General features: G+C 48.8%; 3 protein-coding genes and 1 pseudogene across 4 annotated transcripts; 3 read left to right on the forward strand and 1 right to left on the reverse strand.

The window, feature by feature from the left end:
• Positions 1-237: 237 nt before the first annotated feature.
• BPIFB6 (BPI fold containing family B member 6) lies at positions 238-12,629 on the forward strand. Its single transcript, XM_016937280.2, has 15 exons — positions 238-334; positions 1,574-1,673; positions 2,776-2,880; positions 3,353-3,502; positions 3,671-3,734; positions 4,198-4,258; positions 5,031-5,122; positions 6,148-6,324; positions 7,495-7,548; positions 7,933-8,103; positions 8,834-8,901; positions 10,553-10,598; positions 11,396-11,459; positions 11,872-11,948; positions 12,597-12,629. The coding sequence occupies exons 1-15, from the start codon at positions 238-240 to the stop codon at positions 12,627-12,629; spliced, it is 1,359 nt and encodes a 452-aa protein (XP_016792769.2).
• Positions 12,630-16,080: 3,451 nt separating this feature from the next.
• LOC469917 (pseudouridine-5'-phosphatase-like) lies at positions 16,081-16,758 on the reverse strand (annotated as a pseudogene).
• A 7,196-nt stretch (positions 16,759-23,954) lies between these two features.
• Positions 23,955-42,516, forward strand: BPIFB3 (BPI fold containing family B member 3). Its single transcript, XM_001154813.6, has 15 exons — positions 23,955-24,078; positions 25,074-25,230; positions 27,965-28,069; positions 28,478-28,618; positions 30,398-30,461; positions 32,235-32,295; positions 33,077-33,168; positions 33,286-33,465; positions 35,481-35,534; positions 37,460-37,630; positions 38,557-38,624; positions 39,924-39,966; positions 40,773-40,836; positions 41,386-41,462; positions 42,246-42,516. The coding sequence occupies exons 1-15, from the start codon at positions 23,955-23,957 to the stop codon at positions 42,273-42,275; spliced, it is 1,431 nt and encodes a 476-aa protein (XP_001154813.1). The 3' UTR covers positions 42,276-42,516.
• A 5,658-nt stretch (positions 42,517-48,174) lies between these two features.
• On the forward strand, positions 48,175-80,243 carry BPIFB4 (BPI fold containing family B member 4). 2 transcript variants are annotated; one of them, XM_016937706.2, is made up of 17 exons: positions 48,175-48,272; positions 50,099-50,219; positions 51,523-51,585; positions 51,976-52,483; positions 53,501-53,605; positions 54,630-54,773; positions 57,567-57,630; positions 58,099-58,159; positions 59,307-59,398; positions 61,058-61,258; positions 63,558-63,611; positions 66,074-66,244; positions 68,877-68,944; positions 71,418-71,460; positions 73,254-73,317; positions 76,212-76,288; positions 79,906-80,243. In XM_016937706.2, exons 2-17 carry the CDS (start codon positions 50,114-50,116, stop codon positions 79,927-79,929), a joined length of 1,845 nt encoding a protein of 614 aa, XP_016793195.1. In that variant the 5' UTR covers positions 48,175-48,272; positions 50,099-50,113; the 3' UTR covers positions 79,930-80,243. The 2 variants fall into 2 exon arrangements, with proteins under 2 accessions (XP_016793195.1, XP_016793196.1); XM_016937707.2 differs by lacking the exon at positions 73,254-73,317 and having other exon boundaries at positions 79,906-80,235.
• The last annotated feature ends 43,037 nt before the right edge of the window (positions 80,244-123,280 follow it).

Here is a 123,280-nt window from a genome sequence, read left to right on the forward strand (position 1 = left end):
GCTTACAGAGGGAAATGAGCTACCTGGGGGTGGCTGGAGGCCCTGTGTTTAATCTGGGGGTTCCTCAATCCCTTGGAAGAGGGCAGTGCTCATGTTTGCTGAACTGGCTGGAGTCTAAAGGCTCTTGGACCCCAGAAACATCCAGGGGGCTCAATCTGCTCTGAGACAGAAGGTCCCCAAGGGGACCAGGGTCTGGTGGGCTGCACCCAATTCAGGCCCCTTGGCACAGGTGGTGCCATGCTGCGGATCCTGTGCCTGGCACTCTGCAGCCTGCTGACTGGCATGCGAGCTGACCCTGGGGCACTGCTGCGGTTGGGCATGGACATCATGAACCGCGGTGAGCTTGTGGGCCCGGGCGTGCGGCTGGGAGGCGGTGCTTGGGGTAGGTGGTAGGTAGTCACTGCTCTTGGTTGCACATCCTGGAGCATCCCGTGAGCTCCAAGTAAACTTATAAGCAAGTGTTATTATTATTCTCCCACTTTACAGAGGGGAGAAACCAAGGACCAGAGAAAATGGGATGATTTTCCCATGCTCCCCCTGCAAGTTAGAGGCAGAGCTGAAAATCCTGCTCCTTTGGAGTCTCTCCTTGGCCCTGATGGCAGGGGTTTTAGCCACAAGTGGGCTGTGGGAGTGACAGACAAGGGTCAAATCCCAGCAACAACTTGCTGTGTGACCTCAGGCAAGTTACTTGGCCTCCCTGTGTTGCTGTTTGCTCATCTGTAAGGGTGAAATGTAAAGAAATGTAAAATAGGGTGACCAGTCTGTCCCTAGCAGGATAGAATAATCTCTTGGAGGAGACCTTAGTAAAATGTGTTTTCCACCTCCATCCCCCACTCCACTAGCACAAGGGAAACCGAGTCACATCCAGGTACAAAAGGCTAATGACTGTTCTACCAACTCAGTGTTTGTGCCCTCTCTGGAATTAGCTTGTGACCATAATGGAGGTGTTTCTGGCGGGGTGTTACTTGGGGTTGGGTCCTCTAGGTTTGGGGAATCAGAATTTCTCTGCTTCAGGCCCAAAGTCTGCATTCAAGTCCCCAGAGGAGTCCCCTAATCACCTAGGCTTGGGAGTGGCTGGTCCACAGGATAAAGTCAGTACCCTAGGGTTCAAGAGCTTCACTACATGCCCCCTGCAAACTGCTCCAGTTTCTCTGTCGTGTCTGTCCTCACCCTCCAGCCATGCTGAATCTATCCTCTTCCCCCAACTGTGCCACCTTCTCTCCCACCCACCTTTGCACTTGCTGTGCCCTCTGCCCAGACTGATATCTTTTATCCCTTTGCTTCCTGCTGAAAATTACTATTCCCCTTTCAAGTACCAACTGATCTGTCACCTCCTCCTGGAAGCCTTCCCCAGCTCTTCTCTTCCTGCCTAAACCCTCGTGCGGCTCCTACAGCTTGTTACTGTCATTGCTGGTGACTCCATCTTCCCCCATTAGGCTGGGGCGCTGTGGGACTCATCTCTGGGTCTCTGCCATTGTCCAGCCCAGGGTGGGGCACAGTGACTGTGAGTGGCCTGGGATACCTGAGTGATTGGCCCAGGGAAAATCTCTCCAACTAAGTGTCTCCACTCCAGAGGTCCAGAGTGCCATGGATGAGAGTCATATCCTGGAGAAGATGGCAGCTGAGGCAGGCAAGAAACAGCCAGGGATGAAACCTATCAAGGGCATCACCAAGTGAGTAGGGGAGGGGAGCTGGAGGGTGGTGGTTAGGGCAGAGGGTGGTGGGGAATGCTGTGCCCAAGATCTTAGCAGGCCAGGTAATGGAGCTGGTGAGGGATGTGGGGTCTCTTCCCTGCCTTGTGCTGTCTTGCTGTGTGGCCTTGGGTGGGTCGCTGCTCCTGCCTGTGCCTGGACCTCCTCGGCCATTCACTGGGGACAATTTCTGCTTTGTAGTGAGCAGGGTCATTTTGAGGAGGAAATGAGGTTGGAAAGTCAAATTTCAACTCTGCATGCAACATGAGCTCATTGAATGTATGTGAAATTAAATGAAAACATCCTCAAATGGTAGAGCTGGAAAGGCATCAACAATCATCTAATGACAAGAGGAAACTGGTTCCTCTGCCAGTGCCACGTGAGATTGATCAGTAGGGGCTGCCTGAAACAATGCACTTGGGAGGGCTCTGAGGCACTGTCTGCACTCGGCAGGAACTAGGACTGTGATCAGCTAGCAATGTCTGCCAAGAGCTCAGGATGGGCAAGTGGGGGTATGTGTGCCACATCTTTTTGTTACCCTGGATCTCAACTGGTGACTCTCAAACAGGGGTGATTTTGCTTCCAAGAAGACATTTGGCAATGTCCAGAGACATTTTTCATTGTCACAAGTTGCGGGGACTGGGGGAATGCTACTGGCATCTAGTGGGCTGAGGTCAGAGATGCTATTAGACATCCAATAATGCACAAATCAGCCTCATGACAAAGAATTATCCTGCCCAAAATGTGGATAGTGCCACTTTTGAGAAACCCTGATCTAAGCAAGCCTCCCATTTTGTTGATGGGGAAATTGAGGCCCACATAAGGAAATGACACAGCCCAAGGTCACACAGAGTCAGCCATGTGTCCCACCTCCCATATAATGAGTGCTTTCTATATACAAATTGATTCATGTCCAGCCTTTTGTTTGCATTTCATAATGGCCCCATGAATCATGCTTACCCCCATGACATGGGATAGGGGGCTGGGGTTATCGAAAGTCTTCCCAGTAAAGTGGTGAAGTGGGTGGAGGTCCTGGGTCTTGCCTGCTCAGATCTTATCGGTGTGGCTGCCTGTCCCTTCCCAGTTTGAAGGTGAAGGATGTCCAGCTGCCCGTCATCACACTGAACTTTGTACCTGGAGTGGGCATCTTCCAATGTGTGTCCACAGGCATGACCATCACTGGCAAGAGGTGAGTGTGGCAGGGGAGGGGCAGCGGGGAGGAGAACAGCCTTCCTGTCTCATCCTTACATGCACATATATTGAGTGCCTACTGTGTACCATCTGAGTGTTGTAATCTGGGATGATGTAGACTTGGTCCCTACCTTTGTCAGGAACCAGACCTAAGCACAATCACAGACTGAGTGACTGGTCTAGGACAGAGGAAGCATTGAACAGTGGTGGGGGATGGTCAGAAAAGGTTATGGGGAGGCAATGACAGCAAAGCAGACTTTAAAGGGTGTGTAGGGGTTCACCAAAACAAGGAGGGAGGGAGAAAATCTGGTTGTGTCACCTGGGGCAGGTCCCATCCCCTTTTCTGTCTTGTAGGGGTGGTCTCCTACCCTTTCCCCCTCTCAGCTGCTCAGATTGTGAGCAAAGAGAAGGCAGGGAGAGCGGACACCATGGCAGAGATGCCCATGGTGCCCTCCTGCTCTGTCCTCCAGCTTCATGGGAGGGAACATGGAGATCATCGTGGCCCTGAACATCACAGCCACCAACTGGCTTCTGCGGGATGAGGAGACAGGCCTCCCCGTGTTCAAGAGTGAGGGCTGTGAGGTCATCCTGGTCAATGTGAAGACTAACCTGCCTAGCAAGTGAGGGGCTCTGTGGCTGGGGAGGAAGGCCGGTCCATATTGCTATACCTCCCAGCATATCACTTCCTGAGCCATGGAACCTCCTTAACCATGCCCCTTCATGACCTGTGCCTAAATTCCTGCACTGGTGCACCTGCCCACCTATCCTCGGTGCCTGTGTCCATCTAGCATGCTCCCCAAGATGGTCAACAAGTTCCTGGACAGCACCCTGCACAAAGTCCTCCCTGGGCTGGTGAGTGACCCAGAGAAAGCCTCCACCCCTCGTTGCTGGGACTGCTTCAGGGCTGGCAAATGCATTTCATGTTGGGTGCTGACCCTGATTGGCTGATAGTGGCTGGGAAGGGTTCTGAGACTGTGGCTGGCTCAGTGGAAGAAAGTGCCACAATCATCTAGTGATGTCTGCCATGAACAGAGGAGGAGAAAATGACAGCCTGCATGCACAGCTTGCCAACCGTGCTTTGATGTCCAGTCCCAGGGAAAGAGTCCCGGCTAATTTTTGCAGACTTTGATTTGGTCAACAGATCTGGACTCTAGTCCGAGCTCTGCCATTTACTTTCTGTGGGACTTGGGACCTCAGTTTTCTCCCCAGTCCCTGTCCCACCAGGGCTCTTGGGATGGCCCGTAGTGTACCATTCAGCTGTGTGGAGGCTCTCCATGCAGGGACCCTCTCAGCCCAGTGCCTTCTCTGCTTCCAGATGTGTCCTGCCATTGATGCAGTCCTGGTGTATGTGAACAGGAAGTGGACCAACCTCAGTGGTGAGTGTAGCCGTACCCACACCTTGCCCCTACCTAGGGATATCAGGATACATGGACTTTGATGTCCCATTCCCCTTCCTAGTGCCTGCTTCCAGCCCAGCCTTGGGACTAGAGGAGGCTTGAAGTCATGATGTTCATCCCCCCACTGTCCCGATGGGAGGCCTGAAGTCCCCAGGGAATCTGGGTTCCTTTTCTCTCATCTCCCTATTCAATATTGCATCCCGAACCCCACAAGACTCCAAAGACAGCAGCCCTTCTTTGCTCGTCCACAAGCCTCGTGCCTATGTAGTAATCCCGATGGTAGTAATGCCTGAATCGCCTTTGCTGAGGGGATATACTGCCTCCATCATTTTGGGGTCCCATTTTGGGTCCCAAAGCAGGAGAGAGGAAACCTCAGTGACTGGAACTGAAGAAAACTCATTCATGTCCCCAGCAGTGTGGAATGGGAAAAGTCACTTCACTCTTCTCAGCCTCGGTTTGCTTAGCTGTGAAATAGAGCTGATAATCCTGACCATGCCAGTCTGTTGCAAGGTCCAAGCAGTGATGGCCTTTGGTGAACTCTCAAGCTCTGTGCTGGCTGAGTGATGTGATTTTCCAGGCCAGGAACCATGGCCTCTATTCTACAGATGAAGTTACAGAGGCCCAGAAGTGCTAAGGAATTTGCCTTGAGTCACATGGAAGGCCAGGTGCAGGTAGCAGCTGGCTGGTGCCAGCTTCTCTGGGCTGTTCCTGGGGTTGGTGCCTCTTTGAGTGGAACCTCCTTTTCACACAGACCCCATGCCTGTGGGCCAGATGGGCACCGTCAAATATGTTCTGATGTCCACACCAGCCACCACAGCCAGCTACATCCAACTGGACTTCAGTGTAAGCGCCTAGGGCCACCTGGGAGCTGGGGTCTCAGGCTCACTGGTCTGGGTAGTGGGTGATGCTTCTGCCAGGACAGGTGGCTGGACTAGGGCTGTGGAGGGAGGGAGGCCCCTCAAGCCGTGGAGGCCAATGCCATGTGGGTGTTTGTGGACCCTGGGCCTCTCCCTCTTTCTGCTCTAAACGCGAACCTTCAGTGCCCCAGCTGGCTTCTGGGGCTGCTGACTTCACACTCATGATCCCCGCTAGGCTGTTTGCTTCTCCTAGTGAGTGAAGCAAATATTGTGCCCAGTGAATGGCTGAGGAGGTCCAGGCACAGGCAGGAGCAGTGACCTACCCAAGGCCACACAGCAAGACAGCACAAGGCAGGGAAGAGACCCCACATCCCTCACCAGCTCCATTACCTGGCCTCCTGAGATCTTTGGCACAGCATTCCCCACCACTCTCACCTCACCCTCACCCAGTTGTATCCTGCCATTTTACGGATGGGAACATTGAGACCTTGGGGGAGGGTAGGGCTGGGCTAGGGTCCTGCAGTGAGTTGGTGTCAGAGTTGGGCCCTCACCCAGATCTCCAGAGCTCCAGGCGAAGAGGTGAGATGCATCTTCCAGGAACATGAAGTAAAATGCCAAGATGTCACCTCCCTGTGAAGTCTTCCTCCAGCAGGATTCTTACATGCCCCGTGTCGATTTCCGCCTGTCTCTTTCTCTTGAGAACAAGGCAGAAATCATGTTCTGAATAAATCAAGCCTCCAACCACTCAGAGCAACTGAGGCTACTAAAGCAGTGCTAGGAGAAAGTGCCCGTGGTTTAGTGACTGACTCCCTTATCCTCCCAGGCCTCAGTCTACCCACCTGTACACTGGGAGGTTTGGCCCACTGTAGCCCATTGTGGTTCTCTTAATAAGATTTAATGATTTGCTGACTTTGGGTTTGGCTGGAGCCCCATTTGCTTGGAGGACTGAGACACTCCTGGCCAACATCCCTCTCGGCCAAGGCTGAGTGTCTCCCTCCTGCTGCCCCATAGCCTGTGGTGCAGCAGCAAAAGGGCAAAACCATCAAGCTTGCTGATGCCGGGGAGGCCCTCGCGTTCCCTGAGGGTTATGCCAAAGGCTCGTCGCAGCTGCTGCTCCCAGCCACCTTCCTCTCTGCAGAGCTTGCCCTTCTGCAGAAGTCCTTTCATGTGAATATCCAGGATACAATGGTGAGCTGTCCAGTTCCCCATTTCCATCTGCCTCTGTCCATTACAATGCAGTCCCTGCCTAGTTTTTCTGTCATGAGAATTATCCTGGCCTTGTGGGCAACACTAGGACTGGAAGATGCAGGACCGATTTGAGTTTCTCTCAGCAGTTCATCTCACTATCCACCATCCCTCTGTCCATGTAACTACCATCTACTCATCTGTACATCCATCAGTCCGTACAACCAACAATTTATCAACCTACATCTCTAATGTCTTGGCCATCCATCCACCTTCCTTTTATCCAAGCAACACCCACCCACTCATCTTTCTAGCTGTCATGTATTCATCATACCCTAGGTTCTATCCTTCCAACTAGCATCCATCCATGCCTTCATATCATCCACATAACACCTACTACAAAGTCTGATACTGTTGAATGAATGAATGTATGCACCTGCCATGTACCACCCAAACACCACTACATCCACCCAACTTTCCTTTATCCACCCTCCTACTCATCCACTCATTCAGCCATCCATCCATCCAACCATCCATCCACATGTCCATTCATTCCCCACTGATCTATCCATTCATCTTCCCAACCATCTGTTTACCATTCATCCATGTACCTTTCCATCCATCCTCCCATCCATCAGTCCATTCATCTATTTTCCCATCCATTTATCATTCTACTCCACCATATTCCCATCCACTCATCCTCCTATCCATCATTCCTTTCATTCATCCACCCACCCATCTTTCCGTCCACACATCATCCATCCATGTATTCTTCCTAGATTTCCACCTACCCATCCATCCATTCATCATCCTCCCACCCATTTACCCACTCCTCTGTTTATCCATTTCCCCATCCATCTGTCTATTCATCTCCAAATATGTCTACCCATCCCCTTTACCCATCACATCTACCCATTCTCCCATCTATCTTCCTGCTTTTTCATCCAACAACATTTTCTTAGCATTTGACCTTGTGCTAAGAGTTATGAGCATTGAAATGTGTAAGTCATCACCTGGGCTGCCCAGAAGGCACAATATTTAGTTAAACTCAGAGCGTTAAGTATTGTGATGAAGGGAGCCTCAAAGGGTACACCTTATTAAGTCAGTGGAGATGTTTGTTAGGATGGGCCAGGGAGGACTCCAGCAACCCTAACCTTGACTTTTATTCTGTAGATTGGTGAGCTGCCCCCACAAACCACCGAGACACTGGCTCGCTTCATTCCTGAAGTGAGTGCCTCACCTCCCCATCACCACTGCACCCCGTCCTGCCCTATTGTCCTCCAGTCTGTCCTGCAGTGGGACTTGGGAGACAGCTTTTCATGCCACATATTCCTTGTCCAATGCTGAAACACCTTTTCTTCTTTATAAAGTACTTTTTGGGTCCAACATAGAAAACAGCTCTACTTTTGTGCATTGTACTTTCTGTCCAATAGAGAATAGCCAAATTGTGTATTTTGTTTCTTTTATTTCCTGATAGACACATCCTGGCCTTTGCATGTTGTACTTCCTGTGTCCAATGTAGAAATCACCTATGTCTTGAGGGACCCCTTATTTCAACTGAAGCCACCAGTCTAAGGACTGGCCCTGAGTGAAGTGTTCTGGTTTCTGTAGGTGGCTGTAGCTTATCCCAAGTCAAAGCCCTTGACAACCCAGATCAAGATAAAGAAGCCTCCCAAGGTCACTATGAAGACAGGCAAGAGCCTGCTGCACCTCCACGGCACCCTGGAGATGTTCGCAGCTCGGCGGCGGGGCCAGGCTCCAATGTCCCTCCTTCTAGAAGTGGTGAGGGAAATCGTTCCCTTCCCCATTTATTCCCAATCTCTTGGATATTCAAGGCTGGGGGATGGGATTTTTCGTTGACAGCCAAGTCATGGATCAGAGGGATCAGTTAATCTTGATTATGTCTGATCCTTGGCTCTGCCACTGAACCTTTGAATGGCTGGAAAGCCCAGAAAATGGAGGGTCAGTGGCTTAGTCCTTCCTTCCTCTTTCCTCCCTCCAACATTCTTCAGCAACTACAAAGGCAGTGAAGGGTGCACTGAAGGGACTATGGGTGCCTAGGGAGATTCCCAAATCCAATTTGGGGAAATCACAAAGGGCTTCCAAGAGGAGGTGATAGCTGAGCTATGTTTTGAAGGTTGAGTAGGAGCTTGCCAGAGAAGGGTTGGGGACAGAGAGTCTTACCAGGGAGACTGGGGACAGAGGACACCCCAGGCAGAGGTTCCAGCATGTGCAAAGGCCTGGATCAATAGTATGATGTGTGCAGGGACCTACTGACAGTGCCAGGTATTTTGGGGGATGCTGCCCTGACTCAGGACAAGGAGGGATGAAAAGCCTGGGCTGGCGCTACAGGGAGATGGCTGGGTTCAGTTCCTGAGGACGGGCAGAGAGAAGATCCCCTGCTTTGTCTTGGCAATGGTGATAGTGCTGGGAGGGTGGCGGTCTCTGGCTTTGCCAGCCCTGATGGTGGGGAACCCACTGCCTTCTCCCTGCTTCCTCCCCACCATGCCAGCACTTCAATCTGAAAGTCCAGTACTCAGTGCATGAGAACCAGCTGCAGATGGCCACTTCTTTGGACAGGTACGACCCTGCTGCCCTATGCTGGCATCCCTGTTACCTTCACATTTGGCCTTCTGCTCTAGCACACCCCACACTACCGAGCTGATCCACCCAGCACACCCCCAACTACCAGGCTGCTCTAGCTACTTTTCCTGCTCTAGAACCCTCAATGGCTCCTCATTGTCTGCATAATCTTTTCTCAAATCTTAGCCTGGTACTCAAGGCCCTTCTCAAGTTCTTCCACCTCTACCCTCACTCTTCCCCTAGGCTCTTTTACAGTGAATCTGGTCATGGGCCCATGCCCCCTTTTCCATTAATAAGCCTTTACCCATGCCATTCACCTGAGAGTCAGGGTCCAGCTCAAATGCCACCTCCTCCACGAAGCCTTTCCTTATACTAATAGCCGCTAACATTTATTTATGGAGCTCTCTCTATATGTGAGGCACTGGCTGCATACATTATATTCATCATCCTATTTCATTCTTACACTTTGGGAGGAGGGTACTACAAACAACTTAGCTTAACATTCGGTCCCTATTAATCCTTGTACTTGCCTTAATAATGAATCACATCAGGATTAATTATGTCAGGATTCTTTCCGTTGCAAGAGAGAAAATTCCAACTTTAACTGGCTTAAGCCCCAAAGGGAATCCTTGGCTCATATAATTGAAAATTTTAGGGGTAGTTCTCTTTTTTTTTTTTTTTTTTTTTGAGACAGAGTCTCGCTCTGTTGCCCAGGCTGGAGTGCAGTGGCGCAATCTTGGCTCACTGCAAGCTCCGCCTCCCAGGTTCATGCCATTCTCCTGCCTCAACCTCCAGAGTAGCTGAGACTACAGGTGCCCACCACCACGCCTGGCTAATTTTTTGTATTTTTAGTAGAGATGGGATTTCACCCTGTTAGCCAGGATGGTCTGGATTTTCTGACCTCATGATCCACCCGCCTCGGCCTCCCAAAGTGCTGGGATTACAGGCATGAGCCACCACACCCAGCCTAACTTTAGGGGTAGCTCTGCCTTCAGGTGTGGTTGGATCCAGGCACACAAACGAACTCCTTGAGAATCTATCTCCTTCTTCCTCTTGACTTTGCTACCCACTTTGTTGACTAAATTCTCAGGCAGCTTCTGGGTCATAGACTCACCCGAGGGACTTTGGGTTTAGCCCATCTGAATGACTTGGAATCAGAGTGGAAAATGGAGGATGTGTTACTGGAATAGAGAATAGATGAGCAGAGCCACCAGATGGCCATCACATGGCCTGTTCTGGTGGCAACATATGTTAGTGCCTCCTGGAGGCTGTACAGGGAGGGGGCTGGGGGAAGGCCTCCTGTTCTGTGTCCTGCAAGGATCTGAGACGGCCCAGTTGGGCTGTAAACCTCTGCATAGCTGGCCTTGGGCAGGAGCAATAGACACAAATGGGGGTCCCAGAGGGAACAGTCAGGACCAGTCTAGTGGTTTGAGCTTTGAGAAATCATGTGCTGTAAGGAAAGGTAGTGAGTGTCCCATCACAGGTAGCAGGCAAGCAGACTCAGGAGCACCTGGTCTGAAGGCTGTAGAGGGGACTCCTGCATCAGGGAGGCGTTGGGGTGCTTGGGACCCCCTTCTCCAGGGCCAGGGCCCTGGCTCTGACCGTTCTTTCCCCTCCCCGCCTGGCTTGCTTCCCCACTCCCCCACAGATTACTGAGCTTGTCCCGGAAGTCCTCATCGATTGGCAACTTCAATGTAAGTGTCCCAAGTGCTCTTGCCTGTCCGGCGTGAGGACAAGACTGGGCCTATTCTCCCTCGGAACCACAGGGCCGAGGCCCTGAAATGGAGGCAGATGAACAGAGCAAGGCCACTGTGAGGCGTGGCGCACCTGACTTGCCGTGTGAGCTTAGGAAAGTCCCTTAGCCTCTCTGAATCCCTGTTTCCTTTTCTGGATAGAATCTGGACATCTCCCTGGATTGGTTTTAAAAACATTGTCATGAACATAGGCAGCCTGGGTTGGCCTTGGTTGGCCAAGCTGTTATTTTTATTAGTCTCTGTAGCCTCAGGGCCCAACACAGAACCTGACCCCAGGAGGTGCCAACACCACCACCACTTACTCTGCGATCATGTGCTTTATCCAAACTCTTAATCCTCATGGAAACCCTGGGAGCAGGTGCGATTATAGTTCACTTTCAAAGATGGGGAAACTCAGCTATAGAGCGGTGGTAAGTGACTGACTCATCAAAGCTACTGAGTTTCTGTAGGACCAGGAGTGGGGTCCACAGAGCCACTTCTTGTCTCATGAGTTTTCCTGTTCCTGCACCATGGCCCAAAGCCCCACATTTCATAGGTACTAAGCAGAGGTGAAGGACACGGGTCTACAGTCCAAACAGAGCCAAGGCCAGGCCCAGTTTTGATGCCAGCTGGACAAACCATTTGATGTCTAATATTCACTTCTGTGGTCCCCAGGCCTAGCCAGAGAGGGCTGAAAAGATCTGTTGAATGGTATTGGACTGAATGGAATGTGGATGCTTTCTCTTTCTTCTTTCCAGGAGAGGGAATTAACTGGCTTCATCACCAGCTATCTCGAAGAAGCCTACATCCCAGTTGTCAATGGTGAGGGTTCCAAAAGGCTTTGGACCATGGTGCCAAGAAGCACTTTCAGCAATAAGGGATGCCACCTGGGTGGTCTCAAAGCCCTATCACTGGGCCCAGATGGGGGAAGCTAAAAGGGAATGGAAGATAATTGCTGAATCTTTGAAGTGAATATAGTCTTAATGTCACCTGTCTGAAGACAAATGCCTCTCCCACAATTTGGGCTCTGACTTTTGACCCCATATCATAACCCCACATCTTGACCTGGGATGTAAATACATTGCAAATCAGGCTTATTAGCTCTTTGCTTGTACAGCTGGCAGGCATCATGAATCAATCACTGCACTATTTCCCACTATCCCTACCCCAGGCTGCCACTCCTTAATCAACTGCACAGCAGTCAGGCTGATATGACTCTTACTGTATTTCTCAGATGTGCTTCAAGTGGGGCTCCCACTCCCGGACTTTCCGGCCATGAATTACAACCTGGCTGAGCTGGACATAGTAGAGGTGAGAGGAGGGGCTGGGGGAGGTCATGTCAATCAACACTGTCAGCCAGTGAGTGATGAGCAAGAGCCTACCTCTCTCAAACTGGAACGGGTAGAGCCTGGGAGGGCAGGTGGCCATCAGTATAATCCTGCCCCTCAGAACCTAGAACGCTCCTTGACCAGGGATTCCATAGAAGGATACTTGGACTCTGCTACTCTCTTATTCTGCCATCTTGGGCCAATTACTTCACCTCTGTCTGTGTCTCCATTTTCCGGTGCATAAAATGGAGATGATAATACATATATTGTCCTCACAGAGCTGTTATTATGCTTCACTAAGATCATTTACCTAAAGGCACATAGTAAGTGCTGAATAAATATTACCTTTGTATTGCATGCCAGCCTTTGAGCTTGGAGTGGTAAATGTACATTTTTCTTATCTGATCTCTCTGCTCTGGGAGGTGGGGGTGCTTGTCCTCACTTAACAGTTGAGAAAATTGAGGGTAAGAGAGGTGAAGTGACCTCTCCAGGGTCACAAGGCAAGTCTACTTCAACCTTTGCTTAACCACCACACTGGTTTCCATTTCCTGACAAGGGGCCCAGTTCCATTCCATCCCTGGGCCTAGGTGGTCCCTGGTCATTGCTCTCCTACCCCTTTGCCTTTTGCCAGAATGCCCTGATGCTGGACTTAAAGCTGGGCTGACCATGGCAGGACTCCCCCGCCAGCTGCCTGCTTACCACCAACCACCTGCACCCCATGGAGGAGACCCCCTGATTGGAGCCAGGTGGGCCTGGCCCCCTACCACTGGTGGCTGCCTCCTTTGACAAGGAGTGAATGGGTCAGGCCTGGGCTGGAGCCTTGCCAATAAACAGGAGAAAGGCTCTTACAAATATCTGATACTTCGGTCTCTTTATTTTTTTAAGTGACAAATCTGTGTGTGGTGATTCTTTCCTTTTGGTGGGTTTTGGGGTCTAAGACCAGCTTGGGATCTGGAGGGAAGCTGGTCACAGCTTGGGGGAGTTCTTGGGCACATATTGAGTACCTGCTCAATGCCATGCCCAGGGCTTTACTTGTACCATCTCGTTTAATCTACACAATAACTCTATGGGTGGAGGGCAAGTGTCATCCCCACCTTACAGATGAGGAAATTGAGGCACAGGGAGGCCAACTCCCTTGTCCAAGGTCACATAGTTTAGCAAGTGGCAAAGCTCTTCCCACCTTAGCTATGTGCAAAATCTTGGCAACTTGAAGATGGCTGTATTCCCTTGGAACCTGTTACCCCAGGAGCCTTCCCTGTGTCACCTTCTTTAATCCTCACAGCAGTTGAGGGGGGTGAGAAAGGTCCTCATTTCACTGATGAGACTGAGGCTCAGAGAGGTGGCACGACTGGCTTAAGCCACCTGGCAAGTCAGGAGGCAGAGCTAGGATTGGAATTTGGGCTGTGAAGCCAGCTTGCCTGGGTTCAAATCCTTCCTCTACCTCCTCTTTGCTGTGTGTCCTGGGCAAGTCACATCACCAATCTGAGCCTTAGTTTCCTCACCTGTAAAATGAGAATGATGGCAGTACCAACCTCTGTTGCGGGAAGTCAGGGAACCCAAACGGAGGGACCAGCTGAAGCCATGGCAGAATATAAATTGTGAAGATTTCATGGACATTTGTCAGTTCCCCAAATTAATACTTTTATAATTTCTTATGCCTGTCTTTACTGCAATCTCTGAACATAAGTTGTGAAGATTTCATGGACATTTATCACTTCCTCAATCAATACTTTTATAATTTCCTATGCCTGTCTTTACTTTAATCTCTTAATCCTATCATCTTCGTAAGCTGAGGATGTATGTCGCCTCAGGACCCTGTGATGATTGTGTTATCTGCACAAATTGTTTGTAAAGCATGTGTATTTGAACAATATGAAATCTGGGAACCTTGAAAAGAACAGGATAACAGTGATTTTCAGGGAACAAGGGAGATAACCATAAAGTCTGACTGCCTGCTAGGCCGGGCAGAACAGAGTCATATTTCTTTTCTTTCAGAAAGCGAATAGGAGAAATATCGCTGAATTCTTTTCTCAGCAAGGAATAACCCTGGGAAAACGAATGCATTCTCAGGGGGAGGTCTCTAAAATGGCCGCTCTGGGAGTGTCTGTCTTATGCAGTTGTACATAAGGGACGAAATACGCCCTGGTCTCCTGCAGCGCCCCCAGGCTTGTTAGGATTGGGAAATTCCAGCCTGGAGAAATTCTAGTCAGACCGATTGTCTGCTCTCGAACCCTGTTTCCTGTTAAGATGTTTATCAATGACAATGTGTGCCCAGTGGAACATGGAACCTCATTAGCAATTCTAATTTTACCCTGGCCTTGTGATCTTGCTCTGCCCCCATTTGTCTTGTGATATTTTATTGCCTTTGAAGCACGTGATCTCTGTGACCCACACCCTATTCATACACTCCCTCTCCTTTGAAAATCACTAATAAAAACTTGTTGGTTTTGCAGCTTGGGGGCATCATGGAACCTGCCGACATATGATGTCACCTCCGGAGACCCAGCTGTAAAATTTCTTTCTTTTGTACTCTTTCTCTTTTACTTAGGGAAAATAGAAAAGAACCTACATTGAAATATTGGGGGCTGGTTCCCTCGATAAACCTCAGTACCAACCTCAGCAGAGTCATTGTGAGGATCACATGAGTGAAATCTTAAAAGGTACTTAGTACAGTGCCTGGCACAGAGTAAGTGCTCAACAAATGTTAGCCACAGGTGGGTTTTTGAGTCAGAGAGATGTGCACAAGTGTTTTTGTGTTGGTGTGTGGGCAAGTAACTATGTGGCCCTGAACCAGCGCACATATCAGTGTATAAATAGCCTGTGGATGAGTGACCTGGTGGGAGGGTTTGTGCAGAGGCAGGGCCAAGAGTGGAGGTTTGTGTGTGAAAGGCCCCTGGTGTCCATCCGTGTCTGTGTGTGTCTGTGTTCCCATGTTCACTTGCACATAGTCTGTGCCAAGGGTGTTTCTATGTCTTTCATTCATGTGAGGATCAGCTCCCTGACATTTGCCGTATCTGTCCCCAGTGCCTCTCCTGGGATTCACACTGATGCTATTCTTTAAACTGACTCCTTTTTTACATAAATTATGTTTACATGTAATCAAGTTAAAATACATCTTAAATATATTCTTTAAAAAAAATCTGTCAAACGATTAAACTAAATCAATTTGTGAAGGAAACAGTAAGATGTTGCATCTAGCTTGAAGGAGAATTCAAAGTGCAGACACATACACAAGCCATCAGGGATGTGGAAACGAATTTGCCAGAGGCTTGTTCTGTCCTTCACATGCATTCCTATGGTTCATCTACAGCTTCCAGAGTTGAAGAGTAGCTGAAAAATACACTATTGATGATACAGCTCAGAGGCAGGCAATGAGTAAAGATCCAGAGATATTTTGAGGTAACAAAAATAATTTTAACGCTAGTTAATGAGGAAAATTATTTCTTAGTGCTCATCAAAAACATGACTTTCCCATTCAGGTTTATTTGTAAATCAGATAGAACTACCATCTCACTTTATCAGTTCTATCCAATGTTAACATTAACACCAAGAAGAGGAAGCAGTATATGACAGAAATATATGTGTATGTGTGTATATATGTATATATATACACACATACACACATAAATTGTATACATATATGGATAGTTTACATTTCCCAGGCAGTGTTCAGAAAAACTAAAATAAGAAAGAAACAAACACAAATATAATTTTATTTTGTCTTAGGACAAATATAATTATTTTGTCTTAGGAAAATCATATATTTTACATATATATATATACACATACATATATATAATGCCTACATGCATATTAATATATATGTATGTATGTACATTCACTTTATCATATGCTACATCCGATTGATTTTTTAGATGGTAATTCAAGTTTGATCTTTGTTCTGGGCTACTGTGTTTTCTCTCAACTGTCAAGTTACATCTTATCAATACTTTAGAGAGTGGGTCAAGGCAACACGGGATGAAAAGGCAGACTTCAGGAGGCTAAAATCACTAGTGATGTAGGGGGCAATGTGGGAGTTATCAACTTCCTCTGTCTTTCCCCCAGTAGTGTTGACCATGAGAGTGGCCTAAGAGGACCACCATGTAGACTCCCTCTCACTCATAGTGGGGCAAACCAAACAGCTGGGGCTGGAAGTCCTGCAGGGAACTCAGCAACAGGGAGGCCTTTCTGGTCAGGTCTTGGCTCAAGTTTCCATCTGGAACCATGACCACCTGCATCCTGGCGGCCAGGGCTGCCTACACCTTTTTGGGCACATCTTCAAAGACAGGGCACTCCTCCACAGGAGGAGGAAGAGAGAACCTCCTGGCACAAGTCAGGAATATGGCAGGGTCGGGCTTGCTGCTCTTCACTTCGGGTCGTCTCCCAGCATGATGTGATGGAAGACTGAAGAGTTCTTGTGCCTGCTTGTCTTCACCTCGAAGGATGCAGACTTTGAGCTGGTGGCCATGGCAAAGGGGATGTTGTGTTTCCGAAGGTGGAGGATGAGTTTCTCAGCCCCCTGGCATGAGCGCTGCAGTGGGGAACACATCCCTTGGCCCGGCTTGGCTTTCTTCCAACACCTCTTCCACCAGAAGCTGCAGGACATCCACGACCACCTGCGCCACCTCCAACGCCTTCTTACCCATGACCAGGGACTTCACATCCCCGGTGTATTCCTTTTCATAGCGATCACATATGTCTTGAAACACCACTGAACAGAGCCTTTCAGTGTCCAGAAGCAGGCCATCCACGTCGAAGAGGAGGTGGGTGGTGGGCCCCAGGGGTACAGCCATAATGCCTCTGCCTTGGGCTGCATTGGGGCAACCAGGAGGTGTGCACATACCCACCAGCCCCGCACACGCACTGCAGGTTCCGGAAAAGGACTTCTAAGTGGAGCCTGCAAATCAGTGTCACTTGCTTAATGTCTTTTTTAAAAATCTAGACTGGGTGCAATGGCTCACGCCTGTAATCCCAGCACTTTGGGAGGCCGAGGCAGGCGGATCACGAGGAGATGGAGACCATCCTGACTAACATGGTGAAACCCCGTCTCTATTAAAAATACAAAAATTGGTTGGGTGTGGTGGTGCGCGCCTGTCGTCCCAGCTACTCTGGAGGCTGAGGCAGGAGAATCACTTGAACCTGGGAGGTGGAGGCTGCAGTGAACTGAGATCGCACCACCACTCCAGCCTGGGTGACAGAGCGAGACTCCATCAAAAAAAAAAAAACAAAACCTTTAACTATGGGGAAAAAAAATGTATCGGGGCCTCCTATGATCAGCTGGTGCCCCAGCCCTGGAAATTATGGGGGTGGCGGCTATGTGTGTCCATATGTCTGTTGGTGTGTGTGTGTGTGTGTGTGTGTGTGTGTGTCAGAATGTCTGTCTCCCTGGGGTGAGGCTCTGGATGTGGGAGATTGGGGGCGTCTTTGTGAGTGGGTCTGTGTCTGGGCACATTCATGTGTGTGTGGGTGGTGTCATGTAGCCAGAGGCCTGATTAGGTCACTGCTCCCCTAGCCATGGGGCCCTGGCAGGTAAGCCCTCTCCCAGCCTAGCCCAGGCCCATGCCACAGAGGAAGGAGGGCCCATCTTGCCTCATCCCAGATGCCAGGGCCGTTCCCTTGTCCCTCACCATGAGCTCTAATCCCGTCACTAATCGTCTCCCCAGCTCTGGGACAATGGCAGCCTTGAGGGAGGCCTGGCAGGTTCAGATGCCAGGGTAATCCATGGGCTGCTGATGCCTGGCCCTGGGCGTGCCAGAGACACCCCTCTGCCCCCAACCCACCCTTGGATGTTCCCACAGCACACTTATGGCTACCTAAAGCCTTGCTGCCACCCTCTCCAGGCTCAGTGTGCTGATGGGGAAACCAAGGCACAAGCTGTTAGGGTTTGAAGGCCTGGCTTCTTGCCAGGCCTTGGGTACTGTGTGGCCTTGAACAAGCCACAACTCCTCTCTCAACCTCAGTTTACTCATCTTTACAGTAAGGAAGGGGTTGGATGCTCTGACCTCTAATCTGATGTCAACAGTCTTTGAGTGGTCAGTTCCTCCAGATTCACCCTGAGCAGAAAATGTGGGCTGAACTGGCAAGGGATCCCTACTCCATGACCCCACTCCCTGGGGAGGCAGTGATAGGAGGTCTGCTGGGCACTGCTCACCTCCCAAAATCCTCCAATCCCAGATAAGGAAGTAGAGGCCCAGAAAGATGAAGTGGCCCGCCCAAGGGCACGTGGCACATGTGGAGCTGGACTTGAACCCTATCTTCCTGAGTTCAAGTCTCTTCCTCACTCCTTCACACCACACTTAGCAGTGGAATGCAGTGTTCTCCTTTCAAGAAAGTGAGGCTCAAGGCTACAGAGTCAGAAAAGAGCAGAGGGAGGTCTTCGATTCTGGGCCCACAGCTATTGACCCTCCGGGACCTGCCAGACAGCCTCACCCTGGGAAAATGAAGCCACACAATGTTCCCCACACCTGTGTTCATACCAGTACCCACCTACCTTGCCTTCTCCCTTCTCAGCCCACTCTCAGCTCGAGTAGCATGGGGAGGCCTCCCAGGGATCTCACCACCATCTGCACCCTTGGCCCCCCTCCCTTGATGCCTTAAAGTTCATTTCTAGGATACCTGTCCTCACAGCCATACCAATTAGGTGAGGAGGGCCACCTTTAATATGAGCCCATTTTGCAGATGGGAGAACTGTGGCTCTGTGAGTTAAGTCACTCAATTGTGAGTGACAGAGCCAGAATTTGGACCCAGAAATTTTGGCTCCAGAGCCTTTACTCTAGGAACTAATGCCCAGGGGTATTTCTCCTCATCAAGTCCCTCCCCTGCTCTAATCCCTTCCTTGGCTTCCCATCACCCTCACCAGGGATATCAAAAGGGCTGCACATCATATTGCCTTGGGGGCTTGTTAAACGTCCCCCTAGGTGCTTGTCAGTGGAATCAGTGTTGCCAAAGGTGAGGCCAAGAGATATGTATTTTAATGAATCCCTTCCTGTGGGCAGGCCCAATCCCTGACCTGGCTTTGGTTCATGAGGGGATATGGGGACGCCTGGGGAGCTTATGGGTGTGTCAGAGTCCCCTGTTGGGTGGGGATCGGGAAGGAGGAGGAGAGACGAAGCAGGCCAGAAACAACTAGGTAGCATTTTCCTCTCTTCCAAGAGGCTAGGCTGGGCAGTGGTTAAGACAATGAGTGTTAGACGGTCTGGCTGGACTCCTGTGTGACATCCGGCAAGCTGCTTACCCTTGCTGAGCCTTGGCTTCTTGAGTGTAAGAAGAGGAAATAATAACAGCACTGATCTCACTGGGTCTTTGTGGTGACTAGATGTGCTCACATACAGCAGGTGCCTTGTACACGGTATGTGCTGAATAAATACTAGTGTTAGTTTTCTTTCCTCTTCCTTCAAACAAATGCCTTAAAAACACTGGGGATACCCAGCACAGATGAGGCTGTGGAGTAGCAGCATTGACCACGTGCAATGGCATAATGCTCAGGGGAACCATAGCCATAGAGAGTATGGCTAAACATGCGCATGCATGCTATGCTCCAGCAATTCAGCTCCTTGTTATTTACCCAAAAGAAATGAAGAATAAAAACATAGGCCCAAGCTGGGTGGTGGCTCATGCCTGTATTCCCAGCACTTTGGCAGGCTGAGGTGGGAGGATCACTTGAGGTCACGAGTTCGAGACCAGCCTGGCCAACATAGTGAAACTCGGTCTCTATGAAAAATACAAAAATTAGCCAGGTGTGGTGGCAGGTGCCTGTAATCCCAGCTACTCAGGAGGCTCAGTCAGGACAATTGCTTGAGCCCAGGAGGCAGAGGTTGCAGTGAGCTGAGATCACACCACTGCACTCCAGCCTGGGTGACAGAGCAAGACTCTGTCTCAAAGAAAAAAAAAATGTCCACAAACAAGAGTGTTCATAGTAGCTTCGTTCATAATAGCCAACACCTGGAAAGCCCAGGCACCACTGGACAGGAAAATGGATAAGCAAACTGTAGGGATTCGCATAATTGAGTAGTACACAGCAAAGAAGACCCAGTCACTGCCTCACACAATGGGAGCAAGGAAGCCACGCACATAAAGCACACAGCAGTTGCACTTAGTGACCCCCAGAAGCATGCTGGACTCAGCACTGAGTTAGCGGTCAGGACAGTGGTCACCACCAGGAGGGCAGTGACTTGGAGGGGACACAAAGAGGGCTTTGAGAGGGCTCCATTTGTAAAAATTCATCATACTGTATACTTGTGATCTGTGCCCCTTTTTGTGTACATGGTTTAGATTTTAGTAAAAAGTTTATCTTTTAAAAAAGTGTGGTGTGGTTGAGTAACCTGGTCCAGGGCCTAAAGTCATCAGAATGAACATTGTAGGGTGAGGGCTTTAGAGATGATTGAGGTAAACAAGGCAAATGCCATCCTTCTTCCCCATCTTAGCAGGCAGAGGTTCAGGGCCCCACGCAGGAGACAGACCCACAGACTCACAGAACCACAGACACAGTGACAGCTTGGCATGTCACAGATTCTGAGAGAGGAAATCCCAGGGGACTGTGGGAGCTCAGAGGTGATACCTCATGCAGCTTGGGGCTCATGAAGGCTTCCTGGAGGAAGGGATGCCTGAGCTGGTGCCTTCAGAGGAATTGCCAATGAAAGCCAAAGTCTGTAAATCCATACAGTAGCTTCCAGGGCTTCATCACACATTGTTTACCACCTATCTCTCACTCCCCTCCAATCACATGGCCCCCCTGCTGTTCCTGGAACACCACCCTAGGCCTTTGTGTGGGGGTCCCTCTGGTCAGCAGGCTCTTCCCAGACAGCCATCTGACTCCTTCCCTCTTCTCCTTCTGGTCAAAAGTCACCCCTGCTTCAATATGAGGCCTTCCCTGACCACGCTATTGAAAATGGCACCCACTCCCCACACTCCTGAGCCCCTTCCCTGCTTTATTTTTGTCGTTAGCTTCCGACTTACTGTATTTTTTTTGAGATGGAGTCTCACTCTGTCGCCCAGGCTGGAGTGCAGTGAGGCAATTTTGGCTCATTGCAAACTTCATCTCCCAGGTTCAAGTGATTTTCCTGCCTCAGCTTCCCAAGTAGCTGGGATTACAAGCATGCGCCACCAAGCCTGGCTAATTTGTGTATATTTATTTATTTATTTATTTATTTTTTATTATTTTTTTATTTTTTTTGAGGCAGAGTCCCTCACTGTCACCCAGGCTGGAGTGTGATCTCAGCTCACTGCAAGCTCCGCCTCCTGGGTTCACGCCATTCTCCTCTCTCAGCCTCCCAAATAGCTGGGACTACAGGCTCCTGCCACCACGCCCAGCTAATTTTTGTATTTTTAGTAGAGACGGAGTTTCACCATGTTGGTCAGGTTGGTCTTGAACTCCTGACCTTGTGATCTGCCTGCCTCGGCCTCCCAAAGTGCTGGGATTACAGGCGTGAGCCACCGCGCCCAGCCCCAACTTACTGTATTATGTGCTTATTTGTCCCTTTCAGAGCTGTGCTTTCCAATATGACAGCCAATAGCCATACAAGGCGATTGCCTGAAGTGCGACAAGTCCAAATCTTGGTGTGCTGTAAGCAGATTTTGAAAACTTAGTATGAGAAAAAGAAAGTAAAGTACCCCATTCATAATTTTCTGTTGGTTATATGTTAAATGAGAATATTTTGGATTTGGTGGGGGTAAATAAACTAGACTATTATAATTAATTTCACCTGTTTCTTTTTACCTTTCAAAAAATGTGGCTACTAGAAACTTTTAAATTGCATTGCATTTCCACTAGTCGGCTCCTTCAGGGCAGGGGAGTTTGTCTCTTTTATTTACAGCGATTTCCCCAGCATCTAGCAGACAGTGGGTGCCTCACAAATGCCTGCAGTGGAGTGAATGAATGGACGCATTTCTCGTCGCTGTCATCTGCACCAGCCTCGGAAAGGGGACAAAGCTCTGGAACTCTGGGGATACTGAGCCTTGGGAGGTGGGGGTGGAGTTGATGCCCCTCCCCCAAGTGTGCCCAGAGTCCCTGTCTCCAGGCCCATTCCCCTCTCCATGTGAGGCCTGGTGCGGGGGGAGAGTGGCGGAAGGTAGAAGACCCAGCAGCTTTAAGTCCCTTCTTTCCCTCCGTAGGCCTTCGCTGGGGAAGGGGTGGGGTAGGCAGGGTAGATTCTGTGCCATTGGAATGGCTCTTGGGGAGCCTTGGAGGGAGCCCAATAGGTGGCTGAATGGGTAGGTGGCAGGGCCCCACACCTCACCCCTGGCTCTGAGGGAGGTGGCTGCCTGTGCAGCCCCCACGCCTTCACTCCCACTCCTGGGCACCGACCCCAGTCCCCTTACTCGCCTCCAAGGAGGAAGGCTTAGCCCAGGCCGTCGGGGAAAACCGCAATTTGCTTCTGACATGACATATTGACGGGATTCTGGCGGCCGTGGCCCCTTTGTGTCCTCAGAGCCGCGTGGGCATATAAGGGCCACCCCTCAACTCGGGTGGGTGGAGGAACCGACAGGAGGCCGGGAGCCCCCACCTACCCCTTGTGGAGCTGCAGGAGCAAGGGTAAGACAGCCTGAGGCAGCCCTGCTCTTGTCCTGACGCCCAGCCGTTGACCCCACTGCCTTCTGCCCTCCCATATGAATGATGGGCACGGAAAGAACTCACCCTAGGAGGAGACTGGGGGTACCAAGAGGGTGGATGAAGAGAAAAACCATGTTACAGATCTGGGGCCCAGAGAGAGGCAAAGACTTGTATATATTCACAGCCGGAGGGGTGGGCAGGGGATCCCTGTCCATAGGATGATCCTATGGAGAGAGTTCCAGGAGTGCCCATTTTTCTCCTGGCCAGTGACATGCTGCTGAATTTCTATCCCCTGCCCCCTCAGCAGGGACCCCTTCTGACACACAACCACGCACAGAGGCCTTAGACATGGTCCCTGCCTTCATGGAGTTTACAGGGAAGAGAAATAAGGACACAAACAGATGCATAATTGCAAATGGAGATCAGCACCTTAAAGTAAATATTCTGGGTGATGTTTAGTGACAGACGGATTTCTTTAGACAAAGTGAAGGACGGAGGCCTCTCCAGGGAGGCAATGTTTATCCAGAATCTCAATGATAAGGAGTCAGCCATGCAAAGAAGCAGGGAGGAGCCTTCCTAACAAGGAACCGCATGTGCAAAGGCCCTGGGGTGGGAAGGGGCCTGGCATGTTTAAGCTCAAGGAGGTCAAAAAGGCAGGCAGGGATTTTGTGGGTAATGGCAAGAAGCCTGGGTTTCGACCCAGGGCAGCGGGGAGCCACTGAAGGGTTTAAGCAGGAGTGATGGGTGGGCATAGATGGATATGTGATTGGGTGGGCAAATATGGAATTGCTTAAAGAAAAATCCCACTCTGTGAACTTAGCAGATTAGCCATGCCCCCACCTGCCACCCCATTCCCTTTTTCAACAAGATTTGGGGTGGAGGCGGGGGAAGGAGAAAGATAAGACATGTTAAGTCTAAGTGTTGGGTGTCCCCAGTCAGCTAGACCTTCTGAAACAGCCTCATGAGCCAGTGGGAAGCAGCTGCTGGAAACAAAGCTCTCATCCTGCTGTCCTGGAGGGGGAAGCCCCTCTGTCTGCAGCTGTCACTCCAGACACCCGGCCAGGCTCACTGGGCCTCTGAGGATGAAGATTTTTATGTCAGATGGACTCAGGCTTGAATTCTGACTGTCTCTGATTAGTTCTGTGGCCTTGGTCTAGTCCCCTACCCCTTTCGGTCTCAGTTTTCCCAGCTGAGAAATGGAACCCAATGAGGGAGAGGCTTGGAAAGTGCCTTGGAGACTTGAGTGCATTGGCAGCTGCACCGTGCCACCTGCATGTTAGCTCTGCTTACATTTGGGAGGAGAAGGCTTTCCTGGGAGTGAAGCTCAATTTGGGCTGTGCCAGGTGGGCAGGAAGGGGGAAGGCTGATAATGGGAACAGAGAGGGGAAAGGCTTGAGCAGGAGAAGGGTCTCAGAGTTCCTCCTTCTGCCCCTTATAGGCATGCAGACAGCCATGCTGGCCCTGTGGTCCCTGCTTCTGCTCTGGGGCCTGGCGACTCCATGCCAGGGGCTGCTAGAGACGGTGAGCACGCTCGCTCGGATTGACAAGGATGAACTCGGCAAAGGTGAGCCCCAGGTGGGCAGTCTGTGAGGGGGCTGCTGCAATGTCAACGACTCAATCTATATGCTTAGAGCATCTGCTTTAAGAGCAGATAAGAGCAGGTTGTGATTCTCAGCTGCTTAGAGAGCACATTCTCCTGGGAGTAGCTGTGCAGGAGTGAAAGTTTCCCTTGCAGGCTTGAATGGGCGATGAATTCCCTCTTACGGGAGGTGGACTGGGTGATATGGGCTGAGGCTGTTTGGGGACTGTGTGTGGCTCAGGGACAGGTACAGAGTGAGGTTGAAGAGGTCGAGAGGAAGGTGCTAGCTGGGCCAGTGTCTCTGCCTCACATCACTAGGGTAGGGGAACTGTACTTGGCATTTGGTACTACAGAGCCCGGTGGCCTGTGGTGACAGTCTCAGGGATAGAGTAGATTGGTCGTGAGCAGGAAATGCTTCAGAGAGGCCCCCTGGCCTGCCTCTACTTCTACAGGGCCATTCCTCCATCCTGCCCTTCCCACAGTCTGCACAGAGTCAGGCCTGGAGTGCCCAGGAGAGAAGCAGAGACCATCTCCTCCAACTTGATTGAGCCCTGGTGGCTACAAGCTCCCCCTTCTTTGCCCTCCCTTTCAGTGCTGTAGGGCAGTCCGGGATCAGGAGCCAAGTTACACTACTGACCCCAACCCAATTTGCTGTGTGACTTTGGACACGTCTCTGCCCCTCTCTGAGCCTCAGTTTTCCCACTGGTAAAATGAAGGGATTGTTATGAGATTTGCTCATTCATTCTCCAAACACTTACTGGGTACCTCCCACATGCCAGGCAGGGAGGGTGGCCACAGGCCCTGCGGTGGGAGTAAGAGGCTGTTATGGCTTAGTGGGTTCCACCATTTGAGTGTAACCTCTGGGTTAATTCCGTTTTTAAAAAGAAGCCTACTCAATCTCAGAGGAAGGAGGCAGCTGCCATGGTCCTGGGGGTGAGGTTGGAGTTTCTAGTACCTTCCTACTTCCACTCTCTCTGCAGCCATCCAGAACTCACTGGTTGGGGAGCCCATTCTGCAGAATGTGCTGGGATCGGTCACAGCTGTGAACCGGGGCCTCTTGGGCTCAGGAGGGCTGCTTGGAGGAGGCGGCTTGCTGGGCCACGGAGGGGTTTTTGGCATTGTCGAGGAGCTCTCTGGGTGAGTCCCACCTGCCGCATGCCCTACAGGAAGACTTGGCTTTGCTTCCAGGAATTGAGGAGAGATTGGCTCTTTTTAATTTGTCCAATAGGCAGTGAAGGTTGTGTGGGAGGGTTGTGATCCGGGTCTAAAAATGATGACTCTACTGCATGCCTGGCAGGACAAGAACAGCAGAATGCCACTGTGGTTGAGGGTTCCAGCTCTGGGGTCAACACTAGTTACTCACTGTTTGACCTTGGGGAAGTTGCTTAGTCTCTCTGGGCTAATCTAGCTATCAGCATGGTTCCCTTTTTCACCTCCTCCTGGTGTCCGCTCAAAAGAGGTGTGCACTGATTAGCCCTTTCTTATCCCCACCATACATTTTACAGGTTTATTTTATGTCTCCTTTGCTAGATTATAAACCCCAGGAGGGGTAGGATTTTTGTCTGGCTTGTTCACTGTTGTGTCCCCGGGATCATAAATAGGGACACAGTGTATGCTCAAAAAGCTTTTTTTCCCCTTTTTTTTTGAGACACAGTCTTGCTTTGTTGCCCAGGCTGGAGTACAGTGGCATGATCTTGGCTCACTGCAACCTCCGCTTCCCGGGTTCAAGCGATTCTCCTGCCTCAGCCTCCCGAGTAGCTGGGATTACAGGTGCCCACCACCACAATGGGCTAATTTTTGTAGTTTTAGTAGAGAAGAAGTTACACCATATTGGTCAGGGTGGTCTTGAACTCCTGATCTCAGGAGATCTGCCTGCCTCGGCCTCCCGAAGTGCTGGGATTACAGGCGTGAGCTGGGGTCTGAATGTTTGTCCCTCACATAGGATTCCAGAACACTGCTAAGATAGTCTGAATGTTTGTCCCTCACATAGGATTCCAGAAGACTGCTACAATTGTCTGAATGTTGGCCCCTCACACAGGATTCCAGAACACTGTTACCAGGTTCTGAATGTTTGTCCCTCAAATAGGATTCCAGAACACTCCTGCTGTGGTCTGAATGTTTGTCCCTCACATAGGATTCCAGAACACTGCTACTAGGGTATGAATGTTTGTCCCTCACACAGGACCAAAGAACACTGCAGTTAGGGTCTGAAAGTTTGTTGCTCATATAGGATTCCAGAACACTCCTGCTGTGGTCTCAATGTTTTCCTAAACATAGGATTCCAGAACACAGCTTTTTTTTTTTTTTTCATTTAAAAAAGTATTTTTGAATGAATGAATGAAGAGCATCACATTATAGCTAATATGCACTAACTCAATGAGCACCTATTCAGGGTTTTCTGTGTGTCTAGCACTGTGCATTGTAAATGAATTATCTCACTGAGCCCAGAGGTAGGACTATTATGAACTGCATTTAACAGGTGAGGAGATAGAGGCTCCTGGCAGTGAAGTGACCTGCCCAAGCTCACCCAGCTAGGGCAGGAGCGGGGAATGTGTCTGTGTGTTTCATCACAGCCCATACTGCCTGGTCAAGTCCAGTGGAAACCAGTCTATGGCTGGTGGGTGAATTAGGGGAAGGTCAAACAACAGGGCCCAGGCAAGGCTGAAGCCCAGTGTATGGAGAAGAGTCACTGGACAGGAGGCAATGGGGTACTGGGAGCGGAAAGAAGGGCTGATGGGTGTTCACTTCCCTAAATGGAACATAATGTCCGGAAAGCAGGCTGGTAAATATTGATGTTGCTCGAGGTTCGCTGTGTGTCATTCTGTGGTAGGTGTTGTCAATGTCCCTATTTTACAGATGGGGAAACTGAGGCACAGCAGCACTGTGACTAGCCCAAGCCCATCCAGTCAGTTAGTGGCAGAGCTGGAGTTTGAACCATCTGCCTTTTACTGGCTGCAGTATTAGCAGCTACTCATGGGGTTGTTGCCAGGACAGTGAGTTAATCTGTGCCAAGCAGCTGAAATAGAGCCGGGCAGAGAGTAAGTGTTGGATAGATATTATTGTTATTATTAATGCAATATTTACTCTCCCTCCCCTGTGAAATCCGCTTTCTCGGTGAGGCTGGAGTCTCAGACATGAGCTTGGCATTGTTCGTGCCTTGAAGAGCTCCTCATAGGTGGTGGAGTCTGACAGCGAAGATCCCATGGGCTCAGGGCAGTGATGGAGGCAGCCCAGGCAGGGCTCAGAGGGCATCTGCCCGAGGCAGAAAACCAGGATGGAAGGCTTCCTGGAGGAGTGCACATGAACTGGGAGGAGTCAGCAAGCTGAAGAGGGATGCAGAATGGAAGAAGGGTCAAGGGAAGGGTGTTCCAGACAGAGGAAATGGCCTGGGCAAAGACCCAGAGGACAGAGAGTAATGACTTGTGAGGAGTCGTGTTTGAGAACCCACTCGGGTTGCATTTGTGTGAGTGTGCAGGGGTATAGCAGGGCGCAATGTCAAGGCCAGAAACCAAACCAGGGCTGAGACTGTGGAGATGGAGTGAGGAAAAACTTTAATTCCTTGAGCCTCTAGCGGTGATGATGATAGGACATTTGTTGAGCACACACTGTACCAGGTTCTGCACTCGAATTATCTCACTTGTCTTTGCAACACTCCTGTGAGGTAGGAACTAGTATCGCCCCACTTTACAGATAAGGAAACTAGGCCCAGAGAGATGAAGTGATGGGCCAAGGGCTCGCAGCTGGCTCTGTGGGTTTGAGGTGAGATAGGGGACACCACCAAGAGCCACTCTGGGCGCCGCCTGGGCTGGGATGGTGGAGGCACTGGGGGGTGTCTGGGAGTGAGCAACTCTCTCCCTGACTCCCATCCTAGTCTGAAGATTGAGGAGCTCACGCTGCCAAAGGTGTCGCTGAAGCTGCTGCCGGGATTTGGGGTGCAGCTGAGCCTGCACACCAAAGTGGGCATGCATTGCTCTGGGTGAGTGTGTCCTGGGGACCTCTACCCTCCTGCTTCCTATCCCACCCCCTGACCTGTTGGAGACTCCTACTCTGCTGTCCCCCCACTCCCACCCCTCTGTATCCCCCATTTCCTTTCACCCTATTTCCTCCCCAAGGGACTCCCAATCCTACTGTTTCCCCCCTGGATCCTATGCCATTGCCCTTCCCCAGGGACTTCCATTTCGCTCTTCCTCCAGACCCGGACCCCACCGCTCAGGCTCACCTGAGAGGGTCAGGGAAGAGGGTGCAGGGAAGTGCAAAATGGGGCAGGGAGGCAGAGGCTGAGAAGGGGGCACAGAGCCTAGGCCACTCGCAGGGCCACCCTGGTGGGCGGGGCCAAGGGTGGGAGCTGGCTGCCTGGCCACGCCCCCAGTGTCCTTTCTTGCAGCCCCCTTGGGGGCCTTCTGCAGCTGGCTGCGGAGGTGAACGTGACATCGCGGGTGGCGCTGGCCGTGAGCTCAAGGGGCACACCCATCCTTATCCTCAAGCGCTGCAGCACGCTCCTGGGCCACATCAGCCTGTTCTCAGGGTGAGTCTGCAGGTTCCAGCCTGCAACCCTGACCCGCTCAGGATCATCTCGCACCCATCTGGGCATCTCCCAGCTCTCCCTGGAGCTGCCAGCTGCGTGGGCCTGAACTCATCCTACCCCTGCTTGTCCCGCCGGTTTCAACCCACTGCACAGACCGACAGATTGAGTCCCACCACTGACAGGGACTCCGGCTTAATCCATAGCTTGTGCCACCCACTCCTGGGCAATTCCCCTAGTTTGGTTCACGGGATCCTGCCGTCCCCTCTCCCCCAGAGCGGGCCCAGGGTCAGCTGGGATCCCTCCATTTGCGGGATTTCAGCCCCTGCTCTCAGCACATGAGACCCAACTCTGCCTCTGACTTGCTGTGTAACCTCAGGGAGACCCACTCCCTATCTCCCCATTCTGGGCCCCCGTGTCCCCATCTGTATATGTGGAGCTGGATTTGATGATTCGGAAGGGGCTGTGACTTCAGTCTCTTCCCAGGGTCTGTCCAGGTGGCTCTCCCTACACCTTGTTGAATCATCACTTTTTTCTTTTTCTTTTTCTTTTTTTTTTCTGAGGCAGAGTCTCACTCTTTCACCCGGGCTGGAGTGCAGTGGTGCCATCTCGGCCTACTGCAACCTCTGCCTCCCGGGTTCATGCAATTCTTCTGCCTCAGCCTCCCAAGTAGCTGGGATTACGGGCGCCCACCACCATGCTAATTTTTGTATTTTTAATAGAGACGGGGTTTCACCATGTTGGCCAGGCTGGTCTCGAACTCCTGACCTCAAGTGATCTGCCCTCCTTGGCCTCACAAAGTGCTGGGATTACAGGTGTGAGCTACCGTGCCTGACCTCTCAATCATCACTTTCATGGGACCATGGAGGCCCAGAGGTCTCCTTGCCTAGGATCACACGCACAGATCCGGCAGGGATGGAGAGGGGCTGCGCTCTGGCTGGGTCCAAGGCCTCTGCCAGCACTCTGAGCCAGCCCACAGCTGCCTCCCACTTGTGTCTCCCCGTTCTGTGTCCACCTTCCAGGCCCAATCCCAATCCCGGCCCCTGCTCCATCTTTGTTGGGTAACTCTGAGCAGTGGGGGATCATCAGGCAGTTCTGTGTTAGCTCCCAGGAACAGGGTAACTGGGTTGCTCCTGTCTCCACGAGGGCCCTAAGAAAGGGATTCCAGGCAAGGGCTTTGGGCTCCTTAAATTCCAGTGGTTCCATCCTGCTCCTCTGGGATGGAGGGGCCCTGGGGAGGAGTGGAGCCCAGGATGGTGTTGGTGTCCTGTGTTTGGGGCTCTGTGGTTGCCATCCTGCACCCCCATGGTCTCCAAACAGACCTGAGCCTGTCTACATGCACTTATCCTCAGGCCATCATTCATTCATTCATTCATTCATTCATTCATCTAACAAATACTTGTTGAACCCCCACTCTGGGGGCTCAATAACAACCATTGTCCTAGGCCTAAATGTCTCTTGTCTACAACTGTTAGAGGGACAAAGGAGACAGACATTTGTCAAGCACAGATTTTACACCAGCCACATACACACTCCCATGTAACCCGGGCAGCAGCAGCTCTCTAAGGTAGGCATTGTACAGTTGGGGAAAATGAAACCATCCCCTGGGTCCCCTCGGGAGGAGGAGCCAGGATTTAACTCAGGTCTCCAAAGCCGCAGTCAACACCACCCCCAAGAGAAGGGACAGGAGAAATCCAGAGCCCCTAGTGTCCGCCCGACCCTGTCATCTGGGTTGAACCGTCCACCTGGCAGCCGCACCCACATGTGTCTCCCTCTGCTCAGGCTGCTGCCCACACCACTCTTTGGGGTCGTGGAACAGATGCTCTTCAAGGTGCTTCCGGGACTGGTGAGTGTGCGGGCCGTGTGCCAGCATGCCCTCTCCCAGGACTGGGCCTCTTTCCCCCTCTGGTTTTGGGTGAAGTTTGGCGCCAGGCAGGATTAGGCTGTACTTCCCTTCCACACCCACCTGGTAATCCCATCCGGGCCTGCTGACCGGCCTTCCTGGCGCGCCTGCTAGTCTGGGGGTGGATGACACGATCCTTTCGGCCTGGGTCCCCTGCTCCCAAATCGTAGGCTCCTTCTTACCCCTGCTCTGTTTCTGCCATTTGTATTAGTACCGACTTTATGTTTTTCTTTAAATTAGCGTGAAATGAAAATTGGATCACTTGGTGATTTTAAACTGAGCCCTGTGCTTGGCAATCATGTCTAGAAAAACACATGTACCTTTATTCATACATCACAATTAAACATATTAAGATTAAAGGATGCCTGTCCATGGCCTGCCCCAGAACATCCTGGCTTCCGCACTCGAGAGAGCTGGTCTGGCCCAAACCCCATATCACCGAGGAAGAGGGGAGGGCCACATAGGCAGCAAAGGGCAGTCAGGCCTCCTGACCGCACGGCCTAGCTGGCTCTCCCTGTGCATTCTTGCGAACGCTGCTGGGGGCAGCAGAAGAATGGGAGCCTAGGGTTGGCAAAACTGCCCTGGGCTTGAGGAAGCCAGTTTGGAAAAGAAGCTTAGCAGGAGGAGGGGCCCCTAAGCAAGACCATGTCAGGCAGGTTTCCACCAGGGCATGAAGGTGCATTTCAACGGGAGCCCCTAACTTAGTCTCTGGGGCAATTGGCCAGCAGCTAGGTTTTGTGTGATACAAAGAGGTTTTGAAAATGAGCATTCATTGCCAACATTCAGCATTGAAGATTTCTCGTAACAGTCCAGATTTCTGGCTTCTGTTGTGCAATCAGCCATCCTGGCTGCCTGATACCTCCCTCCTGTAAGTGGGAAGTACCTCTGGTACCTCCCATCTGGTGCTCAGAGGGTTTGCTTTCTCCATCCCCAGCAGAGCCCCTCTGGTCTCCTCTCATTTCTGTGACTTGCCTGACCCCAGAAATCCTGGAGTTTGGGGCCCCCACTTGACGTGTGACAGCCCTCTTTTGTCTCTCTGAATACAGCTGTGACCTTGGACAGGCCACCTTCTTCTCTGGCCTCAGCTGGAGGATGAAGGGGCTGGACTGCATCCTCTCTGAGGCTCCCACTCCAGTGGGCTATGGAACTCAGGTTCTGTGATTCCCAGACTTGGATTCTGAAAGTTGAACCACTTGCTCCCTATTCTCCTAGCACAGGGGTTAGGAATGAACACGTGGTGATATGCAGAATGGACACTCCAGATCCAGGCCTGACTCTCTGGGTGGAGGAGAGGAGGTGCCCCTCTGTGGGGTCTTGATCCTAGGCTTCCCAGTGCCCACGTAGAATGGCAGGGGATGGCCTGTGACTTTATGGGGAACCAAAGCCGCTTTTGCCTCCTCAGGTAAAGGCCTTGTCCGCATGCCCAAACCAGCCCCTGAAATGTGTCTCCCATGGTCCCCCAGCCACCTTTAGGGGTTTTCTAATGGGGCTCTTGTAACCAAGGGAAGACAGCTTGGGGGCCACCCAACCCTCTGACACCTCAAGCCCCAGCCCCTTCCCTGCCTCCCACCTGTGTGTCTTCTGTCTGTCTCTGCCTTCCGCCTTGCCTTGGTCCCCAGCACCACATAGCAGCAGATAGCAAAGCATCTAAAGAACATGCAGCTGTCCTCGCAGTGAGCTCTTCTTTGCCCTGTAACATGTGTCTCCCTGACACAGCTGTGCCCCGTGGTGGACAGTGTGCTGGGTGTGGTGAATGAGCTCCTGGGGGCTGTGCTGGGTAAGTCAGGGCTCAATGCCCTCCTCTTTGCCCCTTCTACCCGTCTCTGTATGACCCCAATGGGGTAGGGTACGAAGGGGAGCCAGAAGCGGCAGGATCTCGGGGTCCTTTAGTTCCTCCTCACACTGACAGGCTGCCCCTTTGAGGAGCCTCATGGAGGAGGCCTGGGCTGAGGCCGCCTAGCAGGGCATGCAGACCCAGAACCATCAGTTCTCTCTATGTTGGGTGCTGCAGACCAACACTTACTGAGCACCTCGTGTGCGCTTGGCACTGTCAGAAACAGGGGGAAGATATAATGATTACCTGGTCAGACTAGATGACCGAGGCCCAGAGAGCTCAAGTAAGGAACCCAAGGCCCCGCAGCCACAGCAGACCCCAGTCTCTCTGTGCCTTATGGAGACACAAGTGCCTTCTGTGTTCACAAAATGGGTTTGGGAAAATATTAAAAGGCACAACCAGGAAAAGAATAGAAAACTTGGGGCCGGTATGTCTCTATGGGTGGTGTTATGTAAGAAAGGCAGGGTAGCAGTGTGTTAGTGGCATCAACTCTGGAAAACAGGAATCCTGGTTTTGAACACCGTGACTGTGTGGCCTTGGCCTGGTGACTTCCCCTGTCTAAGCCTCAATTTCCACATCTGTAAAATGGGGATGACAGTAGCAGCCAAGTGAATGCTTAGTAGAGTGCTAGGCATTCAGCAGACACTCAATAAATGGAAATAGGGGCTATTATGATTGGGAACTGGGCTTATAGGGTCGTTCTCGCCCCCACTTTCCCACGCAGGCCTGGTGTCCCTTGGGGCTCTTGGGTCCGTGGAATTCTCTCTGGCCACATTGCCTCTCATCTCCAACCAGTACATAGAACTGGACATCAACGTGAGTAACCAGAGGGGCCTCTCCTCCTGCTGGGGGTGGCTAGATAGGGGATGCCGGATCAAGGCAGGTGGGTGAGCACCTTAAGACCCTCCTCGGCCCTGTTTCCTGCCCCTGCAGCCTATCGTGAAGAGTGTAGCTGGTGACATCATTGACTTCCCCAAGTCCCGTGCCCCAGCCAAGGTGCCCCCCAAGAAGGACCACACATCCCAGGTGATGGTGCCACTGTACCTCTTCAACACCATGTTTGGACTCCTGCAGACCAACGGCGCCCTCGACATGGACATCACCCCTGAGCTGGTGAGTGTGGTGCCCGGGGGATGGGGATGGGGGCTCCTTGCCCTGCTGTGCCTTGGCATTACTAGTGTTGACCTAGGCCCTGATCAGCCTTGCTGAGCCCTCCTCTCTATAATAAAAGGGAGTTGAACAAGTTTAGAGTGTGTACACTGCTGTTCTCCACTCCTGTACTTAGGGGAGACATTGCTAATCGATCGTGGTCCTCTACCTGGTTAAACCTGACTGGGACTTCTGAATCCTTCTCAACTTGGCACTCCAGGAGGTCACTTTCAATTGGTCAGGACTGGCATGTGGAATGAAGCCCACTTTCCATCCCTGTATCAGATGAGCCTTTCTAGAGTCTAAGCACTAAAGTGTGAACCACTAAAATTTCCACTGCTTTCTCAAGAGCAGATTTGAGTGGAAGAAAAGAAAACTAGGCAGGGTGGCTCATGCCTGTAATCCCAGTACTTTGGGAGGCTGATGTGGGAGGATCTCTTGAGCCCAGGAGACACCCCATCTCTACAAAAAATACAAATATTAGCCAGGCATGGTGGTGCATGCCTGTGGTCCCAGTTACTTGGGAGGCTGAGGTGGAAGGATCATGTGAGCCTGGGAGGTCAAGGCTGAAGTGAGCTGTGATTATGCCACTGCACTCCAGTGTGGGCCACAGAATGAGACCTTGTCTCAGAAAAAGAGAAAGAAGGAAGGAAGGAAGGAAGGAAGGAAGGAAGGAAGGAAGGAAGGAAGGAAGGAAGGAAGGAGAGAAAGAAAAGAAAAAGAAAGAAAGAGAGAGAAAAGAAGGAAGGAAGGAAGGAAAGAAGGAAGGAAGGAAGGAAGAAAACTAGGGTTGGATTGTACCAAGAGTTACCCAAACATTTGTTCTGCAGCTTCTAGTACCTCCCAACTTCCATTCTGTCCATTCTGGCCCCTCTGACATCCTGGAAAGCCCAGACCCCAGAAGCCCCACCCAGAGGCATTTATTTTGGTCTCAGCCTGGGCTCCCCACCTGTAGCTCAGGCCCAAGGAAACAGGGGTTGGTCACTCACTTCTTGCAAGTGGGGTCCAGACAGCACTCTGAAGGCCTCTGGGAGGCTGGAACAGGACCCTGAGCTGGGGAGAGGGTGTCTTCCAGCTGGGGGATGGGGGCAGTCATAGCCAGGCAGAGACTCTGCGTGTAAGAACGTGCATGTCTGAGTGGCCTGCGGATGTGGGTGTGTGTATAGGAGCATTGAGTGTTTGCATATGAGCATCGTGGCAAGAGAGAGGAATGTCAGAGGCCTCGTCCTGGTGCTGCATGTATGCTTATCCTGTGTGAACAGGGCTGTTCTGAGAAGTGGGCATATGTAGTTCGGTTGTGGGGGGGGTGTCTCAAACATCAGGGCCCCCGGAGGCTGGGCCATCAATTAGCAGCCTGATGGGACTATAGTGAACTGGAGACCCTGTGCCCCATTTCTCAGGCAGTTGCCACTCAGCTGCCACAAGGGGAGGGGGTGCAGGCTCAGTGTGACCAGATTTTCCAACTCTTTAGCCAGAAACTGAAAAATTTACATATGACTTCCTGATTTATAAATACTAGAAATAAATTCATAGTTTTTGAAAATACTATTTGGGTAAAAGGCAAAAAGATCTGGGGTCAGATCCCTGGGCCTTTAGATCGTGAGCCTTGGCAGAGTAAAAGGTTTTGAAGTTAGCCTGCCCAGGTTCAAATCCTGGTGTCACCACTTACCAATTGTGTGACCCTTGGCAACAGCCTCAGTGTCTCCATCTGTTAAATGAGGGCAATGGTAGCACCCACCTCTTTGAGCTGTTGTAAAGGTGAAATGAGCAAAGGCGTGCAGAGCCCCTAGCATCTGCCTGGCATGCAGTAAGTGCTCAGTAATCGCTAGCTGATAGAACAAACTTGAGTGTTTGTAGTGATATATGTATGAAATTGGCAGGGTAGGGGGAAGAGTGGTGAACGAAACTGCTCTGAGTGTGCTGAGGGATTCCTGTTCTGTCTCTGTGCTCACCAACCCTCTCTCCCATTGGGGGTCCAGGTTCCCAGCGATGTCCCACTGACAACTACAGACCTGGCAGCTTTGCTCCCTGAGGTGAGTGACGCTCTCATGGGTTTTGATCATTGTAGCTCTTTCCTGATGACCATGAATGGAGTCCAGAATCTTTCTCAATACAGCTCTCCAGGCAACTGCAATTCAACAGTTGAGTCCAAATTCACACTAAAGTGTGAATGACTAACACAGCATCCTTTCCTGATAGCAGATTTTGCTTAGAGAGTAAAGGATTAGGGCTTGACTGCCCCAGAAATCAACTGGGCATTTATCCTATGGAAATTGTTTCTGTAGCACACAAGGACAAAAGTCTTTTCAGGTTACTGAGCTCCCTTCTACCAACTGGCTTACTTCATCCTGACCTTAGTCTTCAATGTCCCCAGAGAAAAGACTAGGGCACTTGTCTTGGAGAGGAAAGAAAAGGGAGAGTGTCAGGTAGGTCTCACTAGTGGACATAAGTACATGACTTCCAGGCCAGGCCTCAGCTTTCCCATCCTTCAACTGGGGCTGGACCAGCTGCTTTCCAGCTGTGAGAACTGGAATTCGTACTGAAGTTAAAATATCTACTACAAGGTCCTTATGTAACAGCAGGTTCTGAAAGAGGTTGGAAAGAGGCCTAGGGGGCCTGGGCTCTCACCAGAGAGGATGGAAATGAAAGCTGGGTTTGGGGGCACAGAGGACAAACTCTGTGAGTTCTTGAAGTTGGTGATTCAAAGCAGTCTGGATGAATGAGGTCGGGGCCTCAGCTTTCCAGAGTCCCTTGGCTAAAGGGCATAGGAGCCTCATGGAAGGGATGCGATTGGAGTCAGACATTCAGAAGAACCTCCAGAGAGTAGGAGTGGAGAGGGACATGGGGCAAGTGGAGTTGGCTGGGGCAGGGGTATCCAGAAGCAGCAAGCTGGGCCTGCCCCTCCAGCATGGGGAAGCTGGGCTTGTCTCTGGAGGCTGAATCCTTTGGTCTCCATTTGCTGGCCTCGCAGCTTTAGAGCCCCATGTGGCTTCAGATTCTGTGGCATGTGAGGGTGGAATCAGGTGATTCCTGGTCCTGATGATCCTGCCCCTTAGGGATTCTGGGCTTGAGGAAACCTAGACTCAAATTCCAGCAGGCAAGGGACATGCTTATGTGTTCCAAGCTTCTGTGGTTCTGTAATTTCCTTAGTCTCATGACGTTGCAATTATGAGACTCAGAATTTCCTGATTGTGTGCCTCATTTAGGCAGTCAGCGTATATCCACTGAGCACCTACTGTGTAACAGGCCCTGCAATGGAACAAGGGCATACCTGCAGCTGGGGCTGCACAAAGGGCAAAAGATGAAAGGAGGAAAAAGCTTGTGCGCTCAAGGGGTTGCCATTCTGCTGGAGGTGACAGACATTGCACAAATAAACAGAAACAGAGACAGTGTTAGAAGGTGGAAGAGCATGGAGTGGGAAGGTGGCTTAGGAGTGCTGGCTGGTGCTTTTAGACATGGTGCTTTGCAAGGCCTCAGTGAGGAGGTAACATTTGAGTGAAGGAGGTGAGTGAGGGAACTTTGCAGTTCTCTGGGAAGATATTTCCAGGCAGAGGGAGCAGCAAGTACAAAGGCCCTGGCGCCTGCTGGGAGCATCCCTGGCAGCTGGAGGAGCAGCCACGTGGCCGGTGAGTCTGGAGGGAGAACGCAGGGCAGCAGCGGGAGGAGAGCAGGTGAAGTGGAGAGGCGGGCAGGGGATGGAGGACACAGAGCCTATGGCCTCGGGGAGGATTCTGACTCTGCTTGAGACAGGAAGTCTGATTTGGCAGTCCTGCAGGTCGGTGTCTCCACACCTGAGTGTCAGCCTCATGGGGGCTGAGCCCAGGCCTGTGTCTTTCAGGCTGTAACCTCGTTGCCCAGCACATTGCCCGGTGCCTGGTAGGTGCTTAGTGAGTGTTTGCTGACTGACTGACTGATTGTAGTCCTGGGGCATCTAAGTTATGCCCCTGCATTTCTCCAGGCCCTGGGGAAGCTGCCCCTGCACCAGCAACTCCTACTGTTCCTGCGGGTGAGGGAAGCTCCCACGGTCACACTCCACAACAAGAAGGCCTTGGTCTCCCTCCCAGCCAACATCCATGTGCTGTTCTATGTCCCTAAGGGGACCCCTGAATCCCTCTTCGAGCTGAACTCGGTGAGTGGTCAAGGGGTGGCTGGGGGCCCGGCTTTGGGGTTCCAAATGGGGGTGACTATCTCCAGGACTGTGGAGGTACCGTCCCCCTGATTTCAGGGTGGGAGCCCCACATAGTCCAGCACAGGAAGCCCCCCGCCCCACAACCACTGTCATCATCTGGGCTGAGACCCAAGCCTCTGCCTCAGTTCCTGCCTGCTCCCTCCTGTCATGTCTGCCTGGGCCTGTTCGGGCTGCCCACACTGCTTCTTGGGGATCTCAGACGTTGCTCCCCATCTCCCCAGCCTCTCTGCCCAGCTACCTCCCTAGCTATCTCCCTGACGACCCTCCAGCTTCCTCTGACCCTCCCGCTCCAGTCAGCTTCCTCCACCCCACCTCTGCACACATCTGGACCGAGGCAGGCCCCTCCCCCGATCCTCCACCTTGGCTCCCCATGGCCAAACACCTGAGCCTGACATTCATTGTCCTCCTGCCCCATCCTTGCCTTGCCTGTCCTTGTCCCCTAAGCCTCAGCTACTCAGGTCTACCAGGTCCTCCCTCCCTGGCTTGTCTGTGCTAGGTCCACCACCTGGAGTACCATTTTCCCCTTCCTTCCACTAACTCCTCATCTTTCAAGATTCAACTGTTACCTCACTGGAAAGGCCTTCCCTCACCGCACAGCAGGCATGCTTGAGGGGCTCTCCAAGCTCCTGCAGCCCCAGAGCTTCCTCTCCTACATTACCAATTGCCCTCAATTTTAATACTGTGGTTCTCTGCTGTTCAAGAAAACAGCAAAACCTTCAAATTACCTTCTCAGGGCTCAGCACAGACCCTGACACACAGTAGGGCCTCAGTAAGGGTTAGTGGACGGAACAGATGGATGGAGGCAGACCCGTCCTCAAGCTCCTTCTGCCGATTGGGGGTGACCTCTGCCTGCTTTGCCCATGCAGGTCATGACTGTGCGTGCCCAGCTGGCTCCCTCGGCTACCAAGCTGCACATCTCCCTGTCCCTGGAACGGTAACTTGGGATCCTGGGGACAGGATCTTGTTCTTGTCTTTAGGAACAAGAATTAGGGGCTGACAGGATCCGCCTCCCGTTTCTTGAGCATCAACGCAATTCCAGGTGTTTTTCCAGCATCCTCCTTGCCTTCAGGACCCGCCAGGGAGGAGACAGTGTTAGTCCATGTTATAGACAAGGAATCGGGGGCTCAGAGCAGCAGGCTCAAGAGTGGGCTTCTTCCACGGCACCCTTTTGCTGCTGAAAACCTGCCTCTGAGAGATAAACCTGCTGCCAGGATGTGGAGTCCAAACTCCTGAGTTATCAGCCCCAGAGGCTAACCAAGAGACAACCGGCCTTGAGTGTCAGGAAATGTGTTGTTATTTATGGGGACTTGTTAACTTGTTACTTCTCTATTCTCCTCACCCCTGTGGTAACTAGGCATCCATCAAGATAATCATAATGACCAGAATGATGGTGTTGGTGACAGTCCTTCATCTACATGCACAGTACTTTACAGTTTGCAAAGCACCATCTACATGCACAGTACTTTACAGTTTGCAAAGCATCGTGCTGGCCCAGGCTCACACGGCAGGCCGTCCCTAGAGCAGGTGTGCAGTCTGGGCCTCAGTGCTGTCACCATGGCGGGGCCCCGGCCTGTCTGTCCCTCCCCTGGCAGTAGGGACTTTCCTGGAGATTGCTGGGACCTGACGTCCTACGCCACAGGCACCCAGTGCTCCTCTGACTCCGTCTTAGCACCCCCACAGGCTCCTCAGGCCACTGCTGGCACCTGCCTTCCATTGTTGCCCCATTGCCGACTTTGATGGAGGGCCTCGCCTGCTGCCTGGGTGCACCTCCACTTCCTGATGGCAGTTCACGCCTCAGTCTTTTAGGAGGTAGAGATGCGTGCCCAGGCTCTGGCCCTGAATCTGCACTTGGGCCAGATATGATCCATCAGTGAGTTGCTGCCTTGAGTGAGCACCTGCTGTATGCAAGGCACTCTGTGTCCAGTGCTCAGTCTGGGGGAGGGTCACTCCTCTGAATGGTTCAGCCACCTGCCCAGGGTCAAATAGCTGGGAGTCAGACAAAGGCGCCAAGGCCAAAGGTGGTGGTCATGATGCCTCAGAAGGGAGGTTAGGTCCCTTTGGGTCCATTTTACAGGTAGGAAAACTGAGTCTCTGAGTCAAGGCTGGATAGAGGCAGAGTGTTGGGCCAGTAACCCTGTTTCCTGATGCTGAGAGCTATGGTGGGGCAGGCTGGGGGTGGGACAGGGGTGGTTGGGGGTAGCAGGGGCCCCAGCATCTCTCTTCTCTCCACCAGGCTCAGTGTCAAGGTGGCCTCCTCCTTTACCCATGCCTTTGACGTAAGTTCCTGGGAGGGTGAGGGGCTTGGCGGTGATGACAGTCTTCAGGTGTGGCATGGAAAGGGGGTGGCCATGAGTCATGGGCCATATGGCTGAGCTGACCTCAGGACTGGGCTCCGCCCCAATTAAGCCAGAGTGGGCAAATATCAGGGTGGGTGTGTGTGAGAGAGAGCAGGGGGTGTGGGCAGTAGGGAGAGAGAGAGAAACAGTGATCATCTTAGGAAAGTGAATCTCATGATCTTCCACGGTCTTGGAACCTCACAAAGTTGTGGACATCTAGAACCTCACAAGGGTCCATCATTCTGGAACTTCTCCCAAGTAATAAATTTCCCGAACTCAGCAAGTTCCATTTCAGAGCTCACAGAGCCCCGAGGTTCCTGCTTCTTACAGAGTTCTGAGGTTCTGGAATCTCACCATGGGCTCAGGTTCTAGAACATTCTCAGAGTCCCTAAACTGACAGGAATCTAAGGTCAGACCCCATAGACTGGAGCTGGGCACATTTCCTTCCCTCTTTCTTAGGCACTGCCCACCTCCAGCCCCAACAGAGTCTTACAGGAAGGCACTTCTTCCAAGCTCATGGGGCCTGGGGTAAAGCCAGCCTAAATCACAGAATCTCTTTCGGGGTCACTGGTGGACAGCCCAGGCCACCCCCAAGTGCCCTGTGCCTGCCAGGAGCTGTGTCCTCAGGCTTGGGGGAGGCTGAGGCAGCTGGGCCCCTGGGTTTCTCTCCCTGGGAAGGGGATGCTGCTGCCTGTAAAGCCACACCCCAGAGCACCACCCCCACCACCCTGTGTGTTCTGTTGCAGGGATCGCGTTTAGAAGAATGGCTCAGCCATGTGGTCCGGGCAGTGTATGCACCAAAGCTTAACGGTATGGCAGGTTTTGCTCTCTTGGACACATGGAGTGTCTGAATTTGGGATTGTCTAGTCTGTTGCCTCTCTTTATGGTTCTGATGGGGACACTGAGGCCAGAGAGAGAGGTTGATCCTCATTCGCAAGATGCAGAAACTGAGGCACCAATTTTTCCATTTAAATGACATTGATTAGCACCTACATCTTGCCAGCCTATGGACTTCAAGCGCTGATCTGACCTCAGTCCTGGCTTAAGCTCCCACAGTCTAGTAGGAAATAATCGTATAAACAAATGATTAGAATATAGATGACCCAGAGTGTGTAAGGGATTGATGAAGCCTTTAGGAGGCTTGACACGGGGGCACCACTGACACAATACAGAATAGGGACATTTTTGTTTGGGTGTAGGAGGATGAGTAGGAGTTTGCCAATAAGAAGCTGATTCTGTGAGAAGAGAACTGGCTGGCTAGTGAAAGTGATGGAATAGGGTCAGCAGGGTCCGAGGGTCCCTAGGGTCCAAGAGCTCCTCACCAATGTACCTTCGTTTTCAACGATTCTCTTTTCACAGTGGCCCTGGATGTTGGAATTCCCCTGCCTAAGGTTCTTAATATCAATTTTTCCAATTCAGTTCTGGAGATCATAGAGGTGAGCCTTCTCTGCAGATATGGCCCAGATGGGCCTTAAGCTTGTCTCTGGAAAGCTCTGCTTGAAGCTAATGAGGGGAATGCTTTGCTTCATCCTCTTGTCTGTCCCTGACCCATTTTCTAAATTTCTCAGTGAGTTACAAATTACCTAACTTAGGAATGGCAAATATATGACATGTGTGCTACCACTCCTCCATTTCTTGCCCATGGCAGACATCATCAATCAATCATGGAGTTCTTTCCCATTGGATGCAGAGACATGTCTGGCCTCTAGAATGGAACCTAAGATTCACTCACAGAATCACAGTTCCCCTGGTCCAACAGCAACAAATACATATGCCATCTCTCCCTTATCTTGTGTCTGCAGCAGATATGACCAATGGATCATGACCCTTTTTCTTGTGGAATATTGATATGGCCTCACAATCCTTTTCAAACCAGCCCAACTTTGGGTGGTGGAATAGCTCTAGGAGGTGGGCAGAGCAGAGAGTTCTGTACCCATTTCTCAGATGAAGACTAAGGCTGAAGTAGGTCAGATTTCTGGCCCAAGTTCACACAGTAAATTAATAGCAGAAATGGCAGTTGAACTTGAGTCTATTAAGTCCTCAAGTCAGAGCCTGTCCCACACTGGATGTCATTTTTTCATCATTCATTTATTCATTTAATGAGTGCCTGCTGTATTCCAGGTACAGGGCCAATCCCAGGGCAGGGGAGTAAAGATGGCTGCAGGGATGGGGCATTGCAGAGACTCAGGGGTGTAACCACGAGTGGTTGTTCCTTACAGAATGCTGTTGTGCTGACCGTGGCATCCTGAGGCTGAGACATGGCCACCAGCCTTCCCTGTTGACTACTAGAGACCACCTGTCTACTCTGCCTCAATTTCCCTCCCAGTCTCTAGCTGATGTTGGTGACAGTAAAAATGCCCTCTGGCCCTGAAGCTCTACTCCAAGTTTGGGGTAGGAACTGCCTGGCTAATCATAGAACTGCCTCAGAGAGAGCTCTGGGGTCTCAGTAGCAAACCCTGAGCTTTCAATAAATGACTCCTGTATCTGGGTATCTCCTGGCTGGTTTATTCCCCAGTCACATAGGACTTGACTTGGCCTTTGCCTCCAGTGCCCTCCTTAGCTCCAGGTAGGAGCTTCTGGGAGGTGAGGGGACTCAGGGCCTTGTCATTGTAGCTTTGAGTCCCAAACTGACCTTGTTGGCCTGGGCAGCCTCTGTGTCCTGTTCTGCCTTCCTCTCTGTCCCTGCCCCCCTTGCCTCCAGCTCTTTCTCTCTTTCTCTAAATACTTCTACTTTTCCCTCTCTCTCTCTGAGTCTGCATTTTTCTCTGTTTCTGACTTTGGGATGCTTATCAGAAGTGACATCTGAGCTGAATTTTGAAGGGAGAATAGGAGCTTTCCAGGAAACAAAGGCACTAGCACCCCAGGAAGCAAGGATGAGTGAGACTTGTTCTTGCCCTGTGGTGTGGGGGGTTCCTATTGGCTGCACATCCGACATGGACACAGCTCAGAACAGAGCTGTGTCAAACGCTCTTGGTGCAGATGGGGAGACTGAAGCCAGAGCAGGGCTTGGCTCGCCCTGGTCCACACAGCGGCAGAGTTGGGATGAGAGACTAGGGGTCCTGCCTCTAGGTCCTGGGCTTCTCCCCACTGCTTACGATGGGCACCTTTGGTGAAAAATGTCCCCAAGTTGGCACTTACAGATGGCCTGAGTGAAGAAGTGCCAACCAAGTTTTGATAACTGGCTCAGAGGATTTGAGGCTAGGCACTAGGCAGGGGAGACTTGGAGCTCATCTGAAGATTTGTCCACAACTCATTCATTCAGCCGACCAGCCAGCCAGCCAGCCTCCCATCCAACCATCCATCCATGCATCCATCCATCCATCCATCCATCCATCCATCCCCCCTCCCATCCAGCCTCCCATCCATCCATCCACTCACCCTCCCATTTAGCCTCCTATTCAGCCATTCATCCACCCTCCCATCCAACTTTCTACCCATCCATTATTCTATCCACCCACCCACCCATTCTCCCATCCATCCATCCATCCATCCATCCATGCATCCATCCATCTTCCCCCCTTCTTCCTTGCTTCCCTTCCTCCTTCCCTTCCTCTGTCCCACCCTCCCTTCACTTTTCTCGACCTTTCTTTTCATTCATCCACCCTACGTTTATTGGTGCCTGCTACATGCCAGTGCCGGGTGACATGCTCGGGTTTATCTTCCTGTGTCTGATTTCCAGACACTTCCAGTGCTACTGATTCCCATCATGGTTAAATGAGTGGCTTGAGTTAGCTGCCCATGTTCAAATCCCTTCCTGGCTTCTGGTTAGCCATGCGGCCTCAGGCAAGTCATTTCCTCTCCCTGAGCCTCAGTTTCTTCATCAGTAACTTGAGGATGTCCTATTATGGCTTCGAGGATTAAACCAGCACTCAGGATGGTGACCCATCCGTAAGAAGCCCCCAGTTCCAGTTAGCTCTTGTTACGGTTGCATTATTCTATCTCCTCTCCATGCACAGCCCCAGCTGTCCCTCCTCATCTCTCACAAGGAACACCCTTCCCTGACTCCCACCCTTCTCTCTTTCATCCCATCCCCCTCCTGCCCATCCTTGACCTCCTCTGACCGTCTCTCACTGTCACAGACAGCCCTGCAGTGGCTGGATTCCTGGCGCCAACAGGAAAGCCTCCAAGCTCCGAGGTTTGGCATTTAAGGCTGCCTGTGACCTGGCCTCAGCTGATTCCTCCTGGAGCATGCAGAGGGAGCAGAGCTGTCTCTGTGCCTTGGGCTCCTCGTCTGCGAAGTGGGAATATTATAGTATTTACTCACGGGTCATCTAGGGATGAAACCAGACAATTCTTGTAAAGTTCTGAGAAGAGTGCCTGGCACCTGGAAAACGAGTAACAATGTGCAGCCAGGCCTTTGCATGGCTCTTCCCTCTTCCTGGAACATTCCCTCTCCTCTCCTCCAAGTGTGCCTGGCAAACCTGTGCCATCCTTCATACACAGGACAGCGCCTCCCCATGTGGCAGCAGGGCCCAGGATTGTATGGGCCACACTGGTCACTGCCTCAGTCTCACTCTCCCACTTGCCCAAGAGCTCCTCAAGGTCAGGGACAGTGTCTGCTTCATCATGGTGAGTCCTGCAGCTGCAGAGAGTAGAGGTGAGAGCGGTTAACCTCTGATGAGCGCTTACTGTGTGCTGGATGCTACGTCAGATGCTTAGCATCCCTTAGTGCACTTAACTTCACAGCCCCCAGGATGGGTGGATATTATCATCCTGTTCTACATATAAGGAAACTGAAGCTCAGAGAAATGGAATCAGCCAGCTTCTAAGTGGCAGAAGCAGGATTTGAACCAGATCCCTCTGACTCGAATTCCAAAGTCTGGGCTTTCACTGCTATGCCAGAAAGTTCTTGCTGCATTTATTGCACGCTTACTAAGTACCAGACACTGTTCTAAGTGCTTTAGGTATGTCATGTCATCAGCTTCTTGAATCAGGCCTGCTTTCTAGGAACTGTCTTCACCTTCATTATACAGTTGAGGAAACCAAGGCATAGAGAAGTTAAGTGGTATGCTCAAGGCCACACAGCTAGGTTGTGACAAGGTTGAGATTTGAACCTAGTACCCACCCCTGCCTCTGGACCCCAGTCTCCGAACTCCGCCCTTAGGGTGAGGAATCAAGCAAGACTGAAGAGAGCCCCTTGCAGCTCTGGAGGGCTGACAGTTCATGGCAGGGGGGCAAGGGCTGAGTGGAGTTTTGGTGGTGGGTCTGATCTGTTTTCTAATCTCAGCAGCCCCAGTGTGACCGCCTGGCCCCTGTGTGGCTGAGTCACCTTGGAGGTGAGTCACCTCCCAGGGAATCTGGATGTCCTTCCAGCCGTCCCCCACTAGGTCCTTCCAGCTCCAGACAAAGGTACCTTTTGGAAGCTAAGCCCAGGTGATCTCCCTGGCGCCAGGGCTGCCCTAATCCTCTCAGGGTGGCCAGGAAGGACCCAGGGGACAGGCTGGCCTGAGGACTGAGAATGGGCATAGAACCTTGGGTGACTGGCACCACCTTCATGTGTGCACTGCCCTCTACAGTTTATAGTGTGCATTGGTTCCTGCCCTCTTAGGAGTGGGGAAAGGCACAGTTGCCCTCTTTGCATTGTATTCCATTTAAAACTGTCATATATTTGTATCACAAACATTTTTATCACACTTACTAAGTGCCAGGCAATGGGGAACCACAACGACTTTAAACAGGGAAGACCCAGGAGCTGAGTTACTCAGATGAGTAGCATCATTTTGAAATGTCCTTTCTAGTTTCCCCATTTTACAGGGGTGCAGACTGAGGCACTGAGAAAGAGTCGTTGTCACAAGTTTATGCTGCTAGCAGGCCGGGCAGAACTTGCCCCTACTCAGTGTCTGCTTTCATCAAGGGAAACTAAAGGGGGCTGCTGTTTACGGAGCTCCGAGGCTCCAGGGACATTCCACACATTTCCTATGTAACTCTCAAAACCCTCCTGGGAAAGTGTGATTATGCCCATTTTGCAGGTGGCCAGACGGAGGCCAGGGAGAAGTGATTGTTGAGGCTAAAAGGGCAGATGAATGTGGGAACGCAGGAGTGTATGACTCTTGGAGTCCCTATTTCACATTCCAGGAACCCCTCCAGCCCGCACGGGAGGCAATGAGGTGGTCTGGGCTGAAGCTACTTCTTCATGCTCCTCATCGCCCTCCAGACTTGCTGCCGCGTGGGACCCAGGATGATAAGGATGTAAATGCCACTCGCTGAGCCCAGCTGTGTGCAAGGCCCTGTTCCCAGAGCTTTGCAGGTCAGGACGGTTCCAATCACAATCTTACAACCAAGGAAACAGCGAGAACTGGCAGCAGAAGTCAAGCCCAGCAGCCAGCTCTAGAGCCTGTGCTCTTAACGGTTCCATCAATGCACCCACTGCAGATGGGGAAACTGAGTTCCAAGGTGGGACTGGCCCAGTGGCACAGAAGTGAGGGGTGACATCGGTTGAGCTTGGCAGGACTTATATCAATGACGCCTGCCTTAGAGTCCCCACTGCCTCCAGGGAGGAAGGAGGAGGCATCTCCTTGGGGAGTCGGGGGCAAAACACGTTTATTCCCAGTTTGACTTGAAAGCAGGCCTTGGTGGAGACAGAAATGTCTCCTGCCTCTCAGAATTCACAGACGGGCAGGGTTGGAGCAGGGAGGAGGTGGCATTGATTAAACATGGAGGTAGGACCTGGGTTGGGGCTATGGGGTGGGAAGATAGGGAGCACTCTGTCCAGTGGAGAGCGAAAGATGAGTTAATTAATTCATTCACTTGTTCACTTGTTACACTGGCATCTATGCCTGTGCTGGCCTAGGAGTGGGGCACATAGCTGGTTCGCCTGGAGAAACAACACTTCACTATGGGCCCCAGGGATCTCTGGATGGGCCAGAAGAAGTGTAGGGGCTGGGGGAAGCTTCCTGCAGCTCCTTACCTTTCACCCTTTGAATCTGGAGAGGGCTTTGTAGACAGCAGGGACTGCACATGCAAAGGCCCAGAGGCAGGGAGCACAGGGGGTGATGAGGAGGGGATGGAAGGAATGAGTAGCTCTGTGTGAAGAGAGGACTGGGATGTGTGTATGGAAGGCCTTGGATGCCAAGTGAAGTGGTCTGGGCTGTGTCCCAGCAGGTTTTGGAGGGTGCAACTGGGAAAAGGCAGACGGAACATTCTGGGGTGGTGGAAATGTTCTATATTGTGATAGGAGTGTGGGCTGCATGACCGTAAAATATGGTCAAAACTCAGCAAATGAACATTTAAGATTTGTGCATGTCACTGTATTTAAAGATATAAAGAAAAGAATCTGAATGGCATGCAAGGTGAAGTGTTTAGTGGTAGTATACTGATGTCTGCAACTTTCAAATGCATAAAAAATAAAAGATGGACTAACAGATGGATGCAAATATGACAAGAATGTAAATGGTGGGTATAGTTGGTGGGAACAACGTGACAACCATGTGTGTCCGCTGTACATTTCCTTCAACTTTGCTATAGGTATGAAAATTTCATGAGGAAATAGTTGGGAAAAACCTTGTTGTATCTCATACATAGTAAACACTCAATAAACAGCAGCTATTGTTATTACTTTGGGACTATTATTTCAGACCCCTAAGAAATGAGTGAGGAATATTTTTCAGATTAAAAAAATGCACATTCGTGCACCAGTCCCAAGTTTGAGGAGCTGGATTCATATTCGTCTCCTTTAGTCCTAAAATCAGCCCTGTGAGGCAGGTATTATACTCATTTGCCAGATGGAAAGAATGTGAGGCTCAGAGGAGGGAAGTGGCTGGCCCAAGGTCATACGGTGAGTTGGGGGTTGAGCAGGGTTTGAACCTGGGTCATCCTGATGCTGAGTCCAGCCTGGGCACCTCCTGTCTACCCAGATCATCTGGAATGGCTAGTGCCTGCCTTAGAGTTAGAAACTAGATGCATCTGGGGGTGATTCCAGTTCCCCAAGCTTGAGGCCTAGCTGGGGTCTCTGGGAATGTGCCCAGCCCAAGGGCTGATAAAACCCAGCTCATGTGACACCATTTGGGGCTGAGTGCCAGTCTTGGAATTAGCCACAAACCGCAAACCTTTATGGTTTTGGGGCTCAATGCCCAATTTGCAGAGCAAATCTGAATTCCGGTCTCTTGTAATTACACAGTATTTCCCTCCTGGGGTCTGGGCTCAGCCTCAGGCTGCTATATAAGACTGATCTGTGACCAGACTCAGCCAAAAGCAGAGGGGCTGGGGAACAGGACTTCTCAAGACTCAGCGGCAGGGACCTCCTAGGGGTAAGGAGGTGCACCTTGTCTACTCAGTGTCCGGCAGGGGAGGCACAGGCCTGGGAAGGTAATAAGGAGAGGGAGTCCCAGCCTGGAGATCCATCAGGATGGCCCCTCTCCAAGTTCAGCGGTCTTGTCTGTAGCATGGGCCTAGTCAGGAGAGCCTCTTGGGAATCAACAAAAAGGCCTGGGTCATGCCAATTACATGCATGCGCAGAGCTGCACTCATCTTTCCCAGGGACGTTGGGTACCGAGGGCCTTTGCTACCTCCTGGAGACGCCTCAGCTGTTTGCTGATGCCAGAAATCTTCCATCGGTGCCCATCTTTTTAACTGAAAGGGGTGATTCCTTTTTGAACACAGCTCTCTGGAAAGTGAGGTTAGGATGAGGTGAGGAAGCCAGAAAAAAAATTTATTGCATATAGTAGTCCTTTATATTCTAGTGTAAATGAATGCCTCTAATATTCTTCTGGGAGCAGATAGGAGTAGGGAAAGAATTTGGGGGCTCTGTGAAGTCCAAGAGAAATGGGGACAGAAAAAAGAGGAGAGTGTGCCTAAACAAAGGTGGCTGAAACCAACAATTTCTTGGCTCAGATGAGAGGCCATGCCCTGTGCTGACTCTCTGAGGTTGGTGGATGTGTAGCCGGGGCTGATGGAGTGAGAGAAGTGGATGAGGGCACAAAAGGAGCAAAAGAAAGTTTCCCAGAGGCTATGCAGCTCATTCCAAAATGCATGTTTCACCTCCCCAATCTCATAACATTCCTCACCCACTTCTTAGGGGTCTGAAATAACAGTCCCAAAGTAATAACAATAGCTGCTCTTTATTGAGTGTCTACTATGTATGAGATACAACTTGTTTGTGATTTGGGAGCAGAAGTTCAAAAAGGTAAAGTCCCTTTCCTAAGCATTAAGACCCAGATATCTCTGACCTAGAGCCATTAATATTAACCACGTGGTGTAGAACTGACTCCTCCAAAGAGATGGGAAGAGTGTTTGCTGGTGAGCTGGATGTGTGGAAGGGTGGCTAGATGAATGCATTGATGAGTAGATAAACTGATGGAAAGATGAATGGATGGATGGATGGATGGATGGATGGATGGATGGATGGATGGGTGGATGGATGGTTGGTTGGATAGATGGATGGGTAGGAGGATATATGGCTTGCCAGCTGTTTGGATGACAGATGGATGATAGATATATGGGAAGATGGATGGATGGTGAGATGGGTGGACAGATGACTAAATGGAGGAGAATGAGTTGATGAGTGGATGGATGGTTGGTTGGATGGATGGTTGGTTGGATGGATAGATATATGGCTTGCTGGGTGTTTCCATGACAGATGGGTAATAGATAGATGGAAAGATAGTAGGTTGAATGTATGGGTGAACAGGAGAATAAATACGAAGGGGAGAATGAGTAGATGAGTAGATGGGTGAGTGATGTAGAGGAATGAGTAGATGAGTAGATGGGTAGATGCTGGAGAGAGTTCCTTAGAACCTGCGAGCTCCCAGTTTGGTGTTTTTGTTGGAATCCCTATTACCCATCTCCCTGATGCTCAATTTGTCAATTCCATCATGGGAGATAATTAGACATCCATTCTCTGAAACAGTGTGTTTAATGGGTCTGCTTTGTGTCACCAGATTCATTTCAATTTGAAAAACTGAAAAGGTAGTATCTGGAATTCTGGACCCTGCCTTCATATGTGACCTTGGCTGGTTTCCCCTCTCTCTCGGTCCCAGGGTCCTGAGATGACTCTTGGCTGGGGCTGCCTAGTGCTACCTGCTGGCCAGGGTGGTGGCGCCCAGCCACATCTGCATCTGCACTTTCTCCTCCACAGGGAAGCAGTGCCAGCATGTGGATGGCCTGGTGTGTGGCTGCGCTGTCTGTGGTGGCTGTGTGTGGCACCAGCCACGAGACAAACACGGTCCTCAGGGTGACGAAAGATGTGTTGAGCAATGGTGAGTCCAGCCCCGAAGGGGTGAGGGTTGGCATGGGGCAAGCAGGGCAGCTCTGCCAACTCTGAAGTACCCAGGAACCTCCTCCTGCTAGCAGAGTTCACATCGGGAGGCTGGGTGAATTCTACTCTCTGGGCCTTAGTTTCTCCTTTTTCTTTTGACTACCATTTCCTGAGCACCTACTATGTGCCAAGCACCATACTGGTGACTTTATGCTCATTCTTTAGAGGCAATAGAGAACAGTGATTAAGAGCCCTGGATCAGCCTTCGTGGGGTTCAAATCCTGACTGTGTGACCTTAAGTTCATGACTTGAGTTCCCTGAGCCTCAGTTTCTTTATCTGTAAAATGGGTGTAATTATGGTCTCTATCTCAGAGAACTGATATGAGAATGAAATGAAATGACCTTTTGAAAACTTAGCACAGCTCCTGGGACTTAGAAGGCCCTCAAAAGTGGGAGCTATAATTATTCCTGCCTCCAATTCTTAGGACCTTGCTTTTGTCATCTAGCATGTGAGGACATACTTTCTCCCTCCACCCATCCCAGGCTATCATGAGCATAAAAAAATGAGATTATTTCCTATTTAAGTGATCTCTGAGTACCTCACAGGCCTCAATCTTTCTATCCATCAGACGGGTACACTTCTGGCCTTGACTATTTCCCAAGAATCAGTTGCGATAATACATAAGAAAGTTTATTTTATTTTATTTTATTTTATTTGAGATGGAGTTTCGCTCTTATTGCCCAGGCTGGAGTGCAATGGTGCGATCTCGGCTCACTGCAACCTCCTCCTCCCCGTTTCAAGCGATTCTCCTGCCTCAGCCTCCCGAGTAGCTGGGATTACAGGTGCCCACCACCACACCTGGCTAATTTTTGTATTTTTAGTAAAGACGGGGTTTCACCATCTTGGCCAGGCTGGTCTGTAACTCCTGACCTCATGATCCACCCTCCTCAGCCTCTCAAAGTGCTGGGATTACAGGCATGAGCCACCACGCCCGGCCTGAAGTCAATTTTTTAAAGCTGTAAAGTGCAGAGCACTTAGAAGGGAGGGCAATGAAGAAAATCCATGAAGGGCTGGCTGATGTCCAAATCTAGTTAAAGTAAGACCAGACAAAACCCAGCAGAAAATGAGCTGGCCAGGATGCCAGGGCTAGATCAGCCTGGAGAAGTCATCCCGTTCAGCCTCTGCTCTTCGCTGGTGGGAAAAGTGAGGCCCAGGGAGCTGAGCAACACTGTGAGGTGCTGCCTGGGGGCTGGAGGCGGAAAAAAGGGAGGAACCCTGGACTGATGCCCTTGCCTCTCTGCAGCCATTTCAGGCACGCTGCAGCAAAGTGATGCTCTCCACTCGGCCCTGAGAGAGGTGCCCTTGGGTAAAGCCCGTGGTGATGGTGGTGGGCCTCTCCTGGGCAGTCTGCTTGGTGGAAGTGGAAGTGGAGGTGGTGGGGGAGGTGGTCTCCTGGGGGACCTGCTTGGTGGTGGGGGTGGATGGGGTGGCAGTGATCTGTTGGGTGGAGGCTTACTGGGTGGCAGTGGCAGCAGTGGTGGGGGGTTGCTGGGTGGAGGAGGTGGCAGTGGTGGGGGCTTGCTGGGTGGCAGTGGTGGGGGGTTGCTGGGTGGCAGTGGTGGGGGGCTGCTGGGTGGCAGTGGTGGGGGGTTGCTGGGTGGCAGTAGAGGGGGGCTGCTGGGTGGCAGTAGTGGTGGTCTTTTGGGTGGTGGCCGACACCATTACAATGACTACAGACGCACTGAATTCCCCCGAGGTGTTGGTGATATTCCCTACAATGACTTCCATGTCCGAGGACCCCGCCCAGTATATACCAACGGCAAAAAACTTGGTGGTAATTACAAGTATGGTCACATTGAGACCAGCGACAACACTGCTCAGCTGGGGGGCAAATACCGATATGGTGAGATCCTTGAGTCCGAAGGAAGCATCAGGGACCTCCGAAACAGTGGCTATCGCAGTGCCGAGAATGCATATGGAGGCCACAGGGGCCTCGGGCGATACAGGGCAGCACCTGTGGGCAGGATTCACCGGCGAGAGCTGCGGCCTGGAGAAATCCCAACTGGAGTTGCCACTGGGGCGGTGGGCCCAGGTGGTTTGCTGGGCACTGGAGGCATGCTGGCAGCCGATGGCATCCTTGCAGGCCAAGGTGGCCTGCTCGGCGGAGGCAGTCTCCTTGGTGACGGAGGACTTCTTGGAGGAGGGGGTGTCCTGGGCGTGCTCGGCGAGGGTGGCATCCTCAGCACCGTGCAAGGCATCACGGGGTAAGGAGGGGACGGGTTCTCCCCAGAAAGCCCCCATACACCTCCAAATGGGGGTGATCACTCCCTAAAGCTGGGGTTGCCGGAGGGAAGGTCTTCAGAGCCCCACACACTTCAGGGCTTGGCCTCAGGATTGGAAGTTTTAAGACCCCCAAGTTACATGGTTTGGGTCTTGGCATGAAACAGTCCTAAGTTTGAGACCCAGTTCAACTTTTCATGTTTGTGTGTGACTTTGGGCCATTGACATCATCTCTCGAGTCTCAGTTCCCTCATCTGTAGAATGGTCATAGTAATACAGTGTAGTGGAAAAGACCCCAAGGATTTTAAAACTATACATATATATCATAAGTTCTATGCTCAGCCTGTTCCTCATAGTCGATGTTTAATTTAACAAATATTTAAAGCTCCTGCGATGTGCAGAGTACTGTGTTGGCAGTGGGGACATGACCCAATGGTAAGCCAAGAAAAGACACATTCTCTGTCTCCACGGAGCTTGCAGGTTGATAGGGTACATGGGCATTGATAAGAAGCCTAAACATAACCATGCAGTTTCAACAGTGGCAAGAAGTTCATGGAGAAATAAGAATCTCTATAACGGGGCAGCTCACCTACTTAGGGAGGTCAAGGGAGGCTTCCTGGAGGAAGAGGACCTTAAGTTGAAATCTGAAGAATGTATAGGAGGGAATTAAGCAGGAGGAACCTATATGTATAGGAGGGAACCAGGCAAGAGGGGCAGGGATGAGCAGAGAGAGGGAATGGCATCTTGACATGCAGAAAAGATTCAAAGGAAATATACGGAATGCACACAGCGGGCCTCTGGGCATTGGGATTACAGGTCATGGCATTTTTGCCTTAATTTCTCTGTTTTCCACATTCTGTCCTTGAACTGCAGGTGTCTAGTGTCTTTAGAGTCAGAAGGAACAGACGGGGAGCAGAGAAAGGGGGTGTAGGGGAGGGTGCTCGGGTGAGTGGGTGGTAGTTGGGGTGGCCGGCCTTCTCACCACTCTGTGTCCCGAGCAGGCTGCGTATCGTGGAGCTGACCCTCCCTCGGGTGTCCGTGCGGCTCCTGCCCGGCGTGGGTGTCTACCTGAGCTTGTACACCCGTGTGGCCATCAACGGGAAGAGGTGCGTGCCCTTGGCCCTGGAGGGGTCCCCACCACCCTATGGCCCAACCTCTGTATCCATAACACAGAGGCTAGGAAGAACTGAACTTCTGCCAGTGCATGCCCACAGACTTGCACCAGAGGCCATCTGTCAGTGGTGAAAACAGCCTAGCACAGTGGTTAAGATCTGGGAGGCTGGGCTGGGAGCGGTGGCTCATGCCTGTCATCCCAGCACTTTGGGAAGCCGAGGCAGGCAGATCATCTGAGGTCAGGAGTTCGAGACCAGCCTGGCCAACATGGTGAAACCCCGTCTCTACTAAAAATACAAAAATGGGCTGGGCGTGGTGGTGGGTGCCTGTAGTCCCAGCTACTTGGGAGGCTGAGGCAGGAGAATCGCTTGAACCCAGGAGGCGGAGGTTGCAGTGAGCCGAGACCTCGCAACTGCACTCCAGCCTGGGCAACAAGAGCAAACCTCCGTCTCAAAATAAATAAATAAATAAATCTGGGAGGCTGGAGTCAGGTGACAGCTTGGGTTCAAATCCTGACTCTCTCATAAGCTGTGTGACCTTGGGCCAGTCCCCCAATGTCACTAAACCTTAGTGTCTTCACTGGCAATGGGATAATGAGGTCACCCCCTTTTCCAGGTGACTGTGGCCGTAAGTGGGGAAAGGCAAGCAAAATGCTTCCTGGAATAGGGCCTTCCATGCACTAGGTGCTGACTAGAGGACCTCAGAGGGTGGGCTTCTGTGTGGACTTATCCCCGTGGGATGAGGTCGTGTCCACCAAGCTAGGCAATTGGGAGTCACCTTGGAAACCAGAATGTGTGCTGAGCCCTGTTCCCAGCCTTTGAAGCTCATGGGCTGAGGGGGAGATAGACTTGTTCACGTGTGACTTGAGGGACCAGGGAAGAGTTCTGGGTTGGGTTCCTTAGAGATGAGCAAGGAGCATAGCAGATGGCAGGAACAGCAAGGACAGGCCTGGGTAAGGGTAAGCTCCTGGCGGCTGGGGGTGACTCATGGTCTCCCTGGCCCCTTGGCCTCCTCCAGTCTTATTGGCTTCCTGGACATCGCAGTAGAAGTGAACATCACAGCCAAGGTCCGGCTGACCATGGACCGCACGGGTTATCCTCGGCTGGTCATTGAGCGATGTGACACCCTCCTAGGGGGCATCAAAGTCAAGCTGCTGCGAGGGTGAGTGCCAGCCGGCAGTGGAGTGCCTTGGGGGTTGCTGGAATGGTCTGTCTTTGGCAAACAACATGACGTCACCCACCTGCCCATAGGCACTGGGGTGGGCAGGACGATGATGCTGTGGGGTGGTGACTACTCACGCTGAGCCAGCTGTACTCTCACCTCTGTCCCTGACCTGGCACATGCCTGATGGGAATTCATGGGCTGCACCTTCAAACCCAGGATGGGGCCTTTGACCAGCCTGGAAAATATGTCATTTGCAACACACATTCTTTCCAGCTTTGAAAAGGTTTCGATCTGAATGGTCAGGAGCATGCCTGAGACTCACATCTCAGTTCCACGGTTCATTGCTGTGTGATTTTGGGTAGCCCTCTTGCCCTCTCTGAGCTCCAGTTTCCTCATCTGTGAAATGGGCAATTCTTTTTCCTTCAGGAATTGAGATAAGGAATGGAAAACACTTAGTGATCAGCTGGGATATCTTGAGAGCTGATGAACGTACGTCCAACAGGGATTGTGTGCGTTGGTGCCCCAGATCACAGGGGCATTCCCCACTTGGTTCTGCCCAGTTCAAACCTGGTGAGGGGATGAGAGTTTTCCTATGACATGCTCCTTACAAAATGTCCAAGTCTCCATCCTCTGGCGAAGTGGTGTCAAGTGTTCGTATACTGGCCAGCACGCTGTCCCCAGGTGGTGCTCTTGGATGAGCACACACTCAGAGCGGTCTCTTTCTGTTCACTCCATGCCCTCTTCTTTGGCTTCTCTCTTGGAGGCCTCTGTCCCCACTTCTTCCTCTCCATTATTATCCATCTTTTGGCCCAGTCCCCCCAGCCCTTGAAACTCATTGTGCAACTTGAACCCCAAACTTTCTGATTCCCGTGGGCTTCTTGGAGACTTTACTTCTGCTTTAGAGACGATGGAGGCAAAGAAAATCAGCTCCCAGGGTCCAGGCAAGGAGAGGAGGGTGAGGAAAACCATGGAAACCTCACAGATTTTTAAATTCACATTTTCACTAGGAAATATATATTTGGTAATGCATGGTTCACAAACATAAAATAGCAAAAAGGCACAGAGCACAGGGCCTCCTCCTATCCCACCTCCCTCTGCCTCCCTCCCACCAAGCTCACCAGTTATTCATCTCTCAATTCTCCTTCCAGTTTCTTTGTACACATGAAACAAATATGAACATAGATTCTCATCTCCCACCCTCCTTTTATGCAAAGGGGCACATACTATAAATACTGTTTTGCACTTTGCTTTTTTTCATTTACCCTATTGGGAGAATTTTCTGCATCCAAACATCGAGAGCTTCCTTGTTTAACTTTTTACAGCTGCGTAATATTCCATTGCCTGGATGAGCCATCTCTTATTTGGCTGGTCCTCTATTGTTGGATATAATTTGCCTGATCTTGTGTCCTGACAAGTAAGGTCACAATGAATAACCTTTTACATATGTCATTTCACAGGAGGGTCGATGAACCTGTTGGATAATTTCCCAGAAGAGGAAAAGAGTTTATGCCCTGAATGTACATAAAGGAAAGTCCAACTATCCCCTCAACACACACACACACACACACACACACACACACAAAAGCATGCATGCATGCATACACACACATATATATTCTCAAGGCCCTTATCATCTGAGGAGAGGTGGAACCAGGATAAGCCCGTCAAGGTGAATCCACTTAAAAGGGGGACCGAAATGCATAGTTAGCTTTGGGAGAAATGTTCTAATTAGGGCTTTATTTCAAGAAACTCTTTGCTTTGCTGAATTGGCGCAGCTCTGAACAGTCAGCCACAACCTCAGAAGCGGGGACCCAGGCAGTGTTCGGTGGCGAGGGACGGAGTGAAGTTCTCAAGAGGTCCGGCGGTCAGAGACATTTTGGTGTAGGATGATCATGTTTCCTTCGTCTTCTTATCACTGCAGGCCCCTGGAAACAAATTCTTAGACCAAAAGTCTGTCTGCCCATCTATATATCTTGTCTATCATCGATTTTCCTCCTTGACTCACAACTTGGGAGGGTTAGTTAAGAGCTGGGTACAGTTGTGTGCACCTGTAGTCCCAGATACTCAGGAGGCTGAGGCAGGAGGATTTCTTGAGCCCAGGAGTTCAAGGCTGCAGTGAGCGGAGATTTTACCACTACACTCCAGCCTGGGCAACAAACTGAGACTCTGTCTCAGAAAAAAAAAAAAAAAAAAAAAAAGAGCTGCACGGCTTACTTCTGTGGACCTCAGCCTCCTTGTCTGTAAAATGGATCACCTCTCCCAATTGTTTGAGCACCAACTATCCATCCTCTCTTGTGGATCACATGAGCACATTTTATTGGCCAGTATTTCTCCTTCCCTCCCTTCCACAAACATTTATTGAGTACCTACTATGTACTAGATCCCGAGTCAGATGCTTAGATAAATAAACACGTTCATTTTCCCTTTGGAAACACAACATAAGGCTGCAGCAAATGACCCATTTGAGGGTCAGATCAGCAGGTGGGAATGACTTTTGCAGTTGAAAATCAGCAACATTACAGCCTGGGCCTGACCCATTGTAAAGCTCCAGACACTTTGTTTATTGAATGAATGAATGCATGAATTCATGAAAAGCCAAACAATTTGCCTGGGTGGCCTGTCTAGTCAGTCCAAGGTGAATGTACTCTGTCCTCCCAGCTTTCGAACAGTTTTCCAGCACTCAGAGGTTCTCACTGTTCAGAGCCTGGACTAGTGACCCACAGGGTGGACAGCCTTGGTGAGCCCCACATGGCTGCGAGCCTTGACCTCATCCTGCTCCTGCCTCCTTAGGCTTCTCCCCAATCTCGTGGACAATTTAGTGAACCGAGTCCTGGCCGACGTCCTCCCTGACTTGGTAAGAAGCTGTCCCAGTATGGGAGCAAGGGGCACAGGCTTCCCCCAGACTGAGGGGCCATAGTCCAGCCTCCATCCCTGGGGGCCTGCAGGTAACCCAGAGGGACAGAGAGAGCCAAGGCCTGGGGCATGTATTTGGAGGGTCTGGGGAGGACCCTGAGGAACACGAAGGGACAGATTAGTGAAGGGCTAAGGAGAGGGACCTTGAGAATTGCACAGTTCCGGGTTTGAATCCCGGCTTGGGCACTTCCTAGCTGGGTGCCAAGTTGCATCATCTTTCTGAAACTCGATTTTCCCATCTGTAAGTGGGAATTAGAGACAGCCTTCCCCACAGGGCTGTGGTGAGGAGAGTGCCTGGCACAGAGCAAGCAGTCAGTAAATTTTAGCTATCGTTACTCTTGCGTCCCCGACTCCCTTGCTCCTACTCCCTGCAGCGTCAACAAGGCTTTGTGCTATTTCTCCCCTGCAGCTCTGCCCCATCGTGGATGTGGTGCTGGGTCTTGTCAATGACCAGCTGGGCCTCGTGGATTGTAAGTCCAATACACTTTCTCCAGCCTGGGGAAGGCACTGAGGACCGGGCCCTTTCTGGGAGGAGGGCTCAATGTGGTGGGGGCCACAGACCTGCCCTTAGGCCCTTGAAGTGAGGAGTGGCTAATGCCACAAGGGAGGTGCCACCTGGCTTTCCCTCTTGCTCCCAAACACCCCCCAAGTACCAGAGGGAGGAGCTTCCACCAGGGTCTGGGAGTCAGGGGTCTGGGAAGTGATGGCTCTGTCCTGGGAGTCAGGGGTCTGGGAGGTAATGGCTCGTCCTGGGAGCCAGGAAGCTGGGTTTGAGCCCCGGTTCTGCCCTGGCAGCTGTGTGGACTTGGAGAGACTCTTCCCAGTTTCCTCATCTCTCAAATCTCTCAATTCACAGAGGGGTTGGAGAATGACTAGCAGGAGACACACTGTGGAGACTGACCACGGCCTCAGAACCAGGCTCCACCACCAACTCGGACCCTGATTTCTGAGTGAACATTCCTGAAAGCAAGCCCGCCCTGTATGGCTGTGCCATTTGTGCACTGCAGCATTCCAGGCACCTCCTTTCACATGGATTACAGTGGAATGGCAGCGCCTCGAGTTGTGCAGTGCACAGCCTCCACAGCCACACAGGGCAGCCGTCTCTGATAGTGTTCCCATTTCTCTGGGACTCTAGGCAGTATGAGAACGGCTTTCCAAGACAGGGAAATCTCCTTCCCTTTGTGGCCAGAGATGAGGAAGGAAGAGCCCAAAAGCTGGGGCTGTTCATTACACAGTCAAGGAAATGACAGATTCAACTAAGCACCACATTGTGGAACCCTAAATTCCTTCCCTGGTGCACAGCACTTCACAGTTTACAAAGCTCATCAACATCCAGGATATTGCACCCCCCTGCCCCCATCAACGTAGTCCCAGAGGTTACAGTAAACCCATTTTACAGAGGAGGCAACTGAGGTTCAAAGAAGTGCAATGACTTGCTTGGGTTCACACAGCAAGGAAGAGGCAGAGCTGGGATTCAAACCCAGAACTTTTGCTCTTTTCGTGGTGTCTGGAGCTGGAGCGTGGGCCTACCTTGTCCATCCCCAGCCCCAGTGTATGAGGAGGGAAGGCATCTGGATGGTGAGGGGATCTCCCTGTGACCCTCTCCTTTGCCTGCAGCTCTGATTCCTCTGGGGATATTGGGAAGTGTCCAATACACCTTCTCCAGCCTCCCGCTTGTGACCGGGGAATTCCTGGAGCTGGACCTCAACGTGAGTGCCTGGGGTTCAGGGCAAAGGGTGGTGGCCCTCCTCCCAAAGGCAGGAGTATCAGTGAGGCCCTCCCAGGGCTTCTGCTGAATGCCTGGGAAGCAACACTTGACAGGACCCTCTCGATTAGAAGAAGGCCTTCTAAGAGCTGTGTTAGAAAACATAATCATAGCCAGCATTCCAAATGCTTACTGTGTGCCAGGCACATTCTGTGTGCTTTGTGTCGATTAACTCAGCCTATCTTCACAGCAACCATATGAGGGAGGCACTTCTTATTGAGGAAACTGAGCCACAGAGAGATTAAATCACTTGCCCAAGGTCACACAGCTAATAAATGTGGACCTGGGATCTGAACCCAGGCAATCGAGCTACTAGGTGCTAAAAGAGCTGCTGCTATGGGATTGGGTGTACTGGAGGAATAAATGTGGCCAGAGGCATGCTGGTAAGCATTTAACCATCATCTCTCCATGATTTAAAAAAAAGTCCTGATTTGTAGCATTGGCCAATATCCATGGTATCAAACCTCCCATCATGGACAGCTTCAAGTTACCAACGTGACGTCAGTGGACGCAGAGTTGGGAAGAGATGTGTGAAATCTGACCGTGTGAGGTGGTATGAGCTGGCTCCTCCAGCACTGGCCTGCATCTGGCCCCTAATTTTGTATGGGGCACGCACACATATGTACTTTCCCTAGGCTTCATGAACACAGATGACTCCACGCTTGCTCCAGCAGATACAGAGATGCAGGAGTGCATCCGTGCTCCCGTGTATACAGGCGCACCTGCGCATGCATATATATTTCCAGCACCTGTGCATGCACATCTAATATATTCATAAACATACATCTGTTCAAGAGATATTCATTGGTCACCCGCTGTATGCCTGAGCTGAGGCTGAGTGAGGCTCTGGGCTGAGTGCTGGAGGTACAGTGATGAACAAGACAAAGTCTCTGCCCTGATGGAGATTAGAATGTTTTGGAGGGGACAGGCCATAAAGAATCACTCAAACAAATATGCAATTCTAAGTCATGAGCACGGTGATCAAGGATCCGAGGCTATCAGAGCCTAAAGCAGGGGGTATATGATCCACCCAGGGAAGTCAAGGAGGGCTTCCTGGAGGAGGTAACACTTGAGCTGAGAGCTGCCAGATGAGTGGAACTTAACAAAAGAAGAATGTGGGGAAGGGAATATCCTGTGGGAAGGCTCCATGGTGGGGGTAGTGGTTTTGGGGGGAGACTGCAAAGGCCCTGGTGGCTGTATAGCAGGAAGGTGAGAGACAGAGTGGCTTGGAGGCTGGAGAGGTCTCCTGGAGCAGATCACCTAGCACCTTGTAGACCGTGGAGAGGAGTCTGGTCTTTAGAGGGTAGATATGCATTGTACAGATGCATACATATGCTAGTTCATCACTGCAGGGCTGAGTTTGGAGAGGATCTGTCATACCATGGCTGTAATTGTAAGTGACCATGAAGCAGGAACTGCGAAAGGTTCCATTGCATCATAAACTGGAGGACAGCGGGGACCATGCATCAAAGAGCCACTGAGACTCAGTGGGTTTAACCAAAAATGGCTGCCTGGAGGCAGATTCAGGGCCTCACTCCAGCCTTCAGTCCCCTTCTTTCCATCTTCTCCCTCCCCATGACCCCTTTCTTCTCTTCTCCCCCAGACGCTGGTTGGGGAGGCTGGAGGAGGACTCATCGACTACCCATTGGGGTGGCCAGCTGTGTCTCCCAAGCCGATGCCAGAGCTGCCTCCCATGGGTGACAACACCAAGTCCCAGCTGGCCATGTCTGCCAACTTCCTGGGCTCAGTGCTGACTCTGCTGCAGAAGCAGCACGCTCTAGACCTGGATATCACCAATGGCATGGTGAGTCACAGCCCCACCAGGGGGAGGTGGCTGGGCAGCAGACAGCTGCCAGTGACCCTTCTCAGTCTCCACAGACTTGGGGAATTTGCTGTGAAGTGAGAACTGCAGATGGTCCACTGGGTGTGCATCAATTACGTCAGTACTTGCCAAAGTGGTGCTTGGGAGGATTTCAGGTGGTCCACAGACCAAATCTCACGATGAGAAAGTTGCTCCCTATTCAATTTTATTTAACTTTATTTCAATTGTTTTTTAAAAGCATAACATATATTCACATATATGAACCTCAATATAAATGTTTAGAATGTTTTCATTTGGTAAACACTAATACATAAGTAACAAAATGACACATAACAAAATATCACCCTTAGGCATGCTCCAGTCATTTTCTTTCCAAACTTTTTCTTTCGAAAACTTTCAAGCTTTCAGAAAAGTTGCAAAATGCTACAACTGATGGACATATATCCTTCGCTTAGATCCACTAGTTAAAATTTTGCCACAGTTGCTTCATACCTACCTATGCATCCATTCACCTTCCTACCCACCCACTCCTCCACCCATCAACCCACCTATCCACCCACCCATTCATCCACCCATACATCCATCTATTTATTTATCCATCCACCCATCCACCCACCCTCCCATTCATTTGTATATCCATCTATTTATCCACCAGTCCTTCCATCTATCTATCCAGCCATCCAGCCAACCATCCACCCACCCACCCACCCACCCATCCACCAATCAAACCATCCACCCATTCATCCACCAATTCATCCATCTATCCATCCGTTTATCTATCCATCCACCTATCCACCCACTCACCCATCCATTCACCATCAACTCATTCATCCATCCACTCATCAACCCACCCGTCCTTCCATCAACCCATCCATCTATCCATCCATCCACCTATCCACTCACCCATCCACCCATCCACCATCAACCCATCCATCCATCTACTCATCAACCCAAACATCCATCCATCAACCCATCCATCTATCCATCCATCCACCCATCCACTCACCCACCCACCCATTTACCCATCAACCCACTCATCCATATCCACTAAACCATTCACCAATCCATCCATCCATTTATATATCCATCCACCCACTCACCCATTATCAATCTATCTGTCTGATCTGTCTGTCTGTCTCTCTGTCTGTCTCCCTGTCTGTCTACCCATCTATCTTATCTGTTTTTGAGCAATTTGAGCTTTCGGAGACATCATGACATTTCATTCCATAAACTTCACTGTATATCTCCTAAGAACAAGACATTCTCCACAAAACCATCATACAAATGATGCCAACATTTGCTTCCATTAAGAGAAAAGTATCCACTTGGTGTCCGTGTATAGTTAGCCCTCTCTTGCACTTGTCGTTGTCCCCTTTTTAACTAAGAGAGAACAGAGCTTATGCCCAAAGCTCTCCACAGACAATGATATCCATGCAGAAGGTAATGGCATTATTTTGTTTTTATTGTATTTGGTTTTACAGTTGCCATCTCTTTGTGTCAAGTGGTACTGGCTTTCCATTTTGAGTATTTGAGGTCTTAAGAAGTAAGCCAATTTAAAGATGCTAAGTAAATAATAGTACAGGTGGTTCAAGGATGTGACAGAGGTCATGAATTTAGTGGACACTGAGTTATGCAAATGGACTTGATGCTGGTCTCCTTGTTTTAATAAGGAATGACATTTGTTTCTTTTCTTTTTCTTTTTTTTTTTTTTTGAGACAGAATCTTGCTCTGTTACCCAGGCTGTAGTGCAGTGTTGTGATGTTGGCTCACTGCAACCTCCATCTCCTGGGTTCAAGCAATTCTCCTGCCTCAGCCTCCCAAGTAGCTGGGATTACAGGCATGTGCCATCATGCCTGGCTAATTTTTGTATTTTTAGTAGAGGCGGGATTTTCACCATGTTGGCCAGGCTGGTCTCAAACTCCTGACCTGAAGTGATCCACCTGCCTCGGCCTCCCAAAGTGCTGGGATTACAGGCATGAGCCACCGTTCTCACCCAAGAATAACATTTTTAGAGGAGAAATATTCAGGTTTTGCCTGCTGTTCTTTGAAACACTCCTTGGTCAGCTTAAGTCAGCCCAGGTCACTTAACCACAAACTGGCTACGGTGATCTACGTATGGTGATGATGGCTGGATAGGCAGGACTTCCCCAGGGGTCTTTAAGGGAGAGAAGACGCCCTGCTGGGTGTTGTAAAACATGTAGGAGTTTAATCACTGTATTAGCAACTCCTGTCTGTACCGATAGCCTCCAGGATTCACATGGCCCTTCTTCTTGTCCTATAGTTTGAAGAGCTTCCTCCACTTACCACAGCCACACTGGGAGCCCTGATCCCCAAGGTATGTAAGGTGGGCAGGTCCCATTGCCTTCAGCCTCATTCTCTATCTTGTTTGAGAAACTGGATTGGAAGGGAAGATGCTCAGCGCTGGGGTGGGGTGCTCTCTCCCGAACCCCTGCTTGGGAGTGCAGTGACAGTAACAAGGGCTTGCAGGCTAGACCCCCATGAGTGGGGGCGGGGGAAGACACAGAGGGTTGAGGTGGAAAGACCCTGAATTCTATAGGTGGTCCAGCCTGCATAGGCCTAATCCTAGCCTGGCCGCTTCCCTTGCTGTGTGACTTTGAAGAAGAGTCTTAACATCTCTGAGCCTTAGCTTCCTCATCTGTCAAAAAAGGCTGCTGATACCTATTCCATAGGTTATCATAGGAAGGTAAATGAGATGATGCGTGTAAAGGTGTCAACGCGGGCCAGGCACACTCGGGTGCACAGCTGCTTAGAGGGAAAAGCCAGGCCTTTGGAACAGACAGACATGAGTCAGCACATCCCAGTCATATGACCTTAGATGCACAATTCCTCTCTCACAGCCTCAGTTTTCTCATCTGGAAAACGGGGTAACCATGCTCACTTCAGAGGGTGGCTATGGACCTGGAGTCTGCACCAAGGCAAGGAGCAGGCATTTGATTAATGTGAACTATTATTGCTGTTGTTAATAATTACACATTACTTCTTTTTTTAAAAAAAGCAAGTGTGCTTTTGTCCAATTAGTGACCATATAGAGTTGGAACAAAGGCCTTTCCCACCCCAGTTCTGGTCCCATGTCTGGTTCTGGGCCTATTACCTTGCACCTGGAAGCAAAGGGCTCTGTACCTAGTAAGTGTTATGCAGGTGCGAATGATGGCTGCAATCTATAGCCATTTTAGACACTTTTCACCTCTTTTCTGCCTGCCCTGTTTAGTCCTGGGTGGAATTCAAAGGCTCTAGGGGGAGAACAAACTCAACACGTGGTCACTATTGCCCTCATGTGGCTGCAAATTGAACATCAGAAGGATCATTCTCTAGGGTGGTAACAGTGGCAGCTCCAGCCAGCAGGTGGACCCCTCAATCAACTGGACCTTTTATTTACTGGGTCACTTCCTATGTACACTGCACTTTACAGCTTATGAAATTGTTTTTTAGAGTATACTTTTTCTTTCTTTTTTTGAGACAGAGTCTTGCTGCGTTGCCTAGGCTGGAGTGCAGTGGCACAATCTCAGCTCACTGCAAACTCTGCCTCCCTGGTTCAAGCAATTCCCCTGACTCAGCCTCCTGAGTAGCTGGGACTACAGGCATGCGCCACCATGCCTGGCTAATTTTGTATTTTGAGTAGAGACAGTATTTCGCCACGTTGGCCAGGCTGGTCTCGAACTCCTGACCTCAAGTGATCTGCCCACCTCGGCCTCCCAAAGTGCTGGGAGTACAGGCATGAGCCACAGTGCCCAGTCAGAATATACGTTTTCAATTGGTTCTGATCATTCCCTCTATCCACAGGACCAAAGAGGAGAAGCACACCATTTACAGATGGGGAAACAGAGGCTCAGAGAGGTCACATGATGAGGCAGTAGCAGAGCTGGGGTAGAATAGGGACTGAGTCCTCAGTGGCGCTGGGACTGCAGCAGGGGGGATTCAGGCTGGACACAGCAATGTGTCCTGGAGATCTGGGCTGCACAGAGTCACCAGGGGAGGGGACTTCTTTCTGTTTCTTTTGAAAGTAATATTGTGGTTTTGCCCATTTCTCTATGGTCAGTTAACATATTTAAGAAGTATATTCCTTAAAGTATGTATTTTTGGTAAGTCAATCATTTGATAAATATGGCAAACTGCCATTTTATGAATTGTCCCTTTAGTAAATTAGCTTTCAGGGAATCAAACTGCAGCAAACAAGCTCAAGTCCCTCCAGCAATCCGGGCCCGGGGGCAGCCTGTGCCTTGCCTGGGACCTCCCTGTGGGATTCCCCAGGCGTGGACTTCTCATTTCAGGAACAGTGTTCAGAGGCTTTGGGAGGCTCTGGGCTCTGAGCCCACAGACATGCACTGGAATCTTAACCTTCCTCGTGGCCTTGGACAATTTCCTTGGCATTCCCCTCTGAGGCCCTGTTTTCTCATCTGTAATGTGGAGGGAAAAAAATACCCCATGGGTTGTTGTAATGACTGAATGAAATTAAGACTGTCCATTCAGCACCTGGCCAGCATCTCTGGGAGACCCCATTTCACTCAGTACCAAGTTTTAAGCATTTCCAGGTGTCAGGCATTGAGCCTGAATTTTGCCGGCATGATCACAGTTATTTCTCATAGTAACCCCATGTGCAAGGCTTGGAGAGGGAAGCTCCTTGCCCAGTTCTCACAGTGGGTCAATGGCTTTGCCTGTGGTTTGTTAGACTCAAGCAACATGAGACCCTGGTGCTCTGTGTTTAGAGGTTGGCTGATAACCCCCTGGGTACCTCCTATGCTAAGGGCCCTGTCCATCTGGCCTGGTGCCTGCCCACAGGTGTTCCAGCAGTACCCCGAGTCCTGCCCACTTATCATCAGGATCCAGGTGCTGAACCCACCATCTGTGACGCTGCAGAAGGACAAAGCGCTGGTGAAGGTGTTGGCCACTGCCGAGGTCATGGTCTCCCAGCCCAAAGACCTGGAGACTACCATCTGCCTCATTGACGTGGTGAGTGTCTGGAGGTACTGGTGGCCTCCAGCTGGGCCTCAAGACAGAGCCACATGGTCTCCTGGAGCCCAAAGACCCCTTCAAATCCCCTCAATCTCCACCATCATGAGTATGGGCCCAACTTTGGGACCAGAGGCTCTAACCCAAATCTAGCCTTTACCACTTCCAGCTACATGACTTTGGACAAGTCACTCCCTATCTCTAGACTAGAATCTTAACTCTCTTGCTGGCCTTGCACAATTTGCTTGGCATTTCCCTCTGAGCCCCAGTTTTCTCATCTGTAACATGGAGAAAAAATACCACATGGGGTTGTCGTGATGACTGAATGAAATTAAGACTGATTTTCTCCTCTACCACAGGGGGATGGCAGTAGGGCATTAGTAAGATGCTCAGAGCAGTGCCTGACATACCCTAAAGGCTGCCCAAGTGTTAGCTGATATTATTCTCACAGGTTGCATATACCCAGTGTGTGGCCAAGCCAGTCTTGATCATTCATTCAGCAATATTTATTGAGCACCTACTATGTGTTATGCTTTCTACTTGACACTGGGGAAAGGGGAAACGAGACAGATGGTGCCTGCTCTCTTGTACCTGGTACCTAGCAGGGGACAGATACAAATACAACAATTTTCACAATTATTTCATAGAAAGGAATCCTCTTAAAATGTGAACGATGGCCAGGCATGGTGGCTCACACTTGAGAACCCAGCTCTTTGAGAGGCTGAGGTGGGTGGATCACTTGAGGCCAGGATTTCGAGACCAGCCTTGTCAACATGGTGAAACTCTGCCTCTACTAAAAATACAAAAATCAGCTGGATGTGGTGGCACACACCTGTAGTCCCAGCTACTCGGGAGGCTGAGGCACGAGAATCGCTTGAACCTGGGAGGCAGAGGCTGCAGTAAGCCGAGATCGCACCACTGCACTCCAGCCTGGGTGACAGAGCAAGACTCCATCTCGAAAAAAAAAAAGTGAACCATGTTTCTCCTCTGCATTCCTTCAATTCTGGAATAAAAGCCCATCTCCTGACAATGGCCCACAAAGTCCTCATGACCATCCCCTCATCACCTCTGAGCTCCTCAGTGTTCCTCCAACATGTCAGGCACTGTCTGACCTCAGGGCCTTTGCACATGCTGTTCCCTCTGCCTGGGATGCTCTTCCCCCAGGTATCTGCACAGTTACTCCCTTACTTCCTTTTTTTTTTTTTCTTTGAGATGGAGTCTCACTCTGTGGTGAGACCCTAGGCTACGGTCTAGCTTAGGGCCCAGCACATAGTAGATGCTCAGTAAACATTGGTCACAGGAATGCGTTAAGCTGTGTTAAATGCCATTTCTCCCTCCATGATTAAGGCTTCAGGCTTTGGACTCAGACACTTGGGACTCTGGTCCCATCTGCTGTCTTCCTGCTAGTCCCTCCTACTCCCAAAGCTTGAGACCAAATAAGCCACTTCTAGTTGGGAATCAGGTGCTCTAGGCTGGAGCATGCCAAGCCACAGAGTGTGGGGGTTCTTGTGTGGGCCTTATAAGATGGTAGATTAAAGGGTCGATTCTAGCCCACAAGTGGGAATGGCTGTCCCAATCTGTCCTCCATCAATCAGCCTCTACTGTGTGGAGATTTTCCATCAGCAGCCCAGAGGTTTGTGTGAGCCAGCCCAGCACCCTGAAGTGACTCCTGCTGTCCCAGGGATGCGGCCCTGACTCCTCCCCAGCACACAGCTCTGCCTGGCTTGGTCCCTTTTCACTGTAGCCTCATGAACACTTTTACCTCCTTGCCCTCTGGCCTCGTCTCTACCTCTCTAATGCCAACCTCTTCCCTGCCTCTGGGCCTTTGCCCATGCCCTCCCCACTGCCTGGATTACTCTCCCACCCTCTTTTCATCTGGCCAAGTCCTACATACCTTTCAGTCCTCAGTCCAAACACCATTTCCCACACCAGCTTACACCCCTGGCACGTGCACCCAGAGCCCCCAGTTCTTCATCAGGCCAGTCATCGTGGTCATTGTTATCTACTAACATCACCTGAATTTGTCGGGAGCTTACTGTTTTTCAATAAAGCCAACTTTTAAATTCAATTTATTTTGGGTGGAAGGCAGCGAAGGAAAAAGGGATTTTCCTACAAAAAGGCCTCTACTTGGAGAGAGAGAGAGAGAGGTGAGCCTGGGCCTTTTATATCCTCTCCTGGGGGATGGGACAGTTATGATTGGCAGTGGTGATGCCCAATCTCGTCATCTAAAGTGAGTTTCATAGGCTACGAGCCACTCCCCACCCACTCCGAGGCATTGCAGAGACACCTGGTAAACACCCTCTATAAATCATGGGGATCCTGTGACTGTTGCCTTACTGGGAAGTGTTCACTCAGCCCTTACTGTGACTCACTTGCAAATGATAGTTAATGTTGGCAACTTATTATTCCGAACTCCTTCTCTCCAGAGGTGGTGCAAATCCAGTGCATGGTGAGTGTTAACCAGGAGTCTCATGCTTATAAAAGGAGGTCTGACCCAGGCCTCGGGGAACAACCTGCCATCATGCTCAGGGTTACCGAAGCCCTAGCTAGCACTGGGCACACAATGAGCCCTTGGCAAGCACTGGCCAAGACATGATGGCAGTGACGTCTTTCTCCTTTCCTTTCCCTCCAGGACACAGAACTCTTGGCCTCATTTTCCATAGAAGGAGATAAGCTCATGATTGATGCCAAGCTGGAGAAGTAAGGGGCTATGCTGCCTTGGGGTCCTGATGGTGCTGGTGCTGCTCATGGAGGAGCCACCAGGGAGCGGGTAGAGGTCTCCTGTGTGGCCATCAGGGCTGGGTAAACCCAAGGGGCTGCAAAGGTGACGATGGCTCATGCCTACCATTACCACTGTCACAAGCCAAGCAAGGTGGGTGAAGCCGTGAACTTAGAAAGAAACTACTGCCAAAATCAACAGTCAGTAATAATAATGATGCTGGGGTGTGGGCACAGTAGCCCATGCCTGTAGTCTCAGTGCTTTGGGAGGCCGAGGCTGGAGGACTGATTGAGGCCAGGAGTTTGAGACCAGACTGAGAAACATAGCAAGACACCATCTCTACAAAAATAGAAAAATTAGCTGGGCATAGGTACACACCTGTAGTCCTAGAAAAAATTAGCCGGGCTTGGTATCATGTGTCTGTAATCCCAGCTACTCAGGAGGCTGAGGCAGGAGCCCAGGAGCTTGAGGTTGTGGTGAGCTATGATTGTGCCACTGCACTCCAGCCTGGGCAACACAGCAAGGCCCTGTCTCTAAGTAACAATGATGAGGAGGAGGAGGAGGACGAGGAGGAGGAGGATGCTGGTGATGATGATGTACCAGGCTCTGCTCTATGTACTTGAAGTGTACGTATTATCTTGTTTCTCCCCTCTGATGGTCCCAGTGGAAGTCAGGGCTATTATTCTCCCTTTGTAGGGAGAAAACTAGGGCTGGAAACAGTGGATTTACTTACCCAGGGCCACCCAGCAACTACATAGAGGGGCTGTGAGCCAACCCAGGTTCGTGTGACCTGCTGCATTGGATGGGTACAATCATGCGCTTTGGAGCCAAGCAATATGGGTTCAAATCCTGATGTGACCACTGACTGACTGTGTGATATTGGCCAACCAACTTCACTCTGAGCCTCAGTTTTCTCATCTGAAAATGGGGATAATAGTCACTACCTCGTAAGATTCATAAAAAGAATAATTATTATTCATTGGATGCTTTCTGTGTGCCAGGTATTTGGCTAAGTCCTAGGTGTGTCTTCATTTAATTCTTTTTCTTTTCTTTTGAGCCAGGAGCTCACTCTGTTGCCCAGGCTAGAGTACAGTCGCGGCTCACTGCAGCCTTGACCTCCCCAGCTCAAGCGATCCTCCTACCTCAGCCTCCCAAGTAGCTGAGATTACAGGCATGCACCACCACGCCAGACTAATTTTTATATTTCTAGTAGAGACGGGGTTTCGCCATGTTGGCCAGCCTGGTCTTGAACTCCTGGGCTCAAGTGATCTGCCTGCCTCGGCCTCCCAAAGTTCTGGGATTATGGGCATGAGCCACTGCACCCGCCCTTCCTTTAATTCTTGATATAAGCCTATGGAAATAAGTACTATCATTGTTTCCATTTCAAGATTAAATGAGGTCATATGTAAAATTTTTATCATGTGACTAGATCATTGTAAGCTTTTCTTTTACAACCACTATTTCTTAAGCCCACCAATGGCAGTTACTCGTGATTAATATAGTGCACATCAGAGACATCCAGGAGTTCCCAAGGAGGCAAGATTCAGCCTGCGGCCTGGATAAGGAGTAGGGGCCAGCTGGGCAAGAGCTGGGTATTTCCTGCAGGGAGAGCAGCATGGGCAAGCTTCGCAGAGAGGAAAAGGGCACGGATACTGTGGGGTGCGGTGCCTGAGAGGGAGAGAGGCTGGGTAAGGAAGTCAGGAAGGAAGAAAACATGTCCCAAGCGGAGAGTCTTGTTTCCTTAGAAGGTACCTTTATTTCCCTCCTGCTGGACAACGAGCTGATGCTTCTGAACAGCCCCGAACGATTTCCGCCCCACGGGCAAGCCCGGTCTGGCCTCTCTCGTGTAGGACTGTCAGCTGTATTGAGATTCAGGTGCAGCAAGACGGAGGCCCTTATACAGCAGAGCGAGACCTCAAACCCCGGCCTCAGCCTCCCATCTCAGAACAGCGCAACAGTGAGAGTGCAGGTTCAGGGTGTGAGGCCTGGGCTATCCCTCCCTGGCTCTGTGGCTGCAGTAAATTACCCTGGAGCCTGCTCCACTGGAGGGCTGGAAGGATTACACGAGGTGATGGTGATCACTCATGCACCTATGGCAGGGCTCTGGAGCAGTGCTTTACGGAAATATCCCCTTTAGTCCTAGCAGCCACCCACTTTGCAGATGAAGAAACTGAGGCATAGAAAGGTAAAGTACCTTGACTAAGGTCACAAAGCTAGTAGGTGGCAAAGCTATGATTTGAGCCTTCTCCGTGTGGTGCATGAAGCCCTTAGCATGGTGTCCGACGTGTAGTTAGCGCTCAGCATGTGAGAGCCAGCATTGTTCTTATTAAATCCCTGCAGATGGAGAGTGATCATGAGGATAGTGGAGGGGCTTCTCACAATTTGTTGCAATGCAAGAGCCTTATGATTTTCAGGCAATCCCTGCTTCTCACAGGCTGTTTTCTTCATCTACAGGACCAGCCTCAACCTCAGAACCTCAAACGTGGGCAACTTTGATGTAAGTACCACGCTTAGTTCCCAGGGCAAGATCTTCTGGGAAGGAGCCCAGGACGGGTCTTCCGGGAATGGTGTTCCTGTGAGGCTGGCTGGGCATGGGGAGTTTGTGAATTCCAAAGTGTTCCCGTCAACACCATCAGCCCTCATTTTGCAGATGGACAGATGTAGAAACTGAGGCCCACAAGGCAAGTGAGGGGCAGAGGACAGACTCACAGCTCCTTCTACTCTGCCTCGGGTGCTGTCCCATGTTAACTGGCTGCCCCATGGCGGGCCACTTGGCCCAAATCGCTCCATTTCAGGGTGGGGAGGCACAGTGGCAGCCTTGTCCTACAGGACCACTTTCCTCCTGGAGTTAGGAGCCCACTGACTCCTGTGTGACCTTGAGCGATATCAACCCACTCTGAGCCTCAGTTTCCCCATCTGTAAAATGAATACAATTTGAGTTCATTTCTAACCTCCCTTCTTGCCCCTGGGTTGTGGAATTCTGCTTTTCCAAGGGTCCAGAAATCTGAGATGCTCACATTCTAGCGTTGGGTCCTGTTTTATCTCTTTGTTCACTCTTGGGTGCCCCACCCCCACCCAAGGCTTCAGAAACACTCCTTCCTCCCCACCCCCCACCTCCGCTTTTTATAAATTGACAACTAAGCATCTGCTAGCTTTCTGGGACAAGCTTGGATGAGATTTCCACATGTGCAGAAAAAGTCAAACCCATTCATTGTGTTGCTAATTTTATAGCTTTTCTAACCCAAAAAGCTACAGCCTGTGAAGCTGATCTTGCCAGCTTCATTTTATAAGGATAAACTGCCCAAGGCTTCCCAGCTGGTTGGGGCAGAGTTGGGATTAGAACTGAAATCTCTGGACTCCAAGTGAAGAAAGGGGCTGACAGTGTAAAATTAATGAATTAATGAAGCTATCGAGATGGGCCCTAGGCACTGAATTATGCTTTTTTTAATCTTTTAATGAGGTTTTCTCATTTAATCCTTACCACCGTGTTATGATTTGGGTATTATTATTACACCCATTCTTCCAAATAAGGAAGGTAAGCTCAAGTGACTTGCCCAAGGCAACAGAGCTAGGAAGAGGCACCGCCGGAAAGTGAGTCCATGCCCTCACCCTCTGCAGACTGGAACATCAGGCATGTTACATATAGGGGCTTATGTCTGATTTTTATAACCACCCTATGAGGCAAGGGTTACTCACTCCTGTTTTCAGATGTGGAAACCAAGGCTTAGAGAAGTTAAGGGAGGTAACATATGAAAAGGCTCAAGGCCAGGAGTTTTACATGATCTACCCACCATCTTCACCGCATCCTTGCAAACTCAGCTCACTGACCCATTTTACAGCTGAGGAAGCTGAGGGTTAGAGAGGTGAAGGAGCCTGCCCAGAGGCCCACGGAGGCTGAGCTGGGATGGGAACCTGGGGTGTTGGCTCCAGGGCCATTGGGACTTCTGTGATGCCATGACAGTGCCATCGGGGCCAGGCCACCCTGAAACCTGTGCTCTGTGCCTCCCAGGGGAGGAACTAGGCCTCCCTCAATCCCTGCTTCATAGGGGCCTTGGGCCACCACCCATGCTGGGCCTCAGTCTGCCCATCTGCACAATGTGCAAGTTGACGGGGGGCACCTTAAGGCTGCCGGTGAGAAATTCTGGGGTCTCAGGGGTTCTGACTGCCAGAACCTAGACTCTCCCAGAGCAGGTCTGTGTCTCCACCTTGAGCCAGGGGAGCAGACCCAAGGGGCCCTCTGGAGCTGAGCAAACCCCCTGCCCAGGCTCTGTCCTCCTTCTTCCTCTGCAGATTGGCCTCATGGAGGTGCTGGTGGAGAAGATTTTTGACCTGGCATTCATGCCCGCAATGAACGGTGAGAGCGGGTGCCTGTGCCTCTCTGGGAGCTTGTGGCTTGGGTACTGGGGGATACTGGCTTGTTGGGCATGCTGGATGTGCATCTATCCTACCTCAATAGTATTTCTGAGCACTTCCTTTGAAGCGTGTCGATGAAAGCCTCCAAATCCAAACGTGGCCCCCAAAGTTCCAGCACCTTCCTTATTTGCTTCTTTCTTGTTTGGCTGATTGTTTTATTTTTCTGATTATCTATGAAAATTCCGATTATGTATTAACATTGTATGTGTGCAAATTTTAGAAAATATAAAACAATTTTTAAAAAAACTCACCTCGCAGAGGCAATGAATCTCAACATCTGAGTATATTTCCTTCTAAACTCTTTTTCTCCATTTTTTTCCCATATGATTGAGATCTTTCCTGACTCATATTTAAACATGTATTTATTTTTAATGATACAGGAACTACAGGAATACATTCTTATTGTGAAAAGTTCCATTGGCGCAGATACAGCTAAAGTTGCTCTTATCGACATCCCCAGCCTCCTTCCTAGCCCAGAATCTGCCCCCCTAGGGAACCACATCAAGTTAGGAGGTTTTCTTGCCCAACTTTATAAACAGAGTAGACTGAGCTTGCTTTGCTCTCTGGGGCGTCTCAGGAATGTTACTGGGAAAGCTGCTTGTTGAACTATGGGGGTCATTGGCTACTCACATACTGGGACTGGGAAACTGCCCAAGCCCTGGGGCCACTGGGCCCCAGACTCTCTCCCACTCCTGCTTCCTGGATAAGAAGACAAGGAGGGCTGGCACATCCCAGCCGATGTCATCAGCTACACCAGCGGGGGTTCTTTTGGAGCCATCTTGATGTCAAACAAACCCTTGTTCTGGGCCCTGTGGCCAGAGGAAGCTGAGTCTCACTGGTGGGGAAAGTGGTGGTTTCTCTGTGAGAGGATGGGGTCAGGGGCTGGGCTGGGCTGACCTGGGAGGGAAGAGACGGAGCGTCTTGCCTGGCTTAATCACTAAGAGTGGTGTGAACTTGGGGGCGAGTCTTTTAATCATACTGAAGTGCAATTCACCATTTTCAAAATGAGAGCTTGGACTAGGTCCATAGTCCCCAAAGTGAGCTCCGTAAAGTAGTCCCACAAAATACCCTGCAAAAAGTGTTCCATGGCCGAGCAAGTTTGGGAAGTGCTGAAGATACTCCTGCAGGGTAGATTCACAATGTCCTTAGCTTTTTGGAAAGTCCTGCTGGAATAGAGAAGTCTGTTAAATTTCACTTAATTTACTTCCCCCATCCACTCTTTCCTACCTCACTTCTTTTTCTCTCTTCCTGCTCTCTTTCTAGAACAGTAATTAGCAGGTTTACTTAGGCTCTGACAATCTGAAAACAAACAGCACATCCCATGGCAGAGTCAATGGCTAGGGCTCCACGTGCACTTTCCATTACTTCACTCGGCCAACATTTGCCATCTCCTCTATGACTGGCGAAGGGCTGGGTGATGCTGGGGACACAGCTCTTTTCTTTCTTTCTTTTCTTTTCTTTTCTTTTTTTTTTTTTTTTTTGAGATGGAGTCTCACTCTGTGGCCCAGGCTAGAGTATAGTGGCACGATCTCGGCTCACTACAACCTCTGCCTCCCAGGTTCAAGAGACTCCCCTGCCTCAGCCTCCTGAGTACCTGGGATTACAGCTGTGCACCACCACACCCAGCTAATTTTTGTATTTTTAGTAGAGATGGGTTTTTGCCATGTTGGCCAGGCTAGTCTCAAACTCCTGACCTCAAGTGATCCACCCACCTTGGCCTCCCAAGGGGACACAGTTCTTGCCTTCAGGGAACTCACAATGTGGTGGGCGTGACAGATACAGAAACAGATAATTAATATTTTATGGTTTCTCTAATAGAGCAGTTCGGAGGTGGGATGGGGGTGCTGCAGGAGCCTAGAGTCATTTGGGGTCCAGAAAGCCTCGCAGAGGAGGTAACATCTGAACAGTCTCAGAGAGGGCTCAGAACTCACCAGGGATGCTAGGGTGAGAGAATGTGCACCAGGCAGGAGGAACTGCAAGGACAAAGGCCTAGAGGCATAAAAGAAATTGCCAGGGCCGGGCACAGTAGCTCAAGCCTGTAATCCCAACACTTTGGGAGGCCAAGGCGGGTGGATCACGAGGTCAGGAGTTCAAGACCAGCCTGACCAATATGGTGAAACCCCATCTCTACTAAAAACACAAAAATTAGCTGGGCGTGGTGGCGCACGCCTGTAGTCCCAGTTACTCAGGAGGCTGAGGCAAGAAAATCATTTGAACCCAGGAGGTGGATGTTGCAGTGAGCTGAGATCGTGCCACTGTGCTCCAGCTGGGGCAACAGAGCAAGACTCAGTCAAAAAAAAAATGAATGAAAGAAAGAAAGAAGGAAGGAAGGAAGAAAAGAAAATAAAAGAAGAGAAAAGAGAAAAGGGAAAAGAAAAGAAAAAGAAAAAGAAATTGCCAGGTGTGGGCACCATGGCTCACACCTGTAATCTCAGCCCTTTGGGAGGCCGAGGTGGGGGCAGATCATCTGAGGTCAGGAGTTCAAAATCAGCCTGGCCAACATAGTGAAACCCTGTCTTTACTAAAACAAAAAACAAAACAAACAAAAAACAAAACAAACACACAAACAAAAAAAGCAAAAATTAGGCGTGTTGGCATGTGCTTATAATCCCAGCTACTTGGGAGGCTGAGGCAGGAGAATCACTTGAACCTGGGAGGTGGAGGTTGCAATGAGCTGAGATTGTGCCACTGCACTCCAGCCTGGGCAACAGAGCGAGACTCTGTCTCAAAAAAAGAAAAAAGAAATTGACAATCGTCTTACAAATACTGCCGGCTTCTGGTGAGACCAATACCTCTTGGACCACTGACCATGTCTGACTGTTTTTTATTTTACAGCTGTGCTGGGTTCTGGCGTCCCTCTCCCCAAAATCCTCAACATCGACTTTAGCAATGCAGACATTGACGTGTTGGAGGTAAGAGGAGATCGAGCTCCATTCTGCTTTTCCTCCCTGCCCTTTGCTCATCACCTTTGACCACTGCATTCAGGCCAGGAACTTGGAAGAGGAAGAGAAGAGGAGGGAAGGGGAGGAAACAGGATCCTCTTCCTTCCAAGTATGGGGCTGAGGGAACAAGGAGCAGAGCTGTTAAGGATCCTTGAAGACACTCTCCCATTCACAGTCTCATTTAGCCCTCACCACAGATGTCATTGTTGCCATCTTACAGATGTGAGAACTGAGGCTCACAGCAGTAAGGGGCTTGCCCAAAATGGAATGTGGTATAGTTCATTGGAGCAACTTTTATTGAGCACCTACTGTGTGCCAGGCACTATGCAGGGGCCTGGGGATCCAGCAGTGAACAAGGACAACCTTGGCCCTTGCAAAGCTCTCTTAGCCCAATAGGGAGATGGCCTTTTGGTAAATATTCCCAAAGTAATTGGCTAATTATAATCATGGCAGGTGCTTTGAAGTTCACATGCAGGGGTTCTTGTTTCCACTATAAAAACCACCTGTGCTCAATATCTGAAATTTGGAAAATATGGAAAAGATTAAAAAAACATGTATGCATCCATATATATATGTCTATATATATATATGTCTATATATATATATATAGACATATATACAATCCAGCAATTCCCCCTGAGAACATTTCGCTGCTTTTCATTCCAGTCTTTCTGAAGTTTTATTTTTAAACATGGCTTTGCTCAGGGAATCAGTAGAGCATTGGGGTTAAAGAACGAGGGCTTGGAGCCCAGTGACCCCAGTTCAAATCCTAACTCTGCCAGTTTCCAGCTGGGTAACCTCTCCAAGCCTCCATTTATTTCCTCTATAAAAAGGGGCTAATCATAGTACCTACCCATAGGGCTGCTTTTAGGAGAAAATGGGATTCTGTGTGTAACGTGCCTTGCACAGGCCTGGCACATAATAAGCACTTCTGGAAGTGTCCACCATTATAAATACCATCACCGTAATAAAGGATGCTGCAGTGAACATCTCAATGCATAAACTGTTTCTTGATTCTAGATTTAGTTTCTTGGAACAAATTCCCAGAAATGGAATGAATGGGGCCTTTGCGCCAGATTGACAATTTCCTTGCCGAAGGAAATTGCCCCTCACATTTGCCCCTCACATTCATGACAGGCTCAGACCCAGGGAACAGCCCCCTTCCCACATTAGGGAGTCAGTCAAGGGAGGTGGACAATGACCTTGGATGGGCAGTGTGGGCAGGGGTCAGATGCTGGCTCTGGGACAGTCCCCTGCCTTGGCCCAGTCTCTTGAGATCCTGCAGGACCTCAGCACTGCTTTGAGCCTCAGTTTTCTCATCTGAAAATGGGGAACAATAATGGCCACCTCATACAGTTTGTGGTGAGAAATTAAACGAGATACAGCATTTTATTATAAAATGGTATTATTCACTTCAACAAAGGCGTTAGGAAACACGAACAGGATTGGCACAGGCTTATCTTCATCATCATCATCATCATCATCATCATCTCTACTATTTACTGAGATGTTCAGTGCCCCATACATAGTCTTTCATGGACTTGGCCTTACCACATGACCTTTCATGGACTTGGCCATCAACAGCCCTGGTTGATGTTTGCCCTCACTTAGTAGATGAAGGACTTGAGTATCAGAGAGGGTAGGCCACTTGCTCAAGGTCACCCAGCTGGTGAGAATTAGAGTTTCCACCAAAACAGTGTGAAGCAGCTCAAACCAATGGCTCTCAGTGGGGCTGTACTACACCCTCCCTGGCCCCCAGGGCCTTTTTGAAATTGGTGGAGATGAATTTTTCTTTCCTGAATGTGTGCATATTTTCATATCAAAATACATATTATTTTATTATAAATGACTTACCTTTTCTTTCTCCTTTATATTCTGGTAAGGGAATTATACTGGTTTTTGAAATATAGGTATACACAGGTTATAGAATCTGTGAACCTTATTCCAGAATAATAAGGGAGATAACACAAATGCCTGTAATAAAATGTGTAATGGGTATTGGGTTTGAAAGGTTTAAAGAAAACCTCAGTCCCAGGCTTGACCCTGTAGGCCCCCTGTAAATGGCAGCTGCTATTATTATTATTATATAGGTCTAGCCATTTATTTTAACTTTTTATTTTGAAATAATTTTAGGCACACAGAAAAGTTGCAAACATAGTACAGACAGTTCCAGAATACCCTTCTCCCAGCTCCCCCTAATGTTAGCATCTTACATAAACAGAGTACCATGATCAAAACCCAGAAATTAACATTGGTACAAAACCGTGAAGAATCTGCAGACGTTTTCACCAGTTTCCCCTCTATTGCCTTTGGTCTGGTTCAGGGTCCAGTCAAGGATCCCCTCTTGCATTCAGTTGTCATGTCTCTTTAGAGTCCTCCAAGGTGGGACAATTCCTCACCTTTTCCTTGTGTTTCATAACCTTGACATTTCCGATGAGTCTGGCCTATTTTGTGCGATATGCCCTGGATTTGATGGACACTTTTTTCACAATTGGATTGAAGTTTTGTGTTTTTGGCAAGAACACTACAGAAGTGACACAGTCCCCGGTGCATCCTTTCAGGGGATACCGATGTCCATGTGACTTATTCCTGGAGGTGTTCACTTTGAGTGCTTGCTTAAGTGCTTCTTCACTGTAAAATTACTATTTTTCCCTTAGTAGCTAATCAATCTCTTGTGAGGAGGTACCAGGAGACCATGCAAATATCCTGTTTCTCGTTAGACTTTCTCCCACTAATTTTTGCCATTCAGTGTTCACGGTTTTGTCTGCAACTGTTATGACTGTGGTGTGTGCCTAATGGTGATATTCTGCTTCTCCAATTCCTTTGACATGTGTCAGCTGGAATTCTACCGAGGAAGAGCTGTCCCTTCTCTTCCATTTATTTATTTATCCATTTAATTATTTATTTCTGTCGATAGAGACTCACGAATTTTTTTTTTTTTTGGTCTATGGGTTATCATCTCTTACTTTTATTATTTATTTTGTTGAAGTTTTTTTTTTTTTTTTTGAGAGGGAGTCTTGCTCTTGTCACCCAAGCTGGAGTGCAATGGCGCGATCTCGGCTCACTGTAACCTCCACCTCCCGGGTTTAAGTGATTCTTGTGCCTCAGCCTCCCAAGTAGCTGGAATTACAGGCACGTGCCACCATGCCCGGATAATTTTTGTATTTTTAGTAGAGATGTGGTTTCACCATGTTGCCCAGGCTGGTCTCGAACTCCTGACCTCAGGTGATCCACCTGCCTCAGCCTCCCAAAGTGTTGGGATTACAGGCGTAAGCCACCACGCCTGGCCAAAAAATTTTTTTTAATTATGAAAACTGGATTTTGGAAGACTGTGAAGAGGGACTCAGGCCTACTTCTCTTATTTTGGGGAATAAGGGGATGGGAAGTGTCTTGCCCAAGGTCGTCTGCACAGGGCCAGATAATGACCTGGCCAGGTGCTCCTCGGGCCTGCATGACCCCTTTATCTCCGCTGTTCAGAGTTACTGCTTCCTAGAAACATGACCGGCCAGATCCGTAGGCAGGTGAGTAGCAAGGCTCTAGCCAGAGCCACCCCACCCATCACCGGCTACTCTGTTCTGCCATCCAAGGACCTTTTGGTGCTGAGCGCATGAGTGACAGAGGCAGAGATGCTGCTGCAACTGGAAGAAGCTGGAACCAGTCCCAGAGAGGCTCGGCCTGGAAACAGTCCCCTGCCCAGAGTCCCCTCAGCCTCCATGACAGGTCCCTCCCTGGCCCCCCAACCCTCTTCCTCCCTTGCCCCAACCCTGAGAAAGGATCCAGCCACTACCCTGTTGGCAAACATTCCCTTCCATGGTCAGCCTGCCAGGAGGAGGGGAGTCACCTTGGGGCTGGAGGCCTCTCAGACCCCATCCTGACAGCAGGTTGAGTATTCCCACTTTCAATAAAAGACTCCACTTTCCTGGCACTTGTGACGAGTTTCCATGAAGGACCCTCCCTCAGGGTCTGGATGGTTTGGGTTTTTTTCCCTCTTTGGCTGCGCCCGGGCACTTGGCAGTTGTAGCTACAACTGCGGGAATGATGGTCCCTCTGGGGACAGCGGGGGAAGCAACCTGTCTCTTCATATTAAAACAACCACACAGCATTCTATGGAGAGGGTCCCCTGCCACCAGGACATTTTCGTACTTCACTACTCTCAACTCTGGCATCAGGAGGTCATTAAAGTGCAGGAGTTTTGGAGTAGGGAGGATGAGGTTCAAATCCCAACTCTGTCACTTGGTTGTGTGACTTGATGAGGTCCTTAGCCTTTCTGAATCTCAATTTTCCCATCTGTAAAATGGATAATGGTAATAATTATTATACTCCAAAATGAGTGTGAGGATATTAAATAAGATCAAGTATTTCTGAGGCAGTTAACACTGAGGCTGACATGCAGTAGGTGCTCAATATGTGCTCACTGTGGTTAGTAACAGAGTCCACTAATTCCTAAAGTGTGAGCTTGTGGAACCCCTTGCCTCTAGTCAGAGGTAAACTGAGGACAAGGAGTGGTCCTTGGCATGTCTCTTGGCCGAGACAGTGCCCAGGGGACCCCTCCTAGGGACAGTGCCACATCTCCCTGTAGAGCCATAGGGCACATTCAGAGCAGTTTAGGAGAGTTATTTGATCCCAGCCTTGAAGGCGTGCAGAAATACTGAAGTCCCTTTTACATAATTAAGGATTTTTTTTTCCTCCTAGTGATTTTTAAAAAGACTTTTTTTTATGTCTCTGTTGTTTTCTTTTACTTAAATATCAGGAATCTAAGCTACTGGGTTGTCGGGTTCAATAGTAGATTTCTGGCTTCACCATCCATCCATTCTTGCATTCACTGACTGTCTAGCAATGATTTAGGGACTGGGATTTCTACACTTGACAAGGGATACAGGGCTTCCTCATGAAGGTTAGGTTCTAGTCCATGAGACAGACTTTAAGTAATTACGGCCTAAGTAAACAATAACGAGTAAATCAATAAACAGAGGCCATTTGAGATTGTCATGGGGGCTATAAAGGGAATAAACAGGGACTCCTATTGAGGAGGGAAGGGGAAAGGAGGTGGCACCATTGGGTGGTCAGGAAAGGCGTCTCTGAGGAGGAAACACATCATCAGAGACCCCTCTGGGGGCCTTCACAGCCCACCACCTTTCCCTCCGCAGCTTCCTGGGTCTAGGTGCCTCCTGGTCTCCTTGGTAACAGCCAAACCCTAACCCCTTGGAGGAGGAAGGGGCTCAGAAAGAAGCAGGGTGGGACTTCCTGTCCAGCCTGCCCAGGGAAGGGCTAAAGGGGAGGAAGTCCTTACTTAGAGGGTGGTGCTTGGGGAGGAGGCTGCTCCTTTCCTGTCATGGCTGCCCTCTCTTTCCTTCCACTGTGTTAGAACCACCTGCTATAAATCCTCATGAATTCATCCATTTGTTTCCATCCCTGCACCACCCTGGTTCCACTCCCATCATCTCTCCCTGGGCCACTGCTCCAGCCTCCCCAGTGCTCCCCCACCTTCCACTCCTGCTCTCACTGATGGAGGGCAGGTGAGCCCCAGAATTGGGGCTTATACCAGGCGGGTTCTTGGCTTCTCCCAGGAAAGAATTCAAGGGCGAGCTGGTGGTGTCAGACAGCAACTTTTACTGAAGCAGCAATGCATGGCAGCAGAGGGACTGCTCCTTGTAGAGCAAGGCTACCCCACAGGCAGTGTGTGCAGAGGAGCAGCGGATGGGCTTTTGGCAGCTGTATGTCAACCCACTTTTAATTACATGCTAGTTAAGAGGTGAGTTATTGGAACTTTCTGGGAAAAGAGCTGGAAGTTTCTGGAACCATTTAAGTAACTTCTGAGTTGTTGCCATGGCCCATTGCCATGGCATTTTTAAACTGTCATGGCCCAGTGGGAGTGTCCTTATGCAGTGAGGGCAACTAGAGTCGCCTTCGTGGCCATCTGCTGGTTTTCCCTGGCTTCCTCACTGCACCCTCTTTTGAACAAATCCTGCTCTGATTAGGAGGGTAATGATCAAAGTTATGACCAGTGCTCGGAAAACAAGTCCTGGTGATCTCCTACCTCTGTACCATCTATTCTCCAGTCAGCTGTAACAGGTCTGGATTTTTAAAACTGCAGATCCAATCACTTCCCTCCCCAGGTTTTCCTTCCGTGAGCTTTTCACGGGTGCAGAGCAAAATCCAGACCCTCACCACTGCCCACAAGGTCCTGCAGGGTCTTCTCCCATCCCCATTCCCCAGCCCACCTCTCCCTAGTCCTCTGCTGAAGAAGGGAAAGTGAAGCCCTCCATGGGGCCCTCCCACCCTTTCCTCAGGAGGCTTCACACCAACTTATGTCGGACATCTTAAAACATACCCACATCCTTTAAAAAGTTTGATTTATTCTGCTATTCAGTTTTTGAGAGGATTTTTGAAACTTAAAAAAAAAGCTTTGGCATTATAAATAACTCATTTCAGCCAGGCATGGTGGCTCATGCCTGTAATCCCAGCACTTTGGTAGACCAAGCCAGGCGGATCACCTGAGGTCAGGAGTTCAAGACCAGCCTGCCCAACATGGTGAAACCCCGTCTCTATTAAAAATACAAAAATTAGGGCAACCCACTTGGGACCCCTTCCACACCATGAAAGCTTTTATCTTTTGCTCTTTGCAATAAATCTTGCTACTGTTCGCTCTTTGGGTCCACACTGCCTTTATGAGCTGTAACACTCACCGCCAAGGTCTGCAGCTTCACTTTTGAAGCCAGCGAGACCACGAACCCACTGGGAGGAACGAAGAACTCCAGATGCGCCGCCTTAAGAGCTGTAACACTCACAGTGAAGGTCTGCAGCTTCACTCCTGCAGCCAGCGAGACGAGACCATGAACCCACCAGAAGGAAGAAACTCCGAACACATCCGACCATCAGAAAGAACAAACTCCGGACACGCCGCCTTTAAGAAGTGTAACACTCACTGTGAGGGTCCGCGGCTTCATTCTTGAAGTCAGTGAAACCAAGAACCCACCAATTCCAGACACAAGATCACGACATTGCACTCTAGCCTGGGTGACAGAGTGAGACTCCATCTCAAAAAAAAAAGAACAAGGCTAATCTTTCCTGAACATTAAAACTTTGCACCCGGTGCTCTCCCTCCCCCTCCCCCTCCCCCTCCCCACCCCCTCCCCCTCCCCCTCTCCCCACGGTCTCCCTCTCCCTCTCTTTCCAGGGTCTCCCTCTGATGCCGAGCCGAAGCTGGACTGTACTGCTGCCATCTCGGCTCACTGCAGCCTCCCTGCCTGATTCTCCTTCCTCAGCTCGCCGAGTGCCTGCTATTGCAGGTGCGCGCCGCCACGCCTGACTGGTTTTCGTACTTTTTTGGTGGAGACGGGGTTTCGCTGTGTTGGCTGGGCTGGTCTCCAGCTCCTAACCGCGAGTGATCCGCCAGCCTCGGCCTCCCGAGGTGCCAGGATTGCAGACAGAGTCTGGTTCACTCAGTGCTCAATGGTGCCCAGGCTGGAGTGCAGTGGCGTGATCTCGGCTTGCTACAACCTCCACATCCCAGCCGCCTGCCTTGGCCTCCCAAAGTGCCGAGAGTGCAGCCTCTGCCTGGCCGCCACCCCATCTGGGAAGTGAGGAGCGTCTCTGCCTGGCCGCCATCCCATCTGGGAAGTGAGGAGCACCTCTTCCTGGCCGCCATCCCATCTAGGAAGTGAGGAGCATCTCTGCCCGGCTGCCCATCGTCTGAGATGTGGGGAGCGCCTCTGCCCCGCCGCCCCATCCGGGATGTGAGGAGCACCTCTGCCCAGCCGAGACCCCGTCTGGGAGGTGAGGAGCGTCTCTGCCTGGCCGCCCCGTCTGAGAAGTGAGGAGACCCTCCGCCCGGCAGCCACCCCGTCTGGGAAGTGAGGAGTGTCTCCGCCCGGCAGCCACCCCGTCCGGGAGGGAGGTGGGGGGTCAGCCCCCCGCCCGGCCAGCCGCCCCATCCGGGAGGTGAGGGGCGCCTCTGCCCGGCCGCCCCTACTGGGAGGTGAGGAGCCCCTCTGCCCGGCCACCACCCCGTCTGGGAGGTGTACCCAACAGCTCATTGAGAACGGGCCAGGATGACAATGGCGGTTTTGTGGAATAGAGAGGGGGGGAAAGGTGGGAAAAAGATTGAGAAATCGGATGGTTGCCGTGTCTGTGTAGAAAGAAGTAGACATGGGAGACTTTTCATTTAGTTCTGTACTAGGAAAAATCCTTCTGCCTTGGGATCCTGTTGATCTGTGACCTTATCCCCAACCCTGTGCTCTCTGAAACATGTGCTGTGTCCACTCAGGGTTTAATGGATCAAGGGCAGTGCAAGATATGCTTTGTTAAACAGATGCTTGAAGGCAGCATGCTCGTTAAGAGTCATCACCACTCCCTAATCTCAAGTACCCAGGGACACAAACACAGCAGAAGGCCGCAGGGTCCTCTGCCTAGGAAAACCAGAGACCTTTGTTCACTTGTTTATCTGCTGACCTTCCCTCCACTATTGTCCTATGACCCTGCCAAATCCCCCTCTGCGAGAAACACCCAAGAATGATCAATAAAAAACAAAACAAAACAAAACAAAAACTTTGCACCCATATCACAGTTTCTCTTCATGACCTAAAGGAAAAGATCTGAAATCAATTCAAATTATTAAGTGAATTGAATTTCTTTGGAAACAAACACCACTTAGAAAATCTTATTCTCATCTACTTTTCCAAATAACAAGATATATAATGTACTATTTCTGCTTAGAACTTATAAAAGTCTTTTTTTTTTTTTTTTTTTTTTTTTTTTTTTTTTTTTGAGACGGAGTCTCGCTCTGTCGCCCAGGCTGGAGTGCAGTGGCGCGATCTCGGCTCACTGCAAGCTCCGCCTCCCGGGTTCACGCCATTCTCCTGCCTCAGCCTCCCGAGTAGCTGGGACTACAGGCGCCCGCTACCACGCCCGGCTAATTTTTTGTATTTTTAGTAGAGACGGGGTTTCACCGTGTTAGCCAGGATGGTCTCGATCTCCTGACCTCGTGATCCGCCCGCCTCGGCCTCCCAAAGTGCTGGGATTACAGGCGTGAGCCACCGCGCCCGGCCTAAAAGTCTTTTATGTAATTTTTTTCACCAGGAACCCTAAAGCTCTCATAGCTCTCGGGAGCATCAGAAGTAGCAAAACCAATCAAATTTCAAATACCTGGTATCCTCTATCAATTTTTAGAGGCTTGATAACGGTAGCTTAGGAATTTTTGGATAAATAGAGCAGATAGTGAATTCTTGGAAATCCATAGGAAACAAAATGACTATTCATAGAACCAAATAAAAGCCTTCCATTAGAAACTAAAAAAAATCAATGATGTTTTATGTGTTTATATAAGCAAAATGCAAAGGAGAAAAAACAGCAAATAAATGAAAATTAGAAGAAAAAAAAAAAACAGGAAACCACTCCCCAATTTTTCTCTTACTTGGTTTACCCAGGAGGCTATAGTATTGCCCAGAGCCTACAAAAACAAATGATGAATATTTTGTTCCTGGTACACAATTTAATGTCTTTAAGTCCACCAATACCATTATGTATTTTTTGCAATTGAGAAATTCACTTTAGGTACATGACCAGTAAGTACTTTAGTGCTGAAACTGTCTATGCAGAATAGCAAAAATAGTGTGAAGCAATGCAAGCATATATGTGAAATTTGGCTCCATGCTAACTAAATCTGGCTTCATGCTTAACTTTATTAAAAAAGAATGGCCAAACTGCCAATGTATTTCTTTACAATATTTTTTATTTTACTTTCTTCAAGATTAAGAACTTTATGAACAGTGTTAATTCGCTGAATTTCTCCAATTTTCTATCAGCTTTTAAAGAATATTTTACTATCTAAGCTTTTTCAACTTTTTTTTTTTTTTTTTAAATAACCAGTCATTTTACTTTAGGACAAAAATTTACCTTACAATTTACCATCCTTTCTCATATGAAAGTATTCTCTTTTCTTTATACCCTTCCTTACCAAAAACACATCTTCATATCTGTAACTTTCTTTTTTTTCTCTTTTTTTTTTGAGAGGGAGTCTCACTCTGTAGCCCAGGCTGGAGTGCAGTGGCGCCATCTCGGCTCACTGCAAGCTCCGCCTCCCGGGTTCAAGCTGTTCTCCTGCCTCAGCCTCCCGAGTAGCTGAGACTCCAGGCACCAGCCACCATGCCTGGCTAATTTTTTGTATTTTTATTACAGACTGGGTTTCACCATGTTAGCCAGGATGGTCTTGATCTCCTGACCTCGTGATCCGCCCCCCTCGGCCTCCCAAAGTGCTGGGATTACAGGCGTGAGCCACCACGCCCAGCCCATATCTGTAACTTTCTTCACATCACTCTCCCCTACTTACTGATTCCTTACTACTTTGTTTCATGAATAACCTTTTCAAGTCCATATTTTGAATTAAACTTTAGATAACTTCTGAATTAAATAAAAATTATTATTTTTCTCACTAAAAAAATAAAATAAAATACAAAAATTAGCCAGGTATGGTGGCATGCCCCTGTAATCCCAGCTACTTGGGAGGCTGAGGCAGGAGAATTGCTTAAACCCAGGAGGCAAAGGTTGCAGTGAGCCAAGATCGTGCCACTCTACTCCAGCCTGGGTGACAGTGTGAGACACCATCTCAAAATAAATAAATAAAAAATAAAATAACCCATTTCATTTTCCTCTGGGTCTGATTTCTCAAAAGTCAAATGACATGCTCATGTGTTCTTGTAAAGTGAAAAAATGGAAGGATTTGGGAGACCAGAGAAGGAGGAAGAGACTGGATTGGGCCAGATGAGAATTTGGGCAGAGCAGCATGGGGCTGAGTGCCCAGATGACGGTGGATGGTCAGGAAGGCTTGGAATTCTGGAGAAGAGGAGTGAAGCAGGATGTGATTAGTGCTGCTGACTCAGGAGAGGGGCCTCAACACCCAGCCTGATGGTCCAGGGCTCAGACCACACTGCTCCATTCTGCTGCTCATGACAGTGGATCAAACCATCACTGCACCCTGCATTGACAATGACAAAACCAAGTGAATGGTTGTTTTAAACTTAAACACAAGGAAAGCCTCACTGAGCATCTCCACCAGTTTGGGATGATACAGAGGTTTCACTGATGACCAGAGATGCTCCTTAAAATGTCAGGATTCCAGCTGTCTGTGTGTAAGTGCTGTGGGCTCCTGGAAGCCCTGTGTGGCAGCAGATTTCATGGCAGAATATGCCATGTATCTCCGCTAATGTCTTAATTCAGTTGTAGATGACAAATAACAAACTTGAGCAGCCTCCTAAAGACTTCACTTAGTAGATGTTTCTGCTATTAATCCTGAGTAACAAACCATCTCAAAACTTAATAGCACAAAACACAATTTTAGCTTCCTCACAGATTCTGTGGGTCAGAACAGCTTATCTCTGCTCCGAGATGTCTGGGGTCCTCAGCTGGGAAGACTCAAACAACTCGGGGTGATTTGAGAGCAGGGGGTTGGAATCATTTGGAGTCTTCTTCACTCACCTGCCGGCTGGTTGATGTTGGCTGTCAGCTGGGACACCTACACATGGCCCCTCTGGGTACTGGGTACTAGTATCCCAAGGGAGCAAAATGGAAGCTGCATGGTACTTTTGTGATCTGGTTTTGGAAGTCACGTAGTGTCACTTCTGCTTATACACAGTTAGTCAAGGTGGTCACAAGAGCCTTTCTAGGTTCAACAAAGTGGCCACTTCATCAGTCTTATCACAATGGCATACAACCCTGATGTTACCGGTGGGCTGGGAGAGGTCCCCAAATGCCAATGGGACCTTGACTCCAGCCAGCATCCAGGCTCTTGACACCATTGCAAGAAGGAATTCAAGGATGAGTCAGAAAATAGTGAAAGTATGGAGATTTATTGCAAAGTGAAAAGTACTCACTCGAAAAAAGGGGAGTGCAGGTGCACTTAAGAGAGTCATGCGAGGGGCTTTGAGGCTGCTACCTTTGTGGGTTTCTTTAATCAAGGGGTGGAATGTTCATAAATATTCCTGAAAAAAAGTGGACATTTCTCAGAACTGTGGTGCCATTCATTTTTACACCAAATATGGGTGTTCCTGGAACTGTCATGGTGCTGGTGGGTGTGTAATTTAGTATGTTAATGATCATATAATGAGGGCCTAGGTGAAACCTAGGTCAAATCCAGCGCCATGTTTGGTCCAGTTGGTCTTAGCCAGCTTGGTGCACACCATTTTTCACCATATTTCAACAGTTTCGTTTTACTAGTCATGTGAAATTGCTGCCTGGGATTTTCTGTTCTCTTGCAACCACCCTGTATTATTCGTATCTCATCTTCAGTGACCCTAGCATCTCTGAAGTGGCTCACTTTGTTTCTTCTTAGCTTCACCACCCTAACCTTCAATCCCACACTGATAATCTTATTTGCAGGTTGACTACTAAAAAGAGTACTATGCTACTCCAGTCCTCCTATTTTTCAGATGAGGCAAGTGAGGTTCAGAAAGACAAAGAGCATCCCCCAGAAGCAACAGGCTGGTGATTCCCAGGAAATACTTGGTTTCTTATTTACAACTGCATCAGAAGCCACCTCGATATTCAGTAGCTTAATAAACCCAACACTTTATTATTTTTCATGCTTCTGTGGATTAACTAGGTAGTTCTAAGTGTGGCGTTGGCTGGGGCACTGGGATAGCTGAACAGTCCAAATGACCTCACTCACACAGCTGGTAGTTTTGTCAGCCACTGTTTAGGAGCTCAGCTGGGACTCTTGGCTAGGGAGCCTCTGTTCTCCTCCACATAACTGCTTGAGTTTCCTCCTAATATGGTGGCTGGGTTCAAAACAAAGACATTCCAGAATGGCGAAGGTGAAAGCTACAGATTTCTTAAGGCCTAGCCTTGGAAGTTATACAGTGTCAATTCTACTATTATTTTTGTCAAAATAGCCCATGAGTCAGCCCAGATTCAAGGAGACAGGAAGTGGACTCCACCCAGCAATGGAATGAGTGGCAAAGAATATGTGATCATCTTTAATTCACCACAGGTTCTCAAGTTGGTAGTGAAGCAGGTGAGCAAAGTTGAAGGCCCAGGTGTCAATCCCAGAGTGGTTTGTAAACATGAGGAGCAACTAATGACCAACAGGAGGAGGATAGTTAAAATAATTATGTTCAATATATGCGGTGGAGTATTCTATCACTGTTAACAAAAGACACAGAAACGTATTTGTAATACATTGGTACATGAAAAAAGAGCTTATAAAAACACTGTGCACGGCATAATCCCATTTTTATTTAGGGAAAATTTTACCCAAGTTTACCTGTATGTGCACAGAAAAGCTTCTGGAAGAAGATACACCATCATTCTTGTGGTGGTTATCTCAGAGGGTGACATTGATTTCTTTTTTTCTTTTAGCAAATTTGTATCTTCTTTTAAAAATTACCACAGAAATTGATTTTTTTTTAATAAAAAAGAAATTCCCGAAGGGCACCAAAACAACCCAGTTATTCCCTCTGGGAATTGCAGCCAGGCACTGCGCCTGAGGCCTTCCCTTCAGTGTAGCCCTCACTAGTGTCAGTGCGGCCCCAGCTCAAGAGAGCCTCTTTGAGTAAAGACTTCCCAAGGCCTCTTCTCCTGCCCTGTGCTCCCAGCCAGGATCCTCTCCTAGTGACTTGGGAGTCTTGGACAAGGCAGCACCCACAGCTCAACCTAGGGGCTCTTTGGGTGAGAAAATCCTTGTGCCTTTTGGTGTTAGTGGGTTAGTTTTTGGATTAGGTGAAGTGACCTCTTGAGTGTAAATTCACGGACACAGGTCAGGCGTGACAGAGAGGAGGGTAAATGGGAAGGAGCTAGTGTTTATTAAATGCCTAGCAAGTGCAAGAGCAGTGCCAGGCATTGCCCATTGATATGGTTTCGCTGTGTCCCCACCACAATTTCAACTTGAATTGTATCTCCCAGAATTCTCACGTGTTGTGGAAGGAACCCAAAGGGAGGTAATTGAATCATGGGGGCTGGTCTTTCCTGTGCTATTCTCGTAATAGTGAATAAGTCTCACGAGATCTGATGGGTGTATCAGGGGTTTCCACTTTTGCTTCTTCCTCATTCTCTCTTGCCACCGCCATGTAAGCAGTACCTTTCACCTTCCACCATGATTCTGAGGCCTCCCCAGCCATGTGGAACTGTAAGTTCAATTAAACTTTTTCTTCCCAGTCTCAAGTATGTCTGTATCAGCAGTGTGAAAACAGACTAATAGAGTAAATTGGTACCTGTAGAGTGGTGTGTTGCTGAAAAGGTATCCGAAAATGTGGAAGCGACTTTGCAACTGGGTCATAGGCAGAGCCTGCAACAGTTTGGAGGGCTCAGAAGAAGACAGGAAAATGTGGGAAAGTTTGGAACTTCCTAGAGACTTGTTGAATGGCTTTGCCCAAAATGCTGATAGTAATGTGGACAATAAGGTCCAGGCTGAGGTGGTCTCAGATGGAGCTGAGGAACTTGTTGGGAATTGAAGTAAAGGTAACTGTTGTTATGTTTTAGCAGAGACTGGCAGTATTTTGCCCCTGCACTCAGAGATTTGTGGAACTTTGAACTTGAGAAAGATGGTTTAGGGTTATCTGGAGGAAGAAATTTCTAAGAAGCAAAGCATTCAAGAGGTGACTTGGGTACTGTTAAAGGCATTCAGATTTATAAGGGAAGCAGAGCATAAAAGTTTGGAAAATTTGCAGCCTGATTATGTGATAGAAAAGAAAAATCCATTTTCTGGGGAGAAATTCAAGCTGGTTGCAGAAATTTGTATAAGTAGCAAGGAGCCTAATGTTAATCCCCAAGACCATGGGGAAAATGTCTCCAGGCCATGTCAGAGACCTTCATGGCAGCCCCTCCCATCACAGGCCCAGAGTCCCAGGAGGAAAAAATGGTTTTTTGGGCTGGGCCCAGGGTCCCTGTGCTGTGTGCAGCCCGGGGACTTGGGGCCTTGCATCCCAGCCACTCCAGCTGTGGCTGAAAGGGGCCAACGTACAGCTTGGGCTGTGGCTTCAGAGGGTGGAAGCCCAAGCCTTGGCAGCTTCCACATGGTGTTGAGCCTGCAGGTGAACAGAAGTCAAGAATTAAGGTTTGGGAACCTCCGCCTAGATTTCAGAAGATGCATGGAAACGCCTGGATGCTCAGGCAAAAGTTTGCTGTAGGGGTGGTGCCCTCATAGAGAACCTCGCTAGGGAAGTGCAGAAGGGAAATGTGGGGTCAGAGCCCCCACACCGAGTCCCTACTGTGGCACTGCCTAGTGATGCTGTGAGAAGAGAGCCACCGTCCTTCAGACCCCAGAATGGTAGTTCCACTGGCAGCTTGCATCATGCACCTGGAAAAGCCACAGACACTCAATGCCAACCCATGAAAGCAGCTTGGAGGGAGGCTGTACCCTGCAAAGCCACAGAGGTGGAGCTGCCCAAGACCATGGGAACCCACTTCTTCCATCAGTGTGACCTGGATGTGAGACATGGAGTCAAAGGAGATCATTTTGGAGCTTTGAAATTTGACTTCCCCACTAGATTTCAGACCTACATGGCCCTTTGTTTTGGCCAACTTCTCCCATTTGGAATGGCTCTATTCACCCAATGCCTGTACCCCTATTGTATCTAGGAAGTAACTAGCTTGCTTTTGATTTTACAGGCTCATAGGCAGAAGGGACTTGCCTTGTCTCAGATGAGACTTTGGACTGTAAACTTTTGGGTTAATGCTGAAAAGAGTTAAGATTTTGGGAGACTGTTGGGATGGCATGGTTGGTTTTGAAATGTGAGGACATGAGATTTGGAGAGGCCAGGGGCTGAATGATATGGTTTGGCTGTGTCCCCACCACAATCTCAACTTGAATTGTATCTCCCAGAATTCCTACATGTTGTGGGAGGGACCCAGGGAGAGGTAATTGAATCATGGAGGCTGGTCTTTCCCGTGCTGTTCTCATGATAGTGAATAAGTCTCATGAGGTCTGATAGATTTATCAAGGGTTTCCGCTTTTGCTTCTTCCTCATTCTTTCTTGCCACCACCATGTAAGAAGTGCCTTTCCCCTTCTACCATGATTCTGAGGTCTCTCCAAGCATGTGGAACTGTAAGTCCAATTAAACCTCTTTTTCTTGCCAGTCTCGGATATGTCTTTATCAGCAGCATGAAAATAGACTAATACACCCATTGATTATTTTGTGAAACTCTCACAGCCATCCTGGGTAATAAGGGGTCTTATCCTCACTTCAGATGAGGATGCGAGGCTCAGAAAGCTTAAGCGACCAGCTCAGGTCCATCCAGCAAGCAAGTGGAGCAGCTGGGACATGGCCCCAAGTATGACCCTAGAACCTGCTCTTTTTCACTGCTCCATAGCAAGTAGAGGCACAGAAAAACAAGAAGAAAAAACAAGAGGGTTTGGAGAAAAGAAAAAGGACTAGTCTCATGAGAACATGTGAGCAGCAGGAGATGGGTATAGTAAATTGGTGCCAGATCATGAATGCATGGATGCCTGGAAGGCTGGCTGAAGAGTTTGGGTTTTCTCTTGCAGGCAGTGGAGAGCTATGGAAGTTTCTTGGGGAGGAGAGGTATCTGACATTGGTATTGGATATGCTGAGATGGACAAAGTAGACTGGAGTGAGAAAGGCTGGAGTTAGGGCCTTGGAGGAAGACAGGAGACCCCTGGGGGCAGGGGAGGGGATCTGATCAAGTGGACATTGGCATTTCATTTCATGAGACCTCCTTGAGTGAAGTAAGTGCTACCGCCTGGATCCCTGAGGTGTCCCCACTTCCAAGCCCCAAGGTCTGAGCTCAGGCATGAAGCCCCATCCCACGCCCCAGCTACCACCTTCTTTCTGCCATGCCTGAGGTTCTCCGACTGGATGCAGGCACCCTGCCAATGTCACCAATGCTTGCTCTCAAATGATTAAACTTTCCGTTTTGCACATGATTCTGGAGCAGAGTGAGTGTCTGTGGTTCACTGACACCATCAGCCTAAAAGTCCCCAGCATGGAGCTCAAGAAATGCAAGTCCTCTCCTGCTTCCCCCCATAAGACCTTTAATTTTTTGTGGAAAATGAGGCCCAGGACATCAAAGGGCCACTTACCAGGAGTAGTACGGCAGGGTCAGGACCCAGCCTCTGAGTCCTCATCAAAGTTTCTCTCACTTCATCATAGAAGCCCCAGGGCAGCAGGTAAAAAAATTGCAGATCCCCAGGCCCACACTCCCCAGAGCTTCTGCCTCAGTAGTTCCAGGATGGAGAACTGGAATCCAAATTTAATAAGCTGCATGGGTGGGTCTGATGCAGCTGGATTGGGGGACACTTGGAGAAACATTGCTTTAGTCGACTCTTGCCTTTAGGCAGTCAGGGAAACTAAGGCTTGGAGAGGGCAAGGGGCACACAGCAAGCAGGTGATGGAGTTGATTGTAGAACCAGGTATTTGATGCCCACCTCTAAGTCCAGGTGACCATGACTTACATGTGATGGTGTTCCATGGGATCCCCCAAACCCCAAGAGTGTCTCCCTCCCCTGCTCAAGGTATGAGCCAAGTGTGACAGCTCAGCTGTCAACTCCCAGCCCAGCCACTTTCCAGGCAAAAGGTGACTCGGAAAAGGATGAATACAGAAGCTGGCATGGCCCAGGTTTGATAAAAACAAGCCAGGGATTTGCCCAAAGGGAGCCACAGGGGCTCAGCTCTAAGGGACACTTGTTCTGAGCCCTGAGCTGACTCCAGACCTGCCTCCCTCCCCGCCCCACCTGAATGCTGACATCTCACCTGTTGGCCTCACCAGATGCCATATATCTGCCCCCTGGGGGATTCCACACCTCCCTCCCAGTCTCTCAAGCCACACTGCCATGGCCCTCTCAGTCCTCCTCCACCTGCTCTTGTCCTCACCCAGTCTTGCCACAGCCCTCTCCACTTCAAGTTGCTGGGACCCTTTTGTCATCACTGTTCTGGTTCTGGACCTTCTTTCCTAGTTTCTGGACCCGAAAAGACTCCCAGGTCCTGTCTTTGCCCAGATCTGCCCTGTCATGAGTCACAGATCTGAGCATCTGGTCCTTCATCCAACGAGCATTAATTGAGCAACTACTATATGCCAGGTTATGTGGTTACGTGGACAGCCTCCCTTCCCTATTGTCCTCCAAATTTAGGCAGCTCTACTATTTTGTGGGCCAAGTGTGGACCTGGAAATCTTTGCCAAGTCTGTGATTCCCCCCCCAACCTCCATCCACTAACCCCTGGGGGTCTATTATTTCTCCAGTGTACTGCCAGGGGTCCAGGAGCAGGTTCCCATGCTCCTCCCCACACTTGGGCAGTGCCCTACCCCACAGGAGGGTTATAAACCATGTTGTGGTTGCAATCTCACTTGACCCTCATCTGGGAAGTGAGAGAGAAAGCAGAGATTCGAATTCTCATTTCACAAGTGGGGGAACTGAAGCATGGGAAGGTGATCTGGTGAGGAAAGGCAGTGTTGGGATGGTGATTCAGGCCTCCTGATCTCGCCTGCAGGGCTCTTTCCTCTGATCATTACAGCAACAATGGATCGAGTCTACTCGGTGCCCAGCTTAGTGATAAGCTCCTGGCATGCACTCATTCAGCCATCACAACGGCTCCTCAAAGCAGGAACAACCATTATCTCTACTTTACAGGTGAGGGAATTGAGGCCCAGAGAGGGGAATTGAGGCCAGAGAGGGGACTTGAGGTCACCTGGTGCATGATGAGCAAAGTTAGGTTTCAAATGCAGGTTGTCCTGACATCAGAGCGCCAGATCCTAACCTAAGCCACAGAGATTATGGGGGGAAATTTAAATCCAGCCATAGGTGTGGTCCTGGAAAGTGGCCAGAGGAGGTGGGGGTGAGGTTAGGAGTCAGTCCACATTGCGCTATCAGCATTGAAACTGACACTTGAATAATCCTATACTCAAACCTATGGAGAGTTTTCTTGTATCCCTACTGCAATTCACCTGATATAAGACACAGCATGGCCGCGGCTTCAGATGGGGGTTTCTGGGCTCCCTGATAGAAAAACAGGTGGAGCTGCTTGGGTGCAGGAGGGTGGGGCTTGGAAGCCCTGCCCTGCAGACCCTTTCACCTCCAAGACTGCCCCTACTTAATGAGGATAACACGGCAACCATGGTGATAGCTCTCTACTAAAGGAAGATGGACAGGATGGTCACAGTCGCAGCTCAGATGTTCCGAGCACTTGCCATGTGCCAGGTGCCATGTGGCCAAGCCCTCTATTTCCCTATTTCTTTACTTTTTCTTGTCCTCATTTTACAGATGAGAAATTGAGGTTTAGTCAAGTTAGCTGACCACTTCAAGAGCATACTGCTCATAAATGGAAGACTCAGGATTTAAACCCAGTGCCCACAGATGCCTCGACCATCTTTAATCCAGTGGATTGGAGCAGGGATACAAGAAAACTGTCCACGGATTTGAATGTAGGATTATTTAAATGAATCCATTTCTGCAGTGTCATCATTCCTGTGTTCTCTTTTCCAAGAATCTTCCTTTTAAGGGTGGCTTCTCCTTTCTCATCTTTTTTTTCCACATTCTTTCTCCTGTTTTTTCTTTTAAGTACAGGGATAATCAAACATTTTGGGAGGCCAAGGTGGGCAGATCACTTGAGCTCAGGAGTTCGAGACCAGCCTGGGCAACATGGCAAAACCCCATCTCTACCAAAAATACAAAAATTAGCTGGGCATTGGTGGTGCGCACCTGTGGTACCAGCTACTCAAGAGGCTGAGGTAGGAGGATCGCTGGAGCCCGGGAAGTCAAGGCCAGAGTGAGCTGAGATCATGCCACTGGACACCAGCCTGGGTGACAGAGTGAGACCTTGTCTCAAAAATAAATAAATAAATTAATTAATTAAAATACAGGAACTCGCTCTGACACTTGGGCTGGAGTGCAGTGGTGTGATCATAATTCACTGCAGACTTGAACTCCTGGGCTCCAGCAATCCTCCCACCTCAGCCTCCTGAATAGCTGCGATTACAGGCATGAGCCACCGCATCCAGCTAACACATTTTTTGTAGAGATGGGGTCTCACTGTGTTGTCCAGGCAGCCTGCCCACCCCTGGCCTTAAGCGATCCTCCCACCTAGTGCTGGGATTACAGATAGGAGCTGCCACTGAATCTTTCTGCTTCTTAGCATTTCTCTCTTTGTCCCCAACCCCTACTCAAGTGCATTGCCTGGGGGGCTCAACCTCCAGGGCTCTGAACAAAGGGACAGAGTGATGCTCCAGTGGCCAGGAAGCAAGCCAGGTGGTTTCCAATTCGCTTTCAACAAAAGAGGAGTGTTGCTGCTGCTGGTGGTATTAATCTGCTGGAATTGTTGCAAAACCATTTTTGATAAAACATCATCACATGATTTTTGGCATTTACATTGAAAGCAGTTCAAAGAATTGAGCAACACTGTTTTACCAAAACTCTGTTCATTCTTATCTGCTGACCTGTATTTGCTAAACAAATAAGCGGATGTTTTTTAAGAGCACTTAGGTCTCTAAAAACGAAAATTAGGTCTCTGATGAGTGCTAAACACTGCCTCCTTCTAGCAATAAGCAAATTATAAATCTGTTAAAAGAACTAATTGGAAAAAAGCCCAATCCATGTCATTAACACATCCATTTCCAAATCAATATTACTTTGTGTTTAATTATTATCAAAATTTGTTTTGATAAATTGTATATCACTATTAATAGTAACAATCTAAAAGATTATTTTAAATACATAGTGTCCACTGGTCAAAGGAGATTTGAAAAAAATTTAATCAAGATACATATTTTTTTTAATGTTTACTTTTTAACAAATTTTTATATTTCCATAGGTTTTTGGGGAATGGTATTTAGTTACAAGAGTAAGTTCTTTAGTGATGATTTGTGAGATTTTGGTGCACCCATCACCCAAGCAGTATACATTGGATCTGATTTGTAGTCTTTTATCCCTCACCCCCTTCCCACCCTTTCCCCCTGAATTGCCAAAGTCATTTTTTTTTTTCTCTCTGTTGCCCAGGGTGGAGTGCAGTGGCACAATCTTGGCTCACTGCAGCCTCCGCCTCCCAGGTTCAAGCAATTCTCCTGCTACAGCCTCCCGAGTAGCTGGGACTACAGGCAAGCGCCGCTAACGCCTGGCTAATTTTTGTATTTTTAGTAGAGATGGGGTTTCACGATGTTGGCCAGGAAAGTCTCGATCTCCTGACCTCATGATCCACCTGCCTCGGCCTCCCAAAGTACTGGGATTACAGGCGTGAGCCACTGCACCTGGCCGCCAAAGTCATTCTTATGCCTTTGCATCCTCATAGTTTAGCTCCCACTTATAAGTGAGAACATACAATGTTTGGTTTTTCCATTCCTGAATAACTTTACTTAGAATAATAATCTCCAATCCCATCTAGGTTGCTTCGAATGCTATTAATTCATTCTTTTCTGAAGGAATGAATATGCCCGGCCAGTTCACATGTTTTTAAATGGATGAAGGTGCTGAGTAGTATTCCATCATATATATATACACACCACAGTTTCTTTATTCACTCATTGATTGATGGGCATTTGGGTTGGTTCCACATTTTTTGCAATTGTGAATTGTGCTGCTGTAAACATGCATGTGCAAGTATATTTACACATAATGACTTCTCTTCCTCTGGGTAGAAACCCAGTAGTGGGATTGCTGGATCAAATGGTAGTTCAACTGTTAGTTCTTTAAGGAATCTCTATGCTGTTTTCCATAGTGGTTGTACTAGTTTACATTCCCACCAGCAGTGTAGAAGTGTTTCCTGTTCACCGCATCCACACCAACAAAGATAGATATTTCTGATGCAGAAGAGTCTACCTCTCTCCTTCCCTGTCCAACTTCATTCTCTGTTCTTTTTCCATTTGCAAGCTTCACACCAGCTTTGCTGGCCTCCTAACTATTCCTGTAATGCACCAGCACCTTCCCCACCCCAGGGCCTCTGCATGTACTGTCCCTCTGCCTGGACTGGTCAACCTTCAATAGTATTATGGCTGCCTCTCTCACCCTCTGCAGTCTTCACTCTAAGTCACCTTCTCAGGGAAGGTTTCTCTGACCTCTGTATCTAAAATTTCTCCTCCTTCCCCTCAACTCTTTTCTCCTTCTGCCCTGCCTGCCTCCCCCTCACTCCATCAATCACTGTTATACTTATTTGTTTTGTTTATATATCAACTAAAATGTCAGTTATATGAGAACAGGAGCTTTTGTCTGTTTTGCTCACCTGGTGACCCCAGTACAGAGCCTGGCTTGTAGCAGACGTTCAATACACTGTATTTAGATGAATGGAGGAATGAGCAAATGAAGGAATGGATGAATGAGTTTAATCAACATCGGATTTTCAAGCATAAATATCTATTACATTAGACTAAAACTCTGTGGGGACAGTGCTTTTTGTGCAATGCAAATACAAATTCAAGGAGAAAAAAGAATGCCACAAAATTTCTGACTGTTAAAGAATTTGTTCACGTTTTTGTTGTTGTTTTTTCTTTTTTGTGGTTTTTTTCTTTTTTGAGATGGAGTCTCAATCTGTCACCCAGACTGGAGTGCAGTGGCATGATCTTGGCTCACTGCAACCTCTGCCTCCCAGGTTCAAGTGATTCTGCTGCCTCAGCCTCACAAGTAGCTGGGACTACAGGCATGCACCACCACACCCGGCTAATTTTTTGTATTTTTAGTAGAGATGGGGTTTCACCATGTTGGCCAGGCTGGTCTAGAACTCCTGACCTTGGGTGATCTGCCCACCTCAGTCTCCCAAAGTGCTGGGATTACAGGCATGAGCTGCCGCGCCCGGCCAGTTCACATGTTTGTAAATGGACGAAGGTGGAAATCAAACCACTGCGGAATTTGTAGTCCATTGGATACATGTATAAATGCATATAAAGAAATATAAATGTATTCCTTTTAAATGTCAGTATTTGCAATCCCCTGAAAATAAAATTGACAACTACTTCAACTCATGCTGAAAATATGAGATGTCAACTTGCAAACGGGTGAGGGTCATGTGATACCACCAGAATGGCTAAAGTGTAAAATGGGAAATGCCAAGTGCTGGCGATCAGAACTTGCCTTCATTGCTGGTGAGAGTATCAGATGGTGTATGTGGAAATCTGTTTGGCAGTGTCTACTGGAACTGAATACTCACAAACCGCAGGATCCAGCCATTCCACTCCTGGGTACACACCCAACAGCAATAAGCACACATGTTCACCAAAAGGCACCAGAAGCTTTGCAGCAGCATTGTACGTAAGCCCCAAACTGGAAACTGCCCAAACACCCATCAACAGTAGACGGAAAAACGACATTGCGGTAACTTATACAATGGAGCACACTCAGGCATTTAAAATGAACAAACAAGGCCTGCACACAACCACACGGATTAATCACACAACTGTGATGTTGAGTGAAAGAACCAGGCACAAAAAGGCACGTTCTGCACGATTCCATTTACGTAACATTCAAAACCCAGCCAAATGAATCTGCAGTGTGAGACGTGAGAATGGTACTGGAGTTCCCTTTGGGGGCAAGTTAGAGACTGGGAGGGGCCTAAGCGGGGCTCTGGGGATGTGGACGATGCCATATATTTTGCTTGGATGCTGGTTGCGTGGCATGTTAGCCTGCTCAGGCTGCGATAACAAAGTACCCCAGACTGGGTGGATTAAACAACAGGTGTTTATTTTTCTCATTGTTTTGAAGGCTCGAAATCCAGGCTCAAGGTATTGGCAGGGTCGGTTTCATTCCAAGGCCTCTCTCACTGGCTTGCAGATGGCCGTCTCCTTGCTCCATCTTCCCATGGCCTTGCCTCTGTGTGTGTCTGTGTCCTCATCTCTTCTTATAAAGACACCAGTCATACTGGACTAGGCCCCACCTCATGAGCTCATTTTAAATGGATTAATTACCTCATTAAAGACACTATCTCTGAATACAGTCACATTCTGAGATACGGGGGGTTAGGACTTCAACATATAAATTTGGGGTGCTGGTTGGGGACACAGATTAGTCCCTAACCCCTGGGAAGTTTCACTTTGTACAAATCCCTACAGCCCTCTGCCTATGGTATGGGCCCTTTATGTATGTCTGTCCTGCTTCAATAAAGATGGTGTGAGGGGCATATGGTTTTAAGGAATTCTGAACAAAACATAGAGGTTGCTCTGACCATCAAGTATGGTGTTTCCTCCAAAGGCTGTAGAAATATGCCTGGCATAAATCACAGAAGGCTATGAACAGCCAGAGAAACGGAGCATCCACCAGGACTCTGCATCAAACTCCAGGGAAGAGCTCCCTGGAGGTGGAGGCGCTGGCCAGGCTGGTCTGCCCCATCCCCAGCAGACCACCCTCTGGCCAGCCCTCCCACAGGGAGCTCTCCAGCCCCCAGATGCCTGCTTTTCTGATGGTGCAAACCAAGCTTCAAGCATGGGAGGCCCTGGCTCCTTGGCCGTGAGCACTCTCTCCCCGACTCAGCCTGGCCCTGCTGTCCTGTCCCTCAAGCCTGGCATCACCCCACCCTGGTGGGGCCGTTTTTCTTTCTCCTGCTGAGTAAAGTGTGAAACCGGTGAAAAGGCTGCAGACAGATAGGAGGCCAGCCAGCCAGCCCCAGGCAGTGCCCCAGCCACCTTGTGGCTGACTCCCATTCCCATACCAGTGACACTCAGAGGGCACTGGGTAGAGCCAGGGTACCTGAGAGGGATGGCAGGGGGGATCAGGAGAGGCCCACTGGGGTCAGTGCTGTGTGACATGGCTCGGCCTCTCTGGGCTGCAGCCTCCTCCTGCTCTGACGTTCCTCAAACCCCCAAGAGGGTTTCAGGAAGAGTCACACTGAGGTTGTGAATGGTGACAGAAAGACCAACAGCCCCTTCAATGGGTACCACCCTTCACAGGTGGCAAGTTGCTCTCCTTGTCCCTCAGGGAGCAGGTGCTAAGGCCAGCACCAAGGGGGAACCTGAGACAGAGAAGAGTCAGTCCCACGACTGGCCAATGGCAGAGCTGAGACCTGCCCTGAAGCCCTGGTGCAGATTCCAGATCTGGCCTGGGATGCTCCGAGGGCCCTGGGTGCCCCTGGTGCGGAGGGAGAATTCCAGTGCAATGACTGGCATTTCCAGAGAAATGGTGACACTTCTGTCAGACAGCACCAGGATTCCCTCAGGAAAACCAGGATCCCTTGGGAACATTGCCAATTCCCTAGGATTCCTGCAGGATTTGTACAGTATCTTCAGAGACATTGACATTCTTATGGACAATGATAGCTCTGAGGAAACACTGAAGTGTCATTAGAATTCCTTCAGAAACAAGTGAAAGGTCTTTTGGAAATAGGGACATTTCATAAAGAAAGGCTGGCATTCCTCAGGAATTTGGGCTGTCCTCTCAGGAATGTGTGCATTCTCATGGGAATTTTGAGATTTCTCTGAGGAACGATGAGACCCTCACAGGAGGGCAGCGGGCTCCCCCAGACAGTGATTCTCTCCAAGAACACGGAGAGACTCCCCAGGGAGCTGCCTTGGAGTCTGGAGCTGGCTTCCCGGGGCTTAGGGCAGCTTGAGCAATCAGGGGAAAGGGGTGGGCTCTTCCCCATGCATTGTGGATATTCACTCAGAACAGAGACCCGCCCCCCCAAGAGACACACAGACAAGTGCACACACGTACACACACACAAAGCCACATACAGTTACATGCACAGATGCAGTCCACACAGACACACACAGGCACCTGCACAAAAGCACACGCAGACACAGACACACACCAGAACATACATGGACTCGCTGTGGCTTCAGGAAGTCACACTCCTCCCAAAGTTGCCAGCCCAGATGACTTATGGCCTCATTCCCCTCAGGGTTCCAGGGCAGGGCCCTGGATGCCCTCCCCACCTCCGTCCTGGTGTCAGCCAGAGTGACTGGTGCTCCAGGAGCCCTGCTCAGGCCTCTCAAGCCTCTGCCCACCCCTGGCCCCGGCCCCCACTTGGCCTGCCTACCTGCAACTTAAGCTTCCCTCTGCTCCTGGATCTTACTCCGGAGGCAGATGCAGGAGTCCCACCGGTCTTGGGTGGCCAGAACCACATCCTAGGTAAGTGCCCTGCCCTCCCTGCTTTCAGAGCCCTGGGGAATGTGCAGGTGATGAGGAGGAAAGAGTTGGAGCCCTGGGTCCCAGTCCTGGCTTTGTCACTGACCTGCCAGGGAACCCAAGGGCCTCAATTTCCAGATCTGCAAAATGGGCACCCTCGGTCTTTTGTATATTATGTCTGTCAAACAGCCGATGCCCGACCTGAGGGAGAACCAAAGCCCACTCAGCCAGGGACCCAAACCATGTCAGCTCATGGATGTTTTGTGTTTACTTTGCTCATCTGTGGTCCTTTTTAAGACAATGCCGTTAATTTTGGGGACAAAATTTCTTGCTCTGATAATCAAAAATAATTATTCCAGCTAGGCACGGTGACTCACGCCTGTAATCCCAGCACTTTGGGAGGCTGAGGCAGACAGATCACCTGAGGTCAGGAGTTCGAGACCGACCTGGACAACATGGCGAAACTCTGTGTCTACTAAAAACATAGATTGGACGGGTGTGGTGTGGGCGACTGTAGTCCTAGATACTCCGGAGGCTGAGGCAGGAGAATTGCTTGAATCTGGGAGGTGGAGATTGCAGTGAACTGAGATTGCACCACTGCACTCCAGCCCAGACAACAGTGTGAGACTCCGTCTCCAAAATAATAATAATAATAATAATTTCATCAGCGGCAGAAAATTGTAATCTGTCTAACATGACTAAGAAAAGCTCCTACCTGGGGGCAGGGACATAAGGACTCAAAGAGATGGTGCAAGAGAGCTGTGTACAGGGCCTGGCGCTTAGAAAATGTTGTCGTCATCACTCTATGGGCTCCCCCATTAGCCCCAAAGAGAACAGGGTCCCTGCTTTGCACAACTGCTTTGTGTGCACAGGTCCCAGGTGAGAAGGGAGCACCCTCACTTCCAGAAATGAGTTCGTGCCCATACTCTGCAGGGGGGAAGCCGCATGAGGAGCCATTCACGGGGGTGAGGGGTAAGTTGAGTGTTTGCAAACAATAGTTGTTGTCGTTCCATTTCTCTGTCCAATTTCTGAGAAGAGAGAATTTCCGCCTACTTTGTCTGTAGGGTTCTAGAGCAGACATGGAAAGAATGCCATTGGCTGTACAACACGCCACTCTTTTCTATGTACTAGCAAGAAAAAAAACACACTGTTACCTAAACACGTTGATGGTAAGATGCATTCTGATTTCCAAGAGAGTAAAATGAGAAAAAGATATGTCTTCAAGCCAATGGAACATGGTGTAAAAACCATGACGGGGTCATCAAGGTAATTGATACGACCTCCCAGCCCTTAAGGGGCAAGGAGTGTCCTCCTTCCCACTGTAGTCTTTCTTTTTTTCTTTATTCCATGTTTTTGTTTGTTTGTTTGTTTGTTTGTTTGTTTGAGAGACAGAGTCTTGCTCTGTCACCCAGGCTGGAGTGCAGTGTTGCCATCTCGGCTCACTGCAACCTCCGCCTCCTGGGTTCAAGCCATTCTCCTGCCTCAGCTTCCCAAGTAGCTGGGACTACAGATGTGTGCCACCACGCCCAGCTAATTTTTGCATTTTTAGTAGAAACGAGGTTTCACCATATGTTGGCCAGCCTGGTCTCGAACTCCTAACCTCAGGTGATCTGCCCACCTCGGCCTCCCAAAGTGCTGGGATTAGAGGCGTGAGCCACCCTGCCCAGCCTATTCCACGTGTTTTAAATGGAGGTTTAAGTTGTATACAGTAAAAGATGCAGTAAGAAAGATAGGTTTTTGCTTATGTGTGCACCCTTGCAACCACCACCCAGATCAAGGGACAGGACTTTCCCAATACCCAGAAAGAGCCCCTTTTTGCCCCACTGCAGTCAGTACCTGCCCCCAGAGGTGACCCCTCTTCTGACCTCTATCTCTGTGGGCAAGTACTGTCTGCTCCTGAACTTCATAGAAAGAGCCATACAGTGTGAGCGATTCTGTAGCTGGCTTCTTTTGTTCAATGTCATGTCTGTGAGATCCCCCTATGTTGTTGCCTGTGTCAGCTTTCTAGCAAATTTATCTGTTTTTCTACATCACACTAAACCCGGTTCAGAATGGGTACAAAAGGCATAGAGAGGGAAATAATAGACACTGAGGACTCCAAAAGCGGGGAATGGGGAAGGGGAGTGAGGGAGAAAATTACCTATTGGGTACAATGTTCACTATTAGGGTGATGGGTACATTGGAAGCCTAAACTGCACCATTGCACCATTTGTCTTGAACTCTTGTCCTCAGGTGATCCACCTGCTTCGGCATCCCAAAGTGCTGGGATTACAGGCGTGAGCCACCACACCTGGTCCATTGCACCATTTGTTATGTGCAATATATCCATGTAATAAACTGCACAGATAACTCCTACATCTATTTTTAATGAAAAATTAGAAAAAAAATGGAAAAATCTGGTTCAGGAACCCAGGCTTCTCCTCTCTCTTGCCCTCCCCGCTGGGGTGCACTCTGGCAGCAAACAATTCCCCCTGGCCTGTGCGTTGGCTGTGCCCAAGGCTCCCCACTCCGTCTGCAGGGTGGCCTGAGGGGATCCTGCTGGAGCCTCCATCCCTCAGCAACCTGAGGCCTGGACCCTTTCTTTCTAGCATGTGTCACCGCCCTGCATGAGGGCCACACATTCAGAGCTTCATCAGCATCCTTCAAGCGAGAGCTCAGATTTTCCCGTTCCATGTCTGCCCTCCTTATGCCCCACAGGGGCAAGATCTGCCCTAGCTTGCTGTTCTCCAATCCCAAGCACGCTGGGCCCACCTTCCTCCTCCACCCATCTCACTCAGTCCTAGGCCTGGGTTTGCTTGAGCTCTCAAACTGGCAGTCCCAGGGATGTGTGCGGGTGTGTGTGTGGACGCGAGAGAGACAAAGTGTATTTAAACAATTTTACAATTTTGAATTCGTTTATAGTGTTTTAAAACCAAGAGCTTTAACGCATCCTCTTGACAAATTGTTGTTGACTGTGTGCTATGATTCAGGCCCCTTTTCAGAGGCTGGGAATACAGAAGTCAACAAAACAAGGACATGGCCAAAAAGAAACTGACATTTTACAGGTGTTTGCATTAGAATAATAAAAAAAAAATCCTGCTTCTCCTAATAATGGAACATTTCATCCAGAATGGGTACACATATCCTACCTGGCAACAGTAAGAATGGATCCCAGATCAGTGGTGACCTGTTGACCAACTGTTGTCTCCGCAGGCACCTGCTCTGAACATGGGGATGTTTTTGTGGACTTTCCTCCTCCCTTGGTACCTGCTTAGCATAAGCCATGCTCAGTTGGGAGGTTCCAGGTCCCAAACAGGTAAGCCATCCCATCTTTCCTGGAAGCTCCTTCCAAGGAGATTCCAAAAGAAGCAAGTTTACCTCCATTGGACAAACAGTCATCTGTCATCAAATCTGATTCATTAGAAGAGCTTAGATTTGCAAGTGTCACAAGAGGCAACTGGAGGCAACTCAGAGGTTCCTAATCTCCTTTAGATCACCTCTTGGTGTCTAGATTATGTATTATATTAACACAAACCACATGCACTCTCTGCTGTCTTAATCATAGTATTCCATTCTTACACTTAGTTCCCAGGTAAATCTTTCTAGCCTTAATCACTGATGATCTGAGTCCCATGAGATTGCAAAAAAGAGCTTGACCAGTTGCTTTGGGACCACATATCACAGATTTATAGCTTCCAATTTTACAATAAAGAACTCGTAAAAAAAATCACCCATATGCTTCGAGTCCACAGCCTGACCCACGTTTTCTCTGAAAATTTCTTATCTGTAACCCAACTCCTGGTACCAGTTTCTGTCTTAGTTATTGGTTTGGTTGCAAGGAGCAGAAACTTTTCTGACAAAAAAGAAAACAGTAAAAAAAAAAAATTGTGAAAAGGGAAGTAGGGTTATCTCACTGATCTCAAAGTTTATACATCCCCTGGAACTCCCAGGGCATTAAAACCAAGATCTGGGAAGCTAACAACAACTAAAGCAGCCACGATGCTTCTTTCTGATTCTCTGAGCATAACTATATCATTGTTTTCTCTTTATTGTTTATCCATTCCACCATAGATGGCCCAAGTATGGTCACCACCATGTATCTGACTTTTCATTGCCTCCTGGGTCAAGTGCTCAAGAAAATCTAGTGCAAGATTGAGTCTCAGTTCTAAATTTGCAAGGGTAATTCTTTTTTTTTTTTAATAGTGCTGATTTTATTTATTTTTTCTTTTTTTTATTATACTTTAAGTTTTAGGGTACATGTGCACATTGTGCAGGTTAGTTACATATGTATACATGTGCCATGCTGGTGCGCTGCACCCACTAACTCGTCATCTAGCATTAGGTATATCTCCCGATGCTATGCCTCCCCCCTCCCCCCACCCCACAACAGAATTCTTATCCTGATTCCTGAATGTGGTCACAGAGCTGGTTCTGGGTTGAGCTCCTTACTCCTATGTTCCTAATGGGAGTGTGTAGCCTTGAGTTCACCTATGTGTCTCTGTCCCAACAGGTAGTAGAAATGGAGGTCTCCTGGGCAGCAGTGGTCTCTTGGGTACAGGACTTCTCAAGAATGGCCAGGTGCTCGGCAATGGTGGTGTTCTTGGCACAGGCCTTCTCAGTGGGAATAACCATCAGGCTGGGGCCAACAGTGGTTCCCCAACTACAAGAGTTGCTGCTCACCTCTCTGAGCCAAACCACCTTGAGAATGACCAGGAATACATTTATCTGAGTTCCCCTCATGCCGAAGATGCCACTGAGTACAGCACCAAGCCTGGGAAATCCAGTATGTTCCAGATGCCCACTCTGCTGCCCACACCCCCAGTGAGAATGGCTGCTTCTGCCCCTACTCCATCTGTGAGAATCCATGTGACCAATCAAGACACTATGGGTAAACTTGGTCAGAGTGAGATGGGTGGTCCAGGCTCTACTGATAAAAGTGCTGTGATCAGTCAAGGATCCTTAGGTCACAAAGGAATGACTACCCCTGGACAATTAAGTCAGAAGGTTATAAAGAGCCTTGGCTACTCTGACCACAAGTGGATGACCCAATCTGGCCATACAGGTGTGGGTGGTATGAGCTTCTCAGGCAGTGGTCAACCTTCAGATGCTTCTTTAAGAAATGCTGTTGTGTCTGGGGTGGCTTCACCTGGCAGTTACGGTCAGTATGGGGCTGAGTCATCTGATGGTTTGGGTCAATCTAGGGCAGGACTAATAACTGATCATCCTGGGACTGGGAAAAATGATGATTTTGGTCAGTCTGAGGCAGGGTTAATGAGTTATCAGACTGGTGGTAGGTCATCTGGTTACGATCAAACTGGGGATAGGTCATATGAGTATGGTCAGCAAGGAAACAAGTCATTTGGAGGGTATGGTCAGTCTGGGGTAGAGTCAATAAACAGCCTGAGCCTGGGTCATCTGGTGGCTTGGGTCAATCTGGAGCAGAGCCAATGAATGGTAAGTATGGGGCTGGATCATTTAGGGGTTTGGGTCAATCTGGGGTAGGTTCAATGAATTCTCAGACCGGCAATAGGTTTCCTAGTGGTTATGGTCAAACTGAGGCTGGGCAATCTGGTGGCTATGATCAGTTTGGGACAGGGTCACTTGGAAGGTATGGTCAGTCTGAGGCAGGGTCGATAAATGTTCAATCTGGGTCTAGACCATCTAATGGTATGGGTCAACTTGGAGCAGAGTCAATGAACAGTCAGCCTGGGGCTAAACCATCTGGTAGCCATGGTCAGTTTGGGACAGGGTCATTAGGAGCATATAGTCAGTCTGGGTCTGGATCATCTGGTTCTTTGGGTCAATCTGGAGCAGGGTCAGTGAATGATCCAACTGGATATAGGTTATCTAGTGCTTATGGTCAAACTGGGGCAGGGTCACTAAATGGTCAGTCTGGGGTTGGGTTATCTGGTAGTCTTGGTCAATCTGGGGCAGGGTCAATGAGTGGTCAGACTGGGGATAGGTTATCTAGTGATAATGGTCAAACTGGGGCTGGATTATCGGGTTGTCTTGGTCAGTCTGGGACAGGGTCAATGAGTGGTCAGATTGGAGACAGGTCATCTAGTGGTTATAGTCAAACTGGGCCAGGGCCACTAAATGATCAGTCTGGGGCTGGGTTATCTGGTGGTCTTGGTCAGTCTGGGGCAGGGTCAATGATTGGTCAGACTGGGGATAGGTCATCTAGTGGTTATGGACATCTTGGGACAAAGATATCTGTAAGCTATGGTCAGTCTGGGGCAAGGTTAATGAATGTTCATCCTGGAGATAGGACAACTGGTAGTATTGATCAATCTGGGGTAGGGTCAATGAATGGTCAGCCTGGGCCAGGAACATATGCTGGTGACAGTCAGTTTGCACTAGGAGCATCTGGAGGATATGGCCAACCTAGGTATGGGTCACCTAGTCATTTTAGTTAATCTGAGACTGTATCATTGAATGGTCAGCCCAGAGTTAGGTCATCTGGTGTGTTGGGTCAGTCTAGGGTTGAATCAATGAATGGTCAGCTTGGGGTGGGACTGTCTGATGGCTCTGTTCAATCTGGGGCAAGGTCATCAGGAGGAAATGTTCAACTTGGAGAAGGGACATCTGATTGTGATATGCATTCTGGGGCTGGATCATCTATAAATTCTGGTCAGTTTGGGGCTGCGATATCTGTTGGCTATGGTCAGTCTGGAGCTAAGTCACATGACAGTCATGGTCAGTCTGAAGCTCGGTCAGTCTGGAGGTTATGGTCAATTTGGGGCTGGAGTATCTTTTAGCTATGGCCACTCAGGAGCTAGGCCACCTAATGATTATGACAAGTCTGGGGCTGGGTTCTACTTAGGTCATGGCCAGCCTGGGCGTGGCACCCCTGGCCCCTCTGGTCCACCTGGGGAAACACCATCTGGAGATCTTGGCCACATGGGATCCCCAGTGGATGATAAGGCTCCCCAACACAGGAGTCCAGTCAATGGCAACACACTGCCTCCCCCGGTTCATGATGGTCAAGGAGGGGGGTATAGGAGCAGGAGCTGGAAACACACTCAGTCAGCAATTGCCAACAACTGCCCTCAACAAAGACCTCCTGGCTCAGGAAGGGCAGCTTGGAGCCATCATTCTCAACAACCAGAATCTGGTTAGGGAGAGAGAGATGCTACTTAAGATCCTCCTGGGCAGCAGGACCTTACCTACTGGAAAAGATCACCTGCTGGAGGCAGCAGGGTCTCTGGCTCTGGAAGGACTGCTCTGCAAGGGTTCTCTGGGGGGCCTCTGTGGCCACGGGAGTCTTGTTGGCATCAACAATGTTCTGAAGAGCACTTCTTTCGGGAAACTCAACAGCTGGTAAGTTTAAGTCCTTCATCAATAAAACAGTTTCCCAATGCACTGATCAACAAGGGTTCTAGGTGCTCACTATGTGTTAAGTGTTGGAGTCTGACTCACCTAATTGGAAGGCAGACAGTAAGAAGGCAGCCTCAGATGCCGCCTCCTCCTGCAAACTCTCAGCCCACTGCCCAGCATCCCATCATTATGGCTTCACCCCTTGGATTTATGAAGGTTTGTCTAAGCCTCCACTAAATTACAAATAGCATTGAAAAGGGGTACAGCAGAAGCTCTTCCCAGCTAGTACTTTAGTTATTATTTAATACCCCAGTGGTTAAAAACAGCATCTTTGTATGCTAACACCGTAATTTCCAACTGATGCTTTGAATTTGACATCTTAATTTTCCTTTAACATCTTAATTAACTACAAAAGTGTTAGTTATCAGCTAATGCTTTTCTTGTCTAGGATTTGGAAATGGGATTTAGAATGGAAATCTAGGTCAAGGATACGAAGGCCCAGGATAGAAGAAAAGCCATGTTGAAGTTTGAGTAATAAGTCGAGAAGACTGGGAAGTTCTGCTTTTCCACTTCACCTTGCTCTTCCCATTCTTCAGGCTCAAAATCACCAACTTTGATATCATCCAGGTGGCGTGGAAGAAGGTCTATCCTTTATCCAACCTCCAACTAGAATTTCAGACCAGGTTGACTATCAAACTCCCAGGGTGAGTAACTTATTCATGGCAAGAGAAGCCAGGTGGAAGAGAATTCTTGGAGATAGTAGGCAGTTTTTTTAAATGTTTAATTTTTGTGGAAACATAGTAGGCATATATACTTATGGGTTACATGAGATACTTTGATATGGGCATGCAATATGTAATAATCATATCATGGTAAATGGGGTATCTATCCCCTCACACATTTATCCTTGGTGTTATGAACAATCCAATTATGCTCTTTTAGTTATTTTTAAAGTACAATTAAATTATTATTGACTATAATCACCCTGTTGTGCTATCAAATACTGGGTCATATTTATTCTTTCTAATGATTTTTGTACCCATTAATCATCCCTTCCCCACTCCTATCACCTCACTACCCTTCCCAGCCTCTGGTAACCATCCTTCTATCACTATGAGTTCAACTGGTTTAATTTTTAGCTGCACAAATAAGTGAGAACATGCAAAATGTCTTTCTGTGCCTGGCTTATTATACTTAACATAATGATCTCCAGTTCCATCCAGGTTGTTGCAAATAACAGGATCTCATTATTTTTATGGCTGAATACTACTCCATTGTATATATGTACCATGTTTTCTTTATCCATTCATCTTTTGATGGACATTTAAGTTGCTTTCAAATCTTGGCTATTGTGAATAGTGCTGCAACAAACATGGGAGTGCAGATATCCCTTCAATATACTGATTTCCTTTTTAGGAGTGTATATACTCAGAAGTGGGATTATTGGATCATAAGGTGGCTCTATTTTTAGTTTTTTGAGGACCCTCCAAACTGTTCTACATAGTGGTTGTACTAATTTATATTCCCACCAACAGTGTACGAGGGTTCCCTTTTCTTCACATCCTCGCCAGTATTTATTATTTCCTGTCTTGGATAAAAGCCATTCTAACTGGGGTGAGATGATATCTCATCGCAGTTTTGATCTGCATGTCTCCAATGATCCATGATATCAAGCACCTTTTCATATGCCTGTTTGGCATTTGTATGTCTTCTTTACAGAAATGTGTATTCAGATCTTTTGCTCATTTTCAAATTAGATTATTAGATGTTTTCCTATAGAGTTGTTTGAGCTCCTTATATATTCTGGTTATTACTCCCTTGTCAGATGGGTAGTTTGCAAATATTTTCTCCCATTCTGTGGGTTGTCTCTTCACTTCGTTGATTGTTTCCTTTGTTGTGCAGAAGCTTTTAAACTTGATGTTATCTCATTTGTTCACTTTTGCTTTGGTTGCCTGTGCTTGTGGGGTATTACTCAAGAAAGTTTTGCCCAGACCAATGTCCTGGAGTTTCCCCAATGTTTCCTTTTAGTACTTTTATAGTTTGAAGTTTTATATTTAAGTCTTTAATCCATTTTTATTTGAGTTTTGTATATGGTGAGAGATAGGGGTCTAGTTTCATTCTTCTGCATGTGGATATCCAATTTTCCCAGCACCATTTATTGAAGAGACTGTCTTTTCCCCAGTATATGTTCTTGGCACCTTTGTTAAAAATTAGTTCAGTGTATGGATTTGTCTCTGAGTTCTCAGTTCTATTCCATAGATCTGTGTATCTGTTTCTATGCCGGTACCATGCTGTTTTGGTTATTGTAGCTCTGCAGCATAATTTGAAGTCAGATAATGGGATTCTTCCAGTTTTGTTCCTTTTACTCTGGATAGCTTTGGCTATGCTGGGTCTTTTGTGGTTCCAGATGAATTTTATAATTATTTTTCTATTTTTTGAGCCATGTTATTTGTATTTTGATAGGGATTGCATACAATCTGTAGATTGCTTTGGGTAGTATGGACATTTTAACAATATTGAGTCTTCCAATCCATGAACATGAAATATCTTTCAATTTTTTGGTGCCTTTTAAAATTTCTTTTGTCAGTGTTTTATAGTTTTCATTGTGGAAATCTTTCACTTCTTTGGTTAATTCCTAGGTATTTAATTTTATCTGCAGCTATTGTAAGTGGGATTACTTTACTTTAATTTCTTTTTCATATTGTTAACTGTTGGCATAAAGAAATATTACTGATTATTGCATGTTGATTTTGCATCCTTCAACTTTACTGAATTTGTTTATCAGTTCTAATAGTTTTGTGGTGGAGTCTTTAGGTTTTTCCAAATATAAGATCATATCATCTGCAAGAAAGGACAATTTGACTTTTTCTTTCCAACTTGGATGCCCTTTATTTCTTTCTCTTGTCTGATATCTCTAGCTAGGACCTCAGTACTACGCTGAATAACAGTGGTGAAAGTGGGCATCTGTGGCTTATTGCAGATCTTAAAGGAAAAGCTTTCAGTTTTTCCCCGTTCAGTATTATACTAACTGAGGATCTGTACATATGGCTTTTATCTTGCTGAGGTATGTTCCTTTTATACCCAGTTTTTTTTGTGGGGGGGGGTTATCGTGAAGGAATGTTGAATTCTATCAAATGCTTTTTCAGCATCATTTGAAATTATCATATAGTTTTTATCCTTCATTCTATTGATATAATGTATAATACTGATTGATTTGCATATGTTAAACTATCCTTGCATCCCTGGGATAAATCCCACTTGGTCATGATGAGTGATCTTTTTGGTTTGCTAGTATTTTGTTGAGGATTTTTACATCAATATTTATCAGAGATATAGAGATAATGGCCTGTAGTTTTCTTTTTTTTGATGTGTCTTTGTCTGGGTTTGGTATCAGAATAATACTGACCTCATAAGAATGACTTTGAAGTATTCTCTCCTGCTCTATTTTTTGAAATAGTTTCAGTAAAATTGGTATTAGTTCTTCTTTAAATGTTTGGTAGCATTCAGCAGTGACACCACTGGGTCTCAGCCTTTCTTTTACTGGGCAATATTTTATTATAGCTTCAATCTCATTACTTGTTATTGGTCTGTTTAGGTTTTGAATTTCTCCATGGTTCAATCTTGGTAGATTGTGTGTATCCAGGAATGTATCCATTTCCTCTAGGTTTTCCAATGTATCAGTGTATAGTTGCTCATAGTAGCCAGTGATGATCCTTTGAATTTCTGAAGTATCAGTTGTAATATCTCATTTTTCATCTCTGATTTTATTTATTTGAGTCTTCTCTCTTTTTTCTTAGTTAGTCTGGTTAAAATTTTGTTCATTTTATTTATCTTTTCAGAAAATCAACTTTTGTTTCATTGAACTTTTGTATTGTTTTCTTCATTTCAGTTTCATTTATTTCTGCTCTAATCTTTACTATTTCTTTTTTTCTATTAACTTTTGGTTTGGTTTGCTCTTTGCTAGTTCTTTAAGATCCATCATTAGGTTATTTATTTGAGATTTTCTTCTTTTTCTGATGTAGGCACTTAGAGCTATAAATTTTCCTCTTAGTACAACTTTCACTGTATCCCATAGGTTTTAGTATGCGGTGTTTCTATTATCATTTGTTTCAATAAATTTCTCAGTTTCCTTCTTAATATAGTCATTGACCCACTGGTCATTCAGGAGCATATTGTTTAATTTCCGTGTGTTTTTACCATTTCCAAAATTCCTCATTATTGATTTCTCATTTATTTCATTGTAGTCAGAGAAGATGCTTGATATTATTTCAATTTTTAAAAATGTTTTAAGACTTGTTTTGTGACCTAACATATGGTCTATCCTTGAGAATGATCTGTGTGTTGAGTAGAAGAATGTGTATTATTCAGCTGTTGGATGAAATGTTCTATAAATATCAATTAAGTCCATTTGTTCTATAGTGCAGATTAAGTTCCATGTTTCTTTGTTGAGTTTCTATCTGAAAGATTCGTCCAATGCCAAAAGAGGAGTGTTAAAGTCGATCTCTCAGCTTTATATACCTGGGTGCACAAGTGCTCAGCAACCTTAGAACTCTACCAGGAAAGCACACGCCTTCCCTGACAGTGCCCTGCCTATAGCGAGTGTGGTGTGCTCCCTTTTCTGTGCTCACGTCAAGAGATCCTGGACAGGATCTCTGTCAAATCACTTACCATGCCATGTTGTAATTGCCTGTATATTGCCTGTGTGAGCTCTACAGGAGCAGAGACTGCCTTAGACTTATGCCTTAGCCCACGGGAGCTCTGCCAGGCCACCATCCATGTTCACTTAAAGCCCAAGGGCGCTTCAGTCAGCTTGTGGTGAATGCTGCCCGTGCCTGGGACTCATCCTTCAGGGCAGTGGCCTCCCGTCTGGCCCAGTGCAGGTCCACAAATGTCTAAGAGCCCAGGTCTGGATTTGGGGACCCCAAGAGCCTACATGGTACTCTACCCCTCTGTAGCCAGGCTGGTACCTAAGGTGCAAGATGGAGTTCCCTTTATGTTTCCCTCTTCTTTTTTCAAGCAGAAGGAGTCTTTCACCATTGCCACCATAGCTGAGAGTGTACTGGGTCTCACCTGAAGCCAACACATCTCAGAGTCTCACCCAAGGCCCTGACGTAGCACCTGGATATCACTGCTGGTTATTCAGGGCCTAAGGGCTGTTTATTCAGCAGGTGATGGATCCTCCCAGGACTGGCTCCTTCCCTTCAAAGTAGTAAGTTCCCTTCTGGCCTAAGGTGTGTCTAGAAACATGGTCCAGGAGCTAGGGCCTGAAACGCCAGCCTCACAACTCTGCCTGGTGCCCTATCCTATTGTGGCTGAGCTGGTATGCAAGATGCAAGACAAAGTCTTCTTTACTTTTCAGAAGGCAGTTTTTTAACAACTGACAAAATGGCCTTTGGTTATTCTTAGCATTTGCTGACAATTCTTGACAATATCTGCCTAAACAGCTTCTTAGAGATGGCTGTTAACAGAAAGTTAGGTGTGAGATTAATTTTTTTTCTTTTTCTGCTATTTCTTTATGTCTTATTGTAACAAACTTGGGGAGAAAAATAAAATGTGGCAGAAAAAAAAATCTCTAATCTGGATGGGCACGGTGGCTTACGCCTGTAATCCCAGCACTTTGGGAGGCCAAGGCACGAGAATCACCTGAGGTCAGGAGTTTGAGACCAGTCTGGCCAATATGGTGAAACCCCCTCTCTACTAAAAATACAAAAAATTAGCCAGGCATGGTCGTGGGCACCTGTAATCCCAGCTACATGGGAGGCCGAGGCAGGAGAATTGCTTGAACCCAGGAGGCAATGGTTGCAGTGAGCCAAGATCGCACCATTGCCCTCCAGCCTGAGCGACAGAGCGAGACTCCGTCTCAAACAAACAAACAAACAAAATCACTAATCTTGCAGCTTGGAGACAATGACTATTAACAGTTTCGTTTGCTTCTTTCCAGACCTTTTCCAGCACTATTTGAATGTCAATAAATATTCCATACATAGATGCACCATGATACATTTTTAACCATTCTACTGTTAGATACTTGGGTTGTTTTCAATTTTCACGCTTACAAATAACTTTGTGATTAATATCTTGAGGAATAAACCTTTGTTCATATCTCTGTTTACTTACTAATTCTCAGAAGGGTAATTTATAGCTTTTGATAAGTATTGCCAAATTATCCTCCAAAGAGATGATGGTGGTGATAAAACATGACCAATGTTACTGAGTGCTTAAAATATTCTAGGCCCCTTGCTAAGGGCTTTTATGAATTGTCTCATATGATCCTCACCAGAACCTTAGAAACGAGGTACTGCTATTCTGCTCATTTTACGGAACAGGAAAAAAAAAAAACAAAACTCAGAGAGGTTAAAGTCAATTGTGCTTGGGGATGTGGATGTGCATATATCTCCAGAAGGAGGCATGAAAAATATCGGTTGGGTAAGCATAGACACAGAATACACAAAGAAAGAGAGAATGGAAGGAGGGGAGAAAGGGAGGAAGGGAGGAAGGAAGGAAGGAAGGAGGGAGGGAGGGAAGGAAGAAAGGAGGGAGGGAGGAAAGGAAGAAGGGAGGGAGGGAAGGAGGGAAGGAAGGAAGGAGGGAGGGAGGGAAAGAAGGAGGGAGGGAAGGAGGGAAGGAAGGAAGGAGGGAGGGAAGGAGGGAGGGAAAGAGGGAAGGAAGGAGGGAGGGAGGGAGGGAAAGAGGGAAGGAAGGAAGGAGGGAGGGAGGGAGGGAAAGAGGGAAGGAAGGAGGGAAGGAAGGAAGGAGGGAGGGAGGAAAGGAAGAAGGGAGGGAGGGAAGGAGGGAAGGAAGGAAGGAAGGAGGGAGGGAAGGAGGGAGGGAAAGAGGGAAGGAAGGAAGGAGGGAGGGAGGGAGGGAAAGAGGGAAGTAAGGAAGGAGGGAGGGAGGGAGGGAAGGAAGGAAGGAAGGAAGGAGGGAAGGAGGGAGGGAAAGAGAGAAGGAAGGAAGGAGGGAGGGAGGGAGGGAAAGAGGGAAGTAAGGAAGGAGGGAGGGAGGGAGGGAAAGAGGGAAGGAAGGAAGGAGGGAAGGAAGGAAGGAGGGAGAGAGGGGGGAGGGAGGAGGGAGGGAAAGAAGGAGGGAAGGAAGGAAAAAGAAAGGAAGGAAAGAAGGAAAACATTGGTGAGGTGTGTGATCTCAACAGGGTTACTGGGTAGCTAGGGGACATTGGTGGGGGCCAGGCTCTTCACTGTAGGTTTTTCCATCTTTTGAATTTTAAACCACAGCAATGTATTCCGCATTCAAAAATAAACTAAAACATTTACTTAACTCACTTTCTATATACATTCAAAAACAAATCAAGACTGGATGTGGTGGCTCACACCTATAATTCCAGGACTTTGGGAGGCCAAGGTGGGAGGATCCCTTGAACCCAGGAGTTTGAGACCAGTCTAGGCAACATAGTGAAACCCCATTTCTACATAAAATTTAAAAATTAGCCAGGCGTGGTGGTGCACACCTGTAGTCCCAACTACTCAGGAGGCTGAGGTGAGAGGATTGCTTGAGCCCAGAAGGTCAAGGCTGCAGTGAGTTGTGATCACACTGCTGCACTCCAGCCTGGGCAACAGAGCAAGACTCTGTCAATAAATAAATAAATAAATTTAAATATATATACTGAACAGCAAGCATCATTTAAAAAATTTTGTATATGGGCCACCTCTCTCACACACAAATGCCAGTACTTGTTTCTGAGTTTGAGAAAAGCCTTTAGAACATCTCCAGACACCTGCTCTGGGAGGAGGGTGTTGCTTACATCACTGAGGTGGAGAAGAAGAGACCAGCGATTTGTCCCGGACCTTTCCTGGAACTCTGGGTGCACCCTGGCAGGTGACATCCCAGGCCATTCTTGCTGGGCCCTCCCTCTGGTGGGTCCCTGGGCTCAGCTCAGCCAGCCCTCCTGCTGTGTGCACAGGTTGCTTGGCTTCCTCAGTGGCTCCACAGTGGACGTGAACATCATGGCTCCCTTTGTGCTCTCCCAGACCAAGCTGGGCCAAATCTCTCTTGACCTGCAGAACTGCCAGCCAGTCTTCACTAGGATCCACATGCGAGCAAGGTAGGTACTGTGCAGGGCAGGCTGAGTGCCCTGCAGGGTGCAGTTCGGGGACAGTGCCATGCTGCAGTGATCACCAGGCTTACTGGGGCCAGAGCTCCAGCAAACTATGCCACCAGAATACCTCTCTTCTTATTTCAGAGTCCCCTCTTCTGCCCACGTTTCTCTACCAGGGAGGTTAGATTTCTAAGCAGGAGGAATGCCTTCTTTCTGAAAGCACATGCCTTCCTTGATAGTGCCCCTGCCTATAAGGAGTTTGGCATGCTCCCCTTTTTGCACTTACATAGAGAGATCCTGGACAGGATCACTGTCAAATCACTTCCCATGCTGTGTTGTAATTGTCTGTATATGCCTGTGTGAGCTCTATAGGAGCAGAGGCTGCTTTAGACTTATCATTTGTTTATTCAACAAATATGGAGCCAGGTAGGCACTGTGTTGTTCCTGGAGAACAAGACGGAGAAAGATGGATGGATGGTTAAATGAATAAATGAATGAAAGTGAGGATGGGAGGAGGGGTGGCTGGGAGGATGGATGGATGGATGGATGGATGATGGTTGGATGGATGAATGAAGGATGGATGAGTAGGTAGATGGATGGAGGCAAGGATGGATAGAGGGATGAACTGAAGTATAAATAGAGCAAATGATGGACTATAGTAGACTTTAGTAGACTCCCCTGAAAACTTCAGTAGACTACCCTGAAAAGACTTTAGTAGACTACCCTGAAAACCTAAGCTTGGCTCACGAGATGAGGTCTAAAAATACATGCTTACTTAATTTAAGAGCCATGAGCTCAGGGTTAACCAAGTTCTATAGCGCTATATTTCAAACAGATCATTCTCTAAAAAAGCATCCAGAGGCTGGGCTGTGTACCCAATCACCATGATGATCTCTAAGGTCATTATTTCATGGTTGAGAAGGATGCTGTAAGCCTCAGGGAGGTGCTATAAATCAGGAGTGCTACAGTTCAATTTCATCATGGGTTTAACAAGGTAGGCAGGCTAACCTGAGAGTTCAACCGCATGTTCTCTGAGATCCTTTCTAACTCCCAGATTCTGAATTCAATGCCTTAGAACATGGGTCACATGCTCAAATGCCTATTCAGGGTAGGAAAGTAGCATAAATTAGTAAGCGGGGTCCAGTTTAAGGAAATACAACATTCAAGTTCAATTTCAATTTTCAGGATGCAATAGAGAGTGGTGGGCACTGTGGCAAATTGGACAGCACATGTCTCATCTGAAGCGGGCAGCCTTTCCTTGGCTCCAGTTGACTATGGCCATACGGGAAGATGGGCCCAGTCTTGCCAGTTTTCTGTATTTTGAAGAAACTGGAACGCAAATTTTGAAACTTCACTGTAAAAATTTAAAAGACTATTTTTGCAAAAGAAAACACACCTGTGGGCCTCGTGTGGCCTGCAGCCTGCCATTCTACAGTCTCTATTTTAGAACATGATTTCTAAGGAGAAATGCCCTCTAAGTGCCTTAGCTCAAGTCACAAAGAATGTAAAACACACCCCTTGTTTAAGAGAAGGCAGGTACCCTGTGGTAATGGGTTGAATGCACTCCAGCCAATTTCTTTTCTTTCATTCATTTAGTCTTCACAACAACCCTATTTTACATTTTATAGATAAGAGGCACAGAGAGGTTATATAAATTAGACAAGGTCATATAGCCAGGAAATAGTGATGCTGGGATTCAAGCAATCTGTGTTTTTAACTATTCTGGTAGTTTGAGTTAATATATGCCATGAATTTAGCTGGGTGCGGTGTCTCATGCCTGTAATCCCAGCACTTTGGGAGGCCGAGGCAGGTGGATCACGAGGTCAAGAGATCGAGACCATCCTGGCCAACATGCTGAAACCCTGTCTCTACTAAAAATACAAAAAATTAGCTGGGCGTGGTGGCGCACGCCATAGTCCCAGCTACTTGGGAGGCTGAGGCAGGAAAATTGCTTGAACCTGGGAGGTGGAGGTTGCAGTGAGCCGAGATCGCACCACTGCACTCCAGCCTTGCGACAGAGCAAGACTCTGTCTAAAAACAAACAAACAAACAACAACAACAAAAAAAAATATGCCGTGAACTTAGACTAGTCCCTGGAGCAAAGGAAACCTTTTGTAACCTTTAGCTATAATTGTTATTGTTTCTAATGCTCCTACTCCCCAGCCTGCTCTCTGCAGTGATGGAGACCATGTTGAAATGGATGCTGGATACCTCCCTACCCAACATGGTAAGTTTGAAAAGGGAAACTAGGTAGACCCTTTGCAGCTGAAGTATGGAGGGGTAGCCAAGACGGGAGAGGCAGCTATGCCAGTTTTATTCCTGGGCTCTCTAATCTCTCAGAGTTTTCTTTCCTGTCCTTTTTATGAGTCCCTGATACTGGGCAAGGCGGAGAGAAAGGGACATTTCATGAGGGACAACTATACACCAAGTAGTTTACACCTGTGGAAGATGAAGATTTGCATTGTGTTACAAAGGAATCTGATAGAATCATTTAATCTCATCTGATAAATTTATTCTTCAAAGAGAAAGGCATACAGATATTTTCTTATCAAGAGAATTCAGCATCTGTTTACTGGTTACAATTTGATCAATGAGATTTCCACCAGCAAGTTCATTATTACAAGGTTGGTAAACAATCAGCTTCTTCTGGCAAACATGGGTTTACAACTTAAACAAACAATCACAATTCCCTACAACAGCCTGTCTAATAAACGCAGTGCCTCCATCACAAATATGTTTGGATTAAGGGTATAGGTTGCAATGCTTGCAAAATAACTTAAGAATTTTTTTTTTGAAAAAGAGCACTGTGTCCTACTGACCAGGTTTGGATTCCTCCAGGAGCAGACACTGAAACAAGGGTTTGAATTCAAGCAGTTTATTTGGGAGGTTGTCCCAGGAAGCACAAGTAGGAGAGTGAGGATTAGAGACAGGGAAGAGGAGGCAGTTCATATGGTGTGATATCAAGCCAGTTACCATTATGAGCACTGGAGCTTAGTCTCCTTGGGGAAACCTGGTTCAGTGCACGGAACATGCCTTAGAATTACCCCACCCAAGGGTGAGGAAGCTGGGGTATTTATATACCAACTCCCATCAGTCTTTGGTTGAGGGCTGCTCCTGGGAGCATTGATTCCATGGTACTTCCAGCCTATGCACAGGCAGGAAAAGCAGGTTTTGGAGGCTCCAATAGACAGATGCAAGTGGAAGCTGGACTCAAGTGGCAAAGGAAGGGAGTATGGGGAGGTATGAACAATGTTTTCCTGACCTTCTTAGCAACCCAGCCAGAAATCCAATTTTATGATGACAAGCTAGAGAATAAATATAAATTTCATCTAAAGCATTTACCCCACCTGAATAAAGCTGTTTATCCTTGGTTCTCTTACACTGTTATGTGAATCTCCAACTTACTCCCTTATCTTTTAACTAAAGGTAATAATTAGCTCTTAGGATGCACTCACAAAAGCATTTTGTCAAAAGTCTTTTTCTTAAAAGTTTCTCATTAAAATGCCATCACATCTACTGATTTGTGCTTCTGTTCTTTAAATTTGTCGAACATTGAATTAATGCATTTGAGGCTTATCAGAATATCCTTTAATTGGCTGGGCACCATGGCTCACGGCTTTAATCCCAACACTTTGGGAGGCTAAAAAGGGCAGATCACTTGAGGTCAGGAGTTCAAGACCAGCCTGGCCAACATGGTCAAACCCTGTCTCTACTAAAAATATAAAAATGAGCCTGGCATTGTGACAGGTGCCTGTAATTCCAGCTACCTAGGAGGGTGAGGCAGAAGAATCACTTGAACTCGGGAGGCGGAGATTGCAGCGAGCTGAGATCGCGCCACTGCACTCCAGCCTGGGCGATAGAACGAGACCCCATCTCAAAAAAAAAAAACAAGAGAATGCTATAATAATTAAATATTTGAGGCTTATAATTTTGTCGCCCACATGGCCATGCTATGAGGTGTAGACTATAATTCCTTCCATTTTTGAGATGAGAAAAAAGGCTCAGAGAGGTGGGGTGACTTGCCCAAGGACACTATGTAAGTGTTAGCTGTTATCATTGCTAAATAGTTCATTGCTGAGTGGAGCTCAAACTGATTAAAACATTGGTTCTCAACTCAAGGCAAGTTTGCATGCCAAGGGGTGTTGGCAGCATCTGGAGACATTTTTGGTTGTCACAACTAGGGGAGTGCTCCTGGCATCTAGTGGGTAGAAGCCAGGGATGCTGGTAAAAATCCTACAGGGCATAGGACAGCCACGCATGACAGAGAATGATCTGGTCCAAAATGTCAATAGTGCCAACACTGAGAAGCCCTGAATGAAATGGTTGATGTTGATGGTGGTAATGTGATGATATTTCTATCATGCAGAAAATGGCAGAGCTCAGACTGGATTAGATTGATTTAGTCCCTTGATGGGGACCTGGAGGCCCATGGAGGGATAGGATCTATCTAGGGTCACACAGCCAGGTGGAGGCAGCTGGGCTGGAAGGGTAGCCCAAGGCTCCTCTCACCGAGATCTCTGTTCCTCTGTATTTCAGCTGTGCCCAGTGGTCCATTTCTGGTTCTACATTATCTATCAACAGTTGAACGTTCTGAAAAGTGAGTTGTGCCAATGGCTTGAGACCAAATCTGTTTAGACCATTGCATACCCCCCTCCCCCACTCTTGCTTTCTCCCCTTCATGGCTGCCAGAGAGATTTTTCTGGATCACATCTCTGATCAAAATCTTCTGCAGATGACCAGGAGGATCAAGGGCACACCCCCAAGGCTGGCAGTTGAGATCTCTCCTGCAACTGCTCCATCCAGGCTTAGTCTTGTCTTTCCTCTTGCTGCTCCAGCTGGTTGGCCTCAGCCACCACCATATGCCAGCCCCTTTTGAGACACAATGGCTTTGCTCTTGGAGACTTCCTACACCCTCTTTCTGTGCCTGGAAAACTCTTTTACCCCTTCAAAGTGTGACTCCAATGATTTGTCCTTCCAAAACCTTTGCAGATCTCTCCAGGCAGAAGGACTCCCTCCTGAGGACTTCTGCAGGACTGTGCACACCCATCTGGTACTCATCATATAGCTTAGTAACTCTCTGTTTCTTGGCTGTGTCTTTAATCTAGACCAGAAGCTTGTTAAGGGTCGAGACTTTGTTGTACTCTCTCTTGTATTTGTCTCACAGTCCTTGTTGGGCACAGAGTAGACCCACCATGTCAATTTTGTTGGCATAGGAACTGGAGATGAAAGGAAGGAATGTGGATGGACAGAAGTATGAATGAATGATAAAATAGAAAAATGAAAAGATGAATGGAAGAATGTACAGATAGAAGGGTGAATGAGTGATATTTAAATAGAAGGAAGTATGGATGTGAAATGATGGATGGAGAACAAAGGAAGGGAGGGAGAGAAGGAGGGAGGGAGGGAGAGAGGAAGAAAGGGAGGGAGAGAGGGAGAGAGGGAGGAAGGGAGGGAGGGAGGAAGGAAAGAAGGAAGGAAGGAAGGCAGGCAACTTAGATGGATAAAAGATGAAGAATACGTGGATGGATGGATGGGAGAAGCAAAGGGAGAAAGTTGGCTAAAAGTATGGAAAGAAAGAAGGAAAGAAGGAAGGTTGAATAGGAGGATGAATGGATTAAAGTGTACATAAAT

Source organism: Pan troglodytes, chromosome 21 (assembly GCF_028858775.2).
Source record: "Pan troglodytes isolate AG18354 chromosome 21, NHGRI_mPanTro3-v2.0_pri, whole genome shotgun sequence".
Lineage (NCBI taxonomy): Eukaryota > Metazoa > Chordata > Mammalia > Primates > Hominidae > Pan > Pan troglodytes.

Bases quoted from the DNA above. Each gene is read 5' to 3' on its own strand.
- BPIFB6 (XM_016937280.2), top strand. From the start codon at position 238: ATGCTGCGGATCCTGTGCCTGGCACTCTGCAGCCTGCTGACTGGCATG. The intron at 3,735-4,197 runs GTGAGTGACCCA...CTCTGCTTCCAG, and splicing joins ACAAAGTCCTCCCTGGGCTG to ATGTGTCCTGCCATTGATGC. The intron at 8,902-10,552 runs GTACGACCCTGC...ACTCCCCCACAG, and splicing joins ATGGCCACTTCTTTGGACAG to ATTACTGAGCTTGTCCCGGA.
- BPIFB3 (XM_001154813.6), top strand. From the start codon at position 23,955: ATGCAGACAGCCATGCTGGCCCTGTGGTCCCTGCTTCTGCTCTGGGGC. The intron at 30,462-32,234 runs GTGAGTGTGCGG...TCCCTGACACAG, and splicing joins TCAAGGTGCTTCCGGGACTG to CTGTGCCCCGTGGTGGACAG. The intron at 33,169-33,285 runs GTGAGTAACCAG...CTGCCCCTGCAG, and splicing joins ACATAGAACTGGACATCAAC to CCTATCGTGAAGAGTGTAGC.
- BPIFB4 (XM_016937706.2), top strand. From the start codon at position 50,114: ATGTGGATGGCCTGGTGTGTGGCTGCGCTGTCTGTGGTGGCTGTGTGT. The intron at 53,606-54,629 runs GTGCGTGCCCTT...GGCCTCCTCCAG, and splicing joins GTGGCCATCAACGGGAAGAG to TCTTATTGGCTTCCTGGACA. The intron at 71,461-73,253 runs GTAAGTACCACG...CTTCCTCTGCAG, and splicing joins CAAACGTGGGCAACTTTGAT to ATTGGCCTCATGGAGGTGCT.